The sequence below is a fragment of the Plectropomus leopardus genome, chromosome 17, assembly GCF_026936395.1.
Source record: "Plectropomus leopardus strain MGB_pleo_1.0 chromosome 17, ASM2693639v1, whole genome shotgun sequence".
NCBI classification, from domain to species: domain Eukaryota; kingdom Metazoa; phylum Chordata; class Actinopteri; order Perciformes; family Serranidae; genus Plectropomus; species Plectropomus leopardus.
Window position 1 is genome coordinate 2,652,382 of NC_142192.1, and position 125,033 is coordinate 2,777,414.

Consider the following 125,033-nt stretch of genomic DNA (forward strand, 5'->3'; position numbering starts at 1 on the left):
CAAAACAAAAAAAGTATTTTTCAAAACAGTTGAAAGAATAACATCCAAAAAACCTCAAAATTATAAACAAGAAAAAAAGACAACTCCAAAACTCAAACAAAACTTTTTTTTTTTTTTAAACGGGGAAAAAACTCACAATTACAGAGAACTTGAAAAATAAAAACCCACTCCCAAAACAAAAAAAATTACTCAAATGTTTCGTGTTGCTGTTGTACTTGTACACTGTTTTGTAATTGAATTTGTGATACAACATCATATTTTATAAACTGCTATTGTGGTTTTCTGCAAAACATCTGAAGATGTAACGAAAGCTGTCAGTTAAATGTAGTCAAGTAAAAAGTACAATATTTCCTTCTTAAATTCAAAAAATGAAATTACTCAAGTAAAGCACAGGTACCTCAGTGTCACACTTAAACACAGTACTTGAGTAAATGTACTTGGTTAGATTCCACCAGTGTTGGAAAATATTTCAGTGCGTCATGTTCAGACTCAGGGAGTCCTTGCATTTCTTACAATGTCTCTGTCAAGACTGGAAGCAGCAGAGTAGAACGGGGAGGAGCCAGGGGAGGAGCTACTCTGGGAGGTCGGTGATGGGACCCTCCGGAGGACGAGCAGCGGACTGCTGGGCCGGCCAGGGACAGGAACAAGGGTGTAACTGCAGCGCTGAGCCATCTGAAGGTAAAGACAAATCCTACAATGAAACCACTGCTCTAAGGCCGTGTTGAGATACCATGGACTGTTATACCATACTGACTTTCTCCTAAATTCATCACATCATCTGTTTAATGTGAAAGAGTAACACAATGCAATAATACTTCATTAAAAGTACATTTTAAGCATTAAATTATTGACAGGCAAAAATATAAAAGTTTTTGTAATCTCGAAAATACCACAGTGCCAAATGTCAGCATTTCTTTCACGGTGTTACCTTACATATGTCAGCGTGCACGTACAACCTGACGGCACACATGGAAGCTGTTACACTCTTATTCTCTTTTGACACATCAAACCCATTAGCACACAGTCAGCACTGATACAGCTTAAGTGTGCAGAATACAGTAAAATGTAACATTTCAGACTGCATGTTGATGGCAAACTCAGAAAATTAGGTCACAATCTACTTTTGGAAACTAACTCACATTTGTGCATGTTTGTTTGTATGTTTGTTTTAAGTCATAATAGCTATGTTATTCATGAAACCAGTTTGTTCTGTTAAGAGTCTGGAAGCTTTATCACAGCAGACAGGCATGGATGGATTATGAATTGGCCTACCAGACACAGGCCCAGGGGCCCAGAGTGTCAGGGGCCCTCTTGCCTCCACCCCCAAAATGTCTCTGACATTAACATGAAAAAGACAAACAACGACTCCAACAACAGAAATTCATGTGACAAATACAAAAAACATACAAAAAATTAACTCAGAGAGAAAACATTTCCTCAAAGAGACAAAACGCGACAAAAAAAGTTACACAATTAGTTCAAAGAAACACAAATTGACCAACAGAAAAAGACACAAAATAACCTAAATTACACTAAAGGTACACAAGATTACCAAAAATTTTACCGTAAAGAGACAAGGAACTACCAAAAAGATCAGTAATTTGCCACAAACATTTACAAATCTACCAAATAAGATGCAAAATTACCCAAAGAGACATACGATTACTCAAAGAGATGCAAGGTTACTAACCCTCAAAAGGTTACTGCAAACAATCACAAATTAACTTAAAAAGATACATAATTACCTCAAAAAGATGCAAAACTGCCTCAAAGATACACACAATTACTAAAGTCTGTAATTTACCTCAAAAAACAAAACACACAAAACATTGACCAAAAAACACAAAAATTAACTTCAAAAAGACACAAAATTACAATTAAGAATCAAAACTACCAAAAAAAAGTCAGTAATTTACCACAAACAATTACAAATCTACCTGAAATGGCATGAACTTACCTCAGAAACACAAGAGACAAAAAAACCCACCAAAACGTCACAAAATTATCTCAAAGAAACACCAATCAACCAAAAAAGACACATCTGACAGACGCAGTTACCTCAGAGACACAAAACGACCTATAAAGTAAGTTATTTACACAAATCGACCTATAAGGACACAAACTTACCTCAAAGAGAAACAAATCAACCAAAAAAAGACACAAAATTATGCCAAAGACACAAAGTGACCTCAAAGACACATTACCTGAGAGAGACAAAATGACCCCAAAGACACAAAACCAGTACAAAAAGACACAAAACCTAAAACTGTGTGTGTCCTGCCCTATATGAAGCAGAGGTGGTGGGGCCTTTTGTGAATCGTGCCCAGGGGCCCATTGTCTCATAATCCGCCCCTGCGCACAGAGGAGCTACAGAAAGATAGCTGTCTTTGAAATTTAGCCCCAAATCATTCAACAATATGTCAATTCTAACTTCTCTTGCTGACTGAGAAAAACACACACACTGTGTGTGTTGCTCAGGATATGATAACATCATAACATTACTACTTTTTGCTTCAATTACTTATACATTTTAAAGATCTGACTTATGATGAGCATGTTCAAATGACAAGTTTGTTGCTGCTTTCATCTCTGATGGCCTGAATCCCCAAGAAGTGAACAAACAAACATTATTGTTATTGGCAATGCTTATGTTACTTGTTGAGGATGAAACGCACAGGTGGTGAACCAAAGAAAGCAGCTTTAGATTTATTGATTCAAACTTGGTCACAACAGTCAAAAGTCAGCTGGATTTGATTAATTTACACTGAAAATAGAAAATATTGTCCATATTAGCAATTAGTCGTTCAGTTTTCAGGTCGATTGGGAAGGTCTCAACGGTGAAACAGACAGGAAACAACATGGGGTTAAACAGAATAAAAATCTCACGTCTACCATGAATTATACCGTTTGTCAGTGACAGTAGGTCTTAAGAAGATGTCCAGATGTCAAAAGTCTCAGTTTGAAGTTTCTTTCTCCGAAAAATCGTCGAGTGAAAGTAGATTTCGTGGTGATTCTGCTGCTGGAAGGTTTGTTTTAGTTTGAAAAATCAAACGATGCTTAACGACGCATTGGAACCATCAGGTCTGTTCTGAGAACACGTCATAGCTCAAAGTTCTCCTTCAGCCTCATCAGCCAGTCCAGTGATGCCAAATGATGTTTGCTTCAGTCATTTCATTTCTGTGTCTTCTCTCTTCTGTTATGATACTTTGTTTTCATATTCACGTGGACAGTTTTTCTCCAATACACCATATATCCTATGCCAGATTTCCAGAGAAAATATCCCTATATAAATACCCAGACTCCATATATCATACCTTCACATGAAAAATCATTATAACGATTATTACTTACACACCAGAGAAGAGATGTTGTACTCTATCTGCCTGTACAATCATTAAAGACAAATTACATTTCATATTTCATTTTCGCTGGGCGCTCCGTCCCTTTTTTATCGCTTGTCAACAGAGCCGCACTGCGCTTTTACGCACGAATGGTGGCACTGTGAAGGACAGCAGAGCGCCATGAAGGCCGTCAGCGTGTGAGCGTTTTTCTGCCTCCACACCAAGAAGGTGATTCTGCTGCCTGCTCTGCTGTTGTTTCTCTGAGGAAGAAGTGGGATTGAAGCTTCACTTTGGATGGAGACTTCCGTCGCTTCACCGGGGCCGCCAACAGCGTTTAAATCGCTCCAGAAAACAGCTGTAGCAGCTGAGCCACGACCAGACTCTGGTCCAGAGTCTGAACCAGAGAGGAACATTGAGGGCAGAAAGTATCTGTTGCATCTGTCTCTAACTGGAGTGATGTTGGGCACTGTGGAACCAAATTACGCACGGCAGATCCGCTCATTACATTTTGTGCAACGAGCCTCAGATGCAAGAAAAACTGTCAACGGAGAAAAAGCCGTTAATGTCACAGTTTCTTCTGTTTTTTTTTTTGTTTTTTTTTCTGATTTCCACCCCGTGTCCAAGTGCGCCACAGGTGCGCCAAGAGAGCCCGATCACGCACTTACCCAAAGTATTTTTGGCAAGCTGCCGACGCACTTGGTAGAGCTCACCTGCGCGTGATCTGGCTGAGATGCTTGGTCCGCGATAGTACATCCCGTGATGTGCTCTTGTGCGCACAGAAAGTTGGGGGACATAAAGTCTCCTTGTCCTCACTGTTTAGGCTGGAGTGCGTCAAACGAACTTTGCGCTGTTTTAACGGGTTTCTGCGATGGACGCAACATTGAGCGTCAACATATTGTTGGCGTTTGTTGAGAATGAAACTCTGATCAGCTGCGGTGTCATCCAGGGCCCTAAGCATTTATTTAAAATCGGGGGGGAAGGGGACCCTTTTAAATCAGCACCTTTTAGAATTCCACCCAGGCCAAATTATTGGAAACTCAACAGCTTAACTGATAAATTTACAGCAACTTGAAAGAAATAAATCTTTGAACAGGAGCTCTCAAAGTTTACATGGCTGAGTAGGGAGCCAGCATATAGTCAAGAAGCCCACAGGAAAAGTGCACAGAATGACGGTTTTTATGTCATTTTTATGACATCCTAAACTGTGACTTTTCTATGACATGAGGCGACCACAATGACACAAACTGAACTCAAAGACACATAAAATTACATCAAATTTACCTCAACAAGACAGAAATTTAAGTTAAAAACACATAAAATGAGCTCAAAGAGAAACAAATGTACCTCTAAATTGACCACAGTGAAACAAATTCGACTCAAGGAGACAGAAACTGACACGTCAAAGACACAAACTGACCTCTCAGAGAAACAATGTTGCTGCAAAGAGACACAAAGTGACCACGGCAGCACAAATAGACCTTTCAGAGACACAAAATTACGTCAAAAAGACACAAAATAACTGCAATGACACAAATTAACCTCAAATACACAAGCTGACCTCAAAAAGACACAAAATCGACCTCAGAGAGACAGACTGACTTAAGATATACACAACATGACCTCAGAGAAAATCTCTGGACATCTTCAAGACAGATGTTTATATGTTTATTTTTATATTTATGCATTCATTTACTGATTACTGTATTTATTTACACATTTATTCACATATTTATTTACTTGTTTCTGCTTTTATTTATACATTTATGTCATTTATTAATGTATTTACTCACTTATTCCTTTATTTATTTATTTGTATGTTTGTTTGTTTTTCTTTAAGTTTTTATTTACATATTTACATACATATTAACTTATTACTGTTTTTATTTATTAATTCATTTATTAACATATTTATTTACTTAGTCCTGTACTGGCATAATTAATGAAACATAGAGATATTTATAAATTTATTTTCAGTTCATGCATTCATTTTCTGATTCCTGTATTTATTTACACATTTATTCACATATTATTTTACTTGATTTTGTGTTTATCTATACATTTATTTGTACATACATATGCTTTTAGCTGTTTGTATTTGTCAATTCATTTTTTTTTTTACATTTATTCATTCATTTATTAAAATATTTCTTTCCTAATACCTGTATTTATAAATATATCCACATTCATTTATATATGTATTTATAAAATTACATGTTTGAGAGGCTGCAATGTCCTCATAATAGCTACCAGGATGACTTTTAACCAAGCTAGCTAGTTGAAGGCCAGCAGGCTGTAATACACTGGAAGCTTCACTGTTTGATGAATAAAACATGAATATAAAACTTTGCTGTTCTTCTTACGACACTTAAAGCAAAGTAGCCCAACATTTGGCCTGAGTGAGCAAAGCCGTATTGTTGTTGTGACATGGCCAGAAAGGTGAGGGGAGAGACGTATGGATAGTTTTGATAACCTTTTGAAACCTGAGTAAATCGGCTTGACCTCTGACAAATTCAGAAATTGTGAAAAATTAGTAAAAATTGATGAATAAAATGACCTGAAAATAGAATTACATGTTAAACCCATAAAGAAAAAATATATACTTTTTAAAGAAAACATTTAAGCATTTAAAAAAAACAGTTTACTTTCTTCTATTGCTTATTTTCAGGGTATTTCCGTGTAATTTTTTAATTAATTTCTTGCTAATGCTTTGGTCATGTCTTGTTGAAAAGCTCACTGCCTTCGCCCCATGTTTTTAATCAATTTTTGCTCAGGTGTCAAAGGGTTAAAGGTTAAGTAAGGTTAAGTAGAATAACCTTAACCTTAACATTACCCTAATAAAAAAACTGCTAAAATGTTTTAGCTCTCTCAGCTCTGCTCTATCATGTTGCATCCTGGGTCACTCTGCTCAGGTGTGCTGCTGCTCACAGGTGAAGGGGGCGTGGCCTTTGTGAACAGAGAGCAGGGAATTGTTTGGGAAGGGGTTTTTGAAGGAGGAAACAGGAGGAGGAGGTGGAAACTGGGCAGCTTGCTGATGAAAAAAGCCTTCACTTGTGTCTTTTTTATTCTGTTTCCTCAACAGGCTGCGGGAGGAAGAGAAGCAGTGTGTGTGGTGGACCATGAACACAGAGCAGAGGTTCCTTCCTTCACTCCCAGGTGACTTAGATTCTTTTTTGTGGATGTTTTTCCTTTTTTTTGCAATGCATCACATGTTCTGGTTTTCTATTTTTGGATTTTGAAAGGGTGGACGATGAACATTTCTGTTCTCAGGTGTTTTAACCCTTTGAAACCTGGAGCGACGTCACTTTTCTTGTGCTGCTTTTAGACACTTTTCACAAGTATTTAACCCTTTGAAGCCTGAGTAAAGTGGTGCAATTTCTCTTCAAAACATGAAGAAAAAGTCAATGAGCAACTTGGTAAGAAATCTTCTGCAGATTGCAGGAAATAAGCAGATTTAGAGAATTAAAAAACAAACAAACAAAAAAAAATATGTTAAAGCAAGGAAAATGTTTAGGGAAAATAAAGAATAAAGTAAGGGAAAAAATTATATTGTTCATATTCATGTGTTTAAATTATGTTACAGAATTTTAATATTTTTAAACCACCTTTCTCAGTCATTTTCTTTTTTTAACTTCCTTTTTTTTCCTATTATTTTAAACTAAATTCTAGGCAATTTTCTTCTTTTACTTATTTCTGGCAATATTGTGGGGCCTTTCATCATTTCTCATTGCCTTCTTCACATGATTTTAAAAGAAGTCAAAACAATTTTCTCAGGTTCCAAAGGGTTAATTTGGACTGTAAGGATGATAATTTAAGTAGAAAATCCTCCACTTTAGTTTTTACTCGTATCTTTATTGGGGATGAGGTTACTTTCTTGATAAACTTTGTCCAACCCCATTTCAATTTTGATGCAGCACTCTCTTTTGCTTGTGTCAGTAGAGAGTTAAAAGCAGCCCCATTATATTAATAAACACTCCTTTAACCAAGTTAAACTTTCCACCAGAATTACTTTCATTGAGTTAACCAACATCAGTCCTCATCATGAATATCAAATGTTTTTAATTTTCAGAAATTTAGCCCTTAAATACCAGGTTTTTGTCAGGATGCCGCTATCTTTTAAATGAAAAATGCCAAATATGGTAAAAATGCCTGTTTTTATGCTTTGATGGCTGTGGGATCAAAAATTGCACAATTTTTCCACAGTGTATTTTAGACTTATTTTAAGAGCTGAGCTGGAAATTCCAAGATTAAACAAAAATGCACAATCTTGCCAAAATGTATGAATTGTGCGCATGAACACAGCTAAACTTATCAAACAATGAAGAATGAAAAGCCTGTAAAATGTACCAAACAGTCCCTAAGGGTTAAAGGTCCAGTGTGTAAGATTTTGTGGTATGGAAGTGTACATTCATGTTTGAATATAGTTTTGAATTCCAAACCAGTTTTTCAAGTTCATATTAACAAGGTAAAGCAGTTTTTACGTGTGTGTCTTGATTGAAAACCAAATGTATGCAAATACATTTACTTTATGATCTTAACTTTCACATTTATTTGTGAAGTCCATCAGGGCCTGCAGAAAACCACGAAGAGTTTCCAACTTCAGTACTATTCTTAGATATTGTATTAGATATTATTCTAGTGTTTATGATTACTGTGATTACTACAGACTTGATTGTTTCTAATACAATACATGAGTACACACTGAGACACTCCCAAATATCTTATAGTGCTATACACTGGCCTGATCTACACCACCTTAAATTAGATTTATCATTGCAGGCATGCTATTATTGCACTGCTATTGTCTATTTTATCTTAAAGGTTATATTTACTAGTGTATCTCTGGTCTCTGCTGTTCCTCGAAGGTCTTCACGTAGCAGGACAGAAATCAGCGGTGCAGGTTGCTGGAGGAAGCTCTGTGGTGGAGGTTTGGCTGCAGCTGTCTGCAAGAAATTTCAGGTGGCAAGCAGCAGCTGCAGATTGCTGTCATAGCCTATAGATGGGGGTTTGGCTGAGTCCTGCCAGAATCTACAGGTGGAGGTGACAGTGCAGGTTGCTGGCAGAGGCTGTTGGTGGAGGTTTGGCTGCAGCTGTTTGCCAGAATCGTTAGGTGGAGGCAATGGCTTTAGGTTGCTGACAGAGGCTGGAGGTGGAGGTCTAGTGGCAGCTCTCTGCTCTCTCTTGCAGGTTGAGTTGGAGGTTGCTGCAGGTTGCTGTTAGAGACTTTTGATTGAGGTTTGGTGCAGACATCTGCCAGAATCTGCAGGTGGAGGCGGCGGCTGCAGGTTGGTGACAGAGGCTGTTTGGTGGATGTGTGGTTGCAGCTGTCTACCAGAAACTACAGGTTGAGGCAGCGTTGGAGGCTGTTGTGTTAGTTTTGGTCTCATACAGTAACGACTACTTTGAGTTTAAAGTTCGGAGCATTTACTCATGCAACAGGCAGGTAAATGTTACATATATGAGTAACAGTCATCTCATCGTTAACTACACAACCTGTGATCCCCAACCAAAACAGAGCCCACCCTGTGACATCATCAAATGATCTTTTTCATTTCCTGTACTGCTGTGTTTTTTTTTCTGGATCTGCCCTCATGTTGTCATCTGAAATGATGTAGCCGAGAAACTTGACCTCTATTTTCCCAAACTCCCACTTTGACATCTTTAATTTGACACCTGCCTTTTCCACTCGCTCCAGAGCATCATCCACCCTTGTGTCATGCTGCTCTTTTGCGGTCCAACAATTGAAGATGTCATACATGTGGGGCAAGCGGTTAAAGTGATAGCGCCCAGATGGCATGATGAAGGTCGTGTGAAGAGCTGATTCTTCAGAGAGGAGTGTTTGCCAAAAGACCGTGTTTGCGTCCAGCTTGGTGAAATACGTTCCTGTGAGCATGCCCAAGGTTTGGTCTTCAGAGGGTAGCATGAACTTTTCCTGACACACCGACTCATTTAGGGCTGTCATGCTGACTACTTCATTTTTTAGGGGCAACCATCATACCACAACACCAGTCTGCTGATCCCTCAACGCAGCTGATGATCCCTAAATTCTCCATCCTCTCCGACTCTTTTTTCACTTTGCTCATAAGAAGTTATAAGACCTGCTATGGCACTTTAAAAGAAAATGGCTTGGCATCAGGTGTGCGATTCATGGTGTGAAGTGTCTGAACCAGCCTGAGTACATCACAGAGTTTCGGATATGACTGTCTGACTGTGGCTCGGCCTATGTTTTCAACTCTGTTCATTAGCTTGTGTCTCACTGAAGTGCTCAGGAATGGCTGTAACATTGGCTCCTGAGTCCAGTTTCAATGTTACCTTACTGCCTCTTGAGTTGATGTCAGCCATACATGGTTCCTCTTCTGAAGCCATCTCTCCACGACACAGTTCATCCATCCTCAGCAACCTCATTCACTGTGCTGTTGGACTTGCAGACGTTTTTATAATGTCCTTCTTTACCACAGTTGTGGCACAAATGCTGAGTGAGACGGTGACTTACCAAATTTGGGGGATGCAGTGTTCATAGCTGCTTTATCAGCACTCATCTCTCATCTGAAATCAGTCTGTTGTTGCTTTATTTCCTCTGACTGTTGAGCCATTGTGATAGCTTTTGTGGATGTGAGGTCTTTGTCAAGTGGCATCCTCTGTGACAGTGATGAATCTTTAAGACTCACTACTATTCTGTCTCTCTAAAGTTCACCATGCAATTCTCCATCCTCAATTTTCTTCCAGTGCATAAAGTGCTGTGATGAATGAGTCCACTGTTTCAGTTGCCTGCACCACTCTCTTACTGAACTTAGCCCATTTGTACATCATTTGTTTGTGGAGGGCTGCAGCTTTCTGCCTGAACCTGCAGGTGGAGAAGAGGCCCCTTGAATTCGGTAGCAGCTGTCTGTGAACATCTGCAGGTGGAGGGGATAGCTGCAGATTGCTGACATAGACTGTAGTTGGAGATTTGGCAGCAGTTGTCTACTAAGATGTGCATGTTGAGATGGCAGCTCTAGGTTATTGATAGAGGCTGAAGGTGGATATTGACAAAGATTTCAGATGTCATGTGATTCATTAGGACTTTGAGGTGATGGAGCTGAAGAAATGATTCAGTAGTTGGAGGTTTGGTGCCAGCTACTTGCCAGAACCTACAGGTGAAGGGCAGAAGCTGCAGGTTGCTGACAGATGCTGATAGTCGGAAGTTCACTGCAGATTTCTGCCAGAATGTGAATCTGGACGCTGCAGAATGCTGAATGAAGCTGTAGTTGTCAGTTTTAAGAGGTTTACGAAGAAATGTGGTTTCTTGGCTCTGTGAGGTGATGGCGCCTATGGAATGCAGCCTGCTGACAGAGACTTTTCCTTTTGTCATAATCTTAACATGGCAGTACAGGTAACTTAGCAAGTTGCTAATAAAGACTGTAGGTTGAGGTTGAAGGTTTTAGATGGCACATGTTTCTCCAGCACTTTGAGTGGATTGAGCCTATGTGAATATTGCTAATTGTTGTTGTATTTTCAGCATTTAGTCAAGCTGTCTGTTAGAATCTGCAGGTGGAGGTGGCGGTAAAGATTGCTTACAGGAGCAGTAAATGGAGGGTTGTCTGCAAAATTCTGCAGGTGGAGGCAGCAGCTGCAGGTTGCTGATAGAGGCTATAGTTTTAGGTGTGGAGGTTCTTCAGCACTTTCAGTTGATGGAGCTAATATTGTATAGCTGATTGTAGTTATAGTTTTAGCATTTGGCTGCAGCTTTTTGCAACAATCTTCAGGTGAAGGGGGGCGGCTGCAGGTTACTCATATCGGCTACTGATGGACAATTCTCTGACATAATCTTTGGCCAAGCTTTCTGCCAGATTGCGCAGGTGGAGGCAGCAACCAAGGGTTTCTGAATGAGCCTGTAGGTGGAGTTTTGATAGGAGCAGTCTGCCAGAATCTGCAGGTGGATACACAAGCTGTAGGTTCCTGACAGAAGCTGTAGGTGGAGTTTTCCCTGTCTATTTTCCTCCTGAATTGTCAGTTGGAGGAACTAACTGCAGGTTTCTGACAGAGGCTTTTGGTGGAGGTTTGGCCAAGCTGTGTGCCAGAATCTGCAGGTGTATGTGGCAGCTGCAGATTACCGACGGAGGCCGTAGATAGATGTTTGGAGGCAGTTGACTGCCAGAATATGCAGGTAGAGGCAACAAATGCAGGTTGCTGACTGAGGCTTGAGGTGGAGGTTTGACCAGCCATCTGCCAAAATGTGCAGTTTGAGGCTGCAGCTGCAGGTCACTGACAAAGGCTTTAGGTGAAGGTTTGGTGACAACAGCTCACCAGAATCCAAAGGTCTAGGTCCCAGCTGCAGATTCTTGTCATGGGCAGTGGATGGAGGTTTGGCCGCAGGTGTTGGGGGAATCCTCACATGGAGGTCCCAGTGCAATTTGCTGGAATAGGATGTTAGCTGTAGTTTGAGGTTTTGCAGCCGTTTTCTCCGAGGATGTGCACGTTGAGATTGCAGCTCTCGGTTGCTGACAGAGGCTGAAGGCTGAAATGAAAAGAGATTTCAGATGGCATGTTATTCTTAAGAACTTTGAGGAGATGGGGCCGAGGGAATGGTGCTGGTTATGGTTGTAGTTTGAGCATTTGGCCAAGCCATCTACCTACGTCTACAAGTGGAGTAGCTGTTTCCAGCCAGAGGCTGTAGTTGGCGGTTTTGCAGGAGCTGTATGCAAAAATCTTTGGGTGGAATTTGTAGCTGCAAGTTTCAGACCGAGGTTAAAGATGGAGAGGAAAGAACGTTTTGATGGCAAATATTTCTTCAGCACTTTGCAGTGTTCAAGCATATGGAATGCTGTAGTTATGACTGTAGCTTGATTATTTGGCTCTGGTGTGTCTCAGAATATAAAAGTGGAGGCAGTGGTGAAGGTTCCTGCCAGAGGCTGCAGTTGAAGGTTTGGTAGCAGCTTACTGCCAAAATCTGCAGGTGGAAACAGCAGCTGAAGATCGGTACATAGGTTTTTGGTGGAGATTTGGTGCCAGAATCTGCAAATGGAGGGAAATCTGCTGGTTGCTGATCGAGGCACCAGTTGGAGGTCGAAATAGGTTTCAAAATATACATGTTTCTTGCCATGCTGGAATATTGCCGGTTGTGGTTATTTTTAGCATTTTGCCAAGCAGTTTCCCAGAATCTGCAGGTTGAGGTGGAGGTTGATAATTGCGGATTTAGGCTTTTGGTGGAGGTTTAGTGCAGCTCTCTGCCAGAGTCTGCAGGTGCAGGTGAAAGCTGTAAGTTCCTCACAGATGCTGTAGTTTGAAGTTTGGGGACAGTTGTTGGCCAGAATGTGCAGACAGCAGCAACAGAATGCAGATAAAGGCTGTAGTTGGAGGCTGAATGAGGTTTAAGATGACACATGGTTCCTTAGTACTTAGAGGTGATGGAGCTTATGTCTTTGGCTGTTGTTTTAGATTTAGCAGATGGTGGTAGCATTTTGCAAGCACGTGGAGGTAAAGGGTGGAAGCTGTAGGTTGCTGACAGAGGCTGTAGTTGGTTTCACAGCAGCTGAATCCTTTTTCCTCCACCTGCTAGAATCTGCAGGGGGAGGAAAGAGGTGCAGGTTCCTGACAGCCTGACAGAGGCTTCAGGTGGAGGCCAAAAAAGGTTTCATATTGCACGTTTTTTCAGCATCTTGAGGTGATGGAGTGGAGGCTGAAGCTCGAGGTTTTGAGGGTTAGGGTTAGGTGAAGGTTTTGAGACAGCGGTCTGCCAGAATCTGCAAGGGGAGTTGGAAGCTGGAGGTTACTGACAGAGGCTGTAGGTAAGGTTTTGTAAAAGTGGTCTGCCATATTTTGCAGTTGGAGACGACAGCTGCAGGTTAATGACACTTTAGATGGAGGTTGTTTTTAAGCGGTCTGACTGCAGGTGGAGGCAGCAGCTGGGCTGTAGGTGGAGTTTTTTGGTAGCGGTCTGCCAGAATCTATAGGTGGAAGCAGCACCTGCAGGTTATTGACAGACGCTGTGGATGGAGTTTTTTTGCAGCAGTCTGCCAGAAACTGCAGTTGGTGTCGGAAGCTGGAGTTTACTGACAGAGGCTGTAGGTGAGGTTTTCTAAAAGCGTTCTGCCACAATCTGCAGTTGGAGGCGACAGCTGCAGGTTAGTGACTGACACTTTAGATGGATATTGTTTTCAAACGGTCTGCCAGAACCTGCAGGTCGAGGCAGAAGCTGCAGGTCACTGACAGAGGCTATCGGTGGAGGTTTTTGGGAGCGGTTTGCACCTGCAGGCTAATAACAGAGGCTGTAGGTGAGGTTTTGTAAAAGCGGTCTGCCACAACCTGCAGTTGGAGGCGACAGCTGCGGGTTAATGGCAGACGCTTTAGATGGAGGTTGCTTTTAAGTGGTCTGCCAGGATCTGCAGGTGGAGGCGACAGCTGCAGGTCACTGACAAAGGCTGTAGCTAGAGGTTTTGAGGCAGTGGTCTGCCAGAACCTGCAGGTCACTGACAGAGGCTATAGGTGGAGGTTTTTGGGAGCGGTTTGCCAGAATCTGCAGGTGGAGGCGGCACCTGCAGGTTAATGACAGAGGCTATGGTAAGGTTTTGTAAAAGCGGTCTGCCACAATCTGCAGTTCGCGGCGACAGCTGCAGGTAAATGGCAGACGCTTTAGATAAAGATTGTTTTTAAGAGGTCCTCCAGGATCTGCAGATGGAGGCGGCAGCTGCAGGTCACTGATAGAAGCTTGAGGTGGAGGTTTTGAGGCAATAGACTCCCAGAGCCTACAGGTGGAGGCGGAAGCTACAGGTTATTGACAGAGGCTGTAGCTGGAGGTTTTAAGGGTTAGGGTTAGGTGAAGGTTATGAGGCAGCAGTCTGCCAGAATCTGCAGGTGGAGGCAGCACCTGCAGGTTAATGACAGAGGCTATGGTTGGAGTTTTTTTGCAGCACTCTGCTAGAAACTGCAGCTGGAGTTGGAAGCTGGAGGCTACTGACGGAGGCTGTAGGTGAGGTTTTGTAGAAGAGATCAGCCACAGTTCGCTTTAGATGGAGATTGTTTTAAAGCGGTCTGCCAGAAAATGCAGTTGGAGGCGGAAGCTGCAGGTTAATGACAGAGACTTTAGGTGGAGGTTTTTGGCAGCAGTCTGCCAGAATCTGCAGGTGGAGGCGGCACCTGCAGGCTAATGACAGAGGCTGTAGGTGAGGTTTTGTAAAAGCGGTCTGCCACAATCTGCAGTTGGAGGCGACAGCTGCAGGTTAGTGACTGACACTTTAGATGGAGATTGTTTTCAAGCGGTCTGCCAGAACCTGCAGGTGGAGGCAGAAGCTGCAGGTCACTGACAGAGGCTATAGGTGTAGGTTTTTGGGAGCGGTTTGCCAGAATCTGCAGGTGGAGGCGTTAGCTGCAGGGTAATGACAGAGGTTGTGCGTTGCAGAGTTCACATTTGAAGGCGGCTGTGAGAGGCTTTTGGTGGAGGACGGATCTAGAAACTTAGAATTGTATCACTATAAAAACTATTACCACTACAAGTATTTTTTTGCCCAGTTGAAATAATTCTGTCATGAAAACTTTAAACATGCAATGCAAATAAAACTTACCTAAAAACATTTAATTCAAAGAAAACTTATCTAGAAACATGTAATTCAAAGGAAACTTAGCTAAAAACATGTAATTCAAAGAAACCTTACCTAAAAACATACTCTTAAAATGGAACATACAGTTGAAATATACTTGATGTAAAATAGTTTCAGTTTAGCTCATTTTTATGAGAAAAACCTGAATTCAAAATCAGTTGCCAGGACAAAAGCGCTTACCTGCAGACTCACCTGCAGGTTCAGCAGCTCTCTTGCTCCACCTGCTGCCAACCTGGTTTCTCCTCTTGATCAGGAGCCTCAAGTTCCTTACCCACTTTGGCTCAGGGCCACTGCACAACGGCTGAGACTTACCGGGTGCCGCAGGTCCTTGAGGGGGGCTTGCTACCAAAGACTTACCTGGTGACGGAGGTGAGTCAGAGGAGCTCGGCTCAGGGTCACAGCCACGGGGGGAGTCTGGTGCAGGGACCAAACGGAGGATGAGCCGTGGAAGGCTGCACCCGTCTGGGTTTGGGATGAGCGCGCTGGTCCAAGTAGCACCCTGGTCCACCGGAGGGTTAAAACAAATACAACCGTCAGACCACTGCTCCGTATTTTGTTTACACAACATGGGTTGTTCTACCATAATCATTTTCTGGAAAAGTCATCACATCACAGATAGATACGTAATATGCCAAATAAATGATGTGCAGACCAGAGTAGCTGGGTGAGGAACCAGGGGAGGAGCCAGACGAAGAGCTACTCTGGGAGGCTGACGCTGGGACCCTCCTGAAGATGAGCCGTGGGCTGTCGGGTCTGCCGGGGACTGGCTCAAGGACGCACCTGAAGCGCTGTTTGATGCAAAGTTTTAAACAAAAACAACGGTGAGAATACTGCTCCACATCATGTTTTTATTGTATTTTTGGAAAAGTCATCACATATATGGAAAATGTGTCAAATGTGTGATGTAGACAGACTGTGGAGTCCTTGCATTACTTACAGTGTCCCCCAGAGGACTGGAGGCACGAGACGAGGCAGACGAAGAGCCAGACGAGGAGGTAGGCGAGGAGCCAGGGGAGCTGCACAGGGAGGCTGGCGCTGGAACCCTCCGGATGATGAGCCGTGGGCTGCCAGGTCGGCCGGGGACTGGCTCAAGGACGCACCTGAAGCGCTGTTCAGTTTAAAAAAAATACAGCGGTGAGAATAGTGCTCTACATCATGTTGTTATTTTATTTCTGGAAAAGTCATCATATCGTACATAGAAAATGATTCAAATGTGTGATGTGCAGACTCTGGAGTCCTTGCATTACTTACAGTGTTCCCCCAGAGGACTGGAGGTGCGAGAGGAGCCAGTCCAAGAGCCAGACGAGGAGCCAGGGGAGCTGCAGTGGAAAGCTGGCGCTGTGTCACTCGGAAGTGGCGAAAGGATGCACCCATAGCGCTTGTCCAACTAAAGGTAAAAACAAGCACAACCCTGAGAGCACCGCTCCACATCATGTTATCAAAGCATGGCTTGTATTTCTGTAAATAACTTCATATCACACAGTCCTGCACTGAAAATGTTATTTAAGTGAAATGAAGTATAATCAGGAACAGGTATTAAGACTGAAAGTACCCAATGCAGAAAAAATAGTTTTAGACAGAAAAAAAACACAGCCTAAAATACTTACATAAAAAAACAAAACAACCCAAACCCCTCAAAATAATTATAAGGGTCAAAAAACACCTCCAAAACGCAAAAGTATTTTTCAAATCAGTTGAAAGAAAAACATCTAAAAAACCTCAAATGTATAAACAAGAAAAAAAAGACATCTCCAAAACTCAAACAAAACTATTTTTTTTAAAAACCGGGGGAAAAAAATCACATTTATAGAAAACCTTGAAAAATAAAAAGCCCCCCCTCCCAAAAAAAAAATACTCAAATGTTGCTTGTTGCCATTGTACTTGTAAACTGTTTTGTAATTGAATTTGTGATACAACATCATATTTTATAAACTGCTAATGTCTCTGTCAAGACTGGATGCACCAGAGTAGAACGGGGAGGAGCCAGGGGAGGAGCTACTCTGGGAGGTCGGTGATGGGACCCTCCGGAGGACGAGCAGCGGACTGCTGGGCCGGCCAGGGACAGGAACAAGGGTGTAACTGCAGCGCTGAGCCATCTGAAGGTAAAGACAAATCCTACAATGAAACCACTGCTCTGCGTCGTATTGAGATACCATGGACTGTTATACCATACTGACTTTTTCCTAAATTCATCACATTATCTGTTAAATTTGAAGGAGTAACACAATGCAATAATACTTCATTAAAAGTACATTTTAAGCATTGAATTATTGACAGGCAAAAATATAAAAGTTTTTGTAATCTTGAAAATACCACAGTGCCAAATGTCAGCATTTCTTTCACAGTGTTGCCTTACATATGTCAGTGTGCACGTACAATCTGACGGCACACATGGAAGCTGTTACACTCTTATTCTCTTTTGACACATCAAACCCATTAGCACACAGTCAGCACTGATACAGCTTAAGTGTGCAGAATACAGTTAAATGTAACATTTCAGACTGCATGTTGATGGCAAACTCAGAAAATTAGGTCACAGTCTACTTTTGGAAACTAACTCAAATTTGTGCATGTTTATTTGTTTGTTTGTTTTAAGTCATAATAGTTATGTTATTTTTGAAACCAGTTTGTCCTGTTCAGAGTCTGGAGCTTTATCACAGCAGACAGGCATGGATGGATTATGAATTGGCCTACCAGGCACAGGCCCAGGGGCCCAGAGTGTCAGGGGCACTCTTGCCTTCCCCTCCAAAATGTCTCTGACATTAACATGAAAAAGACAAACAACGACTCCAACAACAGAAATTCACGTGACAAATACAAAAAAATACAAAAAATTAACTCAGAGAGAAAACATTTCCTCAAAGAGACAAAATGCTACAAAAAAAGTTACACAATTACTTCAAAGAAACACAAATTGACCAACAGAAAAAGACACAAAATAACCTAAATTACCCTAAAGGTACACAAGATTACCAAAAATTTTACCGTAAAGAGACAAGGAACTACCAAAAAGATCAATAATTTACCACAAACATTTACAAATCTACCAAATAAGATGCAAAATTACCCAAAGAGACATACGATTACTCAAAGAGATGCAAGGTTACTAACCCTCAAAAGGTTACTGCAAACAATCACAAATTGACTTAGATATATTATTACCTCAAAAAGATGCAAAACCGCCTAAAAGATACACACAATTACTAAAGTCTGTAATTTACTTCAATAAACAAAACAAAAATTGATCAAAAAACACAAAAATTTACTTCAAAAAGACACAAAATTACAATTAAGAAGCAAAACTACCAAAAAAAGTCAGTAATTTACCACAAACAATTACAAATCTACCTGAAAAGGCATGAACTTACCTCAGAAACACTAAATTTCTTTAAAGACACCAAAATAAACACCAAAACATCACAAAATTATCTCAAAGAAACAAATCAACCAAAAGAGACACACCTGACAGACGCAGTTACCTCAGAGACACAAAACGACCTATAAAGACTCAAACTTACCTCAAAGAGAAACAAATCAACCAAAAAAAGACACAAAATTATGCCAAAGACACAAAGTGACCTCAAAGACACATTACCTGAGAGAGACAAAATTACCACTGCTTTCATCTCTGATGGCCTGAATCCCCAAGAAGTGAACAAACAAACATTATTGTTATTGGCAATGCTTATGTTACTTGTTGAGGATGAAACGGACAGGTGGTGAACCAAAGAAAGCAGCTTTAGATTTATTGATTCAAACTTGGTCACAACAGTCAAAAGTCAGCTGGATTTGATTAATTTACACTGAAAATAGAAAATATTGTCATATTAGCAATTAGTCGTTCAGTTTTCAGGTCGATTCGTAAGGTCTCAACGGTGAAACACACAGGAAACAACATGGGGTTAAACAGAATAAAAACCTCACGTCTACCATGAATTATACCGTTTGTCAGTGACAGTAGGTCTTAAGAAGATTTCCAGATGTCAAAAGTCTCAATTTGAAGTTTCTTTCTCAGTAAAATCATCGAGTGAAAGTAGATTTCGTGGTGTTTCTGCTGCTGGAAAGTTTGTTTTAGTTTGAAAAATCAAACGATGCGTAACGACGCATTGGAACCATCAGGTCTGTTCTGAGAACACGTCATAGCTCAAAGTTCTCCTTCAGCCTCATCAGCCAGTCCAGTGAATCTAAATGATGTTTGCTTCAATCATTTAATTTCTGCATCTTCTCTCTTCTGTTATGATACTTTGTTTTCATCTTCACGTGGACAGTTTTTCTCCAATACACCATATATCCTATGTCAGATTTACAGAGAAAATATCCCTATATAAATACCCAGACCCCATATATCATACCTTCACATGAAAAATCATTATAACGATGATTATTTACACACCAGAGAAGAGATGTTGTACTCCATTTTACACCTTTTATAATTTTTATTATTTTTTTATATGTAAATATTAGCATTTTAGCTCAATAGCTCCTAGGTCATGTGATCAATGGACTCAAAATCAGTGTGGGATAATAGTACTCCACTGGTTGCATGAGATACACCTCTTGTTTTTACATTTTACACCTTTTATGATTTTTATTATTTTTTTATATGTAAATATTAGCATAATGTTTGTAACATCCCCTTTCCTGTCATGAACACCACTGTTTTAGTAAATAATGTGGGACCACGTCCGAAATTTTCTGTTCTGTCATGTTATGCTTCATTGTCGCTGTATACTGACACGGCTTCAGTCCTGTATGTAAATTGAGCATACTTAGTCCTTTTGTTTTCTGTTTTGTTCGCCTGCTGTTTGGCCAGGCCGATTTCGAACGGAGAGCTATAGTTTTACTCCACCAGTTCTTAGCTGCTCCTCTTTATTATTAGTGGCTCAGTAGAGTGCCTGGTTCACTCTCAATGTTTAAAGGGAAATTTCGCCGTCTCGTTTGGGGAGACTGATTTGGGGGACATAATTATTTTTTCCTTGTTTATTTTTCAACTCAATTGACATATAAAGCAATGTGTTTCAGAGTGATTACTGGCCCTACAATTTCCATTGGTGACCTTTTTACACATTCTAACTATTTTCTCATCAGACTGCACTGAATATGGCTTCTAGTCGAAATGTAAAGTTTACATCCTGGAATGTGAGAGGCTTGGTTTAAAGTGAAGCAAGTAATAACTAGAGTTAAACAACTTAATTCATCTGTAGTATTTCTACAGGAAACTCATCTGTTGTCAGATGAAATCCTTAAGATAAAAAGGAGATGGCCTGGACAAGTAATTTCAGCCTCTTACTTATCTCATACCCGGGGAGTAATGATCCTGATTCACAGATCAGTCCCCTTTAAAGTGGGCAATGTAATTCATGGTATTTGGGGTAGATACTTGATTGTTCAGGGAACTTTGATAAATGAAAAGATTAACATGATAAATGTTTACGGTCCAAATGAGGATAACCCCAGATTTTTTGAAAAGCTGTTTTTACTAATTGCCTCTCTCCCATGAAAAGTTCTAATGGCAGGTGACTTTTGTACTTTAGATCCTAATCTTGATCGTTCAGCCAAAATGGATTCCTCACATATACAAAGTAGAAAGAAGCTGGTACAATATGTAAATGATCTGAATTTATGCGATCCTTGGAGGAGCTCTAATCCTGATAAATTAGAATTTTCTTGTTACTCTTCCCGCTTCAAATCACACTCACGCATAGATTATTTTCTTATTTCCAGCTCCATGCTTTTCTCGGTGATAGACTGTCATTATGGTAGTATACTATTGTCTGATCACTCCCCCACCTCGCTTATATATAGAGTTGAAAATCTGGCTAAACCCACCTCAAAGTGGAGACTCCATCCAAAACGGCTGTCTGACTCAAATTTTATCTCTTTTTTAGAAGCACAAATTGACTTATTTTTTAGCACAAACACAGATGAGACCTCGGCCATTGTTAGATGGGAGGCATTTAAGGCATACATCAGAGGCATGATTATTTCGTTTACAGCTCAAAAACAAATAAACTCAAACTGGAAATGAATGAGCTTGATCATAGGATTAGAGAGTTGGAGAAGGAGGCCTCCATGGGTGACTCTATAACATTCAAACAAGAATTGATGTCTCTCAAAGCAAAATATGAACAGTGGTCCATATCCAAAACAGAAAACAGTAATCCGTCTTAATCCGTCTTAAACAGAGTTACTATGACCAAGGTGAAAAACCTGGGAGATTGTTGGCATGGCGTATTAAGAAATTTGACTCAGATAAAGCAATTAATGCTATACAAACACTGAATGGAACATTTTCAACAGACCCTCGGGTGATCAATGAGACCTTTACCTCTTACTACAAAACACTGTATACGTCTGAATCCCGTCTGAATTGTGAAAATCAGACCAAAGTTTTGAACGAACTTTGTATTCCCTCCATATCAGATGACACAAAATCACAGATGGATAGGAAATTGGATGCTTCTGAAATTGTTAATGCTATCACAAATTTGAGGGGAGGTAAAGCAGCTGGTCCTGATGGTCTCCCAGTTTATTATATATAAAATATTTAAGGATAAATTACTTAACCCACTCCTAGCTATGTATGATGAGGCCTTTCAACTAGGACGTCTTCCTGATTCTCTGAGGTGCGCCTTAATAACACTTATTTTGAAACCTAACAAGTCTCCCACCAATTGTACCTCTTACAGGCCCATTTCCATGCTTAATACGGATGCTAAGATCATTGCCAAAGTCTTGGCTAGGAGATTAGAAGCGATGCTCCCATTGGTGATCAACCCAGATCAGAATAGTTTTGTAAAAAACCGTCAGGCTTTTCATAATGTTAGAAGAGTCTTGAACATAATTCATATGAGGGAGGGCGCCCCTGACACTGCCATTATGTCTTTAGATGCTGAAAAGGCATTCGACAGGGTGGAGGGGAGGTATTTATTTAATGTGCTGTCTTGCTTTGGGTTCGGTGTCTACTTTAGAAAGTGGATTGAGATACTTTATACAGACCCCATGGCCGAAGTCTCCACCAATTATCTGGTATCTCCTCCCTTCCGGCTGTCAAGAGGTACGCGGCAGGGGTGCCCTCTCTCACCGATGCTTTTTGTTTTGGCGATGGAGCCTTTTGCAGTGGCCGTGAGATCCCATTCTTCAATATCAGGTATCAAATTACTTGACTCAGATCATCGTTTTATTATGTATGCCAATGATACACTTTTGCTTCTCACGGAGCTTAGCAACTCAATTCCTAATCTAATTAAATTAATTGACTCTTTTGCAAAATTTTCAGGCTTTAAAGTAAATGAATCAAAATCATATATTATGTTTTTGAATTCACAGGAGCGAAAAAACCCAGTGATTGACCATCCTTTCAATAATGCGGTGAATGAGTTTAAATACCTCAGTATTCATGTTACTCCAACCATTCGGGACCTGGTCTTGACTAACTATGAACCTGTGATGACTGCAGTCACTGAATCTATGAACAGCTGCTCATCCATGCCAATCTCCCTTATAGGGCGTATAAATATAATCAAACTGAATATACTTCCTAAGTTTTTGTATTTATTCCAGTCGATTCCCTTATTACCACCACCACAATTTTTTCCAAAAATGAAACGTCTGTTTACAAAGTTTATTTGGAATAACAGATGAGCTAGGTTGCGTCTAACACTTCTTTATCTGCCATTTGAGAGAGGAGGGTTGCAATTACCCAATTTGCAATGGTACTTTTGGGCTGCTCAGTTTAGGGCAGCAATGTTTACTTACCATGGGTACAAATAGAAAGTGTCTATACTAAAGGATTACGACTCAAGACCTATCTATACTCTGCACCACTGAAAAAACTAAAGAGGCTTTCAGAGAACCCCTTTGTGAGAACCACAATTAGCATTTGGCATGAGATACAATCTTTTTTGGGTGAATCCACTTTCTTCTCATGTTTTTCACCAATATGGGGAAATGATTGCTTCTCTCCAGGCAAAAATGATCAAGTCTTTAAATTGTGGGCAATAAAGGGTATCGATAAAGTTATGGATTTATACAGTCAAAACAAATTAATGTCATTTGAAGACCTTAAAAATAAATTTGATATTCCGCAGACACACTTCTTTAAATATTTACAATTAAGGACTTTTGTTTATGCAAATACGCACTCTAACATACAACCTCCCCTATCAATACTTGAAAACCTATCACTGAATAATTGCTTTGACGTTTTAGATTGTATATCCCAAATTACCTTTAGTCCAGTTCCCATCTGCCCTGAACTTTGTATCCTTAATTTGTACCCAAAGGACTATGCTTTGAGCAGCAAAGAGAGGAAAATAACTGATTTATGTCTATTGCAAGCAAGACGTCTTATCTCTCTTTGCTGGAAGGACGTGAAAGCCCCATCATTCAATCGCTGGCTGAAAGAACTCTCTGGAACTCTTGTCCTTGAAAAACTGACCTATTCAGTGAAGAAAAAACTGACTAAATTTCAGGACATTTGGAGCCCCTTTCTTTTGTTTTTGGAAAATTGTGAGCTCTGGGAAGTTAATGAAAGTGACTGACGCAATGTCCATTTATGTAAACCAAGTAAATCACAAATTGTCTGGTGTCCATATATAGACATCGATGTCATCTTTTTTTTTTTTTTTTTCCTTTAGGGTGGGTAGGGTGGGTGGGTGAGTTTATTTTTTCGTTCATTTACTGTTCTTGTTGTATGATCCATTTTGGTGTCTGTAAATCGTCAACAAAAAATTCCAAAACTCAATAAATACATGTTTATAAAAAAAAAAAAAACTTGACTAGCCATGGATTCCAAATCCAAGACAGGAGAAGTCTCAGAGGAAAATGGAGAAGTTGATAGTGAATGAATAGATTTGTTAATTTTTACCACCAACACTGCAAAGTTAATGCAACACAAAATAGTAAACAGTGGTAAAACATATTAATGAATGCTCATATAGACCCATTATTAATACTGATCAAATCATTTTCCCATGATGCACTTGGATGACAATCACAACAACATGATGACACAATCAGGTTTGATCCAAACAGCCACTCAGCGGCCTCAACTCTATACACAGTAGGCCTACTAAATCACATGAACATATATGATGGAGTTTTAGGGTTACATTGAAGAAAACATTTTTTTGAAAGACTAAAGTCTTATTATTATTGGAAAAAAAGTTGTAATATTATGAGAACAAAGTCGTAGTTTTACCAGAAAAATCTGAATTTTATGAGAATAACTAATATTATGACACTAAAGTTGTAGTTTTATAAGAAGAAGTCATATTGTTATGAGAAAGGGGAAATTATATTACAGAAATAAACATATTGCCAGAAAACTATGAAACATGTGAGACCGCTGTCCCCCTTGGTGTGTTGTACCGTGCCACACACCTGTTGACGTGGGCTCTCGTCGGTTTTATAGTTTGCTAGCAATATGTTTTTTTTCCTTGATATGATATCCCCTTTTGCATAAAAATACGTATTTTTTGACTGTATTCTTATAACATTACAAGTTTATTTTCATAGAATTACTACTTTTTCCTACTAAAATTATGACTTTCTTCTTGTAATATTATGAGTTTATTTTTATATAATGACTTTTTCAATAAGATATGATAGGCACAAACATACTCAAGACAACCTGAGGATGGGTTAACGTTGGTAAAAGGAACAAAAGAATGGATTTAGCTTGGATGAAGAGCATAAAAATCTAATAGCTTGTGTCATCATGTTTATGTGAGGATAAGAATGAGACAAAATATGGAACTGAATGAATACACATGAATAGCATTTAAATGAAAAACTAAAATATTGACTGTATTGAGTAATACCCCCCCCCCCACACACACACACACGCACTCAGTAAGTACTGATGATGAGAGAGCCCTTGCATATTTCTCTTTTTACCACTTTCAACAGCTGATGTTTGGAAAAACAAAAGATGTGTTAACAGAGTTATTTTATTAAATGTGGGAAAAGACAGCCTAAGATCAAACCATGTTCAGCTCTCAAAACTGATTACTGGTTACTGTTATACATCAAAAGTTCATCATAGTGCAAAATGTGTTTTGGTAAGTGATAATGTGTTTTGAGTTTAACGAAAAAGAGTGGATGAGATGTGACAAATTGTGTCTAACTGGGATAAAAATTAATTAAGGTTTTACCAAAATGTGATTGATCCCGTAAATTGGTTTAGGCCATTGTTTGTTTGGTCCAATTTAGTGTTTTAGCAATTGGGAAAAACTGAAATTTATTGTGTTTAAATATTCTGTCTCTTGTCAATGGCTACTATCATGTTTTGCCACAGGGATGCAGCATTGCTCAACTCTACTTTGGGAACAACTTGTGAACTGCATCATGTACTTTTTCAACAGGCTTCTCTTTCAGTTTTGCATTTTCATACCTTTTCACTAAATGCGTTTTTGTACTATTAAAAAAAACCACATATTGAGTGCATGACTGACTGTGATGAGTGACGATGTGTGTTGTGTTTTTAAACTTTTTTATTTGAAAAAAGTTTATGTTGATGAAATAGCTGATAGTGGATTGCACAGTGTTCCTTGGAGTATGCTCTCCATAACAAGTGGCTTTCTTGTTATGTTTTATTTTGACCGTTTATGTTTGGTTCATCCCCATATACATTTTAAAAAGTTCAAATCTTGTGTTGAGACTTTTGGTGGTGGGGTTGACATAGTTTATATCAAATGGAAAACTGGCTAGTGCTATTTTTGTGACTTTTATGTCGCTTACCTGATATTGTTTCCGCATTTAAAATTTCTGCATGTGATTTCACGTTTCATATTTGAGGTAATGACAGTGTAGAAACAGGGGCGAGGGGCCAGGACGCATTGAGCTTAAGACCTTGAGGAGTTTTGGTGTGCCCTTCCCTCTTCAAAAGACCTTTTTTACAGATGATTTTTTGACATGTCATAGTAGGAAAAGCACAGCTGTAGTTAACAACAGTCATGGTGGCGGCATTCCACTTTGGGGAGGTGCTGACATTGTGCCACAGATCGCATAACAAATGCACCAAGCTGCTATGATGTCACCCATTGGTTTGTGGACTGCCATTTTAAAGACTCGAGTTTGGCATTTTGTTTATCGCCATTTTGTTGTTTTGGGTTTTTTTTTCTTTTGAAGCCAGAAGTCACAGGTGGAAATACTCACTCTCCTCATCATACAGGAATAAGTTACTGTGCCATTGTTAATGTTATCAGTTTCAGGTCTGTGCTTTTCTTACTGTGAAAAGTAAAAATGTTAAAATGCTTTGTTATAATTCAGTGACTCATAGGTTTCCTGTGACGCAGTTTATATCATGCCTGATATATATGTGCTTAATGCCTAAAGATTTTTATAAACTCAAATTTGAAAAAGATTTCAGTTTACACAACTTTTATTTGTGAAAACATAAACATTTTTGTAGGAATATCCTGATATTTTCTGCATAAAAAAGCATTCTCTGTGTCCAGTAGGCTATTTCAAAAAAACAGCCACAAAAATGAATTTAAGTTTAATTTTAATTTAAGTCTCTGATGTTAGAGACAAATTTTAGGCTGAAGTGTTACATTTGAACAATTATCCAATTTTCAAATAGGTTACAATTACCCGAATGTTACATTTTAAATACAATTTTACAACTAGTAACTCGATTACTATTGAGATGATGCTGTTTGAAAAAAACAATGACATGAAAGCATTTAGAAATGACCTTTACAGGTATCTTAACATTGTTAATGTTGATGTTTATAATTCCTTTTAAAAGTGCTTTTTACATCATATTTTGTTGTTGTGTTGTTTTATTTGCTATTCCGTCATGCAGCTTTATCGTTAAAGTTTTAAGTTTTGTTTCTTCCTCTTTTAAACTGAAAAATATCTCTTGTAAACAGATGGACAGACATTTAAAAAATCCCATAAGCATGCTCCAGGCACAATGAAAATGGAGGACGGTCTGAGGCAGAGAAAAGTAAGTGACACCTTTTTGTTAGCCCGTATTTCATTGTGTTTTCAGTGGTGTCAGCAAAAGGAAAATGTCCAAATTCATTAATTTATTCAACATTTAAATACTAATTAATGAAACTGAATCTTTGATTATTATTGATCATTTTGACATTTTCCTTCAAATTTTTTAAATTAAAATTTTTGATCAGATAAGCAATTTGTAGCTCCACTTAAGGTCACTAATTTTCATGTCGTGTAATGTCATGCTGTTAATCCACTACATTTCAAATGACAATACAATTGAAATCATACTTTTAGGTATGTCTTACTGACACACTGTCCAGACTGACAAATATAATAACTGCTCATAGAAGTCCATATAAGGACCGTACAAAGGGCTGTAGGGCTCACATTTTAACCAAAGGCCAACAGCACACACCTGTAATAAACTACTTTGTGTATTTGACAGATTTAGGTCAGATATTTCTCAGTGTTTTCAAAAGGACCCAGTTTCTGTGTTGATATTATTCCATCGTTATCGTTTCAGTATTTGAGCATAGGCTTTGAGTATTTTTCCACCACTACTTTTGACAATACACTATTTGTGTTGTTGTTGACAGAGAGCCAAAATGGAGATCGGTCCAGTGAGCCCCTGCCAGTAAGAACCAGTTTTTTCTCCTGTCCAGGATGATTTAAATGAGAAATGACTAACAAGACAAGATGTACTGAGTAATGTACCTGTCTTTCAAGGTATCTTGTTACAGTGCACTGAGTGACCAGGTTAAAGATTGTAAAGAGGATTAAATATAAAGCAATAACAAGATGCTCCCAACATCAAAAATGATAACAACATTTTTCTCAAGAAACCCAGAAAATGCCAGAGCAAAAGAGGAACATGAAGTGACTGTCACATCTACATAAGAGATGTACAGATATGTCATTATCTTTTTAAACCAACAAAATGATCTTTCTCTGTATCATAGACTGTATGAAGTAATGCTATTAGCTACCGTGACATTAATGATAAAATTGGTGACTCCCGTTTTAAATCATCAAATTTGGCATTTCTGCCATCACAATATTGTTTTTTGGAGCCAGAAGTGAACATATTTGGGAAAGAAGGTTGAGCTGTGGACGAGCAAGGGGTGGATCTGACCGAAAACCTGAGTTGAGGCCTTGAAGCTCGTCACTCAAAAAGTTATATGTCATGAAGGATGAATTTAGCGAAAGACCTTTTTTTGTGGGCCGTAAATATGTTTATGTCCCCTCACTGGCATAAGAAACATAATGTGGCATCATGAACACGATACTTTCTAAATACTTTGAAGGAATTTCCTTAAATTTGGCACAAACGTTTGCTGGGACTTAGTGGGAGTAATTGGATTTGGGTGGTCAAAGGTCACTGTGACCTCACAAAAGAGATGTTTGGTCAAAACACAGAATTCATCCAAATCAATGCATTTGCTAATTCTGACAAAATTGCATTTGCACAAATGACTAATAGGATGAGTGAGGACATTAAAAAGTCAAAGGTCATCTTCACTGCGACATAATAATGTTCAGCCAAAAGACGTTTATGGCCGTCAGGAGCAGAGGGAGAGACATGTGGTCATTTACTGAATGGGTGACACTAGTCTTGGGTGTCGACCATGAAACTTTGATAGGATAGATCTTCTGTGCTGCTGGATAGAAGGTGTGTGAGAAGCATCCACGTTTGAGAATGTGTAACTTGAGGTATTTTCCACTGTCATGGCTACAGTCTGGACATACATGGATGTCAACTGTAACGTGACAGCTTCATGGAGGCATAAATCTGGGAGGCGGCAGTTCTAGTTTTATTATGAGTGATTCTGATCAGAGAGAAGAACGTGTGACCCAAAACTCTGCTCTTTGCAAACCTGGAACCATCTACATTCTAAACGTCACCTATACGGTTCGATGATATCGCTAAAGATTTTATCACCCAAAAAGTTGCATATCAGCCAGTATCAATAATTAAAACAATAAATGTGAAGTAATGACTGTTCAAGTTCCAAGGCTGATCTTTGCATCCCGATTGCGAACAAGATCACCAAGTTTGCTGAGGAAACAGCTGTGGCGGGCCTGATCTTAGATAATAATGAAACGGCCTCCCTGAAAGAAGAAGAGCAACTGACCTGCTGGTGTCAGGACAACAACCTCATTCTGAACTTCAGCAAGACTAAGGAGATGATAGTGGACTCTGGGAAGAAGCAGAGAAAGAACTACACCCCCAATTATGTCAACCGGTCTTCCGTGGAGAGGGAGGACAGCTTCAAGTACCTTGGTGTCCACATCACCAAGAGCCTGACCCGGATGCTGCATACTGACACAGAGGTAAGAAAGGCAAGGCAGAGACAGTTTTAACCGGCACACCTGACAGACCTCCTGGTATTCCCTCAATTTCTGAGAAACTTCCACTCCTGCACCACTAAAAGCATCCTGACAGGGAACATCACTGCCTGGTACAGAAACAGCACTGAACAGGACTACAAGGCCCTGCAAACAATGGTTCGTTAAGCTGAAAACGCTGTAGGTGCTGCTCTACCTGCATAATGGATATTTGCACCAGATGCTGTAGAAATGAGGCCAGAAGAATCATTAGGGATCCCAGCCACCCCGATAACTGCAGTTTCACCCCACTGAGGTCATGAACAAGGTCCCAGTTACACCAGGAACCACGGAGCCGCTCAGGAGGAGCTCCTATGCTCAGGACAAAGCATTCTTAATGATGACACTGCCAAAGACTGTCCAGTCATACATGTAGATTCACTACTGCTGTCTTTTTTACACTTCTCAAACTGAAGGAACTGATGGATTACATTTCACTGGACTTGTATCCTATGATTTCATGTCACGAATAAATTGTTCGCTTGATTGATTGATTGATTAATACACCTGAATCAGAGATGTGTGAATTAGGACAGACAGGAACCATGAACCAAAATGACACACAGTTCTGACACTGGTCCTAAAACAGCTGATGATTCAGCACAGAAGAACTTGTACAAATGTGCTCGTGGTTGTTGAACACACAAACAAGACAACTGTTTTCACAATTAAAGGCTGCAAGATGGTTATCTTTTCTACCTTTCTTTTAGGCAGCCAGGTCAGCTGAGTGATCCACATCATGTCCTGCAGTGCAATGGAAAAAAAGGTAGACTACACACATTTGCCTTACATATCTTTAAACCTTGCTTTGATAAGTATTTTCCATATTTCACAATTCAGCTTGTCTGGCATGTGTTGCAGGTCAAGATTATCTTACACTGGTGTCAGACCAAGTGTCCAAGAATAGACACGAGACTTTTGACTTAAAGAGTCCAGCTGGTGCCAGATGGAAGATCGGAGACCTGGATGACACCATTTATAGTGGACAAGATGACGAGTTGAATAGTTGGGGAAGAAACTATCTTCCAAAGATGGTAAGCATGCAGGTTGTAGGTGTAGTGGAGTGGACCTCATGCCCGTGTGACCAGCTCGTTCTGATGACCTGTGAGGACCGAAAGCTGTATGCCTATGATGGAGAGGAGCTGCATGAGGTGGCTTCAAGCCTAGTGGAGCTACAGGACAAGGGACTACAGTATCCAGCATCCAACAGATATTACGCTGGGGAGGCCTTAAAATCTATGGTGAGAGGTTACAGATAAGATGCTGACAACTAGCAGGGCTTTAGTTGTTGACCCTAATGCCTGGGACACATTGCGTTTGTGAGCAGTGTGTGATGGCAACCTGGCCATCACACTTATAGCACATTTCCACACTTATAGCATACTTCACTCATTTATGAAATCATGCAGCCTCTATATCGTCAACAACATGATCCTGCAAATGTTTCACAATAAAATGTCTTGTGTCAACAACTGTTGAGATTCTGTTGACAGAAATCTTGTCAGAGGGCTTTTATTTTGAAATGGAGACAAGAATGGTTGAGTGAAACATATGTATTTATGTTTCCTCATGTCTTATTCAGATACAGACATTGAAACTGTAGTAAAAGGTGGTATAGAGTTGATGTAATTATAAAAACGTCATTTTCACTGTCTATTTCTGCTGACAACCACACTGAAAAATCAGCCACGGTTTCTGTAGATGTGCTAACTCAGACCCACCTGACCAGCACAGGCCACACAGGAAGTGTGACTGATTTAAACTGTTAACACATGCACCAAAAAACTTAAAAAAAACCCCAACAGGTTCTCCAACACTCATGCACTGATCATGCAGGCAGGGTGTTCCTGGCTAAAGAACTGATCACCTTTGGGCACTGACCACAATGTTTTGATTTTGTCTGTTTTGTGTAGCCGGAGGAGGAGTGGGCAAAAGTGAGGAAGCAGCGGGCCCAAGAGTTTGATGCACTGGTGAAGTCATTACAGCCTGCATTCCTTGAGAAACTCAAACTGATCAGTGAGAAAATAGGTGGGTACATTTCACTTTCAAAGGTTTAGGCCTCTTCCAGTTGTGTCATTAATCATTCAGTCATCCTTTTACAGGAAAGCCAAAGAACTCCTTCTCACAACATGCAAACTCAACACAGACACAGGTCCCCAAGCTGGGTGCAGACTCAAAACCCTGCTGTGTGTTGTGAAGGTAAAGCCTGAGACATTACCAGTTATCATTTAATGTTGTTCTTTATTTCTTCACTGCTTGTCAGAATTTTCTCAGGACTTTGTCTGCTGAAAGTCTACTGATAAAAGCTGTCTTTTTCAGGAGCTGTACATTGGTGCCAGTGGCAGGCATGGATGGATTACTGAACGGGCACAGGCCCACCAGCATGGGGCCACCAGCACGGGGCACACGGGGCATCAGCTGCCACCAAATAGAGGATCAGCTTGGGCTCTATATGCTTCAATATATATGATCCCAATCAGTTTAAAAGGCCTTTATGCTATACTGTGTATAGTATATGGTTTACGTTTACACTTTATATGGTACTGATCCTTGAGATTGGAATGTGATGTCCCTAACCAAGTTTGATTCACATCAGACAGAGAGGGAGCAAAAGGCTGGACTGAGCAGTGGCGTTACTTACCATTGGCAATGCAGGTGGCCGCCTAGGGCACTATCCTGAGGAGGCTACTGAAACTGTACCCAGAAAGAGAAAAGTTACGATAAACAATTCAGCAGGATCAAGGTTTCTTCTATTTTTCCCTGTTTAAGGGGTTATTTTTGGGGATTTTTTCCTTAAATGATGTGAGGGTCTCTGTGAGGGTGAGCCCTCTGAGACAAACTGTATTTTGTGATAATGGGCTTTATAAATGACCTTATAAATAATTGACTTGCATAACCTGCATGTTTTTGAAATGTGGGAGGAAGCTGGAGATCCCAGAGAAAACCCACACAGGTACGGAGAGAACATGCAAACCCTGTACAGAAGACCGACTGTACTGCATTCAACTGAGTATGTGTCAAAAAAAGATAGCAAAACACTGTGTTATATTTTTGTTTATGTTTTACACAAGGTCCAACTTTTTTGGCATTGTTGTAATATTGTTGTCCTATATTTAATTACTTATTCTCCACCAAGAGTTTTACATAACTCACTGACTGACTGGGGTTTGTAGGCATAACCCCAAAAATCTTTTGAAATATAGGTTAGATCAAGGGTTAGGGGGTGGACAAGTATTATTATTGTATTTTCTGATGCAGTTTGTTGGCCCTAAACAGTTTCGTTTCAGGAGTTTGGAAACTGATGTGTGTTTGTGGGGCACTCCCTATACGGGTGCAAACTTGAAAAGACTTTCTGCTCTACAGTGTCCAAACCAGCTCAATGACTTTCGGGTGAAACAGATGGATGCATTGCACTGATGTCATGTAGTATTCTTATCTTATTGTACCTTTTATACCTGTCATTGAAACTTCATCAGGATCAGAGTGGCATCATTTCCTTCTGTCTGTTTTATTTCCTCATTAGTAACAATGGTGAGTATGTGTTTTCAAGTGCTTTCCTTTGCCATTATTTTATATCAGTATGGTTAAATTCAACATTGCTAGTTTCATTTGTGTTGTTGGTGAAATGTGTAAATGATGTAATGTGTTTTTTCCAACAGCATCAGGGTGTTGAACAGGCGAGGTTAGTCCGCTGATTTACAGCAATACAAGTTTTTATTTCTCCATTCTGTTTTTAAATTACCTAAAAACAATTGATGTTTGTTGTTTATTATTATAGAAAAGAAGAATTGGAGACATACCTTTTCACATATAATGCTCTTATGATTATCAGTGAAGCAGTGAATCTGATTTCTGAACATACTGCAGTGTACATGGATGAGGTAAGTCTGATGGGGACAATTTTGAACTTTTGAAATCTTCTGTTTCTGGATGCAATGTGTGGCCTTGTCCTAGTGTATTTTTACATATTAATTTTTTTTTCAGTTACACGCAACAAAGATAATGACATCAGTTTGAATGTGTGTCCACTTCACAGATTCTTCACAGCATCTTCTTTTTGGGAAAGTTAATCAATCCAAACTTTTCCCCAGAAAGTATTCTGAAAGACAACATGCTTGATGAGTTGAAGGATCGCTACACTCGCCCATTTGAACTCTATTCCTCTCAGCTACCAAAGCGGAGTCCAATCTCATGTGTGCTAGACATGGTAAGATTATATTTTGTCAGAAGATAATTATTCTCTGTAAAGTTGAATCAAATTGCTATTTTATCTAAATGACCTCAAATATTAAAGTTCAATGTGCATCATTGCATTTCACAAACACAAAGCATGCCTCAGAGAGGATGTGATATAACAGAAGATTGATAATATCTGTGACTGTTTGCAGATTGTCCTGCAGAGAGGACCAGAGGATGAAAATGGAATAATAGAAGCGCTGCGAGAGCTCACCAACCGACTGAAAAAGGAGAAATTAAAAAAAACAGAGATAAAGCCTCTGGTCTCCTCTGCCATCTGTGTGTCTCAGAACACCAACATCCCAAATTCAGTCAGGTACTACGGCGTCTCCATGTCTACTTATGGCCGTGTTCTCGGGCAAATCATGGTTGCTGCGTCCTGTCTCAGCAGCTGGGACAGTTACGTAGCTGATGCAGTGATGACCTACTACCCAGACAAAAAAAAGAAGTCATATTTTGATGGAACCATCAAACTTCCAGGGCATGTCAGGTGCCAGGCATTTAGCCTCAGCAGCAGAGAACCAATGCGTCCCTGCAGATCATGTGGGAATCTGTTTGGTTTGACAGATGCTGATAACAACAAATGGGCCTATGGCCACTGTGCTGAGGCTGAAAGTGTGAGCAACTTGCTAAAAAATGAAGCAGAAGTCAAAGAGCAAGTACGACTAACATCTGACACGTACACAGAGGAGAACAGGCAGAGGGTTAAAGGGGATGTCCTTACACATCTTGCAAAAATATTGAAATGTTTGCCAAAATTGGTAGAATTTTACAACCCACAAGAAGTTTGATCTTAAAGGAGAATTTATTGAATATGAACTGCAAATATATCATGCTTTACTATCACAGATTATTAATGTTCCAGTTACTCATTACTGTAACAATAAAGATACTGATGCATTCATGGCAGAAAATGTGATCCCAATATATGTCAGCTGTTTGAATGAAGCATGCAGAAGATGCTAAAGTTGATGTACTGATTGTGACATGTACAATAAAACAACAGTGATGTAAATTTGTTTAGATTTTTTTCTCCTGCGATCTCATCCAAAGAAGTGACTTATTTTCCAAAATATGAAGAGAGTACAAAGAAATTCCCCAGGAGGAATCTTAAACAGAAGAAGGTTGAGAGCTCTGCACTAACAATAATCTTCAGGACACCATTCATTTGCATGCTATTTCACAGAATACATTTGTTCTTATATGTAAAGAACAAGGTTTTTAGATGTAAGTGTGGCATCTGTAGCGGGTTAAATAGGGGATGTATTAATTAATTAGCAAATAATTAAAATTAATTAATTAAATTAAAACTAATAAATCAATACCAAAACATGTAACTATAACTCCTAATGCAAAATTATGACTCAGAAACATGAATTGGTATAAAGATGAAGTGGAGTAATCATCTTCGGCTATCAGGAACAATAAGTTTACATTAAAAATTTGAGTTTAAAAATAGAAAGTTTGATAGCCCGTTTTACCTTATAAATTAATCTAGTTTCATAATTTGAAATTTGCTGAGTTCTTTTTCCAGGTGTGCAGAGACCTGACATTATGCACACACACATCACAAGATCAAGTGTCTCTATAAATGAAAGGTTTATTAGCTTAGCTTATTAGCTTATTAGCTTAGGGCCGCAGAGAACGTCCATGTTTTTAAGAGCAGGCTCAAGACCCACCTTTTTAGCTTAGCTTTTAACTGATATTTATTTATTTTATCTCTACTTATTTAGCTTAGCATCTTATGATTATTTATATGTTAGCATTATTTTTATTGCCTATAGCCTTATTTTATTTATCTTATTGTTTGGTTTCACGTTACAGTTTACTTATTCTTAATATTTCTTATGTTCTCCAACTGTTTCCTCCGGGGAGCCCTCTGTGCCGGGAGCGGTGGTCGGCCGTGGCCACCTGGGTGCTGTCCTGTGGTGTCTGGGTGGAGGTTGGGTGTTTCTACCCCGCCTCCTCTGGTCGCCCTGTGTCGATGCTCCTGGTGGCCGTGGCGGACTAGCTGCTCTCGGTGCAGACGGTACCTCTGATGGCGTTTCCTTGCCGGGTTCATCTGTATTCAGCCTTGTGTACAATATCTTATTGCTGTTGTTGGGGTGTGTGTGTGTGTGTGTGTGTGTGTGTGTGTGTGTGTGTGTATGTGTGTGTGTGGGTGTGTGCACTTGGGCGCGTGCGTACGGAGTGGGGTGGGGCATGAATGTGATTTTGTGCGGGGAGCAGGGAAGGATGGGAATGATTTTAACCTGTAAAGCACTTTGTGTTACTTTTTTGTATGAAAAGCGCTTTATAAATAAAGTTTGATTTGATTTGATTTGATTTGATTAAACTACTCACTACACAGCAAAACTACTCCTAAAGGACTACAAATGAATGAGTTTAAGAATAAGTATGGATAAATGATGAAACAGTGAATACAGCAACAACACACAGTGAATAAAATGACTAAATGAACAAACTCATAAATGAAGCAACAATAAAAATGAGGGGATGAAAACCAGTGAGGAACTGAATTAGGTGTGACATCTGGACTCGATCAGGTGCACTGAAATAGTGCAAGATGATCAAGCAGATAAAAAGTTAAGATTAAAGAAAAGGCAATGTCAAGCATCGATCAACAGTAGAGAGGCAACCTATCCCATAAAACATGGAAGGAAAAGATAAAGAAGAGGCCTGATCAGAGAATAACCCATAATTGTATTAATGGGAGATCCTAATCTAGGTCTAACACTTCCTATGTGTCCCTATCATTTAAGAGCATCAACCCCATAAAAGCACCGGAAAGATCGTTTCACCTTCTCAGAAGTCTCGATGCAAAGGAAACGGTTGCAAGTTGAAAGTTGCAGTGTGGCCTTTGTGAGGACACTGGATGCTCGGTTACGCTCATGCGGTTGCGGTGGCTGGCCTCGGTCGGTTTGAGCGTTGCAAACTCGGCTTGAGTTTGATCCCTCCATCTCTCTCTCTCCATGAACAGCTGGATCATCTTCTGACACCTCATGTGGCTGAGAGGGGATCACGATGACAGCTTATCAGGCTTCGTCTCATTCGAAGTCTCTCTTTGTCTCACAGTCTCACAGTCTCTCTCGTGCAAAGTCCTCTGGTTTTAAATCGTCATTTAGAACACATGAAGCACGGGCTGCTTCAAAAGGTCTCTTTTTTGAGGTAGATAAACAGCAGCTCACAGCATCTCAGGGCTGCAGCACAAGCTGGCATCCTCCCCTCCTCAAAGGAGGAGGAGGGGGGAGTCAAAAGCCCCAAAGAGCCAAAAGACCCCAAAAGACCCAAGTCCTTCGACTTCACTTGGGTTATAACTCCCGTGAAAAAAAGGGGTGTGGTGCTTGACCATCAAAGTCAAGCTGTTCTACTGTTTTAACTGTTCAGATCTAATTTCTTCCTAAAGTGTTGATAAAGTTCACTACGGGCCTTCAAATCTTCAACATTTGAAACCATGACGGTCTCCTCTGCTGATCAACACCAAACACTTATGAGAAAACCAAATAATTATTTGGCAGATCATTAACTAAATAAAACAGGATTAATCACATTTAACAAACATAAGGAATATGTGTGAAAATAAGTACGTGAAATACCACAGTGTCAAAACACTGATATAGTTAAAGGTTGTTAAAGATCCTATTTGAGTAAAGGTATACAAGTACTAGCATCAAACTATAACAAAGTATGAAAGTACTTATTATGACCAAAGGTCTATCAACAAAACCTATAATTAGAAAATCAAAAATTGCTTGATTACAAAACAATACAGCATCTGCACACAACAGTGTAAAGGAAGGATAATTAAGATACAGATAGAGGAGATGCATATCAAAATGCAAGTCTGTACTAAGAGTATTTCCATTCAGTGTGTAGCACGCTGCTGGCAGGGGGTTACGAAAGGTCACACCCCTCCACACACACACAGGCACAGCCTGTGTTTGTGAGTTTGGCCTCAAAATCTGCAGGTAAGCAAAGTTCTCGTTCTGTAGGTATGAGACCTCCACACAACATTTCAAAGTACATTTTACTTTGAATACGAAAATCAGTTAATGTGGTCCTCTCTTACAGTCTGGAGATGTGCAGGTATGTCACGTGTTGGTTGTGCAACAAAGACATAAATTGTCCGTTTCTATGATGTAGAGATCTCCTGATGTCTCCTTGAGTCTTTGCAGGAGCTCAGTTGACAGCTCCTTGCCCCAAATGATTTGTAAGTTAACTCAAACTGTCGGTCAGGCAATAAAATCTGTCGTAATTTAGTTCTGCTTAGTTTAAGTAATAGTAATAGTAGTTAAGTAGTTTAAGTCCACTTTAATAAATGAAAAGTTTTTATTTGAAAAAAAGTCTGTTGATGAAATAGCTGATTGTGGATTGCACAGTGTTCCTTGGAGTGAGCACTCCATAACAAGTGGCTCTCTTGTTATGTTTTCTTTTGACCGATTTGGTTCATCCCCATATATATTTTAAAAAGTTCAAATCTTGTGTTGAGACTTTTGGTGGTGGGGTTGATGCAGTTTACATTAGTATTGTAGAATGTGCCTTATTGTCTTAACTGCTATTCAAGGATACATCAGCACATGAATAGTTCATATTTACAGCCGTGGAAATATTCATCAATGTTGCTGCTGTGTGCTGGCCCTTAACCCTATCATGTCCTAACTAAGAAAATGAGCAAAGGAAATCATTTTCTGTGCAGTGTCTTATTCATTGGGGCTTACTAATGGAAATCAATGTTTATTTTTTTTACAGAACCCCGGGGTTTAGATAGATAGATAGATAGATAGATAGATAGATAGATAGATAGATAGATAGATAGGTGCTTAAACCATGCATAAAATATAATAATATAATACTTTTGTCAATATGGACATACGACACACATGGCTAGCTTGGTAAGATTCTCTACAGTTCAATGATTCAGTTCATTGGACTGAAACCATCAAAGACGACAGTAATACTGGCAGAGTAAATAAGAGAAACTTCAAAGAAGAGGTTTAAATAAACAATTTGACAGTATTTCTATCTTTGCTGAGCAAACGTTGTGTGAAAGGCCATCCCATATAGATTCCTGACTCAAACATAAGCCTGTTAAGTTCAGTAATGTAAGCAAATAATAGACCCGGATATTTCTTGAAGTTTTACTGTTTGTTAGTAATGGCGCATCAACATATACCAATTTGTGACCTTGGTACTATTACCCGTGCTAGTATTATTTATCTATATATACCAATACACTACTTTGAAAACATCTCAGAAATGGTGAAAATATACAGATTTTTTTTCTCATATACGTATATCATGGAAAAACATTAAATACTTGATATTTACAAGAGTGAATATCCTTTTTTGTTTCATAAAAATTGTGAATTCATCATCTTACCACCTTTGCCATAAAAGGCCAGAGTCAGTCATTTGCTGTGAATGTACTGTCAGATGTATGTGCTTCACAAGTCCACTGAAATGAGCGAAATGTATAAAGGTAAGACTTCCTGCTTTTACGTACCCAACTGAACATGATTATTCTTCAGAATACTTATTTGAAAATGGAAAAACACAGGCTGTCGTGATCAGTACAACAGTGTTGATTTCCTTGTTGTTTCCCTTCCTGCCCAGACAAGTTGAAACCGAGGTTACGAAACCTGTTTGTGGCTTGAAGGCAGTACAAGAACAGGGAGTGGCACAGGGTTTGTTAGAGCTGCAAGCAAGGCTGAGCCTGTGACAGAAGGCAACACAGTGAAGGCTTCAGTCTCCTCGGCAGCAACGGTAATTATTCTCATTTAAAGTTTTTGATTCAGATTTTCTCACACTTTGGATTTATTTATTTCAGTCTTTAGGAGGGTATCTATGTTTCAACAGTTCAGTAGGCTGCTATGAACAGTGATAATGGAAAACTGGCTAGTGCTATTTTTGTGACTTTTATGTCGCTTACCTGACATTGTTTCCGCATTTAAAATTTCTGCATGTGATTTCACGTTTCATATTTGAGGTAATGACAGTGTAGAAACAGGGGCGAGGGGCCAGGACGTATTGAGCTTAAGACCTTGAGGAGTTTTGGTGTGCCCTTCCATTGGTTTGTGGACTGCCATTTTAAAGACTCGAGTTTGGCATTTTGTTTATCGCCATTTTGTTGTTTTGGGTTTTTTTTCTTTTGAAGCCAGAAGTCACGGGTGGAAATACTCACTCTCCTCATCATACAGGAATAAGTTACTGTGCCATTGTTAATGTTATCAGTTTCAGGTCTGTGCTTTTCTTACTACGAAAAGTAAAATGTTAAAATGCTTTGTTATAATTCAGTGACTCATAGGTTTCCTGTGACGCAGTTTATATCATGCCTGATATATATGTGCTTAATGCCTAAAGATTTTTATAAACTCAAATTTGAAATAGATTTCAATTTACACAACTTTTATTTGTGAAAACATAAACATTTTTGTAGAAATATCCTGACATTTTCTGCATAAAAAAGCATTCTCTGTGTCCAAAAAACCCAAAAAAACAGCCACAAAAATGAATTTAAGTTTGATTTTAATTTAAGTCTCTGATGTTAGAGACACATTTAAGGCTGAAGTGTTACATTTGAACAATTATCCAATTTTCAAACAGGTTACAATTACCCGAAAGTTACATTTTAAATACAATTTTACAACTAGTAACTCTATTACTATTGAGATGATGCCGTTTGAAAAAAACAATGACATGAAAGTATTTACAGGTATCTTAACATTGTTAATGTTGATGTTTATAATTCCTTTTAAAAGTGCTTTTTACATCATATTTTGTTGTTGTGTTGTTTTATTTGCTATTCTGTCATGCAGCTTTATCGTTAAAGTTTTAAGTTTTGTTTCTTCCTCTTTTAAACTGAAAAATATCTCTTGTAAACAGATGGACAGACATTTAAAAAATCCCCGCAAGCATGCTCCAGGCACAATGAAAATGGAGGACGGTCTGAGGCAGAGAAAAGTAAGTGACACCTTTTTGTTAGCCCGTATTTCATTGTGTTTTCAGTGGTGTCAGCAAAAGAAAAATGTCCAAATTCATGAATTTATTCAACATTAAATACTAATTAATGAAACTGAATCTTTGATTATTATTGATCATTTTGACATTTTCCTTCAAATTTTTTTAAATTAAAATTTTTGATCAGATAAGCAATTTGTAGCTCCACTTAAGGTCACTAATTTTCATGTCGTGTAATGTCATGCTGTTAATCCACTACATTTCAAATGACAATACAATTGAAATCATACTTTTAGGTATGTCTTACTGACACACTGTCCAGACTGACAAATATAATAACTGCTCATAGAGGTCCATATAAGGACCGTACAAAGGGCTGTAGGGCTCACATTTTAACCAAAGGCCAACAGCACACACCTGTAATAAACTACTTTGTGTATTTGACAGATTTAGGTCAGATATTTCCCAGTGTTTTCAAAAGGACCCAGTTTCTGTGTTGATATTATTCCATCGTTATCGTTTCAGTATTTGAGCATAGGCTTTGAGTATTTTTCCACCACTACTTTTGACAATACACTATTTGTGTTGTTGTTGACAGAGAGCCAAAATGGAGATCGGTCCAGTGAGCCCCTGCCAGTAAGAACCAGTTTTTTCTCCTGTCCAGGATGGTTTAAATGAGAAATGACTAACAAGACAAGATGTACTGAGTAATGTACCTGTCTTTCAAGGTATCTTGTTACAGTGCACTGAGTGACCAGGTTAAAGATTGTAAAGAGGATTAAATATAAAGCAATAACAAGATGCTCCCAACATCAAAAATGATAACAACATTTTTCTCAAGAAACCCAGAAAATGCCAGAGCAAAAGAGGAACATGAAGTGACTGTCACATCTACATAAGAGATGTACAGATATGTCATTATCTTTTTAAACCAACAAAATGATCTTTCTCTGTATCATAGACTGTATGAAGTAATGCTATTAGCTACCGTGACATTAATGATAAAATTGGTGACTCCCGTTTTAAATCATCAAATTTGGCATTTCTGCCATCACAATATTGTTTTTTGGAGCCAGAAGTGAACATATTTGGGAAAGAAAGTTGAGCTGTGGACGAGCAAGGGGTGGATCTGACCGAAAACCTGAGGTGAGGCCTTGAAGCTCACACTCAAAAAGTTATATGTCATGAAGGATGAATTTAGCGAAAGACCTTTTTTTGTGGGCCGTAAATATGTTAATGTCCCCTCACTGGCATAAGAAACATAATGTGGCATCATGAACACGATACTTTCTAAATACTTTGAAGGAATTTCCTTAAATTTGGCACAAACGTTTGCTGGGACTTAGTGGGAGTAATTGGATTTGGGTGGTCAAAGGTCACTGTGACCTCACAAAAGAGATGTTTGGTCAAAACACAGAATTCATCCAAATCAATGCATTTGCTAATTCTGACAAAATTGCGTTTGCAAAAATGACTAATAGGATGAGTGAGGACATTAAAAAGTCAAAGGTCATCTTCACTGCGACATAATAATGTTCAGCCAAAACACGTTTATGGCCGTCAGGAGCAGAGGGAGAGACATGTGGTCATTTACTGAATGGGTGACACTAGTCTTGGGTGTCGACCATGAAACTTTGATAGGATAGATCTTCTGTGCTGCTGGATAGAAGGTGTGTGAGAAGCATCCACGTTTGAGAATGTGTAACTTGAGGTATTTTCCACTGTCATGGCTACAGTCTGGACATACATGGATGTCAACTGTAACGTGACAGCTTCATGGAGGCATAAATCTGGGAGGCGGCAGTTCTAGTTTTATTATGAGTGATTCTGATCAGAGAGAAGAACGTGTGACCCAAAACTCTGCTCTTTGCAAACCTGGAACCATCTACATTCTAAACGCGTCACCTATACGGTTCGATGATATCGCTAAAGATTTTATCACCCAAAAGTTGCATATCAGCCAGTATCAATAATTAAAACAATAAATGTGAAGTAATGACTGTTCAAGTTCCAAGGCTGATCTTTGCATCCCGATTGCGAACAAGATCACCAAGTTTGCTGAGGACACAGCTGTGGCGGGCCTGATCTTAGATAATAATGAAACGGCCTCCCTGAAAGAAGAAGAGCAACTGACCTGCTGGTGTCAGGACAACAACCTCATTCTGAACTTCAGCAAGACTAAGGAGATGATAGTGGACTCTGGGAAGAAGCAGAGAAAGAACTACACCTCCCATTATGTCAACCGGTCTTCCGTGGAGAGGTAGGACAGCTTCAAGTACCTTGGTGTCCACATCACCAAGAGCCTGACCCGGATGCTGCATACTGACACAGAGGTAAGAAAGGCAAGGCAGAGACAGTTTTAACTGGCACACCTGACAGACCTCCTGGCATTCCCTCAATTTCTGAGAAACTTCCACTCCTGCACCACTAAAAGCATCCTGACAGGGAACATCACTGCCTGGTACAGAAACAGCACTGAACAGGACCACAAGGCCCTGCAAACAATGGTTCGTTAAGCTGAAAACGCTGTAGGTGCTGCTCTACCTGCATAATGGATATTTGCACCAGATGCTGTAGAAATGAGGCCAGAAGAATCATTAGGGATCCCAGCCACCCCGATAACTGCAGTTTCACCCCACTGAGGTCATGAACAAGGTCCCAGTTACACCAGGAACCACGGAGCCGCTCAGGAGGAGCTCCTATGCTCAGGACAAAGCATTCTTAATGATGACACTGCCAAAGACTGTCCAGTCATACATGTAGATTCACTACTGCTGTCTTTTTTACACTTCTCAAACTGAAGGAACTGATGGATTACATTTCACTGGACTTGTATCCTATGATTTCATGTCACAAATAAATTGTTTGCTTGATTGATTGATTGATTGATACACCTGAATCAGAGATGTGTGAATTAGGACAGACAGGAACCATGAACCAAAATGACACACAGTTCTGACACTGGTCCTAAAACAGCTGATGATTCAGCACAGAAGAACTTGTACAAATGTGCTTGTGGTTGTTGAACACACAAACAAGACAACTGTTTTCACAATTAAAGGCTGCAAGATGGTTATCTTTTCTACCTTTCTTTTAGGCAGCCAGGTCAGCTGAGTGATCCACATCATGTCCTGCAGTGCAATGGAAAAAAGGTAGACTACACACATTTGCCTTACATATCTTTAAACCTTGCTTTGATAAGTATTTTCCATATTTCACAATTCAGCTTGTCTGGCATGTGTTGCAGGTCAAGATTATCTTACACTGGTGTCAGACCAAGTGTCCAAGAATAGACACGAGACTTTTGACTTAAAGAGTCCAGCTGGTGCCAGATGGAAGATCGGAGACCTGGATGACACCATTTATAGTGGACAAGATGACGAGTTGAATAGTTGGGGAAGAAACTATCTTCCAAAGATGGTAAGCATGCAGGTTGTAGGTGTAGTGGAGTGGACCTCATGCCCGTGTGACCAGCTCGTTCTGATGACCTGTGAGGACCGAAAGCTGTATGCCTATGATGGAGAGGAGCTGCATGAGGTGGCTTCAAGCCTAGTGGAGCTACAGGACAAGGGACTACAGTATCCAGCATCCAACAGATATTACGCTGGGGAGGCCTTAAAATCTATGGTGAGAGGTTACAGATAAGATGCTGACAACTAGCAGGGCTTTAGTTGTTGACCCTAATGCCTGGGACACATTGCATTTGTGAGCAGTGTGTGATGTCAACCTGGCCAAACTGCTGCATTTTGCATGCTCAAGGTGTTCACACTGGCAGTGTTGTTGTCACATCCGTCTGCAGAGATGCCTTCTGCCTTGAGTTCTGTATTTCCACACTTATAGCTTACTTCACTCATTTATGAAATCATGCAGCCTCTATATCGTCAACAACACGATCCTGCAAATGTTTCACAATAAAATGCCTTGTGTCAACAACTGTTGAGATTCTGTTGACAGAAATCTTGTCAGATGGCTTTTATTTTGAAATGGAAACAAGAATGGTTGAGTGAAACATATGTATTTATGTTTCCTCATGTCTTATTCAGATACAGACATTGAAACTGTAGTAAAAGGTGGTATAGAGTTGATGTAATTATAAAAACGTCATTTTCACTGTCTATTTCTGCTGACAACCACACTGAAAAATCAGCCACGGTTTCTGTAGATGTGCTAACTCAGACCCACCTGACCAGCACAGGCCACACAAGAAGTTTGACTGATTTAAACTGTTAACACATGCACCAAAAAACTTAAAAAAAAAAAACAAAAAAAAAAACAGGTTCTCCAACACTCATGCACTGATCATGCAGGCAGGGTGTTCCTGGCTAAAGAACTGATCACCTGTGGGCACTGACAACAATGTTTTGATTTTGTCTGTTTTGTGTAGCCGGAGGAGGAGTGGGCAAAAGTGAGGAAGCAGCGGGCCCAAGAGTTTGATGCACTGGTGAAGTCATTACAGCCTGCATTCCTTGAGAAACTCAAACTGATCAGTGAGAAAATAGGTGGGTACATTTCACTTTCAAAGGTTTAGGCCTCTTCCAGTTGTGTCATTAATCATTCAGTCATCCTTTTACAGGAAAGCCAAAGAACTCCTTCTCACAACATGCAAACTCAACACAGACACAGGTCCCCAAGCTGGGTGCAGACTCAAAACCCTGCTGTGTGTTGTGAAGGTAAAGCCTGAGACATTACCAGTTATCATTTAATGTTGTTCTTTATTTCTTCACTGCTTGTCAGAATTTTCTCAGGACTTTGTCTGCTGAAAGTCTACTGATAAAAGCTGTCTTTTTCAGGAGCTGTACATTGGTGCCAGTGGCCACCAGCACGGGGCACACGGGGCATCAGCTGCCACCAGATAGAGGATCAGCTTGGGCTCTATATGCTTCAATATATATGATCCCAATCAGTTTAAAAGGCCTTTATGCTATACTGTGTATAGTATATGGTTTACGTTTACACTTTATATGGTACTGATCCTCACAAGATCAAGTGTCTCTATAAATGAAAGGTTTATTAGCTTAGCTTATTAGCTTATTAGCTTAGGGCCGCAGAGAACGTCCATGTTTTTAAGAGCAGGCTCAAGACCCACCTTTTTAGCTTAGCTTTTAACTGATATTTATTTATTTTATCTCTACTTATTTAGCTTAGCATCTTATGATTATTTATATGTTAGCATTATTTTTATTGCCTATAGCCTTATTTTATTTATCTTATTGTTTGGTTTCACGTTACAGTTTACTTATTCTTAATATTTCTTATGTTCTCCAACTGTTTCCTCCGGGGAGCCCTCTGTGCCGGGAGCGGTGGTCGGCCGTGGCCACCTGGGTGCTGTCCTGTGGTGTCTGGGTGGAGGTTGGGTGTTTCTACCCCGCCTCCTCTGGTCGCCCTGTGTCGATGCTCCTGGTGGCCGTGGCGGACTAGCTGCTCTCGGTGCAGACGGTACCTCTGATGGCGTTTCCTTGCCGGGTTCATCTGTATTCAGCCTTGTGTACAATATCTTATTGCTGTTGTTGGGGTGTGTGCGTGTGTGTGTGTGTGTGTGTGTGTGTGTGTGTGTGTGTGTGTGTGTGTGTGTGTGTGTGGGTGTGTGCACTTGGGCGCGTGCGTACGGAGTGGGGTGGGGCATGAATGTGATTTTGTGCGGGGAGCAGGGAAGGATGGGAATGATTTTAACCTGTAAAGCACTTTGTGTTACTTTTTTGTATGAAAAGCGCTTTATTGATTTGATTAAACTACTCACTACACAGCAAAACTACTCCTAAAGGACTACAAATGAATGAGTTTAAGAATAAGTATGGATAAATGATGAAACAGTGAATACAGCAACAACACACAGTGAATAAAATGACTAAATGAACAAACTCATAAATGAAGCAACAATAAAAATGAGGGGATGAAAACCAGTGAGGAACTCAATTAGGTGTGACATCTGGACTCGATCAGGTGCACTGAAATAGTGCAAGATGATCAAGCAGATAAAAAGTTAAGATTAAAGAAAAGGCAATGTCAAGCATCGATCAACAGTAGAGAGGCAACCTATCCCATAAAACATGGGAGGAAAAGATAAAGAAGAGGCCTGATCAGAGAATAACCCATAATTGTATTAATGGGAGATCCTAATCTAGGTCTAACACTTCCTATGTGTCCCTATCATTTCAGAGCATCAACCCCATAAAAGCACCGGAAAGATCGTTTCACCTTCTCAGAAGTCTCGATGCAAAGGAAACGGTTCGCTCTGGAAAGTTGCAGTGTGGCCTTTGTGAGGACACTGGATGCTCGGTTACGCTCGTGCGGTTCCGGTGGCTGGCCTCGGTCGGTTTGAGCGTTGCAAACTCGGCTTGAGTTTGATCCCTCCATCTCTCTCTCTCCATGAACAGCTGGATCATCTTCTGACACCTCATGTGGCTGAGAGGGGATCACGATGACAGCTTATCAGGCTTCGTCTCATTCGAAGTCTCTCTTTGTCTCACAGTCTCACAGTCTCTCTCGTGCAAAGTCCTCTGGTTTTAAATCGTCATTTAGAACACATGAAGCACGGGCTGCTTCAAAAGGTCTCTTTTTCGAGGTAGATAAACAGCAGCTCACAGCATCTCAGGGCTGCAGCACAAGCTGGCATCCTCCCCTCCTCAAAGGAGGAGGAGGGGGGAGTCAAAAGCCCCAAAGCGCCAAAAGACCCCAAAAGACCCAAGTCCTTCGACTTCACTTGGGTTATAACTCCCGTGAAAAAAAGGGGTGTGGTGCTTGACCATCAAAGTCAAGCTGTTCTACTGTTTTAACTGTTCAGATCTAATTTCTTCCTAAAGTGTTGATAAAGTTCACTACGGGCCTTCAAATCTTCAACATTTGAAACCATGACGGTCTCCTCTGCTGATCAACACCAAACACTTATGAGAAAACCAAATAATTATTTGGCAGATCATTAACTAAATAAAACAGGATTAATCACATTTAACAAACATAAGGAATATGTGTGAAAATAAGTACGTGAAATACCACAGTGTCAAAACACTGATATAGTTAAAGGTTGTTAAAGATCCTATTTGAGTAAAGGTATACAAGTACTAGCATCAAACTATAACAAAGTATGAAAGTACTTATTATGACCAAAGGTCTATCAACAAAACCTATAATTAGAAAATCAAAAATTGCATGATTACAAAACAATACAGCATCTGCACACAACAGTGTAAAGGAAGGATAATTAAGATACAGATAGAGGAGATGCATATCAAAATGCAAGTCTGTACTAAGAGTATTTCCATTCAGTGTGTAGCACGCTGCTGGCAGGGGGTTACGAAAGGTCACACCCCTCCACACACACACAGGCACAGCCTGTGTTTGTGAGTTTGGCCTCAAAATCTGCAGGTAAGCAAAGTTCTCTTTCTGTAGGTATGAGACCTCCACACAACATTTCAAAGTGCGTTTTACTTTGAATACGAAAATCAGTTAATGTGGTCCTCTCTTACAGTCTGGAGATGTGCGGGTATGTCACGTGTTGGTTGTGCAACAAAGACATAAATTGTCCGTTTCTATGATGTAGAGATCTCCTGATGTCTCCTTGAGTCTTTGCAGGAGTTCAGTTGACAGCTCCTTGCCCCAAATGATTTGTAAGTTAACTCAAACTGTCGGTCAGGCAATAAAATCTGTCGTAATTTAGTTCTGCTTAGTTTAAGTAATAGTAATAGTAGTTAAGTAGTTTAAGTCCACTTTAATAAATGAAAAGTTTTTATTTGAAAAAAAGTCTGTTGATGAAATAGCTGATTGTGGATTGCACAGTGTTCCTTGGAGTGAGCACTCCATAACAAGTGGCTCTCTTGTTATGTTTTCTTTTGACCGATTTGGTTCATCCCCATATATATTTTAAAAAGTTCAAATCTTGTGTTGAGACTTTTGGTGGTGGGGTTGATGCAGTTTACATTAGTATTGTAGAATGTGCCTTATTGTCTTAACTGCTATTCAAGGATACATCAGCACATGAATAGTTCATATTTACAGCCGTGGAAATATTCATCAATGTTGCTGCTGTGTGCTGGCCCTTAACCCTATCATGTCCTAACTAAGAAAATGAGCAAAGGAAATCATTTTCTGTGCAGTGTCTTATTCATTGGGGCTTACTAATGGAAATCAATGTTTATTTTTTTTACAGAACCCCGGGGTTTAGATAGATAGATAGATAGATAGATAGATAGATAGATAGATAGATAGATAGATAGGTGCTTAAACCATGCATAAAATATAATAATATAATACTTTTGTCAATATGGACATACGACACACATGGCTAGCTTGGTAAGATTCTCTACAGTTCAATGATTCAGTTCATTGGACTGAAACCATCAAAGATGACAGTAATACTGGCAGAGTAAATAAGAGAAACTTCAAAGAAGAGGTTTAAATAAACAATTTGACAGTATTTCTATCTTTGCTGAGCAAACGTTGTGTGAAAGGCCATCCCATATAGATTCCTGACTCAAACATAAGCCTGTTAAGTTCAGTAATGTAAGCAAATGATAGACCCGGATATTTCTTGAAGTTTTACTGTTTGTTAGTAATGGCGCATCAACATATACCAATTTGTGACCTTGGTACTATTACCCGTGCTAGTATTATTTATCTATATATACCAATACACTACTTTGAAAACATCTCAGAAATGGTGAAAATATACAGATTTTTTTTCTCATATACGTATATCATGGAAAAACATTAAATACTTGATATTTACAAGAGTGAATATCCTTTTTTGTTTCATAAAAATTGTGAATTCATCATCTTACCACCTTTGCCATAAAAGGCCAGAGTCAGTCATTTGCTGTGAATGTACTGTCAGATGTATGTGCTTCACAAGTCCACTGAAATGAGCGAAATGTATAAAGGTAAGACTTCCTGCTTTTACGTACCCAACTGAACATGATTATTCTTCAGAATACTTATTTGAAAATGGAAAAACACAGGCTGTCGTGATCAGTACAACAGTGTTGATTTCCTTGTTGTTTCCCTTCCTGCCCAGACAAGTTGAAACCGAGGTTACGAAACCTGTTTGTGGCTTGAAGGCAGTACAAGAACAGGGAGTGGCACAGGGTTTGTTAGAGCTGCAAGCAAGGCTGAGCCTGTGACAGAAGGCAACACAGTGAAGGCTTCAGTCTCCTCGGCAGCAACGGTAATTATTCTCATTTAAAGTTTTTGATTCAGATTTTCTCACACTTTGGATTTATTTATTTCAGTCTTTAGGAGGGTATCTATGTTTCAACAGTTCAGTAGGCTGCTATGAACAGTGATAATGGAAAACTGGCTAGTGCTATTTTTGTGACTTTTATGTCGCTTACCTGACATTGTTTCCGCATTTAAAATTTCTGCATGTGATTTCACGTTTCATATTTGAGGTAATGACAGTGTAGAAACAGGGGCGAGGGGCCAGGACGTATTGAGCTTAAGACCTTGAGGAGTTTTGGTGTGCCCTTCCATTGGTTTGTGGACTGCCATTTTAAAGACTCGAGTTTGGCATTTTGTTTATCGCCATTTTGTTGTTTTGGGTTTTTTTTCTTTTGAAGCCAGAAGTCACGGGTGGAAATACTCACTCTCCTCATCATACAGGAATAAGTTACTGTGCCATTGTTAATGTTATCAGTTTCAGGTCTGTGCTTTTCTTACTACGAAAAGTAAAATGTTAAAATGCTTTGTTATAATTCAGTGACTCATAGGTTTCCTGTGACGCAGTTTATATCATGCCTGATATATATGTGCTTAATGCCTAAAGATTTTTATAAACTCAAATTTGAAATAGATTTCAATTTACACAACTTTTATTTGTGAAAACATAAACATTTTTGTAGAAATATCCTGACATTTTCTGCATAAAAAAGCATTATCTGTGTCCAAAAAACCCAAAAAAACAGCCACAAAAATGAATTTAAGTTTGATTTTAATTTAAGTCTCTGATGTTAGAGACACATTTAAGGCTGAAGTGTTACATTTGAACAATTATCCAATTTTCAAACAGGTTACAATTACCCGAAAGTTACATTTTAAATACAATTTTACAACTAGTAACTCGATTACTATTGAGATGATGCCGTTTGAAAAAAACAATGACATGAAAGCATTTACAGGTATCTTAACATTGTTAATGTTGATGTTTATAATTCCTTTTAAAAGTGCTTTTTACATCATATTTTGTTGTTGTGTTGTTTTATTTGCTATTCTGTCATGCAGCTTTATCGTTAAAGTTTTAAGTTTTGTTTCTTCCTCTTTTAAACTGAAAATATCTCTTGTAAACAGATGGACAGACATTTAAAAAATCCCCGCAAGCATGCTCCAGGCACAATGAAAATGGAGGACGGTCTGAGGCAGAGAAAAGTAAGTGACACCTTTTTGTTAGCCCGTATTTCATTGTGTTTTCAGTGGTGTCAGCAAAAGAAAAATGTCCAAATTCATGAATTTATTCAACATTAAATACTAATTAATGAAACTGAATCTTTGATTATTATTGATCATTTTGACATATTCCTTCAAATTTTTTTAAATTAAAATTTTTGATCAGATAAGCAATTTGTAGCTCCACTTAAGGTCACTAATTTTCATGTCGTGTAATGTCATGCTGTTAATCCACTACATTTCAAATGACAATACAATTGAAATCATACTTTTAGGTATGTCTTACTGACACACTGTCCAGACTGACAAATATAATAACTGCTCATAGAAGTCCATATAAGGACCGTACAAAGGGCTGTAGGGCTCACATTTTAACCAAAGGCCAACAGCACACACCTGTAATAAACTACTTTGTGTATTTGACAGATTTAGGTCAGATATTTCCCAGTGTTTTCAAAAGGACCCAGTTTCTGTGTTGATATTATTCCATCGTTATCGTTTCAGTATTTGAGCATAGGCTTTGAGTATTTTTCCACCACTACTTTTGACAATACACTATTTGTGTTGTTGTTGACAGAGAGCCAAAATGGAGATCGGTCCAGTGAGCCCCTGCCAGTAAGAACCAGTTTTTTCTCCTGTCCAGGATGGTTTAAATGAGAAATGACTAACAAGACAAGATGTACTGAGTAATGTACCTGTCTTTCAAGGTATCTTGTTACAGTGCACTGAGTGACCAGGTTAAAGATTGTAAAGAGGATTAAATATAAAGCAATAACAAGATGCTCCCAACATCAAAAATGATAACAACATTTTTCTCAAGAAACCCAGAAAATGCCAGAGCAAAAGAGGAACATGAAGTGATTGTCACATCTACATAAGAGATGTACAGATATGTCATTATCTTTTTAAACCAACAAAATGATCTTTCTCTGTATCATAGACTGTATGAAGTAATGCTATTAGCTACCGTGACATTAATGATAAAATTGGTGACTCCCGTTTTAAATCATCAAATTTGGCATTTCTGCCATCACAATATTGTTTTTTGGAGCCAGAAGTGAACATATTTGGGAAAGAAAGTTGAGCTGTGGACGAGCAAGGGGTGGATCTGACCGAAAACCTGAGGTGAGGCCTTGAAGCTAAATCACTCAAAAAGTTATATGTCATGAAGGATGAATTTAGCGAAAGACCTTTTTTTGTGGGCCGTAAATATGTTAATGTCCCCTCACTGGCATAAGAAACATAATGTGGCATCATGAACACGATACTTTCTAAATACTTTGAAGGAATTTCCTTAAATTTGGCACAAACGTTTGCTGGGAGTAATTGGATTTGGGTGGTCAAAGGTCACTGTGACCTCACAAAAGAGATGTTTGGTCAAAACACAGAATTCATCCAAATCAATGCATTTGCTAATTCTGACAAAATTGCATTTGCACAAATGACTAATAGGATGAGTGAGGACATTAAAAAGTCAAAGGTCATCTTCACTGCGACATAATAATGTTCAGCCAAAACACGTTTATGGCCGTCAGGAGCAGAGGGAGAGACATGTGGTCATTTACTGAATGGGTGACACTAGTCTTGGGTGTCGACCATGAAACTTTGATAGGATAGATCTTCTGTGCTGCTGGATAGAAGGTGTGTGAGAAGCATCCACGTTTGAGAATGTGTAACTTGAGGTATTTTCCACTGTCATGGCTACAGTCTGGACATACATGGATGTCAACTGTAACGTGACAGCTTCATGGAGGCATAAATCTGGGAGGCGGCAGTTCTAGTTTTATTATGAGTGATTCTGATCAGAGAGAAGAACGTGTGACCCAAAACTCTGCTCTTTGCAAACCTGGAACCATCTACATTCTAAACGTCACCTATACGGTTCGATGATATCGCTAAAGATTTTATCACCCAAAAAGTTGCATATCAGCCAGTATCAATAATTAAAACAATAAATGTGAAGTAATGACTGTTCAAGTTCCAAGGCTGATCTTTGCATCCCGATTGCGAACAAGATCACCAAGTTTGCTGAGGACACAGCTGTGGCGGGCCTGATCTTAGATAATAATGAAACGGCCTCCCTGAAAGAAGAAGAGCAACTGACCTGCTGGTGTCAGGACAACAACCTCATTCTGAACTTCAGCAAGACTAAGGAGATGATAGTGGACTCTGGGAAGAAGCAGAGAAAGAACTACAACCCCCATTATGTCAACCGGTCTTCCGTGGAGAGGGAGGACAGCTTCAAGTACCTTGGTGTCCACATCACCAAGAGCCTGACCCGGATGCTGCATACTGACACAGAGGTAAGAAAGGCAAGGCAGAGACAGTTTTAACTGGCACACCTGACAGACCTCCTGGTATTCCCTCAATTTCTGAGAAACTTCCACTCCTGCACCACTAAAAGCATCCTGACAGGGAACATCACTGCCTGGTACAGAAACAGCACTGAACAGGACCACAAGGCCCTGCAAACAATGGTTCGTTAAGCTGAAAACGCTGTAGGTGCTGCTCTACCTGCATAATGGATATTTGCACCAGATGCTGTAGAAATGAGGCCAGAAGAATCATTAGGGATCCCAGCCACCCCGATAACTGCAGTTTCACCCCACTGAGGTCATGAAGAAGGTCCCAGTTACACCAGGAACCACGGAGCCGCTCAGGAGGAGCTCCTATGCTCAGGACAAAGCATTCTTAATGATGACACTGCCAAAGACTGTCCAGTCATACATGTAGATTCACTACTGCTGTCTTTTTTACACTTCTCAAACTGAAGGAACTGATGGATTACATTTCACTGGACTTGTATCCTATGATTTCATGTCACAAATAAATTGTTTGCTTGATTGATTGATTGATTGATACACCTGAATCAGAGATGTGTGAATTAGGACAGACAGGAACCATGAACCAAAATGACACACAGTTCTGACACTGGTCCTAAAACAGCTGATGATTCAGCACAGAAGAACTTGTACAAATGTGCTCGTGGTTGTTGAACACACAAACAAGACAACTGTTTTCACAATTAAAGGCTGCAAGATGGTTATCTTTTCTACCTTTCTTTTAGGCAGCCAGGTCAGCTGAGTGATCCACATCATGTCCTGCAGTGCAATGGAAAAAAAGGTAGACTACACACATTTGCCTTACATATCTTTAAACCTTGCTTTGATAAGTATTTTCCATATTTCACAATTCAGCTTGTCTGGCATGTGTTGCAGGTCAAGATTATCTTACACTGGTGTCAGACCAAGTGTCCAAGAATAGACACGAGACTTTTGACTTAAAGAGTCCAGCTGGTGCCAGATGGAAGATCGGAGACCTGGATGACACCATTTATAGTGGACAAGATGACGAGTTGAATAGTTGGGGAAGAAACTATCTTCCAAAGATGGTAAGCATGCAGGTTTTAGGTGTAGTGAGAGTGGACCTCATGCCCGTGTGACCAGCTCGTTCTGATGACCTGTGAGGACCGAAAGCTGTATGCCTATGATGGAGAGGAGCTGCATGAGGTGGCTTCAAGCCTAGTGGAGCTACAGGACAAGGGACTACAGTATCCAGCATCCAACAGATATTACGCTGGGGAGGCCTTAAAATCTATGGTGAGAGGTTACAGATAAGATGCTGACAACTAGCAGGGCTTTAGTTGTTGACCCTAATGCCTGGGACACATTGCATTTGTGAGCAGTGTGTGATGTCAACCTGGCCAAACTGCTGCATTTTGCATGCTCAAGGTGTTCACACTGGCAGTGTTGTTGTCACATCCGTCTGCAGAGATGCCTTCTGCCTTGAGTTCTGTATTTCCACACTTATAGCTTACTTCACTCATTTATGAAATCATGCAGCCTCTATATCGTCAACAACACGATCCTGCAAATGTTTCACAATAAAATGCCTTGTGTCAACAACTGTTGAGATTCTGTTGACAGAAATCTTGTCAGATGGCTTTTATTTTGAAATGGAAACAAGAATGGTTGAGTGAAACATATGTATTTATGTTTCCTCATGTCTTATTCAGATACAGACATTGAAACTGTAGTAAAAGGTGGTATAGAGTTGATGTAATTATAAAAACGTCATTTTCACTGTCTATTTCTGCTGACAACCACACTGAAAAATCAGCCACGGTTTCTGTAGATGTGCTAACTCAGACCCACCTGACCAGCACAGGCCACACAAGAAGTTTGACTGATTTAAACTGTTAACACATGCACCAAAAAACTTAAAAAAAAAAAAAAAAAAAAAAACAGGTTCTCCAAAACTCATGCACTGATCATGCAGGCAGGGTGTTCCCGGCTAAAGAACTGATCACCTTTGGGCACTGACAACAATGTTTTGATTTTGTCTGTTTTGTGTAGCCGGAGGAGGAGTGGGCAAAAGTGAGGAAGCAGCGGGCCCAAGAGTTTGATGCACTGGTGAAGTCATTACAGCCTGCATTCCTTGAGAAACTCAAACTGATCAGTGAGAAAATAGGTGGGTACATTTCACTTTCAAAGGTTTAGGCCTCTTCCAGTTGTGTCATTAATCATTCAGTCATCCTTTTACAGGAAAGCCAAAGAACTCCTTCTCACAACATGCAAACTCAACACAGACACAGGTCCCCAAGCTGGGTGCAGACTCAAAACCCTGCTGTGTGTTGTGAAGGTAAAGCCTGAGACATTACCAGTTATCATTTAATGTTGTTCTTTATTTCTTCACTGCTTGTCAGAATTTTCTCAGGACTTTGTCTGCTGAAAGTCTACTGATAAAAGCTGTCTTTTTCAGGAGCTGTACATTGGTGCCAGTGGCCACCAGCACGGGGCACACGGGGCATCAGCTGCCACCAGATAGAGGATCAGCTTGGGCTCTATATGCTTCAATATATATGATCCCAATCAGTTTAAAAGGCCTTTATGCTATACTGTGTGTAGGGACTTACAAAAATACAGAATTACAAGGAAAGTGTGTTTTAAATCATACACGGGTATTTATAGGGAACTACATTTCCTATAAACTTGTTGTGGTGAATTGTAAAGTTCTGTCTAGTCAGCCAATAGATTTTCTGTAAAGCTGCACCTTAGCCAATCGGAATAGACTTTGTTGGTTGGTGGACGTAAACGAGGAAGGGAGGGAAAAAAAACCCGCAGGAGGAGGAGAGCACATGATGGCAGGAGAGGAGCGTGGCCGTTCAGCGAGCGAAGTAGAAAAAAACTAAGTTTAAGATCGAGGTGACTGATATTTGTAGACTTAAATACTTTTACAAGTACTGGCGCAAATATTATTTTGCAGTGAAATGTCTTGTGTGATACACTGTTTATCGACTCATTATACCGCAGTTTGAAGTGAAGTGCAGCTAGGCTAACCGCGTTTATTGTTTTCACTAGCTTTGGAAAAAGTGTTAAGTGTAAACTTGAAAAGCGTGGACGTTTAAGCTAGTATCGTCGTGAGGGACAATCAGCTATAAACGCCAGCCGCTTCTTCAACTGAGGATCGAGGGAGACGAGGACCGTGCCGGCTACCCAGCCTGTTACTGCCGCCTGGGAGGACGGACCCTGCCGCTGGACCTGCGTGGACACAGACGCCTACCTGCCACACCTTGCCTGTTGCTGCTGCCGCTTCATCATCATCCTTGCTCGCCGACTCTTCTGACCTGCTTCCTATTCTGTGTGGATTCGTGAGTAAGAGAAGTTTTTCTCTGAGACACGGAGTGTGTCGCTTCTCATTGAAGGATCGAGGATTTGTGTTTCTGTTGTGCACCAACTTAAGGGCCCCAACGGTTAGAAACCCAAGCGCTTGGTAATAACTGAACACATTTAAAAAGGGTTAAATTAACTGACCATAAAAATATTAATTCATTAAGATGTTGTCTTGTTAAAAATATAATTTATTGTGAGTGTTAGAGTTCATACGTGATTCTAATCTAAAAAACTTGAAGGTATTTCATTTGATATATTTTTGTCCTGGTAGGATAAAACAAAAAAAAAAGGGTAACATTTATTTTTAAGAGATAAAAAAAAAGTGTTTGAGGTCTAGATATCTTTTCATCTCATTATATATATATGACACATTTTGAGTTTAAAGGAGACGTATGTGAGATTTTCAATTTAAGCTAAAAAAAAAGTTAAAGGATACTTATGTGAATTTTTATTTGATCCTATTTGGCGATTTAAGGGTTTTTTGGTACATTGGTACTCATTTTGAGTTTATTGTGGTCAACAGAGACAACATTTACTTTTGGGACAGAAACCAAGATAAAAGAAAATAAATTAATTCATGTACATTGTCCTGAACATTTTATTTTCTGAAGCTTTATTAACATTTGTGATATTTACTATTGTTTCTGGGGAATTATAAGTGTAGCTCATAGAGGTTGAGTTAAGTAGTTCCACAGTGGAGGCACCGCTCTATTATTACCTTTTAGATACATATGCCTGTGAAGATAACATCTACTGGAAAGAGGGGATTTAGCCAATTCAACATCAACCGCTAAGCACTCAGGATCCTGTTCAGTAAATTTGAAATTTTAGCCCAGATAGATATTATACTTCCAGTGTCAGGAAGGGGTTACATTTTTGGAGGCACCGCTGGGATCCCCTGTTTACCAGACAGGCCAGAATTTTTTTTCTCTTTTTCCCTTTGCTAGTTCTTAGCTCTGAATATAAAGCCGGTAAGCAAGAAAAATAAGTGAAGTTGTCAGTGTTAGTTATTCACTTAAGTAATGGATTTTTCTCAAGCTGCTGAGTGGAGTCTGAAGCAGACTGCCAACCCTTCTCGTACCATACTACTGAGCAATGTACCACTAGAAACTAGTAGAGATACTATTGATAAGGTCTTGAACACAGTAAAAGTTTTTGGCCGTACCAAGATAGGTGAGCGACGTGGAGACTCTACGGGCACACAGTTGTTCATCTTAGTCGAGGCAAGCCTTGATTTAACCCCTGACTCTGTACCTGCACAAGTAGGCATTGATGGAGAAGCTGGACCGTGGACTGTGCACATTGTGGAAAGCCTTGCCCCCTTAAGTGCTGCTCCAGAAGAGGATTCTTTCCACACAAAGCTGATGTCACTACTTCAAGAGGAAGGCAAGTCAATGGAGGATTTTCGTGCCATTGTAGCAGAAAACCAAGCTCCCAAAACAGATGTGAACATGGATCTAGTGACTGCTATTGGCAAACTAATGGACAAGTGTAACCAAGTATCTACTGATGGACCTAGCTACAGAAAGCTGAGACTATTTTCAGGACTGAAACCTGTACCCCCAGGTGAAGAGGAGTATGAAGCCTGGATGGAGCAGGCTACACAAATGATCAGTGAGTGGCAATGCACTGATGCAGCCAAGAGACAGCGTATAGTAGAGAGTTTAAAGGGCCCTGCTGCTGACATTATTCGCTTTCTAAAAGTTAGCACTCCTACTGCCACGGCCACTGACTATTTATCTGCTTTGGACACAGCATATGGCACTACAGAGAATGGAGCTGACATATTGGCCAAGTTCCGACACACATTCCAGAATGAAGGCGAAAAACTGTCTGCTTTCCTGTATCGCCTTGACAAACTTCTTCATTGTGCCCTTCTTAAAGGAGGAATCCAAGCTGCAGACATGAACAGAGCTCGGATGGAACAGCTGGTCAAAGGTGCGCTCACTCATGACATGGTCGCACTCCGCATCAGGATGAGTCACACCCTGGATAACCCCTCTTCCTTCTCCCAGCTGATGCGTGAGGTGAGAGAAGAGGAAAATTGGATAAGTGCTAGAGAAGGAGTGAAAACAACTGTTACTGCAGCAACCACCACTGTACCACAATCCTCAGTGTCATCTGAACTACACTGCTTGAGAAGTGAAGTAAAAGAGTTGTCGGCTCAAGTAGCCATACTGTTGCGTGCTGCTCCAGTTGCTCCAAAACCTGAAAAACTGACCGCAAAGACCTCACCTCCTCAGCCCGCCCCAGAGTCTGCTGCTCGAGAGGCAACATCTAAAGTCAACACTTCCAGACCGTCAATGTCAAGCATTTTCTGCTACAATTGTGGGCAGGATGGACATACAAAACGGGATTGCAAAGAACCTGAAGATCTGAGAAAAGTTAATCAGAAGCTAATCAAAGCAAACAGGCACCAGGGAAACTCCCAAGGAGCCAGGTGAAGGAACGGCATTTGGCTCCATGTGAAATACGTTCCACCCACAGTTCATCCCCTGTGATGGCAGGCACAAAACGGTTGCCTGATGGTCTAGTTGGACCCCACTCCATTGCACCTGTGCAGATTGAAGGTGTTTATGCAAAAGCTCTCATGGACAGTGGTTCAGTAGTAACCATTTTGTACCGCAGTTTCTATGACACCTACCTGAAACACCTACCGATCCATCCACTTGAAGAACTTGAACTATGGGGTTTAAGCACTGAACAATACCCCTATGATGGTTATTTGTCCATAAAGCTTGAGTTCTCAGCTGCTGTGACTGGAGTGGCACAGACAGTTGACACTTTAGCTTTATTGTGTCCTGACCATGAGAAAGATGAAGATGTCGCCATACTAGTGGGGACAAATACCAAGTTGGTGAGAAAGATGTTCGAGTCCTGTAAAGAGCAAGCAGGTGAACAGTTCATGAGCACTCTGACCATACACCCTGCCCTCAGAGAAGCTTATGAGACCATTACCCAGTCTGATGCTTCAGAAGATGTGGACAAGCATGGAACTGTGTGGTTTACCCAGAACAAATCAATCACTTTGCAACCAGGGCAGGTGTTTAAAGTCAGTGGCATTCCCAAGTTTCCCGGTGATTTCACAGACCAGCTAGCACTGATAGATCAGTCTACAAACACCTTTTCTCCTGAAGAGTTGTGGGTGAGGCCTGAAGTTCATCCGGCAACAGTCATTTTCAGCAAACGTGTTACTGTGACTGTCAAGAACCTCTCAACGAAAGAAGTGAATTTGAAACGTGGAACTCCACTGGCCCACATTTTTCCAGTTACCCCTGTTCCTTCACCAAAGGCACATTGTGCTGAGGAAACTGTCAGTGGACTGGATCCGGCATCTTTTGATTTTGGAACCTCCCCTATGCCAGAGGAAGCCAAAAGACGTCTCTGTGAGAAAATGTTGGAAAGGAAAGAGGTCTTTTCTCGTCATGAATGGGATGTAGGTTGCTCCAAACGCACTACTCATGAAATCAGACTAAAAGATGCAAGACCCTTCCGAGAGAGATCACGGCGCTTACCGCCTGCTGACTTTGAGGATGTACGTCAACATCTACAGGAACTGCAGACCCATGGCATCATCTCTGAGTCGCGTAGTCCGTACGCATCGCCCATTGTAATTGTGCGAAAGAAGTCAGGCAAAGTACGAATGTGCGTTGACTACAGAACCCTTAACCTTCGAACAATACCAGACCAGTACACCGTCCCAAAGGTTGAAGACGCTCTTCATTGTTTGTCTGGGAGCAAATGGTTCAGTGTCCTTGACTTAAGGAGCGGATACTATCAGATACCCATGAGTGAGGCTGACAAGGAAAAAACTGCTTTTATCTGTCCATTGGGTTTCTACCACTTCGAACGCATGCCCCAAGGGATTTCAGGAGCACCAGCTACATTTCAAAGAGTCATGGAGCGTACTGTTGGTGACATGAACTTTCTGGAGGTGCTAGTGTATCTAGATGACCTTATTGTGTTCGGACGCACACTCGAAGAACACGAGGAGCGGCTGCTCAAAGTGCTAGACAGACTCAGAGAGGAAGGTCTGAAAGTATCTCTTGACAAATGCCAGTTTGGACGGACTTCTGTCAACTATGTTGGACATGTGGTGTCACAGGATGGAATTTCGACCGACCCATCCAAGATAGAGGCTGTTGTCTCTTGGCCGAGACCCCAAACTGTGACAGAGCTTCGATCCTTTCTTGGGTTCTGTGGCTACTATAGCCGCTTTGTGAGAGACTTTTCCAAGCTCTGCCGCCCACTCAATGGACTCCTTCAAGGCTATCTTCCCCGTACCTACTCAAAAATAAGTACAAATTCAGAGTCACTTGAAAAGACCCACTTCAAAACTTCTGAACCCTTTGGCTCTCGATGGACCGAGTCATGTCAACATGCATTTCAAGAGCTCAAGTCTCGACTGACCAAGGCACCTGTGTTAGCATTTGCAGATCCACAGAAGCCATACGTCCTACATGTGGATGCTAGCCTGGACGGGCTAGGTGGTGTCTTATATCAGGACCACAATGAGGGTCTTCGCCCAGTTGCTTTCATTAGCAGAAGTCTCTCGCCATCGGAAAAAAACTATCCAGCACATAAACTGGAATTTTTAGCTCTCAAGTGGGCTATTGTCGACAAACTGCATGACTATCTTTACGGTGCTGCTGTGCAAGTCAGAACAGACAACAATCCTCTGACGTATGTTTTAACATCAGCAAAACTGGATGCCACTGGTCATCGCTGGCTCTCAGCGCTATCCACCTACAACTTCAGTTTGAAATACAGACCAGGTCGGCAAAATCTTGATGCAGACTCATTGTCCCGTCGTCCCCATGACAGCATGACACCTGACGATGAATGGCAAGAAATCCCAGTCCCAGGAGTACGGGCTCTCTGTCAGAATGTGTCAAGCAGTACACCCAATGGTCACTCCTACCCATGCGTCATTGAACAAATAGGAGCGCATGTTTCAGCAGTCCCTAAAGCATTCTGTAAAGCTGCTACAGTAACGGCTAATCATCTGCCCATTTTTAGTCCTACCGAGCTTCAACGTGCTCAGACAAATGACCCCTGTATTGGAGAGGTGTGGCAAGCTATCAGTCAGAAAGCACCAGCAAGTCAAATACAGACAAGCCATCCAGAACTTACACTTCTGAAACGGGAGTGGGAGAAACTTTCCATTGAACAAGGTCTGTTGTACAGAACAGTTAAGCAGTCTGATCAGCGAGCCCGACGACAGCTTGTGCTCCCCAAGCAGTTTCACAGTATTGTTTTGAAGTCGTTGCATGACAGTAATGGCCATCTAGGCTTTGACAAGACGTATGCCCTCGTTTCTGACAGATTTTTCTGGCCCCGCATGAAGCTAGATGTAGAGACATACTGTAAGACATGTGAACGCTGCATAAAGAGAAAAACCCTGCCACAAAGAGCAGCACCCCTGTCACACATCGAAAGTTCAGGTCCTATGGATCTGGTCTGCATAGACTTTCTTACCATCGAGCCAGACTCCCGTAATGTGTGTAATGTGCTAGTGGTAACTGATCATTTCACCCGTTATGCACAAGCTTTCCCAACCAGAGATCAGAGAGCCACAACAGTTGCCCGAACTCTGTGGGAGAAATACTTCATTCACTACGGTCTTCCAAATCGCATCCATTCTGACCAGGGCCGAGACTTTGAAAGTCAGTTGTTGAAAGAGATGTTGACCATGTTAGGTGTGAGAAAATCAAGAACTTCACCATACCATCCACAAGGTGACCCTCAACCCGAGAGGTTCAACAGAACTCTTTTGAACATGTTAGGAACTCTTGAGCCCAGTCAAAAGTCCAGATGGAGTCAGCATATTGCTCATCTTGTGCATGCATACAACTGTACGCCCAATGAAGCCACCGGATTTTCACCCTACCGCTTAATGTTTGGAAGGGAAGCCCGACTTCCTGTGGATGTTTGTTTTGGTGTGTCACCTGATGGAACCTCAACAAAGTCCTACCTGAAATATGTGTCCACCATGAAGAAAGAACTGCAAGCAGCCTATCAGTTGGCTCAAGCCACTTCTGCCAAGTTAAACCAAGGCAACAAAGAGAGATATGACCAGAAAGTACGTTACCATTGTTTGAATCCTGGGGACAGAGTCCTCATTCGAAACCTTGGCTTGAGAGGGAAACAAAAGCTGGCAGATCGTTGGAGTGCAACCCCTTATGTGGTTGAGAGTCAAATGTCTGATCTTCCTGTTTATCGTCTTAAGCCTGCAACTGGTTCAGGACCCATTAAGGTCATGCACCGAAATCATCTTTTGCCCTTGGGACAAGACGTCAGACTAAACCCTGAGGTTGACCCCAAGCTCACTCTCTCTCCAAGAACCCTCAGGCGGAGAAAGGCTAAAGAGAGACAAAACACTTCTCCTGTTGTTGAAAATGACTTCCCAGTTGGTGTGCCTCAGGAAGTGCAGCACTCCTCAGACTCAGAGTCGGAGTATGGAAATTACCTGGAAGACGTAGTAACAGACGAGTCACATGAAATCTGTGAGCAGCCAGAAGAGGATGTAAGGCCTACAGAGTCCAACATGCCTACCCCTGCTACAGAAGTGCCAGATATTGTAGTGAGCTTAACACCTGAAAATCCCCCTGTTGTGTTAGGTGACAGTAGAGACGTAGATCTTGAATATTCTGTTGAGACTACTTGCACTGTCGATACACCAGACACAGATAATCTAGAACCCGAGATAAGGAGATCTGAGAGACAGAGGAAGCCAGCAGAACGTTTGACTTACTCAAGACTTGGTGATCCTACTGTTGAGTCTGTACTGGTTAACCATGTCAATGTTAATGCAGTTAACTCGCCCATAGTACATTTTCCTGAAAACTACGACAGCTGTCATGCGTGGTGGTGTAACTCTTTTGCTCAGTGTAGGTCATGTGTGACTACAAGCTCAGTTCTTTTACCCACTCTAATACCAGTTACTGCACTGTAAGAGCCCATTTAAAGGTACAGGGTACTGGGTTAATTTACTCCTTGATCATGTAGCCAGCATGGGGGCACGCTGGATTTTGGTGGGGGGAGGATGTAGGGACCTACAAAAATACAGAATTACAAGGAAAGTGTGTTTTAAATCATACACGGGTATTTATAGGGAACTACATTTCCTATAAACTTGTTGTGGTGAATTGTAAAGTTCTGTCTAGTCAGCCAATAGATTTTCTGTAAAGCTGCACCTTAGCCAATCGGAATAGACTTTGTTGGTTGGTGGACGTAAACGAGGAAGGGAGGGAAAAAAAACCCGCAGGAGGAGGAGAGCACATGATGGCAGGAGAGGAGCGTGGCCGTTCAGCGAGCGAAGTAGAAAAAAACTAAGTTTAAGATCGAGGTGACTGATATTTGTAGACTTAAATACTTTTACAAGTACTGGCGCAAATATTATTTTGCAGTGAAATGTCTTGTGTGATACACTGTTTATCGACTCATTATACCGCAGTTTGAAGTGAAGTGCAGCTAGGCTAACCGCGTTTATTGTTTTCACTAGCTTTGGAAAAAGTGTTAAGTGTAAACTTGAAAAGCGTGGACGTTTAAGCTAGTATCGTCGTGAGGGACAATCAGCTATAAACGCCAGCCGCTTCTTCAACTGAGGATCGAGGGAGACGAGGACCGTGCCGGCTACCCAGCCTGTTACTGCCGCCTGGGAGGACGGACCCTGCCGCTGGACCTGCGTGGACACAGACGCCTACCTGCCACACCTTGCCTGTTGCTGCTGCCGCTTCATCATCATCCTTGCTCGCCGACTCTTCTGACCTGCTTCCTATTCTGTGTGGATTCGTGAGTAAGAGAAGTTTTTCTCTGAGACACGGAGTGTGTCGCTTCTCATTGAAGGAGCGAGGATTTGTGTTTCTGTTGTGCACCAATTTAAGGGCCCCAACGGTTAGAAACCCAAGCGCTTGGTAATAACTGAACACATTTAAAAAGGGTTAAATTAACTGACCATAAAAATATTAATTCATTAAGATGTTGTCTTGTTAAAAATATAATTTATTGTGAGTGTTAGAGTTCATACGTGATTCTAATCTAAAAAACTTGAAGGTATTTCATTTGATATATTTTTGTCCTGGTAGGATAAAACAAAAAAAAAAGGGTAACATTTATTTTTAAGAGATAAAAAAAAAGTGTTTGAGGTCTAGATATCTTTTCATCTCATTATATATATATGACACATTTTGAGTTTAAAGGAGACGTATGTGAGATTTTCAATTTAAGCTAAAAAAAAAGTTAAAGGATACTTATGTGAATTTTTATTTGATCCTATTTGGCGATTTAAGGGTTTTTTGGTACATTGGTACTCATTTTGAGTTTATTGTGGTCAACAGAGACAACATTTACTTTTGGGACAGAAACCAAGATAAAAGAAAATAAATTAATTCATGTACATTGTCCTGAACATTTTATTTTCTGAAGCTTTATTAACATTTGTGATATTTACTATTGTTTCTGGGGAATTATAAGTGTAGCTCATAGAGGTTGAGTTAAGTAGTTCCACAGTGGAGGCACCGCGCTATTATTACCTTTTAGATACATATGCCTGTGAAGATAACATCTACTGGAAAGAGGGGATTTAGCCAATTCAACATCAACCGCTAAGCACTCAGGATCCTGTTCAGTAAATTTGAAATTTTAGCCCAGATAGATATTATACTTCCAGTGTCAGGAAGGGGTTACATGTGTATAGTATATGGTTTACGTTTACACTTTATATGGTACTGATCCTTGAGATTGGAATGTGATGTCCCTAACCAAGTTTGATTCACATCAGACAGAGAGGGAGCAAAAGGCTGGACTGAGCAGTGGCATTACTTGCCATTGGCAATGCAGGTGGCCGCCTAGGGCACTATCCTGAGGAGGCCACTGAAACTGTACCCAGAAAGAGAAAAGTTACGATAAACAATGCAGCAGCATCAAGGTTTCTTCTATTTTTTCCCCCCATTTAAGGGGTTCTTTTTGGGGATTTTTTCCTTAAATGATGTGAGGGTCTCTGTGAGGGTGAGCCCTCTGAGACAAACCGTATTTTGTGATAATGGGCTTTATAAATGACCTTATAAATAATTGACTTGAGTAACAGTTTAGAGCCACCAATTAACCTGACCTGCATGTTTTTGAAATGGGGGAGGAAGCCGGAGATCCCAGAGAAAACCCACACAGGTACGGAGAGAACATGCAAACCCTGTACAGAAGACCGACTGTACTGCATTCAACTGATTATGTGTCAAAAAAAGATAGCAAAACACTGTGTTATGTTTTTGTTTATGTTTTACACAAGGTCCAACTTTTTTGGCATTGTTGTAATATTGTTGTCCTATATTTAATTACTTATTCTCCACCAAGAGTTTTACATAACTCACTGACTGACTGGGGTTTGTAGACATAACCCCGAAAATCTTTTGAAATTTCGGTTAGATCAAGGGTTAGGGGGTGGACAAGTGTGATAAATGCAGATATTTTGAAGTGAATGATTTTATAAAAAATAGAGCCAACTGAAGTTATAAGAGATTTTGGAGAAGCATGTTAGACAACATTGTCCATCAGTATCATAAAAACACCAAAAGAGTTTTGCTCTTTCTTAGAAAAAACACCCAGCTCTTTTGTAAAGCACAACAAATTCATAGTGACACTCCTCCCCGCTCGAATTATTCAAAATAATATGATATTAAAGGGAGACCATTGTTTTACACTTTACTCAGGTTAATTATCTTAAATCTTGGCTTATTGGCTAATTTTTATCCTTAGTGTTATTATCTATAGGCTAATACAGCCGAATCTTTAATTGTCACATTTACAAACCATTTTAAAAATCTACATATGAAGTTTTAAGTGAAGGTTGCTTCTGAAAGACTCCTTTTCCTCTGTGGTACTGAGACTTTTAATTAATTGACACAGATACTTTTTTCTTTTCTTTCCCTGCTTTCAACAGTAAATGTGTTTCTATGAGTGACAGGTTGGACTGTAAAATAATAAGTTTATTCTGTTCAGGAAGGTTGAAATAAACACTGAAAAACAGCAAGATGTGAGGAAGTTGGTTTTAGAAGGAATTTTCAAGTGGCTACCATTTGACTTTTGTTTTTGCAAGAGTCAGTTTCCAAAACACGAAAACATGTCAGTGAGAGAATGTGTGCTGTTCTTATTTCTAAATCAGAAATCTTGAAAACCAAAAACAATATCATTCTTTAGGAAAGCTTTAACAGCAGCCACCATGCTGAGCTGTTATCATTTAACCTGTCATCATTTCACATGTAGCACTACTCACGAGTTTCTTTCTCAGCACCCATGATTAACCAACTCTTACTGAATGAGTGGAATTTTCCGCTTCTGCTTTAAGTACGGTTCAGTGACTATATGGCTGTTGTTGGTTGTAAAGCTTTCAGCTGATATTCAGAAATCCTGTCAGAGATGCCTCTCATCAGATAAATGAACTGTTGCAATATTTAGCATTTACTTATAGCGTGTTATTGTATTTTCTGATGCAGTTTGTTGGCCCTAAACAGTTTCGTTTCAGGAGTTTGGAAACTGATGTGTGTTTGTGGGGCACTCCCTATACGGGTGCAAACTTGAAAAGACTTCCTGCTCTACAGTGTCCAAACCAGCTCAATGACTTTCAGGTGAAACAGATGGATGCATTGCACTGATGTTATGTAGTATTCTTATCTTATTGTACCTTTTATACCTGTCATTGAAACTTCATCAGGATCAGAGTGGCATCATTTCCTTCTGTCTGTTTTATTTCCTCATTAGTAACAATGGTGAGTATGTGTTTTCAAGTGCTTTCCTTTACCATTATTTTATATCAGTATGGTTAAATTCAACATTGCTAGTTTCATTTGTGTTGTTGGTGAAATGTGTAAATGATGTAATGTGTTTTTTTCCGACAGCATCAGGGTGTTGAACAGACGAGGTTAGTCTGCTGATTTACAGCAATACAAGTTTTTATTTCTGCATTCTGTTCTTAAATTACCTAAAAACAATTGATGTTTGTTGTTTATTATTATAGAAAAGAAGAATTGGAGACAGACCTTTTCACACAGAATGCTCTTGTGATTATCAGTGAAGCAATGAATCTGATTTCTGAACATACTGCAGTGTACATGGATGAGGTAAGTGTGATGGGGACAATTTTGAACTTTTGAAATCTTCTGTTTCTGGATGCAATGTGTGGCCTTGGTCTAGTATATTTTGACATATTAATTTTATTTTCAGTTACACGCAACAAAGATAATGACATCAGTTTGAATGTGTGTCCACTTCACAGATTCTTCACAGCATCTTCTTTTTGGGAAAGTTAATCAATCCAAACTTTTCCCCAGAAAGTATTCTGAAAGACAACATGCTTGTTGAGTTGAAGAAGTGCTTTCCTCGCCCATTTGAACTCTATTCCTCTCAACTACCAAAGCGGAGTCCAATCTCATGTGTGCTTGACATGGTAAGATTATATTTTGTCAGAAGATAATTATTCTCTGTAAAGTTGTATCAAATTGCTATTTTATCTAAATGTCCTCAAATATTAAAGTTCAATGTGCATCATTGCATTTCACAAACACAAAGCATGCCTCAGAGAGGATGTGATATAACAGAAGATTGATGATATCTGTGACTATTTGCAGATTGTCCTGCAGAGAGGACCAGAGGATGAAAATGGAATAATAGAAGCGCTGCAAGAGCTCACCAACCGACTGAAAAAGGACAAATTCAAAAGAACACAGATAAAGCCTCTGGTCTCCTCTGCCATCTGTGTGTCTCAGAACACCAACATCCCAAATTCAGTCAGGTACTATGGCGTCTCCATGTCTACTTATGGCCGTGTTTCCGGGCAAATCATGGTTGCTGCGTCCTGTCTCAGCAGCTGGGACAGTTACGTAGCTGATGCAGTGATGACCTACTACCCAGACAAAAAAAAGAAGTCATATTTTGATGGAACCATCAAACTTCCAGGGCATGTCAGGTACCAGGCATTTAGCCTCAGCAGCAGAGAACCAATGCGTCCCTGCAGATCATGTGGGAATCTGTTTGGTTTGACAAATACTGATAACAACGAATGGCCCTATGGCCACTGTGCTGAGGCTGAAAGTGTGAGCAACTTGCTAGAAAATGAAGCAGAAGTCAAAGAGCAAGTACGACTAACATCTGACACGTACACAGAGGAGAACAGGCAGAGGGTTAAAGGGGATGTCCTTACACATCTTGCAAAAATATTGAAATGTTTGCCAAAATTGGTAGAATTTTACAACCCACAAGAAGTTTGATCTTAAAGGAGAATTTATTAAATATTAACTGCCAATATATCATGCTTTACTATAACAGATTATTAATGTTCCAGTTACTCATTACTGTAACAATAAAGATACTGATGCATTCATGGCAGAAAATGTGATCCCAATATATGTCAGCTGTTTGAATGAAGCATGCAGAAGATGCTAAAGTTGGTGTACTGATTGTGACATTTACAATAAAATGACAGTGATGTAAATTTGTTTAGATTTTTTTCTCCTGCGATCTCATCCAAAGAAGTGACTTATTTGCCAAAATATGAAGAGAGTACAATGAAATTCCCCAGGAGGAATCTTAAACAGAAGAAGGTTGAGAGCTCTGCACTAACAATAATCTTCAGGACACCGTTCATTTCCACGCTATTTCACAGAATACATTTGTTTTTATATGTAAAGAACAAGGTTTTTAGATGTAAGTGTGGCATCTGTAGCGGGTTAAATAGGGGATGTATTAATTAATTAGCAAATAATTAAAATTAATTAATTAAATTAAAACTAATAAATCAATACCAAAATATGTAACTATAACTCCTAATGCAAAATTATGACTCAGAAACATGAATTGATATAAAGATGAAGTGGAGTAATGGGACTCATCTTCGGCTATCAGGAACAATAAGTTTACATTAAAAATTTGAGTTTAAAACCTCGGAGCACCACCCTTTAAAATAGAAAGGTTGATAGCCCATTTTACCTTATAAATTAATCTAGTCTCATAATTTGAAATTTGCTACAGAGTTCTTTTTCCCGGTGTGCAGAGACCTGACATTATGCACACACACATCACAAGATCAAGTGTCTCTATAAATGAAAGGTTTATTAAACTACTCACTACACAGCAAAACTACTCCTAAAGGACTACAAATGAATGAGTTTAAGAATAAGTATGGATAAATGATGAAACAGTGAATACAGCAACACACAGTGAATAAAATGACTAAATGAACAAACTCATAAATGAAGCAACAATAAAAATGAGGGGATGAAAACCAGTGAGGAACTCAATTAGGTGTGACATCTGGACTCGATCAGGTGCACTGAAATAGTGCAAGATGATCAAGCAGATAAAAAGTTAAGATTAAAGAAAAGGCAATGTCAAGCATCGATCAACAGTAGAGAGGCAACCTATCCCATAAAACATGGAAGGAAAAGATAAAGAAGAGGCCTGATCAGAGAATAACCCATAATTGTATTAATGGGAGATTCTAATCTAGGTCTAACACTTCCTATGTGTCCCTATCATTTCAGAGCATCAACCCCATAAAAGCACCGGAAAGATCGTTTCAACTTCTCAGAAGTCTCGATGCAAAGGAAACGGTTCGCTCTGGAAAGTTGCAGTGTGGCCTTTGTGAGGACACTGGATGCTCGGTTACGCCAGGCGGTTCGGTGGCTGGCCTCGGTCGGTTTGAGCGTTGCAAACTCGGCTTGAGTTTGATCCCTCCATCTCTCTCTCTCCATGAACAGCTGGATCATCTTCTGACACCTCATGTGGCTGAGAGGGGATCACGATGACAGCTTATCAGGCTTCGTCTCATTCGAAGTCTCTCTTTGTCTCACAGTCTCACAGTCTCTCTCGTGCAAAGTCCTCTGGTTTTAAATCGTCATTTAGAACACATGAAGCACGGGCTGCTTCAAAAGGTCTCTTTTTCGAGGTAGTTAAACAGCAGCTCACAGCATCTCAGGGCTGCAGCACAAGCTGGCATCCTCCCCTCCTCAAAGGAGGAGGAGGGGGGAGTCAAAAGCCCCAAAGAGCCCAAAGAGTCAAAAGACCCCAAAAGACCCAAGTCCTTCAACTTCACTTGGGTTATAACTCCCGTGAAAAAAAGGGGTGTGGTGCTTGACCATCAAAGTCAAGCTGTTCTACTGTTTTAATTGTTTAGATCTAATTTCTTCCTAAAGTGTTGATAAAGTTCACTACGGGCCTTCAAATCTTCAATATTTGAAACCATGACGGTCTCCTCTGCTGATCAACACCAAACACTTATGAGAAAACCAAATAATTATTTGGCAGATCATTAACTAAATAAAACAGGATTAATCACATTTAACAAACATAAGGAATATGTGTGAAAATAAGTATGTGAAATACCACGGTGTCAATACACTCTGATATAATTAAAGGTTGTTAAAAATCCTATTTGAGTAAAGGTATACAAGTACTAGCATCAAACTATAACAAAGTATGAAAGTACTTATTATGACCAAAGGTCTATCAACAAAACCTATAATTAGATAATCAAAAATTGCATGATTACAAAACAATACAGCATCTGCACACAACAGTGTAAAGGAAGGATAATTAAGATACAGATAGAGGAGATGCATATCAAAATGCAAGTCTGTATTAAGAGTATTTCCATTCAGTGTGAAGCACGCTGCTGGCAGGCGGTAACGAAAGGTCACACCCCTCCACACACACACAGGCACAGCCTGTGTTTGTGAGTTTGGCCTCAAAATCTGCAGGTAAGCAAAGTTCTCGTTCTGTAGGTATGAGACCTCCACACAACATTTCAAAGTACGTTTTGCTTTGAATACGAAAATCAGTTAATGTGGTCCTCTCTTACAGTCTGGAGATGTGCAGGTATGTCACGTGTTGGTTGTGCAACAAAGACATAAATTGTCCGTTTCTATGATGTAGAGATCTCCTGATGTCTCCTTGAGTCTTTGCAGGAGCTCAGTTGACAGCTCCTTGCCCCAAATGATTTGTAAGTTAACTCAAACTGTCGGTCAGGCAATAAAATCTGTCGTAATTTAGTTCTGCTTAGTTTAAGTAATAGTAATAGTAGTTAAGTAGTTTAAGTCCAGTTTAATAAATGAAAAGTTTTTATTTGAAAAAAAGTCTGTTGATGAAATAGCTGATTGTGGATTGCACAGTGTTCCTTGGAGTGAGCACTCCATAACAAGTGGCTCTCTTGTTATGTTTTCTTTTGACCGTTTACATTTGGTTCATCCCCATATATATTTTAAAAAGTTCAAATCTTGTGTTGAGACTTTTGGTGGTGGGGTTGATGTAGTTTACATTAGTATTGTAGAATGTGCCTTATTGTCTTAACTGCTATTCAAGGATACATCAGCACATGAATAGTTCATATTTACAGCCGTGGAAATATTCATTAATGTTGCTGCTGTGTGCTGGCCCTTAACCCTATCATGTCCTAGCTAAGAAAATGAGCAAAGGAAATCATTTTCTGTGCAGTTTCTTATTCATTGAGGCTTACTAATGGAAATCAATGTTTATTTTTTTTACAGAACCCCGGGGTTTAGATAGATAGATAGATAGATAGATAGATAGATAGATAGATAGATAGATAGGTGCTTAAACCATGCATAAAATATAATAATATAATACTTTTGTCAATATGGACATACGACACACATGGGTAGCTTGGTAAGATTCTCTACAGTTCAATGATTCAGTTCATTGGACTGAAACCATCAAAGACGACAGTAATACTGGCAGAGTAAATAAGAGAAACTTCAAAGAAGAGGTTTAAATAAACAATTTGACAGTATTTCTATCTTTGCTGAGCAAACGTTGTGTGAAAGGCCATCCCATATAGATTCCTGACTCAAACATAAGCCTGTTAAGTTCAGTAATGTAAGCAAATGATAGACCCCGATATTTCTTGAAGTTTTACTGTTTGTTAGTAATGGCGCATCAACATATACCAATTTGTGACCTTGGTACTATTACCCGTGCTAGTATTATTTATCTATATATACCAATACACTACTTTGAAAACATCTCAGAAATGGTGAAAATATACAGATTTTTTTTCTCATATACGTATATCATGGAAAAACATTAAATACTTGATATTTACAAGAGTGAATATCCTTTTTTGTTTCATAAAAATTGTGAATTCATCATCTTACCACCTTTGCCATAAAAGGCCAGAGTCAGTCATTTGCTGTGAATGTACTGTCAGATGTATGTGCTTCACAAGTCCACTGAAATGAGCGAAATGTATAAAGGTAAGACTTCCTGCTTTTACGTACCCAACTGAACATGATTATTCTTCAGAATGCTTATTTGAAAATGGAAAAACACAGGCTGTCGTGATCAGTACAACAGTGTTGATTTCCTTGTTGTTTCCCTTCCTGCCCAGACAAGTTGAAACCGAGGTTACGAAACCTGTTTGTGGCTTGAAGGCAGTACAAGAACAGGGAGTGGCACAGGGTTTGTTAGAGCTGCAAGCAAGGCTGAGCCTGTGACAGAAGGCAACACAGTGAAGGCTTCAGTCTCCTCGGCAGCAACGGTAATTATTCTCATTTAAAGTTTTTGATTCAGATTTTCTCACACTTTGGATTTATTTATTTCAGTCTTTAGGAGGGTATCTATGTTTCAACAGTTCAGTAGGCTGCCATGAACAGTGATAATGGAAAACTGGCTAGTGCTATTTTTGTGACTTTTATGTCGCTTACCTGACATTGTTTCCGCATTTAAAATTTCTGCATGTGATTTCACGTTTCATATTTGAGGTAATGACAGTGTAGAAACAGGGGCGAGGGGCCAGGACGTATTGAGCTTAAGACCTTGAGGAGTTTTGGTGTGCCCTTCCATTGGTTTGTGGACTGCCATTTTGAAGACTCGAGTTTGGCATTTTGTTTATCGCCATTTTGTTGTTTTGGGTTTTTTTTTCTTTTGAAGCCAGAAGTCACGGGTGGAAATACTCACTCTCCTCATCATACAGGAATAAGTTACTGTGCCATTGTTAATGTTATCAGTTTCAGGTCTGTGCTTTTCTTACTATGAAAAGTAAAATGTTAAAATGCTTTGTTATAATTCAGTGACTCATAGGTTTCCTGTGACGCAGTTTATATCATGCCTGATATATATGTGCTTAATGCCTAAAGATTTTTATAAACTCAAATTTGAAATAGATTTCAATTTACACAACTTTTATTTGTGAAAACATAAACATTTTTGTAGAAATATCCTGACATTTTCTGCATAAAAAAGCATTCTCTGTGTCCAAAAAAAACAAAAAAACAGCCACAAAAATGAATTTAAGTTTGATTTTAATTTAAGTCTTTGATGTTAGAGACACATTTAAGGCTGAAGTGTTACATTTGAACAATTATCCAATTTTCAAACAGGTTACAATTACCCGAAAGTTACATTTTAAATACAATTTTACAACTAGTAACTCTATTACTATTGAGATGATGCCTTTTGAAAAAAACAATGACATGTAAGCATTTACAGGTATCTTAACATTGTTAATGTTGATGTTTATAATTCCTTTAAAAAGTACTTTTTACATCATATTTTGTTGTTGTGTTGTTTTATTTGCTATTCTGTCATGCAGCTTTATCGTTAAAGTTTTAAGTTTTGTTTCTTCCTCTTTTAAACTGAAAAATATCTCTTGTAAACAGATGGACAGACATTTAAAAAATCCCATAAGCATGCTCCAGGCACAATGAAAATGGAGGACGGTCTGAGGCAGAGAAAAGTAAGTGACACCTTTTTGTTAGCCCGTATTTCATTGTGTTTTCAGTGGTGTCAGCAAAAGAAAAATGTCCAAATTTATGAATTTATTCAACATTAAATACTGATTAATGAAACTGAATCTTTGATTATTATTGATCATTTTGACATATTCCTTCAAATTTTTTTAAATTAAAATTTTTGATCAGATAAGCAATTTGTAGCTCCACTTAAGGTCACTAATTTTCATGTCGTGTAATGTCATGCTGTTAATCCACTACATTTCAAATGACAATACAATTGAAATCATACTTTTAGGTATGTCTTACTGACACACTGTCCAGACTGACAAATATAATAACTGCTCATAGAAGTCCATATAAGGACCGTACAAAGGGCTGTAGGGCTCACATTTTAACCAAAGGCCAACAGCACACACCTGTAATAAACTACTTTGTGTATTTGACAGATTTAGGTCAGATATTTCCCAGTGTTTTCAAAAGGACCCAGTTTCTGTGTTGATATTATTCCATCGTTATCGTTTCAGTATTTGAGCATAGGCTTTGAGTATTTTTCCACCACTACTTTTGACAATACACTATTTGTGTTGTTGTTGACAGAGAGCCAAAATGGAGATCGGTCCAGTGAGCCCCTGCCAGTAAGAACCAGTTTTTTCTCCTGTCCAGGATGGTTTAAATGAGAAATGACTAACAAGACAAGATGTACTGAGTAATGTACCTGTCTTTCAAGGTATCTTGTTACAGTGCACTGAGTGACCAGGTTAAAGATTGTAAAGAGGATTAAATATAAAGCAATAACAAGATGCTCCCAACATCAAAAATGATAACAACATTTTTCTCAAGAAACCCAGAAAATGCCAGAGCAAAAGAGGAACATGAAGTGACTGTCACATCTACATAAGAGATGTACAGATATGTCATTATCTTTTTAAACCAACAAAATGATCTTTCTCTGTATCATAGACTGCATGAAGTAATGCTATTAGCTGCCGTGACATTAATGATAAAATTGGTGACTCCTGTTTTAAATCATCAAATTTGGCATTTCTGCCATCACAATATTGTTTTTTGGAGCCAGAAGTGAACATATTTGGGAAAGAAAGTTGAGCTGTGGACGAGCAAGGGGTGGATCTGACCGAAAACCTGAGGTGAGGCCTTGAAGCTCGTCACTCAAAAAGTTATATGTCATGAAGGATGAATTTAGCGAAAGACCTTTTTTTGTGGGCCGTAAATATGTTTATGTCCCCTCACTGGCATAAGAAACATAATGTGGCATCATGAACACGATACTTTCTAAATACTTTGAAGGAATTTCCTTAAATTTGGCACAAACGTTTGCTGGGACTTAGTGGGAGTAATTGGATTTGGGTGGTCAAAGGTCACTGTGACCTCACAAAAGAGATGTTTGGTCAAAACACAGAATTCATCCAAATCAATGCATTTGCTAATTCTGACAAAATTGCGTTTGCAAAAATGACTAATAGGATGAGTGAGGACATTAAAAAGTCAAAGGTCGTCTTCACTGCGACATAATAATGTTCAGCCAAAAGACGTTTATGGCCGTCAGGAGCAGAGGGAGAGACATGTGGTCATTTACTGAATGGGTGACACTAGTCTTGGGTGTCGACCATGAAACTTTGATAGGATAGATCTTCTGTGCTGCTGGATAGAAGGTGTGTGAGAAGCATCCACGTTTGAGAATGTGTAACTTGAGGTATTTTCCACTGTCATGGCTACAGTCTGGACATACATGGATGTCAACTGTAACGTGACAGCTTCATGGAGGCATAAATCTGGGAGGCGGCAGTTCTAGTTTTATTATGAGTGATTCTGATCAGAGAGAAGAACGTGTGACCCAAAACTCTGCTCTTTGCAAACCTGGAACCATCTACATTCTAAACGTCACCTATACGGTTCGATGATATCGCTAAAGATTTTATCACCCAAAAAGTTGCATATCAGCCAGTATCAATAATTAAAACAATAAATGTGAAGTAATGACTGTTCAAGTTCCAAGGCTGATCTTTGCATCCCGATTGCGAACAAGATCACCAAGTTTGCTGAGGACACAGCTGTGGCGGGCCTGATCTTAGATAATAATGAAACGGCCTCCCTGAAAGAAGAAGAGCAACTGACCTGCTGGTGTCAGGACAACAACCTCATTCTGAACTTCAGCAAGACTAAGGAGATGATAGTGGACTCTGGGAAGAAGCAGAGAAAGAACTACACCCCCCATTATGTCAACCGGTCCTCCGTGGAGAGGGAGGACAGCTTCAAGTACCTTGGTGTCCACATCACCGAGAGCCTGACCCGGATGCTGCATACTGACACAGAGGTAAGAAAGGCAAGGCAGAGACAGTTTTAACTGGCACACCTGACAGACCTCCTGGTATTCCCTCAATTTCTGAGAAACTTCCACTCCTGCACCACTAAAAGCATCCTGACAGGGAACATCACTGCCTGGCACAGAAATAGCACTGAACAGGACCACAAGGCCCTGCAAACAATGGTTCGTTAAGCTGAAAACGCTGTAGGTGCTGCTCTACCTGCATAATGGATATTTGCACCAGATGCTGTAGAAATGAGGCCAGAAGAATCATTAGGGATCCCAGCCACCCCGATAACTGCAGTTTCACCCCACTGAGGTCATGAAGAAGGTCCCAGTTACACCAGGAACCACGGAGCCGCTCAGGAGGAGCTCCTATGCTCACGACAAAGCATTCTTAATGATGACACTGCCAAAGACTGTCCAGTCATACATGTAGATTCACTACTGCTGTCTTTTTTACACTTCTCAAACTGAAGGAACTGATGGATTACATTTCACTGGACTTGTATCCTATGATTTCATGTCACGAATAAATTGTTTGCTTGATTGATTGATTGATTGATACACCTGAATCAGAGATGTGTGAATTAGGACAGACAGGAACCATGAACCAAAATGACACACAGTTCTGACACTGGTCCTAAAACAGCTGATGATTCAGCACAGAAGAACTTGTACAAATGTGCTCGTGGTTGTTGAACACACAAACAAGACAACTGTTTTCACAATTAAAGGCTGCAAGATGGTTATCTTTTCTACCTTTCTTTTAGGCAGCCAGGTCAGCTGAGTGATCCACATCATGTTCTGCCGTGCAATGGAAAAAAAGGTAGACTACACACATTTGCCTTACATATCTTTAAACCTTGCTTTGATAAGTATTTTCCATATTTCACAATTCAGCTTGTCTGGCATGTGTTGCAGGTCAAGATTATCTTACACTGGTGTCAGACCAAGTGTCCAAGAATAGACACGAGACTTTTGACTTAAAGAGTCCAGCTGGTGCCAGATGGAAGATCGGAGACCTGGATGACACCATTTATAGTGGACAAGATGACGAGTTGAATAGTTGGGGAAGAAACTATCTTCCAAAGATGGTAAGCATGCAGGTTTTAGGTGTAGTGGAGTGGACCTCATGCCCGTGTGACCAGCTCGTTCTGATGACCTGTGAGGACCAAAAGCTGTATGCCTATGATGGAGAGGAGCTGCATGAGGTGGCTTCAAGCTTCGTGGAGCTACGGGACAAGGGACTACAGTATCCAGCATCCAACAGATATTACGCTGGGGAGGCCTTAAAATCTATGGTGAGAGGTTACAGATAAGATGCTGACAACTAGCAGGGCTTTAGTTGTTGACCCTAACGCCTGGGACACATTGCGTTTGTGAGCAGTGTGTGATGGCAGCCTGGCCAAACTGCTGCATTTTGTATGCTCACGGTGTTCACACTGGCAGTGTTGTTGTCACATCCGTGCTGCAGAGATGCCTTCTGCCTTGAGTTCTGTATTTCCACACTTATAGCATACTTCACTCATTTATGAAATCATGCAGCCTCTATATCGTCAACAACACGAGCAAATGTTTCACAATAAAATGCCTTGTGTCAACAACTGTTGAGATTCTGTTGACAGAAATCTTGTCAGATGGCTTTTATTTTGAAATGGAAACAATGGTTGAGTGAAACATGTATTTATGTTTCCTCATGTCTTATTCAGATACAGACATTGAAACTGTTGTAAAAGGTGGTATAGAGTTGATATAATTATAAAAATGACATTTTCACTGTCTATTTCTGCTGACAACCACACTGAAAAATCAGCCACGGTTTCTGTAGTGCTAACTCAGACCCACCTGACCAGCACAGGCCACACAGGAAGTGTGACTGATTTAAACTGTTAACACATGCACCAAAAAACTTAAAAAATAACCCAACAGGTTCTCCAACACTCATGCACTGATCATGCAGGCAGGGTGTTCCTGGCTAAAGAACTGATCACCTGTGGGCACTGACAACAATGTTTTGATTTTGTCTGTTTTGTGTAGCCGGAGGAGGAGTGGGCAAAAGTGAGGAAGCGGCGGGCCCAAGAGTTTGATGCACTGGTGAAGTCATTACAGCCTGCATTCCTTGAGAAACTCAAACTGATCAGTGAGAAAATAGGTGGGTACATTTCACTTTCAAAGGTTTAGGCCTCTTCCAGTTGTGTCATTAATCATTCAGTCATCCTTTTACAGGAAAGCCAAAGAACTCCTTCTCACAACATGCAAACTCAACACAGACACAGGTCCCCAAGCTGGGTGCAGACTCAAAACCCTGCTGTGTGTTGTGAAGGTAAAGCCTGAGACATTATCAGTTATCATTTAATGTTGTTCTTTATTTCTTCACTGCTTGTCAGAATTTTCTCAGGACTTTGTCTGCTGAAAGTCTACTGATAAAAGCTGTCTTTTTCAGGAGCTGTACATTGGTGCCAGTGGCAGGCATGGATGGATTACTGAACGGGCACAGGCCCACCAGCATGGGGCCACCAGCACGGGGCACACGGGGCATCAGCTGCCACCAAATAGAGGATCAGCTTGGGCTCTATATGCTTCAATATATATGATCCCAATCAGTTTAAAAGGCCTTTATGCTATACTGTGTATAGTATATGGTTTACGTTTACACTTTATATGGTACTGATCCTTGAGATTGGAATGTGATGTCCCTAACCAAGTTTGATTCACATCAGACAGAGAGGGAGCAAAAGGCTGGACTGAGCAGTGGCATTACTTGCTATTGGCAATGCAGGTGGCCGCCTAGGGCACTATCCTGAGGAGGCCACTGAAACTGTACCCAGAAAGAGAAAAGTTACGATAAACAGTGTGAGAGGAGGAGCCATTTTCATCAAGGAGCCATTTTCCCCCCCGTTTAAGGGGTTCTTTTGGGGGAGTATTTCCTTAAATGATGTGAGGGTCTCCACCTGGTGAGGTGTGTCACCCAGCAGAGCAAACAAGTGATACATAATGATACATAATGATAAATTATGATAGATAATGACAGTAGTTACAGTACAGTTTAATTTTTTTTAAAGTGATCAAGTGACATATCAAATCCTTTTCTGAACGTAACCACATTTCCAGTGTTTACATATGGCATGTTGCAGTTCAGAGAAACATTTATTTAACATATTTATACTTCAATAAATCAATGGATGGAGTCACACATTAAAGATGATGATAGTGTGTGATTGTTTCATATGTAATCTGGAACTGAAACAGCTCTGGTCTGTACTGGGAATAGAGTGTGAGCGGGACCACATTATCTTCATCAACACAATGTGACAAAACAAAAATAACCAGTTAAAGCAACTTAAAGGCTTTCATGCATATGAACAATAATCACATCAAAATGATAACACTCACTTGTTACATTGAATGTAAGCTCATGTAAACAGTGAAACTCAGTTCTTACTGGTGATTGCAAATTGCCCTGATCCTCCAGCGGGCTTCTCTCAGTGGCAAAGTTGCACCACTAGATGGCAGCACGACCATGTTCAGACCAAATCTGCTTTGACATCAAACTTACTGCATATCTTTGCAGGTGTATTGCTGGGGGCTCAAGGATGTGCAGTGTTTGTGTTCATGATACATTCAATATTAATTAACTGTGAATAACCCAAACAGAAGGAAAAAGCAAACAGGCTCTGTGACCCTGTTCAGAGGAGGAGCTTAACCTGACATTCTTCCATAACCATAACTAATCTCAGTCCTTTTGTCTAAACCTAATCAATCAGACCTCAGAAGGCATCAAGTACTAGCCAATCATAGGGAGAGTAGGGCAGAGTAAAGTGTGCCAATTCTTTACCATCCTAGGATTCACTGTGAGCGCAGCCTGCATGTCTCACAGTGTGTATCTTACTGCGGTCCTGACTGCGAGTCGTGGGGATCTTTGGTGTATTTCTTTACGATTTACTACTTTATAACCAGGGGTAAAAGGAGGCTGTTATGTGATTCAGTGCCAGTGTGCAGTGCCAGTGTACTAGGTCATCACATTACGGGCATTGATGTATTAGTGAAAGTCTGGATACAGTCGTGGAGGCGGGCGATCTACTGGCCCATAAGGCCCATAAGGTACGCGCCCCAGAGACTTCTGGCGGTTAAGTGTGGCCGAGAGTGCTTGAGCAAGTAACTTCCAGAGAGACTGACTCCTCTTAGACATTTGTGTAAAATTTTATCATAACTGATTCAAGAATCTTTGAGTGATGGCCAAAAACCTGTTTTTTGAGGTCACAGTGACCTTTAACCACCAAATTCTTAATGGGTTATTTTTTAGTCCAAGAGGATATCTGTGCCAAATATGATCAATTCTGTTAAGGTGTTCTTGAGATATCGCGTTGACAAGAATGAAACAGAAAAGGTCCCAGTGACCTTGACCTTTAATCTATGACCACTAAAATCTGACAAGTTCTTCGCTGAGTCCAACAAGAAATTTGTGCCAAATTTTGAAAATTTTCCCTCAAGGCATTTATGAGAGATCGCGTTCACAAGAATGAGATAGATGATCGGATGGACAGCCAACCTGAAGACATAACGTGTCCAGCTACAGCTACTGACAGGACAGAGGCATAAAAACATAAAGCAATATATTAAGTACTCAGTAAAAAAGCAAAATAGAATAAATCAGCAGGCTGATGAACGTCAAAAGTTAGATATCACACAATTTAGCATACTCTGATATCGCACCTGAGTGATGATTATCACAGATGTGATATATAGACAGGCTGAATGGCTAAATTCACACTATTGTACTTATCATGTGTAAATTTTTTACTGTTAAATGATACACATTACATCAAATAATAAAGTCATGAAAACCCCTTCTCAAGCATCCTTGTCTCATTGTTTTTGAATTGGTTCAAGGAGTTTTCTTTATTTGGTGCCGAGTTTCCTCTGTCGGGTGGCTGGGCTCTCCCTTAGAGATAGAGAGAATTGATATGAAACAGCTAAAATAGAAGAAATATATGTCTATATGTCTACAAATGTATAAAATACAAGAATAAAATGACAAGACATGTCAACATATAGACAGAAAAGCGAAGGACTGACCTTCAAACTTGGTTATCAGAGAACCTAATCTACCTCCTGAGGCACAGCTGCCCATGCATTAAATTTAGATTTAACATTTTGTATTATTTTACATTTACATTTACATTTTACATCATTCAACATTTAGATTTATATTGATACCATAAATTTAAAATTTCATATTTGGATTTAATAGTCAACATATAAAATTATACTTTTGGATTTAATATTCAACTCTTAAGCTTTGATTAAACATCTATATTTATATTTACATGTAACAGTGGTTTAATCATTTTAAATAATTTAAAATTTTAAAGAATTTCAATAATTTCATTTAACAACTAAGAAAAACTAACTTTAAAACATCTGCAGCGCTCTTTAAACGTTGTTTGAAGCTAAACGTTTAAAATGTTAGAGTTAATTTCAGTATGTCATTTTCCAATCGGCGCCCCATAACTATCATCACAAGTCAATATTACTGCAGGGGCGCGACTGCCGAAGTGTTAGCCGAGCCTAGCTAGCTAGCTACGTTAGCCTTCCAGAATGTTCACTCTTTGCCTTTGCTGAGTCATTGTGTTCCAGAACTCGATGAGAAAGTCATGCTTTTAGTCGGTACCTTGCCACTTCAGGTAGTTCAGAGAGATTTAGGTGGTGATTCAGTCAAATATAGTGGTTTGTTACATACATACTTTGTGTTAAACGCTTACCAGCCGTCTTTTAGCTAACGTGCAGCAGTCTGTCAGAGCAGGAGGGAGGAACAGCTGTTAGCAACAAGCTTCCGACCAGGATATTTCCTGTGTTGGATTTTCAACAAGAGACGTTCAATAAGGTAACTAAATTATGGCTATGTCATTGTCTAGCTAGCTCTAAGAAGTTGTTCGACATTCAAAACAGTAGTTAATATGTTGCCAGTGTTTTCTGAATCTTGCTTTTTAAAGGAAATCTGGAAAAGTTCCTACGAAATGCTCTTTTTAGGAGCCAAGTTCATTAATTTTGACATAAAAGGAGAAGCTTAAAGTGAAATTTGTTGGTTTGAACTCATTTGGTCTCTCCTTGCTATTATTTTGCTATTATTTTGTTCATAGCTTTTGTTAAATAATACTTTGATATGTGCATGGCACAGCTAGGAGGTTGTTTTTTTTCCATCGTTAAGCCATGGTGGTCTGCTTAGTTATAATATATTGTGCTAGGTAAAACAATAACATGCAACCAGAGATATCTAAATGATTTGCTACACATGTGCTGAGACAGGAAATAGGCCTAAACTTTACTTTTCTCCTGTTCTTGAATATATTATAATATATTGTAAAAAAGTTTAAAAAAGTGGTAATTCTGACTGATGATTGTACTAGCTATGAAATTAGGTAATTATTGCAATGTAGTTGCTTGTCACAAATGATCATTTGTGATAAATAGTGATGTTGTGGCAATGTTATTTAGTGGTTGTAATCTAAGTGTACTGTAATGTTGTCGTAATTAGTAGCTGATGTGATTTACCTGGAAAGTTAAAGAATATAAGACAATGCCATCATTATTAATTTGAATACTGTCACTTAAAGTACTTGCTCACATACTTGTATCTATAAAGCAAAAGCAGACATGAAAAATACAACAAAACACCAAAACCTTGAACTTAATGGCTCATGAACTTTATTTTTGTGTTTCATGTAGAATTGAACTGTTCTGAGAAATCTTCAGAAATTTCTGACCAAGAGTCAGTCAGTCAGGTGTAAGCGGTCTCCCTTCACCAGTGGACACGTGGGGATGGACGGCAGCTGTTCCAGCAGCTGGACAATGAGTCCCACCATGCCCGGAGACTCTCTGAGGCTGAAGCCTGAGGGAGCCTGCCTGGACCCAGCACCTGGAGCTGCGGTCTACAACAGTACACCCTCCTCTGTGAACCCGCCCAAGGACCAAGGTAGGAGGGAGGGCTTTTATCAGCTCTGTTTTTACTGATGTGTCTTAAAAGCTGTGAGGAAACTAAACACCTTACCCTCCACTTATCCCTCAAACAGGAGACTATAGACATATTGAATAGGCTGTTGTCAGCGTTACGCTCTGTTTGTGAGTGTGACACGACTGGGCGTTGTGTTGCTGCTTCCGCTAGGGTTGTCACAATACAAATAGTAGATGCTAGGATTTTAAAGTCGATACTGATAATCAAAAAAATACATGATACCATTTTTTTAAACCACAGCGGAAAAATGACAAAACGAAGGGGCATAAAAACTGTATTCTTAATGATAATGAAAACAATACAATCAATAACAACAAAGTTTTTACGTTTCCTCAGGTGAAGAAAAAAACAGCAAGCTTACCATAAGATATCAATGACAACAATATTTTTTGTTTGTTTTAGGTAGTGCAAAGACAAAAAAACAACAATGTCATGCATATGTACTTTGCTACAGCCCTGTTTATTTTCTGTGCTTCTGGTGACTTGGCACCATATTTTCGTTGCTGATCAAAAAGATCAATATTGGTAAAGTCGGCTGCCAGTGTTTCTGTTTAGTTGCAGGTCGACTTTCTCAGCTTCAATCCGGTACTTTAAGACAAACATAACACTGTTCGGACAAAAATAATTGTGTTAACTTGCAAAATTAAGACTGCAGATTAACGTTCCAGACAGGCAGGACCGATGACATTCACACATTAACATTAGCCGTTTCATTATTAGATCTTGATCTCCTAACTATGAAAAAAGATCTCATAATTATGAGATGGTGTTAATTTATTATTCAGTGAAATCAATGTGCTTCCATTGCAGCATGACTTGTTTATGAGAAACAAAAGTTAGTGATGCACGATATTGGATTTTTTGCCGATATCCAATATGCTGATACATAACAATTTATTTGGCTGAAAGATATTGATATAGCCACTTTTTTCGTCACCTAATTGTAGTCACATCATATTCTGCATCCACTTCCAGTAGACGGAGACAGAAAACACAGTGCTTTTCAATGTTTGTCAAATTCAGTCACTGCACAATTCATTCATTCATTCATTTTCCGTAACCGCTTGTCCTCTTAAGGGTCGCAGGGGGGCTGGAGCCTGTCCCAGCTGTCATCGGGTGGGCGGAAGGCGGTATCGCAGGGCCGACACATATAGACAGACAACCGTACACGCTCACAGTTGCACAATTCAGTCAATATATATAAAAAAAACTCTTCATTTTAGGGTTTATGTTTTGTTCATGTTCACTTTGTAGATTTAAAACAAATGTTTAGTGATACTGGCAGAAATAAGTATGTTGACTGATTCCAATATTTCTAATGAAAGCCAAATCGTCTTATACAGATGACGCACTGATATTATCGTGCATCACAAAACATGAAACTCTGTCTTATCTTTTCTCCCTCAGCTTGTTTTAGCCTTATTCAGGGCTCAGGACCATATGACATGACTCTTTAGACTGATAGCTTTAATTATGAGATCCTTATGGTTCACTATGTTCACTATGTGCCAGTATGTACTTACATAGGCAGTGTATTAAATGTACTTGTTGATGTCCTGGATGTGGTTTATGCATTGAATCTAATTTTAATCATGATGTTGTTTCTGTGTGTACAGTGAGAAGCAGCGGCGATGGCATTGACCCGCCGCAGATGGTCCTCTTCCCTCCAGAGCGGCTGAACCTAAAGTGGGCCCAGGTTCGCCGCATCGGTGCAGGCCTGCAGAACATGGGGAACACCTGCTTCCTCAACTCAGCTCTGCAGTGTCTCTCCTACACCGCTCCGTTCACCAACTACATGCTGACAAGGGAGCATTCCCGAACATGTAAGTTAGTGTTTCATGCTGCTTCTTTGCCGGAAGTTCTTGTGTAATTGTGCAGTCCTGCAGTAATTATCACGTTTTCTGGTTCATGTCTTACTCAAGAATGTTTTTGTGTATGTGTCCCTGCCACAGGTGAGGAGCCAGGCTTCTGTATGATGTGCACCATGGAAAAACACATCATTCAGGTTTTTGCAAACCCTGGGGATGTCATTCAACCAGTGGGTGTTCTCTGTGAGCTCCAAAGTAAGTAGTCGTGGTTCCAAAATCTTCACTTGAAATGAATGACGGGAGGCACTGTGTGGCTGTTTACCTTTTTCATTTTGGAGAGAAATGTTCTGGTGGGAGTTTGTGGTGTGTTGTTAAATCAATTTTAACTCTATATCTATGCGTATATACGATATCATCAACCAGCTTCTTACATATGTGCTGTTTTTTGTTTTAACCCTGACAGATATTGCTGAGCACTTCAACCACGGAAGCCAGGAGGACGCCCATGAGTTCCTGCGCTACACAGTGGATGCTATGCAACAGTCCTGTCTACTTGGAAACATGTATGTTTTAAAACCATACACAGCTTACCATAATCAGTTATTTAACAACAATATAGTATTAGAAATATCACTGGATTCTATGTTTTCTGTATTGTGCTGATTCACTGAGCCTTCTGCAAAGCCTTCCAGTTTAAATCCTGCAGAAAATTGTTAATGCAATGAAGAATCATTTTTTTCTGCTGAAATATATGAAATCAGCACAGAGCCTTTGCAAAGGAGGTTATGTCCAACATGCATGTTTCAAAGATACACTGGACTGGTCATTGTGGCTCTCAAGTGGCTTTTAAAAACTGATTTAGACCTTCAAATTTAGGCCTAAAATCTAGAAATGTGTTGGCATTTCAGCACCTCTGGAGTCAGTGTTTTTTTTTTTTTATGCTTTTTTGGTGAAATGCCTGAAATTAGGTCTGTGGTTCGCACAAGCTGACGAGACTTTAACTATTTGTTCTACAATATAAAATACATCAGTTAATACCCCACTGTGAAATTCAGAGTTTTTTTGTTTCTTAAAAAAGGCAGTTGCCAACAAGAGGCTGAAAGAGACTACATACATGCAGAACATGCTCATAGAGCCTTTACAACCTCGAAGTCTTGGTGGTGCGACCGTTGTGTAGTTTGTTTTTAGTGGAACGCTAACGCTAATCTGGCAATTCCATTTAAGCTCTTTGTGAAGATTATCTTGCTGAACAAAACATCTGAATTTCATTAGCCTTTGTTTATCAGAGTTTATTTTCTGCGATGTTGTACAATCTAATGGAAAAATCCCACTGTCTTTTTGACGAGTAAACCAGCGTGATGCTAACTTCCTGTCAGCTTACAGAAAAACTTCATCCCAGGGGGGCTCTGTTCAGTCGATTGTTATGCTGTAGTAACATCACCCGTCTACCCTTGCTCTGATAAAGAACCCGAATAATAAGTCCGAAAACTCAGTTAGCATTTCAGCACCTCCACTTTCGTCGTCTCAGGCTTTTTGAGGAGGGAACCAGAGCGAAGCTAACTTCCTGTTGGCCTACAGAAAAACGTCATCCCTGGGGCGCTCTGGTCCTCCCTCTCTCACTCCTGCTCTTTCGGCTGCAATATGTTGTGACTTGTCACTGCAAAATACTGTAAAGAAATATTTTTATTTGTTTCAGTTCAGCCAGAAAAAAATAATTTGTTTGTTATATTAATAACTCAACAGTCAGTTATGTAATTACCATTATTGGTTGTTCTTCATCCTCATATTTATGTTTGTGACAGATTTGACAGGCAAACGCAGGCAACCACATTCATCCATCAAGTATTTGGAGGGCACCTAAGGTCCAGAAGTACGTCAGAAGTGTTGATTTTGTTTTCGTCTCTTTCTAGTTTTTATTCTTTTACATGAAGTCATGTTTTTTTGTAGTTGTTTTACATTTTGCACTAAACATTGAGTCTTCCTTTTCAGTTGAATGTTTAAACTGCAAAGAGGTTTCTGATACATTTGACCCTTTTCTGGATATTACGCTGGAAATTAAGGTAATTAGAGAAGATTCTCTATCATGTGTCATGTGATATAAAAAAGAACACGGCAAGATGGCATCCGCTCTGTTTGTCCACTGTTTATGTGTATATGTAGGTGTATGAATATGCATATGTTACATTAATGTTGCTCTTTTTATGAAATTTACTTCACCCTGGAAAGCACTTTGTGTCTTTGGCTTGAAAAGTGCTTTACAAATAAAATTGATATTATTATTGTTATTGTTATTATTCTTGTTACTTGTGGGTTATGATATGTCAATACGATTGTTGGAAGGATCTTAAGAACAGCACCAAAGTCCACTGTTCTCTCTTTTGCAGACAGCTACCAACCTGTCTCCAACGCTCTGAAACAGTTTGTCAGGCCGTAACAGCTGGACGGAGAAAACTCCTACAAATGTGCCAAGTAAGTTATTTACAAACGAAAAGAATTTAGAAAAGATGAGGGGAGAGAGAGAGAGAGTTTCGTTTGTTTAAATAGCCTCTTTCACACATTTCGCACTGTTGTGCTGTCTCACCAGTTCTGTATATAAGGTACAATCAGGGAAGGGGGACAGAGTTGTCTCACCTCTGAGACTGGAACAGCACTGAAACGATGTCTATAAAAATGGGACAGCCGGCAGGATGGGATCATGGGCAGCATGATTTTAATGGCGTGTTATATGTGTGACGCACCACAGAAGATTTAAAAAGTAGCTGATAGCAGCTAGCGGCTAACTCAGAAAAGAAGAGCAGTAAATTTTTGCAATTTGGGTAAAGAATGAGATTCAGGAGCTCCTTCCTCTCTGAGCAGAGGAGGAGGTCGGCTGCTATAACAGGGGCGGAAATGATTGTTATTGTTAGGCCACTGTTATTGTTAATAAAGAGCTGCCCATATCTATGTTATATGTCACACTAAGCTGATTCTGGTGTGTTACATTTAATGCCCATCACGCCTCTTTTGATTCTGCGATTGCTGGCAGTCTGTCTAAAACCACACTTTGGAGCGCCATGATGCCGCCGTCATTTGGCTCCGTGTAAACATGCAAAGTCAGCAAGAAAAAGGAACTTTGCAGTGGCTCTATAGCGCCATCTCTGTGTAAAAGGGTCTCATGTGCCAGCTAGCTAACTAAACGTTTATGTCCCTCAGCTGCAACAAAATGGTCACAGCCTCAAAAAGACTAACTGTCCACCGTAGCTCCAACGTCCTCACCCTCTCACTCAAATGCTTCGACATCTTCAGCGGGGGAAAAATCACAAAGGTATGATGACATGTGCGGGCTATAATGTCCAGAACCATCACAGAGCTGCAGGACAGCACCTGACATTTACTGCTTTTCTTTGAGTGAACATTTGATATTAACCAGCTGTCGTTGTTCTTTGGTCATCAGGATGTGAAATATCTGGAGTACCTGGACCTGCGGCCTTTCATGTCTCAGTCCCAAGGAGAGCCCCAGATCTACGAGCTCTATGCTGTGCTGGTCCACTCTGGATCCAGCTGTCATGCTGGACACTACTTTTGCTACGTTAAGGTACTGACTCTGCTCTGGATCGCTGCACTTTATCTGACACTGCTGTTGCAGAGTGCACATATACACACTTGTCTCTGCAGCAGTGTATCAACAACTCACTTTAACCGCTTAATGCAGAGTTTCACAACAGCTCCTGCTCTTAAATATAATAAAGGTTAAGAACTTTTGTCTGTTTAGTACCAATAAAAGATAATCATATTATTATACATATTTTAACAGAATAATAAAACAGCTCCTGCTCTTAAATATAATGAAGGTTAAGAACTTTTGTCTGTTTAGTACAAATAAAAGATAATCATATTATCATTCATATTTTAACAGAATAATAAAACAGGTCCTGCTCTTAAATATAATGAAGGTTGAGAACAGAATAATTTAACAGAATAATTTTGTCTTTATATACTTGTATGATAGACTTGAGGATGTGGAGAAACATTTTTCTCTGTTAACACTTGAAAGCCAATTTAAAAGTTGAAATTGAGGAGCGCCTGGTGGCTAAGTGGATAGAGCGGCGTCCCATATACAGAGGTTGTATCCTCACTGCAGCGGCCACGGGTTTGATTCCGGCCTCAACCCTTTGCTGCATGTCACCACCCCATTCTCTTCCCCTTTCACACTTAAACTGTCCTGTCCATTAAAGGCAATAAAAGCCCCAAAAAATAATCTTAAAAAAAAAGTTGAAATTGAAAAGTGAAATATTAAAATGTGTAAAAGTGATGATTCTGTTGAGCAAACATGCTGAAAGCTGCCATTTATTCTGTTGTGTTTCCCAGGCGAGCAGTGGTCAGTGGTATAAGATGAACGACTCCTCTGTGACTGTCAGTGACATCAAGTCTGTCCTCAGTCAGCACGCCTATGTCCTTTTCTACATCAAGTAAGTAAACCATCATTTTTAAAAACCAACATTAACCCTTCAATGGTCGGTCAGTGTTTACATGATCCTTTTTGAATATATTTAAAATAAGAACCATAATAGTAAGAGATTTCATTCTTTTGCTGTAGAAAGTTTCCATCTTCTGTTGCATCACGTTGTACACATGTAATGACATCATGACGCCACAGTATCGGCAGTGTAACAACACACAGTGGTGCCAGAGGAATGAATGATGAATTCATTACTTCTTTTTTTAATGACAACATTTCAATACTTTTATTGACTTACATCACCATTTAACTTAGGTCGTACAAATTTTAGGGATATGAAGCATTCAAAAATACACCACGAAATGACATCACAATAAGCAAAAACACCAATGTAGGCACTGGAGTGTTTCTGTTGCAGAGTTGAAAGGGTTAAAAAGTCTCAAAATCTTTGATTTGAGTCCTCTCACTAAATGAACACAAAATATTTAAAAGTTTCTTTTTTTCTATATTCCTTTTGCTTTGTGTCACTAGGTCCACTGATGTAAAGGAAGCCAGCGACCACAGTCACATGAGCCAGTATCCACCACAGACCAGTGATCCATCAGCGGGGGCTGAGAGACAATACCAGGTCAAGCCCAGTTCTTGAGTCAGTGCAGGACAACCTTCCCGATACAGGAAGGGAGACAGCACCCCAGGGGGCTCGATCGTGAAAAGTGCTCTAAGTATTACCACCATCAGCGCTCAAGAGAGGACTATGGACATGAGCAGAGGAGATATGCTTATCCCCACTGCATGGAGTCTCCTAGTCGCGGGAGGTGGCAGCAGGAGAGCCGAGGATCTCTGCCCATGAAGGACAAGAGCAACGGCAGAGAGAAGGATTTTTATTTATCTAAAGTGAAGACTTCCTCGTCTGCTACAAAGCCAGACACCTGCACAAAGTCAAAGGCCTCGCCCCCTCACAAGAGGTCTGCCGATCATCTGTGCAAAGAGAGGGATGGCAGCTCTGAGGCCCACTACTCAAAAAAACACAGGGTCATAGGATAATGACAGATGACCTGAGAGCAGGTAAGTAACAATGTCTTCACCTCCATCCAGCATGACAGGTCTTAATGTAAAAATTATTTGGATAGTAAGCTTTGCCATGTTGCTGAACCATTTACTGTAAGGAGATCACTATCATTGTCCTATCCACCACTGTAAACAAAATATTCCATTTTTATAATATTAGGGCTTGAATGAGTACTCAATTAATTAGTTAGTCAAGAATAATAACCAACTGTTTTGATAATTCATTGTATATTAATATTTTTTAAGTATGCAGTATATCGGCACATCATCGGTATCAGCCGATATTTGCTTCAAATGAAATATCGGACTTGGCTAAAATGCTGATATCTGCCAATATGACAAACAATTACTTCATTTATTTATTTATTTTTGTTAACATGTAGAGTAACATGTAGTGAACATGTAGAAAACATCAACTCTAAGTTAGTAGTATTTGTCTTATTTTGGACAATGAATGAATTTTGCCCATATCGAAAAGCATTGTACTTCACGTCTCCATGTGCTGGTGTGTAATTATGATAAAAGTATGCATAATAAGATGTTAATTCCACTACAGAAGAGACTTAATGAGCACTAGAATTAGGAATTCAGATATCTGCATATTGGGTATTAGTCAAAAATCTAAGTTAGGTTTCAGCCCCTTAAGCACAAGGATTTTCTGCTTATCTTTTTCATAGAACAGTTAAGTCAATATTTTAAGTCCCTACAGGATTTTTCGGGCATTCAAGTCAGATTTTCTCAAAAATTTTGCAATGTTTGTATGTGTTTTTTCCCTCATAAAATTGTGTAAACAAGTGAAATTTGGGAAACCCCCTAAATTTTTTAAATTTGGATTTGCATTAATTGTTGCCATTACAACATCCTGAGGGGGCTGATCTGGCAACTGTGTAAGTTTGGCGATAAAAACATTTTACAAGATTACATTGAACACATCATGGGAACGTTAAATTCACCTTCACCTGATGGTCATTTTTAATGATAAGAGTCTGAAGTTCTCAAATGTAAGTCAGTGCAACCTCCATGAACTGTTAGTTGCAAGTTGCGTCCACCGGCTGCTTAAAGCTAACAATGTCTATGGTTTGTCCTCCCCTAGAAGCTCTGAGGTGGATTCAGGCAGAGCCACAGAGGCAAGAAAGAAAATGAAGAGACAGCGGGACAGAACAGCCTATGAAGTGCTCTGAGCCTCATATACAGATACTCAGGTATGACAGTTTTTTTGACTCATTCAAAGTCTGACACTGACTCAGTGAGTAGGCGCCCGTTTAGTGATTCTCACAGTTGACTCTACCGCAGGGATGGGCAACTTTGATGACAGCCCACAAAAAATGTATCCTCACTAGCAGAGGGCCGAACTGTGACAGTGCACTTCTACCACTAAGATACTGTAATCCCATCAATTAATTAGCCAATAATATAATGAAAAAAACAAAACATTATTCATTTATTATACCACAATTTCTTTTTGTAGTATTCAGTTGCACATTGGCATCAGCTATTACATTTGTAGAAACTGTTTTGATGAAAAAAAAACCAAAATATAGTCTGGTATTTAAAGTGTATTATACCAGCAGTTCTATTCCTTTTATTGAAATGCATTAAGTAATGCTTCTGTTCAGGTCCCAAAAATATTTAATAATGGTACACAAGTTCACACTGACACACTGGCATCAGCTATTACATTTGTAAAAACTATTTTGATGAAAAAGAACAAAATGTAGCCTGGTATTTAAAGTGTATATTACCAACAGTTCTATTCCTCGTATTCAAATGCATTTAGTAATGCTTCTGTTCATTTTATGAACATAAGGTAGAAAAAATGTTCTCTGGTTACCATTATGTCAGTGCAAAGAGGTCTGAAAAAGTATTCAATAGTGGTAAAAAATGAAGTGAATACTGTGCACACAACACAAGAACAAGAACAAATATTCATGTTGTAGTGCATTTCTCTGCCCTTCTATTGCACAGTATTTCAAATAAGTCTGCACCCCTCTCACTAATTAACCCTCTTCCACTGGTAGACGAGTGTAAAGTTCTGTCTTAGTGAGATACTTGGCCTGTCCTGTTTGAGGACAATAGACAGAATGTCAGCATACTTTTTTTTTGCATCCAGTCTTCATGAGCTGGAACAAAGTGTCATCTGTCAGCCTGTTTCTCTCTTTTGACTTGATGTGCTTCATTGTTGAGAAGCTGCTCTCTCAGATAGAAGAATTCCCAAACATGCTGACCATTAAATTAACTGTCAATGGTTCTTGTAAAAATGAGAAGCTGGCTTACGTCCGTCACATCACTACTCTCATCCAAAGCTAACACTGAGTACTTGCAGTCACACATTACTTGTTTTAGCTTTCCCTCCACATGATTTTCAATGTCAAAGTTTTTTTTGTGTCACTGTGCAACAGGAGAGAGCGACTGTTTTTCCCATGTTCTGATCTCCAAAGGCTCTAGTCATCTCCACTGCACATCGCTTCACCGCTTCACTGTCGGACAAGGGCTTCTTTGCTTTTGCAAACTCAAAGGAAACAACATAAGACGTCTTGAGAGATGCCTCCTGTGTAGTCGTGGGTTTGGTAAAAAGGCTCTGCTGTCAGTGTATCGTTCCTTTGAGGTCAGCCATGATGGCTGCCGTGGCAGCTTTGGTGTGCTTGTCATATTTGTCTTTGTGCATGTAGTGGAGACTCAAGTTGCAATCCTTCGTGGCTGATTTTGTTTGCAGGCACTCTAGGTTTGCCTTTTAATTTCCTAGAAGACAGTCCATGGCCCATCTTGCCTGGAAAACACAGTTTTCTTGTGTTTGGTGGGGATGAGGGCCGCATTTGGCCCTTGGGCCACTGGTTACCCATGCCTGCCTGGCAGTCAACAGTAGGAACTCTTATCATAGGTGCAAATATTTTAGCTCACAGCTCTGCAAACACATTGTACAATTTTTTCTCATTTCAGGAACATCAGCACCATATTGACAATATACTTGATTCCTCCAACCGCCCAAACAATGTACATACTAAGTCCTTCCATGGCAATGACACCCTGATGGCAGTGGTCCCCTCAGCAAGACAATACCATGCCATACAGCAAAAACTGTTCAGGAAAAGCCAGAGGAACTTGACAAAAAACTCAAGGCATCGACCACAAGGATTTGCCACCAGCACTCCTTACCCCTTTCCTGTACCAGACTCCATAGGACACCTCTCAGTGGTCCTGTGTCTGCACCTTCTCTGATCAGCACCACTGAACCATGGTGGTGCGCTTTGTCCGTCTAATTCTTTTTCTTTGATAAAATTAAATAAAAGTTTTTAAAAAAAAGTCAAAAAAATTCTCATTATGGGTGAACCATTTGTGTTTTCATTTTAATGAAAAATACAGTTGATTTTTTAACACTATATGTGAGGCTGTTTAGAAGGGTTGGGACTCTTAGTGCAAAAAAATTGTTTTTTTTTATGTTGTTAGAGTGCAGACACACACCTCACAAAGCTATATAAATCATTTATCAAAGGGAGTATTAACAAAATATTTTGTTCAATTCAAGTATTTGGTAAATCATTATCTCTAGGGCTAAAATGGACTCAGATACTGCAGCGTATCCTTCAAACTTTACCAGTATGGCCTTCAAGTTGGCATTACATTTCATTCTAGGTGGTGTTAAAAAGGTCTTCAAAAGTCTTATATTTAACTTTGAGAAAGCTGGGGTGTACCATGAATCAGAGATGAATACGGAACATACAAGTGTACCAATAAGTTTTAATAAACATGATAAGCATGAACATACTACACGTACCTAAGGATGTGTTGAAGTAAGTATAAAGACCAAAATAAAACTACAATTAGCTTGGGTTAAGAACATAAAAATAGCATGAGATCATCATGCTAATGTAAAGATAAGAAGGATGTAAATGTGCACTTGATTGAATATGCTTGAATAGTATGTAAATGAAAAATTGTAAAATATTGACTGTATTGAGTACTTTCCCCCACACACACTCAGTTAGCAATCTTAGGAATTAGTTGAGATGATGAGGAGAGTAGAGAGATGAAAAGCTCGCTTATTTCTCTTTCTGCCAACCCCAACAACAGATATTTTGAAAAACCAACAATGACCAACATTTCCTATAACATTCTGTATGTATTCATATAATATCATGTATATAAGTCTAGCAAAACCTGTCTCTATGCTTTGCACAGACTGATAAGGCAACAAATCAAATCCATTCCTTAATATAAGAACTGAATTTCCTGTATTCACATGCTACATGTAGCAGTGTAGAGAAACATTCATTTTAATAGGTCCATACTGAATTAGTGAATGGAATCTTATGTTCATAAAGCAGAAATGTAATGGCTAAAACTTGCCATATTTCATGTGTATTCTGCAACAGAAACAGCCCTGGTCTGTATTGAGACTACAGTGTGAGCAGGACCAAATTATCTTTATCAGCACAATGTGACAAAAAGCTTTTTAACCAGAGACAGCAACATAAAAGCTTTCATGCATATGAAAAATAATAATGTCAAACTGTTAACATTTTTAACTCATTAACTCATTTTTTTCATATCAAACATAAGCTAATGTTTAACAGTGAAACTCAGTTTTGACTGGTGATTTCATGCTGCCTGTATCCTCCAGTGGGCTTGGCAAAGATGCACCACTAGATGGCAGCATGACCCTGTTCAGACCAAATCTGCTCACGCTTTAAATCACAACCATTATTTCAGTATCTGTCAAACTGTGAAGTACCCAGACTTAAGCCAGCAGCAGAGAAATCACATTTTCACTGTCCTGACTGTAGTGTCAGATCAGACTGTTTCGGTCACACCAAATAAAGAAAGGAAGCATGCTGTTGTCCACAGAATTATCAACCATTATTTAAAGGAAAGATGGGAATCAAAGTGCAACAGGAAGAGCAAATACTTCAAAATCATTTGTCATCACGTATAAACTAAACTATAAACTATTCTAGTTGAATCACTGGCTCCAGTTTCAATAATTCAAAACACTGATTAAAAACTATGTCTAATACCAACACATTGTCATCCTAAGTTGTCACATGTTGCCGCTTTGCAATGGACTTTTGGGTCCACATAAGGTTGGGGGATAAGGCCTAAAAAAAAAAATCTCTGATTTTTTTCACACCAAACTCTATTTACACAACCGCCCCAGGATGCTGTTCTTTACAATAAATCGCCTACTCCGTCCCCTTGACTCCCATCAACCCCCCGGGTGACACAGATCGCTGCTTCAGGAATCTTTCCAGGCTAAAGTCAACGCCACCCACCAGCAGCTCTTGGTACCTGGTTCCTTACCTCTTAACTTCACTCCACTATATGACACTGCTTCCCCCACTGCTCACCGGCGTCACTGCAATCTCTCCTCCTTCAAACCTGTAGATGCTCTCCAAATGACACGAAGGCTAAGGCAACACGTTAAAAAAACTCCTCAAGCACCACCTGTTCACCAAAACATACAATCTTCCCTAAATAACCATCCTCACGCTCATCTTTTGCTTTTTAGTTAGTTCACCCATGTCTTATGTAGTGTTCTTGTAAAGCGTCCTTGGGTCCCATGAAAGGCGCTATATAAATCCAAGCTATTATTATTATTATTATTATTATTATTATTATTATTATGTAATATGTAAATTTGAATAACGTTAAGATCGCCATCCATATAAAGTACCTTCATCAGTAACTGGGGGCCACTGCCTAAAGTTCTTAATCCAACTTCCCATACTGCTGTCACTTTAATGTTATAATGTTACATTTTAATACTGTGCCTATGGCTGTCAATGTCAGCACGCAGCAGTCAATTACCACTACAGTAATGGCTGCGCTGCTAGATGTCGGAAAATTAATCGCCAGGTTTGTTTATAGGTATCCCCCTGCGTCAGTGGCGTTTCAGGAGCATGTGAAAGGTGGCTTTTGGTGTTGAAATCTTATGCCAAAAGCACTGTCAAAGCGGCAGGATTTTATGAGCTGTTAATGAGACGGTGCTCCTAATATTCACCACTTCATTAAAGCCAAATGTCTTCAAACTAATACCCCTTACCCACCAAAATGACCGTGTGCATGTGGGTTTTTCAAACACAGGTAAAGTCGCTAAATATAGGTGATTGGCTTCATTCCCTCTGCCAGTAAACACAGCGCCGTAGCACACAAGTCTGCCTTTTTGTCAGCTGGCGCGTGTTATGTTGATGTGTCCATGCAACGTCACGGACAGGCAGGAGAAGAGGTAAACAGCAGACAGCAGCAGGAACAGAGGTTTTTGAAAACTTGTCAGTGGTTTCTTCTCTTTATGTATCTTTTCCTTATTTAGTCTGTCTTTCAAACTTGGTCCAGACTAAGTTGGAATAATGTTTGAGCGCAACTTGGGAGGAGACTGGTGGTAATAAGTGACGGCGCATCACTGCATCTCGCCGGTTAAGGAGCTGAAATTACAGTGTTCGCCTGGGTTTTGTGTTCCCATAGATGCCAATCAGAGGCAGAGTCGTTAAAAACCTGTGTCTACTGCAGTCATTTGACCTGGGTGTGAATGCCAATTGTATGCATTCTCATTGCATTAAAAAGCCAGATGTTGGTGGGTGTTAGTGTTTTTTTTAGTGCAGTGGGAATGAGGCTTAATTTATGATCATGTGGGACATTCTGTACTCGTGTGCTGATTTTTACCATTTCTGAATCACAAGTCTTGAGAACCAAACAAAATGCCATTCTTCAGGAAACGTCTGGTGATTGATGGGAAAAGCGATTTATTTTCAATTGCTACGTCACAGACACTTTGTCTGGCTTTTCCTGTGGCCCTCTCTCCAACAACATGTTTGTTTTCAGGTCTATATTTGTGTAGCCAACTGCTACCGGTGGGGGAAATCCTGTCTGACCTCTCAGCCTGTTCTGATGAAAACACTGGCACTCAGTGACGTCCACGAGACGGAATGTTAATTTTTCTTTAAACCTTATGTAATACACGGCTTTAATCTCTGTTTGAACTGGCAAGCCTCTGACCTAGCCTGGGTGCAGTAAGACTCTCAGATATTCTTTACTATGAGTGCACACACATTCAGTGTGCACACAGTTGATGAATGCTGCAGCATACTTGCATCCACGCACACATAAACACACACAGATGGTTGCTGTTAAACGGTAATATTTTCACTAAAGTTGCCCTTGGTGTTTCATGTCTGGAAAATCTGAGTCATGCTTGTTTGACAGATCATCTCTGATCTAATGTAGGCTTTGTTTAATCAACCTATAATGCATTAAAGCATGTTTGTAAGTGAAACAGATGCTCCGATAATCAACACACATCGTCATCACTGTGCTCACCGCCTACTGTACATGAGCACTGTGCACTTTCCGTATGATTAACTGTTCAGTAGCCACTCATTCTCTTGAAAACTAAGTATTTTTTCTTGAGTTCGGTCATTAATTTTCCCATAAGAAACTTGTGGTTGCTTTTTCAGCAGGGTTATTCTTGTCTTAAGCTAGAGATAGCACTTTTGCCATCCTACACAAATGGAAAGCTAAAGGGATGACATTTCTCGTAGGCAGGGAACACCACTGTCAGGAACTGTGATGCATAAATGTAATTGCCAAAAGTAAAAGCTAACTTTAGGCAATATTTGAACTACACTATGATCACAGAATTAACACCACCATCACAGTGAGACTGTAAAGCCATGCTCAGTGTAACGATGTTCTGTAGTCCCATATAGCTACTTGTTAGCAAGCGCCTTTTTTTAAGATTCATAAAAGCATCAAAGTTCAAGGTGTGGTATTTACTGGTGTTTTTTAAAAAAAATTAACAATATCACTGTATAAATCAACTTTTAACTGAAATCTGGCATCATTTTTTTCTTTTCTTGCAAAGTCAAAAATGTGTTATATTTTAACTGCACTCAAGAGGGTGCTTTAAAGTATTTTTCACACTGTGTTGTTTTCAAACACAGCTAGAAGGTAATGCTGCCCCAACTGGGTTGTAGCAGATTGTGCTGGCATGTGTATGTGTGTCAGGTGGGGTGAGAGATATATAAATGATACTAATGTTAGTTTCAATAGTTTAATTATTCTGTTTGAAAGCCTATAAAACAATACACACAAATGACAATAAGTATAAGTCTGTTACTTTGTGATCAGGCTCTAAAAGCTCAAACCCAGGATTATTAGCCTGCACACTACAGCGATGCACTAAAATAGACTAAACACAAACTACAAAATGCACCTCCTCATTAACAGAGGTCTCTGTTCTGTTTGGAGTATGGGGGCATGTAATCATGTTATTTATCACACTCGCTAACCAACCTGTCGCTCTTTGAATTCATTAATGAAGTTGGCATGTCTGTCGGTTAGATTCTTTGGATCTTTCCTAACCCTAACCCTAACCCTTGGACATGTACCTTGTGGTGTCCGTCGGGTCACCCTGACTCCCTGACTGTTGGTGATGTAAGCGAATAATATTATTTTCACTCCGTATGTCTGCTTTGTCAACAAGCTGTGGACGATCAGCATGACGAGCATCTGAAAGTTGCCACGGCTCTCACTCTCACTCTCACATCTCACAATGACAGCAAACACGTTTGTGGCAAGTAACCGCACAGCTGGGAACAGCACACACCCACACACACCCTCCGCCTGCTGGGATTGAAGCAGAGCACTGAACAGCGCACACGTGGCTCTTTTTAAAATGCTGTCATTCATAAAGTACCGCTATTAATAAAAGTTGGTATTGTATCATTTGTAATTATGTTAAGGCAGTAGCAACTTTATTTTTTTACTAGTTCATTTAATAATTTTGTAGTTTAGTAGTTTACATTATTTAGAGGAGATTTCTAAATATTGAGATATGTGTTATGTATAGCGATATAGCCTAGAAATATTGTAATACTATTTTAAAACCATATTGGCCAACTCTACATGAAAGTCCTTCAACTTGTGTTAATCACAGACCTTATCTTAGGCATCTAACAAAAAAAAAACATTAAAAAAACATTGACTTTTAGATGAGGGAACTAGGAGAGCTAAAAATGCTAATACATTTCAGGTTTTACGACTCATTCCTGCACCACTCTTTCGCATGTGCCATCACAACACACAATAAATGATGCGGGGAAGCTTAGATGTTTGGCTGCAAAGACTCACTTGAGGTAATATACATGCTAACAAGATAAGCACATAGATTCTAACTATACTTGGACACTAGATGACAAAACGGTGCCTTTTCATTCCAATGGAGTTGCTCACTGAGGGCAAATGCCAGAAAGTTTTTAGCTTCGGGGCTCACCTCCACAGTATGCCTTCCCACTGGCCCCAACCACAAGTTCCCACTCAGCTCATAAACTTTACTTTGTGATGACCTCACACACTTTTTGTCAGCTTGAGTAAAGTTTCACAAATATACAACCTAAATAGATCAAAACTTCATCGTAAAAAGAGTCATAATTGACCTTGTCTGCAGTTGATGGTGTCCTGTCATCAGTTTTACAGATGTCAATAGATTTTTCCATTGGATTTTGAATCTTTGGCAAACAAATGTTTATGATACTTAAATGTTTTGTAAAGCATGATCATCTTCACAAATGAACACCAGGTTTTTTTTGCTTAAATGTAATCGCCACTGTTTCGAGGCTGTACAGCTGTGTTTTATGCGGCTCAGTGTGATGATGTCATGTAGTCTCATTTAGCTTCTTGTTAAACGCTTTTTTTAACACATAAAAGCTTTTTACAATTTGCAGTGGTGTAATTATTGACATATTTTATGTTGTAGAACAAAACATGAAATTATTTTAAGGTTGTGTTAATCACACACCTTATTTCTAAACAAAAGCACATTCAAAAAATCCATTCACTTTGAGACAAGGGAACTCGAGGGGCTGAAACGCTAACTTAGTCTCGGGTTTTAGAACTCATTCCTGAGTTTCTCTGTATGGGTCAGTGTAGGCTTCATTGCCTGCTTCTCTATGCGCACAGTATCTGTTGTAGCTTTAATGCTATGCTCTTTTTGGTGGGCTATGTCCCAACTACTGTGACCAACTTGTCAACAGTGTGTTTGTTTGGGTGTAAACACTGTAGAGGAGAACCTTTGGATTATGTTTCCTGTGTGCGTCAAAAATTAGTAGACATAAAAGTTTTTGTTGTTGGGACATGCTGAAACAGGCCAGTGCTCAGTACACACATACAATAGCTTTTGTGAATATTTGTGTAATTGTGTGTGTCTCATGTTGTTCAGTCAGTCTGCAACCACTGATCCAGAGTCCCAGTCCCAGTAGGGGGGTTTGAGGGATTTTGACGAGGCCACTGTCACCAGACCTCTACTTCCCATCATGCCTTTCAGTATGGCCAGTTCTGAATGGATGACTCAGCGAGTCCTTGACGGACATTTTCATGTCGCTGCTCTGTAACAAAGAGTGGAAAGTAACACAATGCTCCCTGTGGTGTGTGTGTGTGTGTGCGTGAAAGAAGCCAGGCATTCCCCACCAATCAGAATCCAGCTGTTGCTTTTATGGTCTCTAATGAAGACTGAGTGTGTCCTGTGCATTGGACTGTGATCATGGTTTCCTGCACTCATGTATTTTCATGTGCAGGACCAGATGCGTGCCATTCTCACACTCATTCACTTTGGCATCATTGACACTCTGATGGAGTTCTTCTTCATGCATCATTCAGCCTTCCCTTTAGGGCTTACTCCATTCTTGAGTAACACAAATAAAAAGAAAAATGTGAGACATGAATGTGATTGTAGCACAAAGAGGGAGGAAATACTCCAATATGACACATAAAATTTGACATGAAATCATTTATAAAGTGTTGCTCCTGGAAAGTACAGTGAACTACCCAGCATCAGTGCAGGTCTTACATAACAGGCCATATACAGAGGAAGCGGGCCCCAGCCCTTGTTAAGCTGTCATCGGCTGGAGTAGTAAAACAATGGGAGTGAAGGGTGAGAGATAACAGTGCACAACCCCTGCTGTGATAATAACACTGTGCAATGGCTATATTTAGGGATCACTTTGACAAAATTGCTTGGTTTGTGTGTGTGCATGCGTGCGCCTGTGTAAGTAGCAGTGTACACTGGACTGCCCAGACCTCAGCATTACGCAGCACCTCAAAAGCTCATAATTTAACTTTGCCAGTAAAATCGCTTTCAAATGCATTAATGTGTGCAGGTCCTTCTTACTCTGCAGAAGAGATGTGTGCTGTCAAATTAAAGGACAGTTGGGTAATTTTGTTTTACGGCAAGGAACTACTTTGTGTCTTTGACCCTTTTAGAACATCCTCACATACTATATGATATGATGTTTAATTTGAGTACTACTCAACAAGTCATGTCAAATAGAGGTTGGGTACTCACCTAGCACATTTGCACACACACACACACAAACACACACACACACACACACACACACACACACACACACAAATATACACTCGGTTTTACATTTGACCTTTTCTTAAAGGGACATTGTGGCCTTTCCCCTGCATTCTCAGGCCGAAGCCCACCACTCATTAAACTGCCACCAGAGCTTGCTACCATGACCTTACCTTCAATAAAAACAGCTCAGGCCTGAACAGCAGAACAATGTGTTTACAGGAGGTACAATAAGGCTCCCCTGCTTTCCTCTGTCCTCTGGCTAGAGGCACAGTGTTCTTGAGTCGTCCATGTGTCCATCTTGACCATTCTCATGAATGCAATATCTCAATATCTCAAACGCCCTCTTTGAATCAACAATGAAGTGATTAGAATTTGATAATCCAAGATTGGGGTGTTAAAATTAATTGTTTCTAAGATGCATCATGATGCGGCGGTGGACGATTTTGCATCAATGCAGTGGCATCATGTTGTCGATTATAGCCACGTAATGCAGTGTTTCCCCTACGATGTTACACTGCTGGTGGTGTGCCAGGCCAACGAGACCCCCAGCCAGGTTAGCATAGGACGGCGAAATACACAGTATTTTTTCCCCGTAGGAGACTTCCGTTTTTCCCTGCCCTCTCCATTGGGTACCAGGGGTCACATCCGCCCCAATACACGAAAGAGGGAAATTTGTGATCCACACGTTCCTGTCCGAACCACTGACAAAAACAAGTATGCCTGATAATAACAAATAACACACCTGGCTGATCACACAGCTGATCAACAGATCACAGCAGACTGACAGCACGGCGCAGAGAGGGAGGACAAACACTTTAGTTTTTCCTAACAGTGTCTGAACAGTTAAATGTTTAGAGGTGGAAAGTGACTTCTTCAGACACTGTCATAGTCTCAGTTTTAGTCTGACTTAATATGGAATTCTTAATAAATACGATGATGCATCGCTCCGTCTCTCATCCTGCTGCGCTCTTGTTTTAAACAGGGGCAAATTAAGTAATTTGGGGGCCTGTTTCCCCAGCCTATATATATATGTATATATGTATACAGTGTTTCCTATTAATAACAAACACTATAGCGGGCCACCATAGTCTAATTTGTCCCTCCAAGGTGTCAATGGAGCAGATGTCAGGCACATTAAAAGTGAAACTAATCTTGGGCCTAAAACTCTCTTTAACTTTAAATTCTTTAAAATCTGCAAATACCTCCTCTCATCTATCAATCTGATCAGCTGTGTGAAGGTATCAACAGTTCATTTATACACCTCCCGAGTGATATTCAGCAGCAACCGCTGAGCTGCATTCACAGACCTGCAAAAACGTTAGATATTAGAGTGACACCACAGAAAGAGTAACACAACCCTTCATATATCTTTCTAAAAGCCTAACTAGGGACAGGAGTTGGAAACTAACAACAGCTATAATCTCTATATGTGAGGCATCAGTTACTACAGCTTGTACAACAGAAGTCGTACTATGTTTGTTCACATTGTCCCTATCAAAAAAACTATATGACTATATACGTATACATTACTTATTTTTCAGGTTGTTTTTTTCACGTGTTTACTAATTTCTTGTTAATTTTTGGGTCATTTTTTCTTTCAGTGCTCATTGCCTTCTCAGGTTCTGAAATCAATCAAGCCAGTTTGCTCAGGCTGTAAAGGGTTGAGAAGCTCATAATATGCAGTTTTTGGTGACTTTGTCAGAAATGTGTAAATTCATTTACCACAGTTGGAGTGCAGTTTCTTCTTGTTGCTCTAGGTAGACAGCTTAACCCTTTGAAACCAGGGGAAATTGGCTTTTTTAAAAAAAAAAAAAAAAAAAAGCATTCATTCATTCATTTACATTAGAATATTAGAGACACGTGTGAATACAGTGCAGTGTAGTGCATCATCACCTTCACCTATGGCCACAATACTAAAACAGATGAACATATTATTAGCATAGTAAAATTAGACTTCATGGAAAAAAAGTTATATTGAGTTGCTGGCTCGTTCTAAGGGACAACTCCTAGTTTACAGGTGACTATAAACTTATCAAAACATAGCTATTAATATTATATTCCATTTCTGCCAATAGATCCCCCTAAATCCCAAACATTGTACCTTTAATTAATTTCTGTGTTTGAGTAACATGCAAAATAAAAGTCTGTGTGAATAAACACAGTGTTGCAGGGCAATGACAAGGTCTAGTGAGCACTGACAGACAGGCCATATCTACTGTGCGGTAACCAAGACCACGAGACATTAGACTCCTTACAGGTTCACTCCTGTTCTGTGTCTCAGCACAACATGTTTTCTTGCATTGATTGGAGCAGACTGTTCCCTGTTCTGTTTCTATTGGCTTGCTGCCAGGGGCTTTTTGAAGCCATATGAAGAGATAAACCAATCAGAGTGGCCAGGTTAACCTCAGGGTTATCAGCGCTACTGTTTATTTAACCCTGTTCGCCACAGATAGGCAACACGTGTGGAACTGTGTGATCGTTTGCAGCTCCAGCTTGCTTTGTGAGCACGGTACCATGTTTCAGTCACAACCCAGCCACCCCCTTCGCCGATAAATAAAGAACGGTCCCCAACAATAATAATAATAATAATAATAATAATAATAATAATAATAAATATAACTATTTATATAGTACCTTGAAAAAACAGAGTTTACAAAGTGCTTTGACAAATAAAGTAAAGCAGAAATGGGATACACAGATGGCGATACAACAGCGGAAAGCCAAACAGTCCTGTTGAACACAAGTGAGATGAAACTCAGGTAGAGTTGGGAGGACAAATCATGCAAGATGCAAAATGCCATTATAAAATGATATAAAGAAATAGACCGAAAACAGCAACAAAAAAAAAAAAAACAGGGAGCCAGTGGAGGGAAGTGAGGATTGGCGTGATGTGATGTCATGGCTTAAAATGTTATCACAACTAAAAGCCTGTCCTTTACCCTAACATAAACCTTATTATAACCTAATCCCTAAAACCAAGTCTTAGCCAAACAGGCCCATAAAGAAGTGAGGACCGGCCAAAATGTCCACACTTTTGAAATGTCCTGTTGCTGAAATGGTTTTTGGTCCTCACTATGTATAATGTACAAGACACACACACACACACACACACACACACACACACACACACAGACTATGTCGTCTCTTCCCCTCCTCCCTCTCTTTTTGTCTTCAGATTCTGGACAAATGTGTCAGGGTTTGGGCGAAAGCCAGTTCCACAGATACTAGAAGTTCTGACACGACCCTGCAGAACACATTCTCTGTCATGCACACTCATGAGTGTACACACACACAAACACACCTTCCTGTTAGATTTTTTCCCCGCTCTTCTGAGAAAAACGCAAGTTGACTTTTAAAAGGGAATGTTCTGGACCTTGTCAGCAGGGTTTGGTACCGGTCATGCAGTCGCAGTGGGCCAGGACAAACTCACAGTCTTACATGTTACATCATACTCTCCAGGTTTGCTCATGTTTGACCTTTCTCTGCCACCTTAAATGGAAAGTCCCGCTGGGCTCTGACAAAGTAATAATCTGAACCTCTCTGATATTACTCAGTTGCAAAATCACAGAGGTGACTGTTTGGCTCCATTGCAAGGGTTGCAACTGGAGTTTCATTACTTTGTAATATGCCTAAGATTGTTGATGCAGCTGAAATAATAAGACAAAATCATGTTCATTTGTCATGTGTGCTGAGGCCTGCGCACTAGATGTCACTGTTATACATAGAGACACCCTTGTTTTGCATTACCCTGTCAACTAATTATATTTATTTTATAGTCTGAAGCTCAACACAGCTCTTTCAGCATAACATAGTCAGCTCACACATTACATAAAGAGTTACACTTATTTTTGACAATAAAATGTTGATGTTGCATTTGAGAGGATTGCAAAGTGACATGTGAAATGCTGCAATTTATAATCTAGTACAAAATGACAAGCAAATCCAAAGTGGTTGTTGGAGATTAATTTGGCGTCTTGGTCTTACAGCTGATCTCCATGCTGCAGCCCTCACTCCTGTTTGGCTGATGTTCAGCAGCGAGACTCCAAGCTGGCTGACGCGTGTACAGCACACTCACCGCCACCAAGTTTAAACCATTAACCTCTTCAATCGATTTTTTTATCCAAAGCAGATAGAACATCAGGGTATCTGTTTAGTTTATCTCTCATTCCTCTTCTTTGCGCTGCCAGAGCGGCTTGAGTTTCTCTGTATTGTTTAATGGAGGCTGAGCTAAGCCTTGACCTAAACAAATGTGGTTTAGATTCTGAGAGTGTTGCTATTAATATCCAGTCAGTCTTTTGGCATCAGATAGCTGATACTTAAAGAGGGAGACAGGGCATGATGGGAGGGAGCTGCCTGCCTGGCTGCCTGCTGCACAGGGGAAAATCTGTTAATCTACTGAGTGTTTCACAGTCAGCAGCTTAATATATCAGGAATCTGCAATTACACAGCAGCATTTCCAGTGGTATTGCATGTTTTTAGCCACAGTTGGAGTGTAGTTTCTTCTTGTTGCTCTAGGTGGACAGCTTAACCCTTTGAAACCAGGGGAAAGCCAATCCCAGCTGTCATCGGGCGGAAGGCGAGATACACCCTGGACAGGTCGCCAGACTATCGCAGGGCTGACACATATAGACAGACAACCACACACGCTCGCAGTCACACCTAAGGGCAATTTAGAGACACCAATCAACCTGACCTGCATGTCTTTGGACTGTGGGAGGAAGCCGGAGACCCCGGAGAGAACCCACGCAGACACGGGGAGAACATGCAAACTCCGCACAGAAGGGCCCCCGCCCACAGACCGAACCCCACTCCAACTGGGTTTCCAACCAGGGACCGTCTTGCTGTGAGGCAACAAAAAAAGAGGCAACAACAAAACAAAAATAAACAAACAAAAAATCCCCAAAAAACAACAAGAAAATTACCTGAAAAAGTGCTTAAATTTTTTTAAATTTCTGTAACGTCATCAAAAATATGCAATTATGGTAATAGTTGTAGCTTTTTTAAAAAATCTGTATTTTTCTAAATTTACTAATCAATTGGAAGTTGTGTAACATTCATTGCCAAGTTGCTTTTTGCCTTTTTCCATATGCTTTTAGAAAAATATCCCATCAGTTTTCTTCAAAGGGTTCAAAGGTTTAAAGACTTCTAAATGTCATTTGAAAGAAGCACAAGAGAGATGTCAGTCAAAGGGTTAAAGTGTTAAATGATAGCAGAGCCTTATGTAAAAATTCAAAGGTTTGATTTTGATCCATTATCAATGATTATTTAACATTTATGACAGACATTTGAGACATTTGAGATACGATTGCAGTCTAGGTTGTAATCCAGACAGATGTTCAAATCTAAGCCTTTAATGACAAGCTAAAAGATTAATATGGAAAAATAGCTTTTGTTTATCACTCCTAAAATCTCATTTACACTGCTCACATAGTGTTTGTTGTGTTTCACTCAACAAGACAGATTTTTCATGCCAGCTTCACTCTCAGGCTTCATTTGCCCTGCTCATAATGAAAATCCCTGGTGGCTGGACCGACTCAGTTTCTGAGGTGCAATGCAAACATTCCAAGTGATTTAGCCGAGGCGAAATTAAATTCCTCAAATGATTATTGCTCAAGTCTTTTTTTTTCTGCTGCGCTCATAAAAGAAAAGATTTGCAGGTGCAAGAAGAACATTCCTCTATCATGCTATCGCTATTGCAGGGGGAGTTGTGTTCCTTGCTTTCTCAGTACTCTATTCCTGTAGCCTACAGAGCCCAAGCCAGATGGAAGGGTGGCGTTCCACCACACGGCGTTCCAACCCAAACATCTGCCTGGCAACGGCCGAGGCCTTCTCACTGAGACAAAACACAGGCCTGCTCTGTGCGATACCATTACAAGTGATTTCTCTATTTGATCGGGAAGAGCTGCTTCACACTGCTTCCGGCAGGGAGATGTTCGGTTCGAAACATATGGGTCTTAGAGCAATTGAAGTTGGAGCTTCGGTGGCCTCAACCAGAAGTTTCTGAAGGGACGTTGCTGCTTAGGGCTTAATGGCTGAAAAAAATAGTCTAATATGACAAGTTTGTTTTGATCTCACATACTCTTGACTTTGGTTGTTGTTTTTGTCAGTTCTGTTTCTCTTCTTGTACGCTGAGCTTCACATAACATAATGACTTGGCCAAAAAAAAGTCGACAAGGACTATTGAGAGGCAACAGTACACATTACTCTTTTCAAAAGTAATGTTATTACTTTATTAATGACAGGCTGCCATCAGCAATTTGTTACAGTACTCGTTACATTACTTTTCCCTTACACCCCACACAATTGGTAAGTGGTTTTCTCCTCAAAATATCATTTCCCTTGCTACGCTTTCAAGCTCCTTCTGGGGGACCCCAAGGCGTTCCCAGGCCAGACCAGATATATAATCCTCCAGCGTGTTCGGGGTCTGCCCCAGGGCCTCCTACCAGTTGGACATCCCCGAAAACACCTCCAACGCCTCCAAGACGCATTCTGATCAGATGCCCAAACCACCTCAAGTGGCCCCTTTTGACATGAAGGGACTGGCCCTACTCCAGGCAACTCCCAGATGTCTTATCTCCTCATGCTATCTCTAAGGCTGAGCCCAGACACCCTCCGGAGAAAACAAATTTTAGCTGCTTGTGTCTGCAATCTCATTCTTTCGGTCACTTGACAAAGCTCATGTGAGAGTTGGGATGTAAATTGAAAGGTTTGCCCTTTGGCTCTGTTCCCTCTTCATCACAACAGTCTGGTGCAGCACCTGCATCACTGCAGTCGCTGCACCAAACTGCCTGTCTGTCTCGCGTTCCATTTTACCCTCACTCATAAACAAGACCCCAAGATACTTGAATCCCCTCATTTGGGGCAGTAACTCTCTCCCAACCCAGCGGAGGTTATTCACTGTTTTCCATCAGAGAACCATGGCCTCAGACTTGGAGGTTCTGACTCTCATCCTAACTGCTTCAGACCTGGCTGCAAACCACCTCAGTGCATGCTGGAGGTCACAGTGTGATGAAGCCAACATAACCACATCATCTGCAAAGAGCAGAGATGCAACTCTGAGGCTATATAGTTTGCAAATTATTTTGCCATGGGGTCTTATGTTGCATGTGACTGGTGTTTTCCCAATGATCCTTATGGAAGACAGAGAGATGTGCAACATTTTATCCATGTCATATCCAACCACAAGCTTTATTAGATCTTTGTCACTTGAAGTCTGCAGCTGTTCACCATTAAAATCCAGTTTTGGTTGTTTAGCCATTGTTGGGCTGCAGTCATCCTCCACGGCCACAGAAGTCTCACCTTTGGTGGGGTGTATTTCCATGAGATTGATGCTGTTTTACTGACAGTTGTAGTGTTAAAGGAGGTTTTAGGTGGAAAGTGTCTTAGTACCACTACTGGGACATGAGTGGTCTTGCCATCTTTTCTCAAGAAGAAATCAAAGTTATGGAAATATTTACAGCCGAATGTACATGTTTCTATTTGATGTGATTGATTGTTGGATTTCAAATTAGTAGGGCGTGACAATAAAAGAAAGGTTGTACAACATGTTGTTATCCAAACTCACATGGTGCCCTTCTGTCAGTGACCTTCCAAGTCAACTCATGACGTTTTAGGTATCCCTCTGCGTCAGCTGTTAACGCTCCGGGTTGCTGTTATGGTCATTGTAACAAATGCACATGCAGTGGGATGAAGCAGGATGATCCTTATGTTTACACAACAGAGCAGACTGTTACTACGGTTGGGATTAGGCAACAAAGTCACAGATGGTTAGGTTTAGGCAAAAGAGGCACATGGTAAGGTGTAAGGTGAAATGAACTGCGGACTCCAGCATGAAAGTCAGTTGTTTGTAGGGTTGGGATTGATAAAGACAATGTCCAAAACTCAGGGGATACATTTTTAAATAGGAATTATTATTCTCTTAGATTTGTGTGGTGATTACATGCAGAGATTGGTTTATCGTTCAAATTGGAATTAAACCTGCTGAAATAAAAACGTAGAGCTCCACTTTTATCTTTGATTATATTTGATTTGTGTAATACAATATATTTTACTACAAAGCAGGCAAAACCTTGTAATCATGGTAAAAAATTCTCAACACAGGCAAGTTGCAAAAGGGTCAGACTTGTTTAATATCATGCTTTACCTGTTTTATATTTACCACTTTGTCAAGTATAAGAGTCTCTGTATCAACATCAAGTATTTTGTAGCTCAAATTAACTTTTCCAGAGGTCTGCTTAGAGCTTCATGTGTTGGTGTGAGTGTAGAGGCTGGGTGGCACTGATGTACCAGGCAGCCAGAATGAAAAGAATGTTCTGTTATTAGTGGAAAAGCTCCTGTTATGTGGATTAATCTACAGCTTCGACTTTGATCTCCTGATTCACGCTAAGCGACTTTGGAGGGCCAGCGCTGGGGCCAGTGCACATTTCATACACACAAATACACACACATAGTGTACATGCTGCAGATAATGTCCATCATGAGTCACATAATCTCGGCTAAAAATGTAATTAAGTCTTTCAAAACAAGTCAAAATAATCGGTCAAATTTCTTTGTGTTTAATTCCATGGATCAACAAAAAACCTTCTAATTAGGTTTCCTGATACTGACACAAATTAGACTATAATAAAAGCAAACACAGTCCTTTACCTAAAAAGCAGAAAAGTTCCCTAGTTAAATCCTGAATTTGAGATCCAACAAGAACCAAAAGCTTAAGGATTTTTTTTCAGTGTGAAAACTGATTGTAGATTTACTGTAAACGTAGTAATTAGAAATGTACTTGTCTGCATGTCTGAGTGTGTGTGTGTGTGTGTGTGTGAGAGAGTGTGTATGTGGTTCAGGATTCATCACGACCAAAAGAATCGAAATCTTTGAATCCTGACGCAGTGTTTCGAGCTCTTAATAAGATCCAAGTTTGTAATGTAGATGCCTGATTATGTCTTGTCCAAGAAGTTATGTTGATATGTACCTTGTCTTGTGTCTATGTTGTCTCATGACTTCCTGTTTTATTTTGAAAATTTAACTCTTTAACCCCTTTAGATAACTTGCTTCCTCCCTTTGTGTGTTTCCCGCCAGTGTGATTGTCTGCCCCGCCCTGAGTGTTTCCACCTGTTCCCCTTTACCTTGTGTATAGTCTGCGTCTCCCTTTGTCCTGTGCCAGTTCATCTTGTCTAGTGTGTCAGTCAACCAGCGCTGTTTCTATTCCAAGTTCCAAGTCAAGTCAGGTTTTGTTTGTTGTTTTCTCTAGCTCTAAAGTCAGGTCAAGTGCTGTGTTTTGTTTGCTACTTTGTTTGCTCGAGTTTTCTAGTGGTTGTAGTTTTTCCTCATTCAAGTGATTTTCTGTTCTTTAGTGTTTATTGTGTTTTTCCCTCAATCCAGTGATCTTCAGTTTTTGCCATTCCTCTTTTAGAGTGATTTTCCGTTGTACTTTGTTAAATAAATTGTTTGTTTGATACTTTTGTCTCTTGAGTCGTGCACTGGGGTTCAAGTCTTAGTTCAATCGTGACAGATTATATCCCAATCCCATGTGGAGGAAAGTTGTTGTTTACATTTGACACATGTTTACATTTGAGAGCTTTGAACGGGCTAGCTAGCAGCTAGTTAAACAGAAGTTGCAGAAGGGAGAGTTTACAGACCAGTGAGTAGATTTCCTCATCCTGATGAGCGACTTGCAGCCACACGCTACCACAATTCAAGCCAACCACAAAACGAACCACCAGGACTTACAAAGTAGACACAAGAGCCTAAACATTTGCTAATCAGCACTAAACACAAAATACAGCTTGCATTACATATTGCAGGTGTGTAGTCATAAACCAAAGTACTGAACAAAATCTAAAATCAAATTTAATGGCTTGTAGCTGTTAATGTTACATCTTTCTCTTTCTCCAAATCTGTTATGTCTCTGCTAGAATACTGCTTAAACACAATGTGTAAAGCAATCAAATGTATGTAAAGTCAGAGCATCACCAAAACTGTTAGATTACATAAATGTTCTTTAACAAATTTTATTACAGTCTGTCCAATAGTTGCAGAGGCGTTCACTCAGAAGCAAAAATAACAGTCTCCTTGTACTCAAGAAAATGTTAAGGCATCACCAAAGTTATTAGTGTAGTATCTTTTTGAGACCATGAATATCTGGAAAAAAGTTCATGTCAATTCATGAAATATCTCAACAAAGTGTTGAATTGACACTGTGGACTGACAGACCGCGTTGCCACACTACCAGCACAGCCAAAACAGAATTGATCATCCCTCCTACCAAACCCATTTCTGTATGATATTATGTTTGGAGAAGAAGCGGCATTCCAACTCGGAGGTGATCATCAATAAAAAACAGCAGGTTGTCAACAACAGCTCTCAGACCACCAAATCACAGACATTTTGTCCACACAGGCACACCCACAAACACAGACGCACACAATGAATCACCTACAAAACATGCTGCAAGCACACGTTGTACCCTGGAAGCGATGACACACACACATAAACACACACTAGGATACACAAGAAAGTCAGGATGACCCAGTTCCATGTGGCTGGACTCTGGAGTTTTGTTTACTCTGCGGAGGTTTCCAAATGGTCACAACACACTGAGTTTTTAACCCAATTATTTATGGCATTTTAATAGTGTCACACATCAAAACACACACTCGGACAGGGGAGTGCTTTGATGTAGCTCTTCAGCCTGTTAAGCATCCCATTTAAGCATACTATACACTGTATTTACAACTGGAGACCATTAAGACCATGATGGTAGCGTGAATAGTGGTGTGCGTGTTTGTGTATGTGTTTGTGTGTGTATGTGTGTGTGTGTGTGTGTGTGTGTGTGTGTGTGTGTGTCCAAGTTGACCTCCTCAGACCTTGAGAGACCCAGATTCCACCACATCTGGGATGTTTAACTATTTCCCAACCAGGGTCAGTGGAGTTTTTACGTAACAGCCACGTTTCTCCTATGTTTTCAAAACACTGTGCATGAGTGTTTGTGCGTCTGACCTATTTCAGTGGGAAGCATCAAGCTGTTTCTGTTGTCTATTGCATAACTCTATTAGATTTAACCTATGAATGCAAACAAACAGAGCAGTGGGGCTCACCAGTCATCGGACCAAGCCAGGCCTTTGCCTTTAAAGTTTGTTGGCTCTCCTTGAAGACACTGTGCTTTGAAGTTAGAGCCCATGAGTGGTATTCAAAGCTGTGCATTCAAACAGACCTCAGATAATCCCAAAATCTTCTCTAACTGAGCCTTGTTATCAGTAAGTAAGTTGAAGGCAGAAAATTTAAATTTCCCCTAAAGTAACAAATTATTTAAAAGTGTCAAATGAAGGGACAGTATTTTTTCTTTACACTGTATTCTTTCATTATACTGACATTTTTCTTTAGATATTTTTTGATTGGATTTAGTATAGCTAAAATTTGTAATGACTTCAATTGCTGACACCCTTTCACTATGAGGGAAAAATATCAAAATGTCCACAGAAACTCAACACTCAAAGCAGTCCTGCAGCATAATGTATTTCTTCACTGTCCATCTGCACACTTGGCTTGTTGCAGACATTAGTAGTGTAGTCATAATTGGGCTAAACACATACGTCTTGTGTTAAGCTCTTGCCCTACTTGAAGCTCAGCTGGATGTAGGGTCTTCAGTGATGTGAAATACAAAGTTGTCTTGCTTGAAAAATATAGTGTCAGTTATCTGGGTCCAGAGATAATAACCTCAAGGATGAAGAACAGCTAGTCCCGCTACCTTGACTTCTTGATCCATATGGTTCCATTGTAATGTAGGAAAGACAAACAAAACAGAGAAGGCCTGAAAAAATCCACTGGAGTTCCTGGTAATTTCTGAACAAATTTAATGATGCACAGTGATTGTGATGATGATCCTGTAATAGACTGTGTAGCCACCATGACATTGCCCATGGGATCTTGGATTTTTGGAGCAAAATTGACCATATTTTCGCTAGAAAAAAAAAATGTAAAACCATTAAAGCAAAAATGTACTTACAGGAAAAACTGAATATCAAACTTCTTAGAGGGTGTTTTCATACAACCTTACACTGAACAAGACCTTTTTTAGGTGCCCAAATCATTACAATTAACTTTCATGAAATGGAAACACAGCAACAGCTGAAGAGACCAAACTTCTTGTACCAGGTTGAAAATGTTTATTTCTTGTGTAAAGATGAGGGGGTTAGGATGAAGATTGCGTTGGACACTCTATGCCGCCTGTGAGTCAGTTTCTAATTTCTAAGGAAGAAAGCAGGCCATTTGACTGCATTTGAACAGGATCCCCCTTGTAATTCCACAGTCTACTGGTAGCGGGGGCCGTAAGAGGCCTGTTGCAAAGCACGTTCCTCCACAGGAACCCACGAGGAAGAGTGAGCTATGAGCAGGCAGAAAAGAAAACTGACTCAAGAAAACAATGTTTTCCAGGCAAGACAGGACATGGACTGTCTTTTTGGGGAATTCAAATGCAAACCTATATGTTTAGAGTGCCTGCAAACAAAATCAGTCATGAAGGACTGCAACTTGAGTCTCCACTACATGCACAAAGACAAATATGACAAGCACACCAAAGCTGCCGCGGCAGCCACCATGGCTGACCTCAAAGGAACGATACACTGACAGCAGAGCCTTTTTACCAAACCCACGACTACACAGGAGGCATCTCTCAAGATGTCTTATGTTGTTTCCTTTGTGCTCGCAAAAGCAAAGAAGCCCTTGTCCGACAGTGAAGCGGTGAAGCGATGTCCAGTGGAGATGACTAGAGCCTTTGGAGATCAGAACATGGGGAAAAAAAATTGAGACAGTCGCTCTCTCCCGTTGCACAGTGACACAAAAAACTTTGACATTGAAAATCATGTGGAGGGAAAGCTAGAACAAGTAATGTGTGACTGCAAGTATTCGGTGTTAGCTTTGGATGAGAGTAGTGATGTGATGGATGGGGGGCATTTAACCTTTTTATTTTTATAGGACAGTTGAAGAGTGACAGAAAAACTGGGAGAGAGAGGAGGAATGACACGCAGCAAAGGGCCACAGGCCGTACTCAAACCTTGGCCACTGCAGAAGCCTGAGGCATATGGGGCACACACTCCACCTGGTGAGCAAGAGGCCGCCCCATTATTGAATATTTTTTGAGACCACTTTGGACTGAAATGCTGGAGTTAAAATTAGTAGAATTACAACTAAATGCATTTGAAAATGAAAAATATAACTGTTGGTATAATACACTTTCAATAACAGGATATATTCTGTTCTTTTTCATTGAAATAGTTTCTACAAACATAAATGTTAATGCCAATAGTGTCAGTGTTAACTTTTGTACCATTATTGAATACTTTTTGAGATCTCTTTGCACTGAATTAGGGGTGTACCACTGAAAAATGAAGGCATTTTGTTTCTGTCTTAAGTTCATTTAATGAATAGATGTATTACAAAGCGCAATTGAATATGAAAAAAAGAAAGCATAATTAAGTACTTTTTTAAATAAATTTTTTATTTCCATTTATGAACAAACATCTGAAAACATACAAACATACAAACCTAAGACATCCAACAGAATCAGAGACAGGAAAACAAAAGGGAAGGAACTTAAGCAGGAGAAATAAATTAATTAATTAATTTAAATAAACAGGATGATACCAAACTTTAGCTTGCTTCCACACTCAGCAATATCAATTATAGTAGTCATGGTGATGAGACATACTGCAGGCCAATTCCCTGCCAAAAGAATGTAAATGAGAAGAAACATTGAAAGTATACATATGATCTTGAGTCTTGAGTCCCCTCCAGTTTATCAGCCTAGTCTGGCCCTCTGACTCTGTTGGAGAGATACTTCCCCCATTTCAGACAGAAACACCCCACTCTGTTCAAAAGTCTATAAGACAAGCCTTCCAAGGCAGCTAGTCTGCCGAAATGATTATGCCAAAGACTGACAGGGGGGGCAGAGGGGACCCTCTACTCTGAGATAATAACTTTACGCCCCAGCATCAATGCGGTCTGTACCCATTCTGCATCAGGGGCAGGAAGATCCTCAAGAAGCGTTGCGTCCCCAAGGATATACAGACTCTGGGAGAAAGGCACGTTGTGCCAGATGATTTGTCTGACATTTCTATGAATCTCAGACCAGAAGTCTTGTATTTTGGGGCAGCTCCACAATAAGGGTCAACACACCCTCTCCATTCTGGCATCTCCAACATTCTGGGGTGTGTATGAACTCAACTTTATTTAGCTTGGATGGGGTCCAGTACGCTCTGTTCAGAATTTTAAATTGTATAAGCCTGGTTCTTGATATGGTTCAGAACCTTGTAAGATGAAGGACCCAAGAGTGACACCACAGACAGGTCACAGTTGAACAAAGGGGGGTGTTTAATGAATGCCAGGGGGTAGGAGCAGGAATTGAGGGAAGGGGGGTTCCAGGAGTCGAGAAGGCTGGAGAGACAGGTGAGGCTGGTGAGAATGGTGAGGCTGGTGAGGCTGATGGCAGCAGAAGTATGGTGTAGAAGAGGAGGCGAGTGGCTGGGTAACGAGGTGAGAGGCTGGGCAGTGAGGCGTGGAAGCTCAGTGATGGAAGGCACTGGAAAAACCAAAGAATACAAGTAAGCAAGGAAATCACTTTCTTGAAGAGCAAAAAATAGACACAGGAAAAATCTCAGGAGAGACAGCCGGTCTACCACGTGTGAGGCGGAAAACAATCTGGCACCGAAGAGGAGTGAAGCCGGAGTATTTATGCAGCAGAGGGATGACTGTAGATGAGGAACAGGTGAGGATGTGTGCTGGGAGCTCCAGCACCAGGAAGCCACGCCCAGCCCCTGCAACACAGCATCACAAGGAGGGACACACCGCAGGCATGCAGGCAGAACAGTCACAAGCATACCACATAAAACACAGATCGCCACAATTCTAAGTTCCCTGGACATCTTTTTAAAGTTTAGCAGGATCCTGGCCCATTCCCTCTCGGTAAATGACACATTTAGGTCCTTCTCCCAACCCAGTCTAAAGGGGTGGATGGACTTTTGTCTGAACATATTAGAAGCATTGAATAGTAGAGCGAGGCCTCATGCCCTTTGCCAAAGACCCCCTTTATTTGTGTGATGAAGTTTATGATGGGGGGTGGTGTTGAAGGAGATCCAAAGGTTTGAAGCAATAAATGCCTGAGTTGTAAATAGTTCCAGAACTGATGCTGAGGTAGACCAAATTGTGCCTTCAGAGCATTAAAGGATTTTAGCGTATCTCCCTCATATAGGTCCCTGAGGACCAAAATCCCCCTGTCAGGCCACGGCCTCCAGAGAAATGGTGATTTCCCTATGCAGAGATTAGGGTTGTGCCATATTGAGGCTGCAATGTAGAGAAAGGGGTCAGATTTAAACATGAAAGCCATCCCATACCAATTCCATTTTTGGTGTTCAAGGATAGGATGAGTGCGTCTTAGTGGAAATGTAATGTATAGGGGGGAGTGGGCTGCAGAGAGGGCTCTCGAGGTTAAACTATGGGGAAGGGCTCTCTCAGGAGGTAGTTCCCAGTGCAACATGTGTCTGAGGCATGCATAATGATAGAGCAACAAGTTTGGAACCCCCAATCCACCTTGATCAACAGGTCTCTCGGGCATTTATCATTCCACAAGAATTTGTCAGACTGCTTGAAATATCTAAGGGGAATCTTAGTTGGAAGGGCTTAATTAAATCAGGAGGCAACATGCATTTTTATTACACTGACCTTGCCCCACAAGGACAGAAATAGGGGGGACCATCAGTTGATGTCAGTTTTGAATTTGTCTAAAAGAGGTTCAAAATTAACATGGATCAGGTCAGACAGTGATTGGGGGAATGTAATGCCCAAATATTTGCTTCCCACCATATTTGTCACCAGGCTGAAATAATGTCTGGGGACAGTAGGGAGTCAGAGCAAGAGCCTCTGATTTGGCCCAGTTTACTTTATATCCAGATATTTTAGAAAAATGATTAATGGTTTTTAAAAGGGAAGGAAGGGAGTGTTCTGGTTCCGGTATGAAAACTAAAGCGTCATCTGCATAAAGCATCAGCTTGTGACTACTACTGCCAATTTTGATACCTGGAAAGTCAGGGTCTCTGCAAATGGCCACTGCCAGAGGCTCCAGCGCTAGTGCAAATAGCAGGGGGCTTAACGGGCAGCCCTGCCTGGTGCCTCTGTGAAGCTCAAAGGACTGTGAGATAACCCCATTTGTTGCAACCGAGGCTCTGGGCTTGGTATATAAAAGATTGACCCAACCAATAAATTTCCTGCCAAAACAAAGGCCTCTAGGGCAGAGAACAGATACTGCCACTCCACCCTGTCGAAAGTCTTCTCTGCGTCCAGAGAGAGGGTCGCAGCAGAGAAGGCATCAACCCGGGAGGCTTCACTGTGAGAAGTCCACATGATGTCAATCAGACTGCAGAGTTGCGAGTTCGAATAAAGCCAACTTGGTCAGGATAGATCAAACCAGCAATCACTACATCTAACCTATCAGCTAGGATCTCTTTTTGGCATCACAGCCAATCAGGCTGACAGGTCTTTAACTTTTGCAGTCCAATGGATCCTTATCTTTCTTTAAGATAAGGGTAATAAATCGCACATTGGGGGAAAGTTGGCTTGCAATTCTGATGAGTAAAGTGTTGCATAGAAATGCCTAAAGGTCTGGTTTATCTCAGTTGGATCAGACAGAAGGTTGCCACCCTATGTTCTAATGGCTGGTATAGCACTCTGGGCCTCTCTCTGTTTGATGTCCTAGGCTAGCGTTCTCCTTGCTTTATTACCTTCTTCAAAATGTTTCTGCCTAGCTTTAAACAGGGAAAATTCAGCTTTCTGGGTCAAAATGGAGTTGAGTTTGTACTTGAGTCTTGTTAAGTTTGTCAGGTTTGGGGGAGACATGTCTTGTTTAAAGACAGCCTCAGCAATGGAAAATTCCCTTTCCAGGTCCAATTGCTAGTTGATGTTTGACTTTTTTTGAATGAGACATGTTGTATTATATAGCCTCTAATGAATGCTTTAAAAGCCTCCTATGACACGCCTGCAGAGGGGACTGATAGCAAATAGATTTCTTTATAGCGATTAATATGAGCCCTCAATAATTCCTTAAAACCTGGGTCAAGCAAGAGACTAGAGTTGAGCCTCCACCTAGGAGACTTGGTGTTGTTGTGGAGAGGGACAATGCGGAGAAACATGGGGGCATGATCAGAGAGGAGAATACTACCAATAGAGCTAGACACTATGGAGGAAATTGCAGAGTTAGAGATTAAAAAAATATCCAATCCTGGATAATGTATTGTGTGGTGGGGAATGAAAGGTGTTAATGGATACAGTAATTGCCAAGCATCACTTAATCCAGAGACCTTGCACATTTCCTGTATGCTGGAGACAGATTTGCATTGGCGCTGTGAAGGAGAGCTGCGGTCTAACACATTGTCCATGGTTTAATTAAAATTTCCTCCCATTATAACTGGGTATCCTCCATATAATTTAATTTACATTCAAGTTGCCCGAAGAACGTAGGGTCATCAGTATTAGAGGCATATACATCAGCTAAAATGATCTTATGACCCTGAATCTCAGCAAGAAGCAACAGGACCCGTCCCTCATCATCTCCACTTTCTTCTCCATCTCCTTCCTTTCCTTGTTGCTGCTTGAATGGCGTTCAGCTTGCTCTCTTGGGTCTGGAATGTTTCTTGGGTCTGGGACATATCCAGCATAAATGCTGGATATGTCCATCTGATCAGTGGAGGTGGCTCCGGCTATGCTGGAGCTGAGCGCCCGAGACGAGGGAACATTGTCTTCTTCAGCTGTTATGCTAGCTTTAGCCATGCTTTCCTTGCTAGCCTCACCATGTTTGCTAGCAGTATCATGACGTTGTAACACCAGCTTTTGCTGTTGACTGGGCATCTTGACTATAAATGTTGATCTCCCATAGATCGTATAACTAGTACTGAAGATAGAGTGATTTAAAGCTCTAAGTTTTGAAGAATAAGCTGCGTTGACTGCGGAGTCTTCGACTCAAGCTGCCATCTCTGCAGCCTTCATCACATGATTCCAACATAGTCAAGTACTTAAGTAAAGTGTAATAAATAATAAATGTTTGGGTTTTTTTTCTTTCTCTGTATTATTTGCTAATTTAGCGATGGGATTGCAGTATCTTACTAGTAGAAGTGCATGGTCACAACACGACCTCTGGTAGTGAGGATACAATTTTTGTGGCCCTCTCTTTTATCAAAGTTGCACATCCCTTAGCTAGAAACTTCAAGAAAGTCCAGTTGCCTATGATGTAGCACTTACAATTACAATGAACTGGATGACTGCGAATCTTCACCAAAAAGAGACTTTTATTGTTTCTTGCACCACATTGAATACGTTACTATGTATCGCACTTGTAAATGTTCATGCATATTTGTGACTTAAAAAGGGGTTTCCTAACAAAGAGCTAAATGAGACTGCTGAACATCATCATACCAAACGGTACTGAGCCGCAGCTTTACAGTCTCGTGGTGACAGTATAAAATCATGCAACCGTAGTATAGTTAGTTTACGACTTAACATTAGCTTCTTACTTCTGGCGATTGAATATCATAAAAGTGATGTTCATGTGTGAAAATTATCTTGCTGAATAAAAAGTGTAAGTATCATAAACATTTGATCGCTGCAGAACTCATTTTCTGCGAGAATCCAAAATGCAATGAAAAAATCCCTTAGGCTTTTTGTCAGGGTAATGCTAACTGAAGTGTCCCTGGGGCACTATATTGTGGATGAGGACTAACATCCATTGGCTGCATATTGGTCAACAATAAAAGATTGCTAAAACACTTGACCACAGTCAAATTGGTGTAAATAAGACAATTAAATAAATCTTAGCTCTTGTGAACTGGAACCATCAGAATAATATTGTACTGGATATAAAGGAGGAGAAGCTGGTACCAATTACTGTGTATGGCATAATTGAAGGCAAAGCAAGTCAAAGTAGATATTAAGTATACAGAAAAGGACAGCAGTGAACCATGTGAGGGCTGTCACAACCATAATCCACTTCTTTTCTATCCATCCACATGTCCAATATTTTCCGAGCAACTGCTGTCTTGCCAAAATATGTTGTGATTCACTTTACTTAAGCACAAAGGTCTTGTAGATCTTACTGTCCTGTATTTAACCTTAAAGGCCTTCTCATTGCCAATTCTTCACTGAACTGGGTTTGCATTGCTGATAGTGCTGTTTCCCATCAGCTGCTGTGAGTGCAGATAGTATGCTGCAGCTGCTGTAAAGACCAGGCTACTGCAAGTGCAATCTAACCTGAAAAAAATGTTAAATGTTCTATCTGATATGTAATTGCAGCCAGTACTTCGCTGAGTAGAAATGCTACAGAAGTGCTACAGATGTCTGAGAAGTTCTGCCAAGTTGTGTAAGTGAGTATAAACACTGCCATGTGATGGTTAGGGGGTTTCATACTCCAAATGTTTTTCTGGTGTACCTCCTGGTGTTGGTTTTGTAAACAAAGGCCGATGTGGAGCACTGATTCTGGAAATAGCTTGTACCTTTGACCTATATATAGAGCAGACCTTTTCCTGAGAAACTGATGAAGCCTAACACACAATATATGTGGCCTTGTGTTCACATATGTGCAGGCTCATGTTTGGTTATAGTAGTCTTTTAAATATGTCTGAGCTGGCTGTCAGAGGCAGGGGGATGATAAGAGGAGCAAGAGCCAAGCAGTCAGTAAGATACTGTTCCCTCTGGGCTTTCCCTTGGCTGTCTGTATGGCAGATAAGGTGCCCCTTTAGCTGCACATAAACGCACAAGTGAATGCTGTACTGTTATATGAATAGCTATAGGTTCAAATAAAGTGTCCGCTCTCCTTACTGGATACACTTCTCCAAGCCTCCTTCTCATCTCCTTTTAATCCCAAATGTCACTGAATACTACAGGTCTGAAAGCAGATGAGATGAAGGGTTTAGTTAACCTGCAAGAGGGTGAAACATGGGTTTGGAAATGGCTGCTGGATGATAGATAGGTGAAAGGGGAGGTGGTGTCAAGGATTATCAAACACAGTATAAACAATTTATGGCCTGTAAAAGAAGTCAAACTGCATTCGAGGCAACATGTATACATAGTTTTGGTGGGAGCTTTGAAATTGTGGCTACCTCTGCTTTTATGTTCAGTTGTTATGGTTATGGGATGAGATTCAGACTAAGGACAAAACTTGATGATGCTGAAATTCAAACTTGAGAATTATCCATATAATGACAATGGTAAATGGACTGTACTTGTACCGCCTTTTTTTTGTCTTATTGATCACTCAAAGCACTTTCACACTACATTTTCACATTTACCCATTCACACGCATTCACATCAAGGCTACTGTACAAGATGCCACCTGCTACTAAGTAATCATTCACAGGCACACACACTCCAATGATGTGGCATCGGGAGCAGTTTGCCCAAGGATATTTCAACATGTTGTCCGGGGGAACCAGGAATTGAACCATTGACCTTCCGATTAGAGGATGATCTGCTCGACCTCTGAGCCACAGCCCACAATGTCATGTGCAATATATTTTAAAAATGTGAGAAAAAAATACTCCAAAATTTACGTCATTTCTACTGTAATATTTTTTAATTAGGGGTTGTAAGCAGGGTCGTAACTACCACTGTCACAATAAAGCCTCATTTCCACTGACCAAAAGCCTGCTGACACTTGCTAACATCTAACTTTTTAGTGCAATGGGAAAGTGAACAATCTACATTCACACCCAGGTCAAATGACTTTGTAGTGGTCATTTATTTTATAGCCTCTGGCTCTGATTGGCATTAATGGAAACGCAACACCCAGGTGAATGCACTAATTTTAGTCCTTTAATTAGCAAGATGCGATTATGTTCCACCACTGCATACTGTCCATCTCCACCAAAGCAGCATTAAAACTTCTGCACTGACTTTGAAAAAGAGACTGAAAAAGTAATAGATACCTCAAGAAAAGTAAAAACGGTAACGTTTTCACAGACCTCTGTACATGCTGCTATCTACTGTTTAAGCCTACCTGTTTTCCAGCTGTGCCATCTAACAGACACACCAAAAACAAACAAACAAAAGCTATGTAAGAAACAAACAAATGCACAGAAAGGCATACTAATCTGCTGCAGAACAGTGCACATGCTCTGCTTAACTGGCAATGGGAAAGAAGTCTATAGCATGTTTACCTGTGCTTAAAAATACCACATGCATGTGCTGATATGGGTGGAATTAGTAAGACTGAGTCTGCAGCCATGCTAGCAGTTGGGCTTTGGGCTAAAAGCTAATATTTGAATGTCACCATCTTAATTTACTGCATTAGCATCTTAGCATGTAGGGGCATGGAGGGTCATTTTCTAATTGGAAGGTTTGTGGTTCAATCTCATGCTCCTCCAAAGTATCTCAATGTCTCAAAGTATCTTTGGGTAAGATACTGAACCCTAATTACTCCTGATGGCCTCTCCATCAGTGTATGTGCTTTAAAACTGAGCAGCAGGTTGCACCTTGTATGATAGCCCTGGCCACCAGTGTATGTATGTGTGTGTGAATGGGTGAATGTGGCTTGTAATATGACAGCACTTTGAGTGGTCAAGAAATGATAAGTAAAAGGGCAATACAAGTGAAGGTCCACTCCATTTAACACAAATGTAAGAAAATGTCAGTTTAATAATTAGCGCTTAACACAAACAGCTGCTTGAATATCATTAGCTTTGCAAGTATTATCATAAACCAAGGTGCTGAACAATATTTGTAGGTATCAATAACATTTGTCTGCCACAGAGCTTATTTTCTGCAATAGTATAGAATCCAATAGGTAAATCCCATGGGCTTTTTGTCAGGGGAACCATATCAGCCCACAAAAAAACTGCAATCCCTGCAGTATTCTATGCACTCTAAACTTTCAAAATCTGAACAGGTGTCTGAAATTATATTTGTAACTCCTCTGTTATGACTGTAATATACCTGCAGGAACTTTAGAGTTTGGCTGTTTTGTTAGTGTGCTGGTATAAATGAGCGATGAGATGTGACATGAAGAGCATATGCTGTAGTTTACAGTGCAGGTACACACTGTGGGTCTGCAGTTGTAACACAAGGTGGATAGATGTCACTTTTAGGTCACAGAGGACCACCCCTCCCCACTTGAGGGGTTAAAATCAGGTCTTGACCACGCTATAAAAAAATGTCAACTTTCACAGTTACTTTGAGTCTTAAAAAAGTGAAAATGATCTTTTTCGTTAATGCTATAGTAAATCTGTTTCCATTGACTTAACTACCCTTTCAGCTTTTGATATCTGGAGCAAGAATAGGTTCTTTGTAATATAGTAGTCATATTATATATAATATGGACTAGTATTAGTGCCTTATTTTTGTGGCATAGACGAGGAGCCTGTTGCTAAAATAAGATACACAAATCAATTTTTCTCTATTTAAATGTGTAGATATGAACATATGCTTATATGTGTGAATGCTTCATATGCTGATCAAAAGCTACAGTGATAATACTGGTATCATAGGAAACTAGCAGATGTGAGGAATCCATTGGGGCCAACCAATGCTAACTTCTCAGGAAGGAGGGGATAACAACCACTCCCAAGTTAAGATGAATTTTGGCGATGGAAAAACAGCATGACCATTTCATGGGGGTCCCCTGACCTCTGACCTCAAGATAACTAAGTGAAAGTGGGTTCTGTGGGTACCCATGACTCTCCCCCTTTACAGATGTGCTCACCTCATGTTAGTCCCTTGCAGTTTTTTGCTGTCATTTGATTCCTAATCAAGACAATCTGATAAGAACTGCTCACCATG

At 40.1% G+C, this 125,033-nt stretch overlaps 4 protein-coding genes across 7 annotated transcripts; all 4 read left to right on the plus strand.

The window, feature by feature from the left end:
* The first annotated feature begins 26,801 nt into the window (after window positions 1–26,801).
* On the plus strand, window positions 26,802–32,936 carry LOC148186576 (uncharacterized). The gene is made up of 7 exons (XM_088090056.1): window positions 26,802–26,870; window positions 27,466–27,503; window positions 29,965–30,020; window positions 30,116–30,495; window positions 31,168–31,282; window positions 31,357–31,453; window positions 31,574–32,936. Exons 1-6 carry the CDS (start codon window positions 26,838–26,840, stop codon window positions 31,449–31,451), a joined length of 717 nt encoding a protein of 238 aa, XP_087946182.1. The 5' UTR covers window positions 26,802–26,837; the 3' UTR covers window positions 31,452–31,453; window positions 31,574–32,936.
* LOC148186577 (uncharacterized) lies at window positions 32,645–34,505 on the plus strand. 2 transcript variants are annotated; one of them, XM_088090052.1, is made up of 5 exons: window positions 32,645–32,785; window positions 32,914–32,936; window positions 33,033–33,135; window positions 33,291–33,461; window positions 33,643–34,505. In XM_088090052.1, the coding sequence occupies exons 1-5, from the start codon at window positions 32,783–32,785 to the stop codon at window positions 34,279–34,281; spliced, it is 939 nt and encodes a 312-aa protein (XP_087946178.1). In that variant the 5' UTR covers window positions 32,645–32,782; the 3' UTR covers window positions 34,282–34,505. The 2 variants fall into 2 exon arrangements, with proteins under 2 accessions (XP_087946178.1, XP_087946177.1); XM_088090051.1 differs by having other exon boundaries at window positions 32,671–32,936.
* Window positions 34,506–39,317: 4,812 nt separating this feature from the next.
* Window positions 39,318–81,409, plus strand: LOC121940659 (uncharacterized). Of its 3 annotated transcripts, XM_088090053.1 has the most exons (11): window positions 39,318–39,727; window positions 40,373–40,450; window positions 50,723–50,800; window positions 74,154–74,230; window positions 74,826–74,863; window positions 77,325–77,380; window positions 77,476–77,648; window positions 77,724–77,855; window positions 78,592–78,706; window positions 78,781–78,877; window positions 78,998–81,409. In XM_088090053.1, exons 1-10 carry the CDS (start codon window positions 39,712–39,714, stop codon window positions 78,873–78,875), a joined length of 858 nt encoding a protein of 285 aa, XP_087946179.1. In that variant the 5' UTR covers window positions 39,318–39,711; the 3' UTR covers window positions 78,876–78,877; window positions 78,998–81,409. The 3 variants fall into 3 exon arrangements, with proteins under 3 accessions (XP_087946179.1, XP_087946181.1, XP_087946180.1); XM_088090055.1 differs by lacking the exons at window positions 39,318–39,727; window positions 40,373–40,450; window positions 50,723–50,800 and adding an exon at window positions 70,180–73,033 and having other exon boundaries at window positions 77,476–77,855; XM_088090054.1 differs by lacking the exons at window positions 39,318–39,727; window positions 40,373–40,450; window positions 50,723–50,800 and adding an exon at window positions 73,117–73,508 and having other exon boundaries at window positions 77,476–77,855.
* On the plus strand, window positions 79,026–90,856 carry LOC148186578 (ubiquitin carboxyl-terminal hydrolase 17-like protein 6). The gene is given in 15 exon segments (XM_088090749.1): window positions 79,026–79,080; window positions 83,281–83,333; window positions 83,335–83,527; window positions 85,183–85,389; window positions 85,519–85,629; window positions 85,838–85,937; window positions 87,177–87,244; window positions 87,364–87,434; window positions 87,759–87,770; window positions 87,773–87,843; window positions 88,567–88,678; window positions 88,808–88,948; window positions 89,722–89,822; window positions 90,344–90,440; window positions 90,551–90,856. Coding segments are annotated over 15 exon segments (1,698 nt in total).
* The last annotated feature ends 34,177 nt before the right edge of the window (window positions 90,857–125,033 follow it).

Coding starts and splice junctions, on each gene's coding strand:
- LOC148186576 (XM_088090056.1), top strand. CDS start 26,838: ATGAAAATGGAGGACGGTCTGAGGCAGAGAAAA. Junction 27,504..29,964: donor GGTCCAGTGAGCCCCTGCCA/GTAAGAACCAGT, acceptor CCTTTCTTTTAG/GCAGCCAGGTCAGCTGAGTG. Junction 31,283..31,356: donor ACTGATCAGTGAGAAAATAG/GTGGGTACATTT, acceptor ATCCTTTTACAG/GAAAGCCAAAGAACTCCTTC.
- LOC148186577 (XM_088090051.1), top strand. CDS start 32,671: ATGTCATGTAGTATTCTTATCTTATTGTACCTTTTATACCTGTCATTG. Junction 32,937..33,032: donor CAGGGTGTTGAACAGGCGAG/GTTAGTCCGCTG, acceptor TTATTATTATAG/AAAAGAAGAATTGGAGACAT. Junction 33,136..33,290: donor CTGCAGTGTACATGGATGAG/GTAAGTCTGATG, acceptor TCCACTTCACAG/ATTCTTCACAGCATCTTCTT.
- LOC121940659 (XM_088090053.1), top strand. Junction 77,649..77,723: donor GAAACTATCTTCCAAAGATG/GTAAGCATGCAG, acceptor ATGACCTGTGAG/GACCAAAAGCTGTATGCCTA. Junction 78,707..78,780: donor ACTGATCAGTGAGAAAATAG/GTGGGTACATTT, acceptor ATCCTTTTACAG/GAAAGCCAAAGAACTCCTTC.